This window comes from Ranitomeya variabilis, chromosome 1, assembly GCF_051348905.1.
Source record: "Ranitomeya variabilis isolate aRanVar5 chromosome 1, aRanVar5.hap1, whole genome shotgun sequence".
Taxonomy (NCBI): domain Eukaryota; kingdom Metazoa; phylum Chordata; class Amphibia; order Anura; family Dendrobatidae; genus Ranitomeya; species Ranitomeya variabilis.
The window spans coordinates 829,982,253-830,104,148 of NC_135232.1; the positions used below are offsets into that span (position 1 = coordinate 829,982,253).

General features: G+C 44.3%; 1 protein-coding gene across 2 annotated transcripts; it reads right to left on the reverse strand.

The window, feature by feature from the left end:
- Nucleotides 1-56,653: 56,653 nt before the first annotated feature.
- Nucleotides 56,654-120,044, reverse strand: MRPL1 (mitochondrial ribosomal protein L1). 2 transcript variants are annotated; one of them, XM_077275568.1, is made up of 9 exons: nucleotides 119,823-120,044; nucleotides 98,608-98,731; nucleotides 96,088-96,367; nucleotides 94,179-94,262; nucleotides 88,406-88,477; nucleotides 82,842-82,953; nucleotides 70,592-70,692; nucleotides 60,160-60,241; nucleotides 56,654-57,188 (listed from the first exon to the last, which is right to left on the reverse strand). In XM_077275568.1, the coding sequence occupies exons 1-9, from the start codon at nucleotides 119,851-119,853 to the stop codon at nucleotides 57,082-57,084; spliced, it is 993 nt and encodes a 330-aa protein (XP_077131683.1). In that variant the 5' UTR covers nucleotides 119,854-120,044; the 3' UTR covers nucleotides 56,654-57,081. The 2 variants fall into 2 exon arrangements, with proteins under 2 accessions (XP_077131683.1, XP_077131688.1); XM_077275573.1 differs by lacking the exons at nucleotides 56,654-57,188; nucleotides 60,160-60,241; nucleotides 70,592-70,692 and adding an exon at nucleotides 78,553-78,680 and having other exon boundaries at nucleotides 119,823-119,969.
- Between the last annotated feature and the right edge of the window lie 1,852 nt (nucleotides 120,045-121,896).

Sequence of the window (121,896 nt, forward strand, 5' to 3'; positions counted from 1 at the left end):
CACTCCTTTATTGAGTGTGTCTTGATAATTGCCAATAATTTCCATCTGTTGTCTATTCAATTTGCACAACAGCATGTGAAATTGATTGTCAAACAGTGGTGCTTCGTAAGTGGACAGTTTGATTTCACAGAAGTTTGATTTACTTGGAGTTATATTCTGTTGTTTATGTCTTCCGTTTATTTTTTTGAGCAGTATATATATATGTCAGTGAGACATATATATATGTATTTATATTTCATACAGAGCTAGATAGCAGAATAGCTGATTATTCAATTGTCGGCATCTGTAAAATCATTACAGAACCCGGCAGGATATGAGACATGGTTTTCATACAGTAAAAAAAACACCAGTACACAGGCAAAGATGCTTACCTGTCCAAGGCCTCCACACAATTGCACTATTCAAGGTGCAGCGGACCCAAGTTAAGATGGCAAATACACAGTTGCAATAATACCGATAAGGCAGCCAGCCTACAATCAGGGATTTGCCGCTTGGTACACCTGTGCAAAGAAATAATCTGTATGTGGCATGTTCACACAGAAATGCACAGCATCTGGCAAAGCCTATTATTGATGCCATATGGCGGGCCAACCAGTGCTGACTATAATGCATCCTGTGTGAACAGAGGCCACAGTTTACAGAGCCATCTGGGCCCAACTGCACCCTGAAAAATATATAAAGTGCACAAATGCAAAACAATGCATGCAAGGTATTGGTTGATATTATGGCCACAATACTTAAGCTGGCAACCCACGTCAAGGGTCCTTACATATTGCCAGTCCTAATCTAAAAGAAACACCATAAGAGGAAAAACCTCCACTGTTCTTGACAAAAAACACCAGTACACAGGCAAAGATGCTTACCTGTCCAAGGCCTCCAAACAATTGCACTAACCAAGGTGCAGCGGACCCAAGTTAAGATGGCAAATACACAGGTGCAATAATACCAATAAGGCAGCCAGCCTACAATCAGGGATTGGCCGCTTGGTCAGGGGTGAACCTAGCCTCTGTGCTGCCTGAGGCGAAGTGTAGAACGGCGCCCCCCACCATAGTAAATTTGTTTAAATCGGTAGGAATAAATCTGGTTCATACAGATTTATATCTATACTGTAAAAATGAGGACAATAGTGGACATTTTAATTTAGAAAAATAGAAAAAAGATGTCCAAACAGATCACGCCTCCTTCTCCCGAAACGCTTAGCCAATCACAAGTGCCGCACACGGGGCTGTCCGGAGCTAATAGCAGGGGCCTTCCTATTGGGTTGAGTAAGGGATGTGAGAGTGGGAAGGGTAGCGAGCACAACTGACGCTAAAGAAAAATATGGCTGAATGCCTGTATGTACCGAGGGGCAGCATTGGATATGGTGTGTAAGTTATGGGCAATCAGTCCTACAGCAGAGATATTTGTAAAAAGGACAATGCATCCTGCACCAGGGCATACAAAGAGATCATGGGGCCCCAAACCACAAGCTCTTATTGCTCCCCCATCCCCCCCCCCCAAAATAAAAAGAATTTGTCTGGATCACATAGGTACATATCTCACAGCTTTGCTGCCGTTACAAAGTAATTTTCCTCCTATTGAAGCCCCCAGATTCCTCTTTCATTGCCCCATAAAGTATGATGCCAACAAAGGTGCCCCGCAAACACTATGACCCCCCACAATGATTCCTCCACACGCACAGTATGATAATCTTACTGTACCCCCTCAACTATCCCGCCACAGTATGATCCCCAGCTGTGAGCCCCATACAGCCCTCCATAATGTATAAAGGAACTACATACAGTATGATGGCCCCCAAAACAGCCCTCCATAAAGTATAAAGGCTTTCTCATAGCCCTTCAAGTATTATCATGCCCCCCACAGAGCCCTCCAAATATAATTACTTCCATAAAGTATAATTGGCTTCATATAGTCCTCCATATATTATAATGCACCATCCATCGTCTTCCATATAGTATAATGCCCCCCCATAGTCTTCCATATAGTATAATGCACCCCCATAGCCCTCCATATAGTATAATGCACCCCCATATGCCTCCATATAGTATAATGCACCCCCATAGTCCTCCATATAGTATAATGCACCCCATAGTCATCAATATATTATAATGCACTCCCCATAGTCCTCCATATAGTATAATGCATCCCATAGTCCTCCATATAGTATAATTCACCCCCATAGTCCTCCATATATTATAATGCACCCCATAGTTATCAATATATTATAATGCATCTCCCATAGTCCTCCATATATTATATTGCCAGTGTGCGAGATTGTATCAAAGGCAAGGATACAACCTTTGACGTATATGAACATCAAAGGTGGTGAAGGGGTTAAATTACATTATATACAGCACACATGTACTGGACAACACATGCTCGTCATTACATACACATCATACAGTCACAGACACACACATCATACATGTCCTTAGTACACACATGCTATATAACAGATGCACAGCAGGTACACATCATATATACAGAACATGTATGCAGGACAAGTGTATATACATACACACCTCAGTATTCTCACAAGATATCTAAACACACAAACATACACAGCCCCTCCACACACACAGAGATACAACACACACACACACGCAGACACAACCCACAGTCAACACAGAGACACAACCCACACTGACACACAACAGACACACCACATAGACAGACACAACCCACACACCATAGAGAGACACAATCCACACACACAGGCAAACACACCACAGACACAACCCACAAACAAAAACAACCCACACACTACAGAGACACAAACTACATACACACAGACACACACAACCCACACACATGCAGACACACATAGACACACACAGACAAAGGCAGAAACACAACCCACACACAGACACGCAGCCCACACACAGACACGCAACCCACACACCACACAGAAAGACACAACCTACACACAAACAACGCACACAGACATGCAACCCACACAAGCAGACACACAACCCACACACAGAGACGCAACCCATAAACAGACAAGCAACTAACACAGATAAGCAACCCACACAGACCACACACACGCAGACACACACATAGACACAACCCACACACCACAGAGAAACTACCTACACAGACACGCAACCCGCACAGACACACGCAGACATGCAACCCACACACAGACACATACAAAGACGTACACAGACACACACAAGCAGACACACAGACACGCAACCCACACAGACACGCAAACCCGCAGACAGACCATACACAGACGCACACATAGACACGACCCACACAGAAAGACACAACCCACACACAGACACCCAACCCACACACAGACATGCACACAAGCAGACACACACACACAACCCACACAGACACACGCGGACAAGCACAGACACACACAAGCAGACACAGACACGCAACCCACAGACAGACTACAAACAGACACACACATAGACACAACCCACACAGAAAGACACAACCCACACACAGACACGCAACCCACACACAGACATACACGCAAGCAGACACACACACAACCCACACAGACACACACAAGCAGACACACAGACAGACACGCAACCCATACACAAGCAGACAGACACCCAACCCACACAGAAGCAGACACGCAACCCACACACAGACACGCAACCCACACACAGACACGCAACCCACACACAGAAACGCAACCCACACACAAACACGCAACCCGCAGACAGAGCAAACACAGACACACACATAGACACAACCCACACACCACACAGAAAGACACAACCCACACACAGACACTACTCACACACCACACAGAAAGACACAATGACAGAGAGACAACCCACACACGACACAACCCCCCAACACACACACACTCTTCTGTGCTAAGGGGTGGGGGCTGGTGTACATGTGCAGCTTCCCCTGCTCACAGCAGCTGAGCCCCACACCCACTCTCTCTGCCAGGATTGCCCAGCAGGGGATCTGTCACCTAATTGATTGCAGCTGCTTCTCCTGTATCTTCCAGCACGTGTGGCTCCTCTCTGATCTTATTTCCTAGTTCTCAGTTCTTCCCTTCAAAGACCTGCCATGCAGGACAGGAGCACTGGCCAATCAGCTCTTCTGTCAGTGATGTGAGAGCTTTCATTGGCCAGTGTTCTTCTCCTGTAGGACACCTCCCCTCTCTGAGTTGCTGACCCCGTAGCGTAAAAGCCACCGCACACCAGTAATCAAAGTGCATATTCTCCCAGTATGAAGCGGGCATCAGCACAGCAGGAGATAACAGGATGTCAGGGAGACAAGAGCGGCCCAATGCAGGCACAAGCCAGCATCTGAAAGAACGCTCCCCGCAGATGCCACCCCCCTTTTTATCAGCAGGTGGCGCTGCCTGAAGCAACAGACTCAAGTGGCCTCATGATAGCGACGCCCCTGCGCTTGGTACACCTGTGCAAACAAATAATCTGTATGTGGCATGTTCACACAGAAATGCAGAGCATCGGGCAAAGCCTATTATTGAGCCATATGGCAGGCCAACCAGTGCTGACTATAATGCATCCTGTGTGAACAGAGGCCACAGTTTACAGAGCCATCTGGGCCCAACTGCACCCTGAAAAATATATAAATGCACACATGCAAAACAATGTATGCAAGGTATTGGTTGATATTATGGCCACAATACTTAATACCTTGCATACATTAAGAATAAAGTCTATTAATGAAATAATTAAACACACAGGTTTAACATCTTTAGTGCACTCTCAATCCAAGTGAAGCCCTCATTCTTCTGTAAAAAAAATTGAAAATAAAAAAGCACCAATATCCCATACCTGTCCGCTGTACAGTCAAGTCCCACGCTGCAATCCATCTCAAGGGGTTAAATAATTTACAACCCGGAGCAGTGCTAATGCTACCGCCCCCACTGTAAACCACTGTGTAATGAATGAAAAGCTGCCTGCGCAGCCTCCCCACCTGACCGGACAAGAACTTACTAGCATGGGAAAGTTTCTGAACATTTTCCCACACTGTCAAGTTCACCTTAGGTCAGGCGGGGCCGACTACCGCTGACGTCACTGAGCATGCGCAGACTCACAGCCTGCCCTGAGGTGAACTTGACTTGAGATGGATTGCAGCGTGGGACTTGACTGTAGAGCGGACAGGTATGGGATATTGGTGCTTTTTTATTTTTAATTTTGTTTACCATATATACTCGAGTATAAGCCGACCCCCCTAATTTTGCCACAAAAAACTGGGAAAACTTATTGACTCGGGTATAAGCCTAGGGTGGAAAATGCAGAAACTACCGGTAAATGTCAAAAATAAAAATAGATCCCAATAAAAGTAAAATTAATTGAGACATCAGTAGGTTAAGTGTTTTTGAATATCCATATTGAATCAGGAGCCCCTATATAATGCTCCATACAGTTCATGATGGGCCCCATAAGATGCTCCATACAAAATACGCCCCATATAATGCTCCATATTAAAATATGCCCCATATAATGCTGTACAAAGGTTAATAATGGCCCCATAATATGCTCCATAGAAACATTTGCCCCATACAATGCTGCATAAAGGTTGATGGCCCCATAAGATGCTCCACACATTATGCCCCATGAGATACTCCACACATTATGCCCCATAAGATGCTCCATACATTATGGCCCCATGAGATGCTCCACACATTGTGGCCCCATGAGATGCTCCACACATTGTGGCCCCATATGATGCTCCATACATAGTGGCCCCATACGATGCTCCATACATTGTGGCCCCATGAGATGCTCCATACATTGTGGCCCCATACGATGCTCCATACATTGTGGCCCCATAAGATGCTCCACACATTATGCCCCATATGCTGTTGCTGTGATTAAAATAAAAAAATCACATACTCACCTCTCTTCGCTCAGGCCCCCGGCACTTGCTATAGTCACCTTCCACGATCCACCGCTGCGTGCTGCTCTGTCTTCCATCCTCTGCAGTGACTGTTCAGGCAGAGGGCGGTGCGCACACTAATCGCGTCATCGTGCCCTCTGACCTGAACAGCGGTGGAACGAGGAAGGTGACTATCGCGCACTGCTCACCTCCCCCGATATACTCACCTGCTCCCGGCACGGTCCCTGGCAGCGTCTCACTGTCAGATGGTCTCCGGGAGCCTGCGGCATCTTCCTGTGTTCAGCGGTCACGTACCGCTCATTACAGTAATGAATATGCGTCCATATTCATTACTTTAATGAGCGGTACCATGTGACTGCTGAACACAGGAAGAGCTGCCCGGAGACCATGGGACATGCAGGGACAGCACCAGGAGCAGGTGAGTATGTCACCGCGCCGCTCCCCCGCTGACAATGACCCGCTGACAATGACCCGCTGACAATGACTCGAGTATATGCCGAGAGGGTCACTTTCAGCCCAAAAAATGGGGCTGAAAATCTCGGCTTATACTCGAGTATATACGGTAATTATTTCATTAAAAGACTTTATTCTTAATGTGTGTGTATTTTTAACCTTTTCAAACTATTGGATTAATAATGGAGAGGTGTCTTATTGACACCTCTCCATTATTAACCAGGCTTAATGTCACCTAACAATAGCAAGGTGACATTAACCAAATATGCCACCGCTACAGGCCAATGGGAAGAGAGGTTAAGTGCCGTAATAGGCGCATCTTACAGATGCACAGCAATGGGAAGTAAAATGGCCCCACAGTATGCAAATCTTTTCATGGCCAAGCTTGAAAGTGACTTTTTGTCCTCATGTCCCATCAGGCCTCTGGCCTACTACCGCTACATTGATGACATTTTAATCATCTGGACGGAGTCTGAGCAACAGCTAAAGACGTTCCATGAACAGTTTAATCAATTTCATCCCACCATCAACGTGACACTCAACTACTCCTGTACTGAAATTAACTTTTTGGACACCATCATTAAGCTGCAGAACAATAAAATAGAGACATCTCTGTATCAAAAGCCAATCGACTGTCCATCATACCTTAAATGGGACAGTTTCCATCCAAAACACATAAAAAAACTCTATTGTCTACAGCCAAGCCATCAGATGCAATCGTATATGTTCCATCCCAATGGATATGGATGAACACCTTGGTCGCCTCAGAAAGACCTTTTTGAATCAGGGCTACCATCCAAGAACAATTGAAAACCAGATTACAAGAGCCACCAGAATATCAAGGAATCACCTGCTACATTACAAAGCTAAAGAAGAAAATAATCGGGTGCCTGTAGTAGTTACCTACAATCCAAATCTGGAAGTGCTAAGGGGAGCTGCACGGAAATTACAACCTTTACTACAAAAAGATGCCCGCTTACAATCCATTTTCCCAGACCCCCACTACTGTGTTTTAGACAGCCCCCAAATCTAAGAAGCATCATTGTTAAAAGCTCCCTGTCCTCTCCAACAGCTGCAGGAACCTTTCCTTGCAATCAGAAAAAAATGTAAAACCTGTCCATTTATAATGACCACGGACAAGATAAAGATCCCCAATTCACATCAGGACTACAAGATACCAGGTACTTTCAGCTGCATCACTTCTAATGTGGTGTACCTAATTATTTGTACTAAATGTCCAACTGGGGGTCTGTATGTGGGGGAGACAGGGCAAAAACTGATGACAAGGATGAATTCTCACCGCCATACAATAAGAGAAAAAAGAATGGATCTACCTGTGGCAATACATTTTTGTCTCCCCAATCATAACATTATGGACATGAAATTACTTGTTTTAAAAGGTAACTTCAAATCTCAAAGAGACAGAATAATATGGGAATATAAACTGATGATGACCTTTGACAGTCTTAGTGCAGGAATGAATGTGTCGCATGGATTTATGTCTTTTTACATCAACTAAGGAACTAAGGAATTTGCCCTTCAGACCATGTGGGGTCATCACAACAGAACCAACCCCAATCAGAGGACTATAAAACATTCCCTATCTAAGAACTAGTCCAATATTTATGGACATAACTGTTTATCACCCATGGTAATTCTGCTTCATGTCACCTGTCTTATCCATGTTTTTTTTTCTGTGATGTTTTGTGCATAAATTTGTGATTCTCCAGAATTTCTTTTAGTCTTTGCCTGATGAAGAAGCCTGAGAAGTCTCGAAAGCTTGCAATTTGTTACCATCTTTTCAGTTAGCCATTAAAAGGTATCAACCACTGAGGACTCTCAATTCTAAATATTTTTCTATACTATGTGTAGATATTTATTTTATCTATTCTATTTTAACCTGTCAGTGTGATTTTACTGTACACCGCACTGAATTTTATTTCTCGCAAGTCACACTGATGGTCCGTGTGGTGAGCGAGTTTTTCTCGCACCCATAGACTTTCATTGCGAGTCTCGGCCAATATACGGTGCAAATTGCAGCATGCTGTGATTTCTCACGCACGTATAATACGGCCACGAAAACAACGGATGATGGGAGCTGCCCCATAGATTAACATTGGTCCGAGTGCTATGCGATTTTTTTATCGCTTAGCACACGTCCGTATTGCGCTCTAGTATGACTCCGGCCTAATTCATGTTATTATTTTGCAAAATAATAAAAATATGTTTGTTTTTTTCTGGGGTCGTTTAGATACATTTAATTATTATATTTTAATAAATTACTACGCCCTTTAAATAGATGATCAATGACTTGAAATGGATTGTCTGTCTGTAGAATAGGCCATCAATATTAGTTCAAGGGGCATCTGACTCTGAATTCCTACTAGTGATGAGCGAGGGTGCTCTCCACTCAAGTAAGCATCAGGGTGCTCTTTACAAATCGAGTATCACGGGTGCACGAGCACCATGCTTGAGTCCCCAACCTGCTGTTAGACAGCCAAAAACATGCAGAGATTGCCAGGCAATCCCCTCATGTTTATTGGTTGTATAACAGCTGTGAAACATGCGAGGGAGGCACTCGAGCATAGCGCTCGCGCACCCACGATACTTGATGTCTACCCGAGGAAACCCCCCCGATGGTCACTTGAGTAGAGGAATACGATCATTGAACACTGATCCCTGCCCATCAGCTACAGTATATGAAGAGGCCGCAGCAATATGGACAGCACGGCATCCCTTTCATTATCTACGACACCCAGTTCTGTAAGTAAAATAGCAGCTTTACCGATCCTGCAACTAAGAGCAATAAATAAGACTGAGCTATAAAACTGGGCACAGCTGTGACTATATGTTATATAGTTGTGTTATACTCACCTCACTTCTTGTCATCTACAGGTGCACAAAGACATTACACATTTACCACGTGTAAAGTGGGCCTGTGTACCGTCACATGCCAGGGCTGAATTTTAGACCCAGTCTGGCTCTGCCTGAATCTTCAGATTTTTGAGTAAAATAAAAGTTGTTTAAACTGTCTTCCAATTACTAAAATCAGAATTACATCTGTTCATGTATGCTCAGTTTTAATTGAAATTCTAAGAAAAATAATTATTTATAATTGTACTAAAAATATGCCCTTCTGAAGTTTCCACACTACTGACTTTTATGTAGCTTTAAACCTTGAAGTTATTTCAGATGTCTTGAAATTCTGTTTCTAGATTATTAAACAAAACATTCAAAGTTTATGTTGGGGATTACTGAAAGAACCAGGTTTTCGGGCAGATTTCCAGGCCTAGATTACTTTTATTGCAAAGCTTTATAAAATCCTCACTATTACGAAGAGGGCAGACAGTTAAAGGTCCACCAACGTCATAACATTCCGTAAAGGTAAAATGTAATATTTCATGGGATTTTAATCTGAATTTGTGGTAATGATCCTCTATTCATGCATACAGCTGGTCATGCAAATAAACATTATCTTTAACAACCCAAATAGTTACAATTCATAACTAGTGACTAGTGAGCATGCTCGCCACTACTCGGTACTCGCCCGAGCATCTCACTGCTTGAGATGCTCAGAGCTAGCCGAGTATTTCCAGGGTCCCCTCCCTGCATGTTTGGTGCTCTTTAGAGAGCCAATGAACACGCAGGGATTGTCTGAAACACACTGTAATGCCGCAGCCATGTTGGTTGTGGCATTACATTGATTGGCTGGCCGCACAGCATCATCAGATCAATATCAGACCTGGCACCACCATGCTTGTCACAGTCTACTCCGGAATCAAGCAGGGTAAGGAGAGGTGCTGCTGAGCTAGAGAGAGATTTGCTTGTTTCTTAGTGTAGGTATACCACAATATATTATACAGATATCCATCTCAGCTAACAGTTCTTCTGAAGACTAATCCAGCTGTAGAGATATTAGTGCTAGGCAGGCAGGCAGTGTATATGTCAGACTGCAGTGCAGATAGCAAGAGGGTCCATTCCAGTTCTATCTGCTGCTGCTGCATTTACAGATATTTCTAGACATAGCCCTGGGTATCAGGAGACAGGTATAATTTTTTTTATCTTAATCCTGAATATTTGCAATCTAGAGAACACCATTTTTCTGCTCCATTTGCTTGTTGGCACTGCAGAATGCAGCCAGATCCTCTCCATATTACAGTGCTAGAAATCCGTTTATTTAAAACTGTGGTTTGTCCGTCACATGGATCACATATAATGTGCTCAAAATTCTGCCATTTCTGGCCTCCATTTAAATTTTGTTGCAGTGTGTTAGCGAAGTAATTGACACCAGTACCAGTACTCAATATCTACCTTTCAGGGTTGCCGCGTCCCGTAATTGCGCACCCCGATGCGCGTTTCGGAAGTTATCCTTCGTCAGGGGGTGATATTGTACTATATCTGGATCATGAGGCCCTCCTCTACATCTCTTCAAAGGGGCATTGGAGTGCCTCCAAATTTTTGGCAGCCCTTGCTTCACTGCCAAAAATTTGTTTTTGGTTATTTATTTTGCCTTATATACAAATCATTACCCTGGAAAGGATGTTCCTTAACATATTTCCCAGGAAAATTCATTTTTGTTTAGTTTTTGTGTGTTTTATTGTGAGTTTGTAAAAGTGGCGTAAAGCCCATGCTGTTCCCATCGATTTCTGCAATTTCTAGTCCCTCTGCAGACCGCCAGGGGGGGGGGGGGGGCTGCCGAAAAAATTCTCGAGTTTCCCATATACTTACATTGGACTTGTTGCTGGGGTCGAGCACCTGAGCATTCCGGTTTGCTCGACCCGAACAACGAGCACCCAAGCATTTTAGTGCTCGCCCATCACTATTCATAACTATTATTATTAGAGCTTTTGTATGAAAATTGAATTATAAGTCAGAACACTTAGGGCATGTATAAATGTTGCACTTTTGTTTCATTTTATTTCCATGCAGATTTGGCACAAAAACAGAAGAATGTCTTAGTCCCAGCAAATGAATGAGATTCCTGAATGCTCATGCACACATTGCTTATTTTTTCCTTGCAGATTACAGATTTAAGTCTGCAGCATGTCAATTATTGCTGCGCTTTAACAGCATATTTTACAGTGCATCAGTCATGTACGGGTTCCATCCATAAACATGCACATTATAGTCTTCAGTAGCGACCAAAAGTTTTGCATTTCTTTTAAAAGTGTCATTACTTCTGTCTGGGTTGTTGTGATGCCATTTTCCTGGTGATTCTAGTAAATCGGAAGCAAATGGTTGTCAATAGTGATGAGCGAATATACTCATTAGTCGAGATTTCTCGAGCACGCTCTCGTGTCCTCTGAGTATTTTTTAGTGCTCGGAGATTTAGTTTTCCTCACCGCAGCTGAATGATTTACATATCTTAGCCAGCTTGATTACATGTGGGGATTCCCTAGCAACCAGGCAACCCCCACATGTACTTATGCTGGCTAACAGATGTAAATCATTCAGCTGCGGTGAGGAAAACTAAATCTCCGAGCACTAAAAAATACTCGGAGGACACCCGAGCATGCTCAAGAAATCTCAAGTAACGAGTATATTCGCTCATCACTAGTTGTCAACTGTAAGGATGAAAATTGTCTTTGGCATTGTTTTATCACTTTATGTGTTAGATACCAACATTTGCTAGGCCAAATGTTTTGCATATTTTGTCATGGGCAGGCGAATTTTGCATCAATTTTTTTTGTTTGTTTGTGTGTTTTTCGGTTAAAACATGGCAAAGACAAAGCCAAATTTATTACCAGATGTCAGGAAGTTTATTATTCTGAGAGTAAATCAAGGAAAAGCCAAAAAGAATTCAACTGCTCTCAGAGTCAAGTGTCACGTATAATAAAGAAAAAGAAGGTTATGGAAAGCTGACCAACTTAGCAAGTGGACGACCACGAAAAACTTCCTCCAACGTACAACACATTATTAAGGAAAAAGTCAGTATCTGATGTCCATAAATGTGCTGTTCAGCTTTTGCACAAAATGAACAAGGAATATGGGGTCAAAGTGAGTCTCCAAACTGAGGGGCGACAGCTGAGACCAATAGGGTTGAATGCACGATATCCAGTCAAGAAGCTTTTCTTCTCTGCAAAGAACTGGAAGGTCCGACTTGAGTTTACCAAAGAACACCACCAATGGAAGGGAAGACAGATTGGTCTAAGGTGTTAGGCTAGGATGAATACAATGCTGACATAGGTTACCTAACAAGGTATGAAGTGACACGTAGGTAAATAAAGGTTAAATTATTTTTATTGACATATTATTTAAAATAACAAATCTTTAAAAAACAGGGTGATGGAAATAAATGGACCTCCAAACAAAAATAGGGGGTGACCCAAAGACCCAGATGGCAGTATGTTTTTTTATAGAAATTTTTATATATATAATGTTGCTATAATGAAAATAATATCCCTGTTAGAAAAAAAGGACTAACAATATGGATGGACGTGAAAAAAAGTCTCTTTAAAAACCATAAGGCAGTCTTATATCCAATTTAAGGGTATATATAGAACAAGCAACCAAATATATATATATCTATAAACCAATGCCCTCACATCATGAAATAAACATGGCTTTGTTAGCAGTGATAATAAGTTTCATAGTGACCCAATAGTGTGAATAGTACTATCCACTCCTAGGCAGAGTGAGAAAAAAGTACCATGTAATTCAAATGTAATTCAAAAGGGTGGTCACTAGATGGCAGTGCAGTACCACAGAGAGAATGGCTAATGCAAAGGAATGCAGAGAGAAAAAAATATATTCACAAAGCCGTGAAGTATTTACCTGACGATGAGTGGAACAAGTAGCAATGAAGGTGGGAAGGCGGGTCACCTCCTAAGCCCGACGAGCGCCATTTCGCCTTTCGGCTTCTTCAATCAAGAGGGGCGTGGAAGCTTTTCTTCTCTGCAAAGAACTGGAAGGTCCGACTTGAGTTTACCAAAGAACACCACCAATGGAAGGGAAGACAGATTGGTCTAAGGTGTTAGGCTAGGATGAATACAAGTTCAATCTGTTTGGTAGTCATGGCAAGAACTATATATACCGCCCATTTGGAAAGTGTTAAATGGTAAATTATTGGGCTGTCTAGCATGAACTGCGCGCTTGAGATCTCCTCAGAGTGGCTCAATGATATTGAGGTCAGGAGACTGAAATGGCCACTCCAAAACCTTCACTTTGTTCTGCTGTAGTCCATGACAGGTTGACTTGTCCTTGTGTTTTGGATAGTTGTCATGCTGGAACGTTCAAGTACGTCCCATGCGCAGCTGATGGGCTGATAAGTGCAAATTTGGCTCCAGTATTTGCTGATAACATTCTGCATTCATCTTTCCTTCAACTTTGACTAAGTTTCCTGTGCCTTTGTAGCTCACACATCCCCAAAACATCAGCAATCCATCTCCATACTTTACAGTAGGAATGGTGCTCCTTTCATCATAGGCCTTGTTGACCTCTCTCCAAATGTAACATTTATGGTTGTGGGCAAAAAGTTCAATTTTGGTCTCAACACTCCAAATTACCTTGTTCCAGAAGCTTTGAGGCTTGTCTCTGTGCTGTTTTGCGTATTGTAGGCAAGATACTTTGTGGCATTTGCTCAGTAATGGCTTTCTTCGGGCGACTCGACCACGCCTCTTTATTATGCATCTTGAAACAGCCACACCGCTAGTTTTCAGAGAGTCCTGTATTTCAGCTGATGTTATTTGTGGGTTTTTCTTTGCATCCTGAACTTCCCTGGCAGTTGTGGATTACATTTTTGTTGGTCTACCTGACCATGGTTTTGTTTTTACAGAGCCCCTGATTTTCAATTTTTTTTATCACAGTTTGAACGCTGCTGACTGGCATTATTAATTTCTTGGATATGTTTTTGTATCCCTTTCCTGTTTTATACAGTTCAACTACATTTTCCCATTGATCCGTTCACATTTCTTTTGCTTTCCCCATGACTCACAACCAGAAACGTCAGTGTCTGGATGAAAAATACAAGAGTCTGTTTGGATCCCAGAAACTCACTCAGCTCTTATGCACACACACTGATTACAAGCAAACAGGTCACAGGTGAGGATGTTACCTTTAGTAGCCATTCAAACCCATTTGTGTCAACTTATGTGCATGTTATCAGGCCAAAATCACCAGGGTATGTGAACTTTTGATCATGGTCATTTGGATGTTTTGGCTTGTCATTATGATTTAAAAAGAGAAAACACAGTAGTTTGACAATAAATGGTTTCACCCAACCACTAAACAAAGGGTTGAAAAAGCTTAATGAGCAAGTTAAAAAAAGGAGCTGGAAGAAAATGTATCTGGCTCCGCCATGTCCTATGTAAAGTGTTTATTAGTAATCATGATCTTCGGCGACTGATACATATCAACTGTACTATATATACAGTTGTGCTCAAAAGTTTACACACCCCAGCAGAATTTTTGTTTTTTGGCCTTTTTTCGGAGAATATGAATGATAGCACCAAAACTTTTCCTCCACAGTACACAGCAGTTTGACAGTAAATGGCTTCACCCAACTAGTAATCATGAGTGGAGAAAAAGTTCTCTGAAAAAAGATCAAGAAAGCAAAAATTCTGCCGGGGTATGTAAACTTTTGAGCAAAACTGTATACTCACCTAACGCCTCATTTCCACCGAAGCCCTCATCTTCTGTAATAAGGCAAAAATAAAAAACAACAATATCCCTCACCTCTCCGTCATTCTGTCCCACACCGTAATCCATGTCTGGGTGATTAACAGTTTTCAACCTGGACGGTGCCAAGATGTGACTGAGAGAAACATAGTGGGACACTATCCTCCCCAGGTCCGTGCCTAGCAACACATTGGTGGGAATAGCCTCTGATACTCCCACTTCTCTCAATCCTTTCCCTGCTCCCCAGTCCAGGTAAACAAGGGCCATGAGCATGGCAGGGCTGACTCCTCCAATCCCGGTTATAGACATAGTCTTTCCTGGTATGATATCGGCAGGGGTTATGGCTGGATGCACTGGGGTCACATCTGCCCCAGTGTCCCTGAGACCAATGGTGACTTTATTGCCAACAGTGACAGATTGACAGTTCTCATTAGCCCTCGCTTCAGAGCCGGCCACAAAGAGGACAGACGGTGGGGAGACAGACTGCTTTGTGGTTGTAGTTGGGCGTTTCTCCCTATCAGGGCAGACAGCGCTAACATGTCCCACTTTGTTGCAGGAGAAGCACCGGCGTGCATCACCTAAAGACTGTCTATTCCCCGGGATCCCATAGGAGGTGGGCTTGGACAGCACTGGTGATCAGCCAGCAGAGGGAGAAGGGACCTCGTTTGGCTTACCTCCCTTCCAGCTGAATACCGATGGCTTCCACACCTCAGGCATCCTGTTAGCCACATAGCAGTCCACAATCTTTGTAGCCTGATCCGCCATTTGTGGCTCCCGATCACACACAAATTGCCGTACATCCGTGGGGCACATGTGAAGAAATTGATCCTTGACCATAAGATCCGTTAAGTCCTCAAAACTGTTCACAGAAAGTCCCCTGATCCATTGGTAGAACGCGGTCCTCAAGGTGCTCACAACATCCGCATAGCTGTCAGTTGATCCACGTGGTAGGTTCCGGAACTTTCTCCGATACACTTCTGGTGTTAGGTTGTAATTCCTGATCAGGGCCTCTTTTATGGCCTCATAGTTCCCATCTAGCTCTGGTGGGAGGCCAGCAAAAACTTCCAGGGTTTTGCCTCTCAACCCTGGGGTTAGATACTGCGCCCACTGCAAATGGGGTAGATGGTATTGCCTGCAGGTTTTTTCAAACCCCCGAAGGAAAGTATCCAAGTCCATATCCTTCTCCATCACAGGGAAGTTTTCCAGACGTGGTCTCCTCGGATTTATGTCCTGGGAGGGGGTTATCTGAGGACTGATACCCTTCTCTATTTAAGCCATCTGAAGCTGGAAAGCTCTGTCCTCCCGGTGTTCTGCAGCCTCTCTCTCAGCCTGGCGATCTGCAGCCTGTCGGTACTGTAGAATAAGCTGCATGCGCAGATTGGGTTCACTTGTTCCCAGCTGTTGTAAGTCCATTTGTAAAGAACAGTCCATAGGCTCCTCAGCACTGGCATTGCTGACACTTCCATCAGGCATCTCCGGTGCAAGAGCTGGCATTGCTCGGTCTCTCTGAGATGAACTCTCTCCTTGGCCAGATGCTTCAGCACTAGGGTTGAGCGACTTTCATTTTTTTAAGATCGAGTAGGGTTTTGGGAAACCCGATTTTGTCCAGAGTCGAGTCGAGTGCAGTCGGCCGATTATCGCTAAAAGTCGGGGATCGACCGAAACACGAAACCCAATGCAAGTCAATGGGGAAGCATAGTCGGCAGTGAGTGGAGGCCAGGAAAACACCTACAGTGCCCATTTTAATGCCAAAAACATCCATTCTTGTTTCTGAAGCTTGCCAATCTTAATTAACTGTATAATAATAGTTGGGCATAAGGAATTGGGGGAAAGTTGTGGGGGGAGTAGGGCTGGCTCAAGTTTTTCGTGGGCCCAGGAAATGCGGACTACGTCACGGCGGTGTTGCAGGGAAAGGTAAGTATTTAAAAGTTGCAAGTGCTGTGATCCTGAGCAAGCAGGGGGGGCCCACTCGTTCGCATTGCCACTGGCACAGGGCCCCTCAAAGTACGGCGGTGTGTTTGCATGGCGGGGGCGCCTCCCACCAGCAGCGACACTTTTGCGTACTCTGAGGGGCCCTGTGCCAGTGACGTCGCCAACGAGTATGCCCCCCCACCTGATGAAGGAACCTGCACTTTCATCTGCACCTTCCTCTTTGTCCCTGTGTAAGGTGGTATAACATGCGGGAAGGGGAACCTTACTTTCAGCAGGGTCAGATTCTGGCTGTGTAGAGTACAAGGGGAATGTAGTGGTCTAGGTCAATGTACCAGCAGACTCATTTAGCAGTGGCTGGGCAATGGGCAGGATGAGGAGGAAACAGATATAGGGCCAAAGAATAAAGTAGGCTACATGCAGTTCAAAATTGGTAACAGGACTAAACAGGCGGCATTGCTTTGTTCAGTGGAGTAGCAAACCCAAGAGCAGCAGACACTGTTTCAAGGGCCTAACCACACTAGTAGGCCAAATGCAGTTTAATATCTGATAGTATAGGGCGAAAGCCAGAATGTGGAAGCTCAGCTTTGTTCAGTTGAGGACAACACCAGGGAGGGGCAGACACCTTTAGTAGGCCGGAAAAGCCTATTGCATTTTTTAAAATGGTAATTTGGAGCAGAAGGTTGAAGCTCAGCTTTATTTAGTTGAGGGCAACACCAGGGAGGGGCAGAAGCCGTTAGTAGGCCCTAACCACCATTTTTTTTTTTTTTAAAACCACTTAATGAGAGCCGGAAGGTTGAAGCTCAGCTTTATTTAGTTGAGGACAACACCAGGGAGGGGCAGAAGCCGTTAGTAGGCCCTAACCACCATTTTTTTTTAAAAACCACTTAATGAGAGCCGGAAGGTTGAAGCTCAGCTTTATTTAGTTGAGGACAACACCAGGGAGGGGCAGAAGCCGTTAGTAGGCCCTAACCACCATTTTTTTTTTTAAAACCACATAATGAGAGCCGGAAGGTTGAAGCTCAGCTTTATTTAGTTGAGGACAACACCAGGGAGGGGCAGAAGCCGTTAGTAGGCCCTAACCACCATTTTTTTTTTTTTTAAAACCACTTAATGAGAGCCGGAAGGTTGAAGCTCAGCTTTATTTAGTTGAGGACAACACCAGGGAGGGGCAGAAGCCGTTAGTAGGCCCTAACCACCATTTTTTTTTTTAAAACCACATAATGAGAGCCGGAAGGTTGAAGCTCAGCTTTATTTAGTTGAGGACAACACCAGGGAGGGGCAGAAGCCGTTAGTAGGCCCTAACCACCATTTTTTTTTTTTTTAAAACCACTTAATGAGAGCCGGAAGGTTGAAGCTCAGCTTTATTTAGTTGAGGACAACACCAGGGAGGGGCAGAAGCCGTTAGTAGGCCCTAACCACCATTTTTTTTTAAAAACCACTTAATGAGAGCCGGAAGGTTGAAGCTCAGCTTTATTTAGTTGAGGACAACACCAGGGAGGGGCAGAAGCCGTTAGTAGGCCCTAACCAAAGTTGAAGGCCAAATGCAGTTTAATTTCTGATACTATAGGCCGAAAGCCAGAAGGTGGAAGTTCCGATTTAGACAGTGGAGGACAATTTGAATTAGGGACTGCAGACAGACTTAGTAGGCTGTCCCCTGTGGACCATGCATCCACCACATTAACCCATTGCGCCGTAATGGACACGTAATCTTCCGTGGCCATGCCTACAGGTCCATGCGTCTGTTGTCAGGTGCACCTTTGTACTCACAGATTGCCAGAGTGCATGGACAATGCGGTCTTCTACATGCTGGTGGAGGGTTGGGATGGCTTTTCTCGCAAAAGAAGTGTCGACTGGTTAGCTTGTAGCGTGGTACAGCGTAGTCCATCATGGCCTTATTAATAGTAAATAAAATATATAACTAGGCTCTATGAACTTTTAAATAGGTTCCAGGGGTACACGGGCAGCATTGGTGTGGTCAGTGGAGGAGTATTGCAAGTAGGGGCTGCAGACAGGCTATCAAAGGCCTAAAATAACAAACAGTAGGCAGTCATGGCAGTTTTACATCGGTTACATGGATACACAGGCAGGCACTCCAGGCAGCATTGTGCTCAGTGGAGGAGTATTGCAAGTAGGGGCCGCAGACAGGCTATCAAAGGCCTAAAATAACAAACAGTAGGCAGTCATGGCAGTTTTACATCGGTTACATGGATACACAGGCAGGCACTCCAGGCAGCATTGTGGTCAGTGGAGGAGTATTGCAAGTAGGGGCCGCAGACAGGCTATCAAAGGCCTAAAATAACAAACAGTAGGCAGTCATGGCAGTTTTACATCGGTTACATGGATACACAGGCAGCTAGGTGGTGAGTGGAGGAGTATTTAAAGTAAGGACCGCAGACAGGCTATCAAAGGCCTAACATAACAAACAATAGGCTCATGGCAGTTTTACAGCGGTTACATGGATACACGGGCAGGCAGCTTGGTGGTGAGTGGAGGAGTATTTAAAGTATGGACCGCAGACAGGCTTCGAAGGCCTAACACAATAAAATGGGCTGGCTGTAGGCACTTTAAAATTGCTTCCAGGGGTACACGGGCAGCAGTGGTCTGGTCAGTGGAGGCCTAGTGGAAGGAGGGACCGCAGACAGGCTTCGAAGGCCTAACACAATAAAATGGGCTGGCTGTAGGCACTTTAAAATTGGTTCCAGGGGTACACGGGCAGCAGTGGTCTGGTCAGTGGAGGCCTAGTGGAAGGAGGGACCGCAGACAGGCTTCGAAGGCCTAACACAATAAAATGGGCTGGCTGTAGGCACTTTAAAATTGGTTCCAGGGGTACACGGGCAGCAGTGGTCTGGTCAGTGGAGGCCTAGTGGAAGTATGGACCGCAGACAGGCTTCGAAGGCCTAACACAATAAAATGGGCTGGCTGTAGGCACTTTAAAATTGGTTCCAGGGGTACACGGGCAGCAGTGGTCTGGTCAGTGGAGGACTAGTGGAAGTATGGACCGCAGACAGGCTTCGAAGGCCTAACACAATAAAATGGGCTGGCTGTAGGCACTTTAAAATTGGTTCCAGGGGTACACGGGCAGCAGTGGTCTGGTCAGTGGAGGCCTAGTGGAAGTATGGACCGCAGACAGGCTTCGAAGGCCTAACACAATAAAATGGGCTGGCTGTAGGCACTTTAAAATTGGTTCCAGGGGTACACGGGCAGCAGTGGTCTGGTCAGTGGAGGCCTAGTGGAAGGAGGGACCGCAGACAGGCTTCGAAGGCCTAACACAATAAAATGGGCTGGCTGTAGGCACTTTAAAATTGGTTCCAGGGGTACACGGGCAGCAGTGGTCTGGTCAGTGGAGGCCTAGTGGAAGTATGGACCGCAGACAGGCTTCGAAGGCCTAACACAATAAAATGGGCTGGCTGTAGGCACTTTAAAATTGGTTCCAGGGGTACACGGGCAGCAGTGGTCTGGTCAGTGGAGGACTAGTGGAAGTATGGACCGCAGACAGGCTTCGAAGGCCTAACACAATAAAATGGGCTGGCTGTAGGCACTTTAAAATTGGTTCCAGGGGTACACGGGCAGCAGTGGTCTGGTCAGTGGAGGCCTAGTGGAAGTATGGACCGCAGACAGGCTTCGAAGGCCTAACACAATAAAATGGGCTGGCTGTAGGCACTTTAAAATTGGTTCCAGGGGTACACGGGCAGCAGTGGTCTGGTCAGTGGAGGCCTAGTGGAAGGAGGGACCGCAGACAGGCTTCGAAGGCCTAACACAATAAAATGGGCTGGCTGTAGGCACTTTAAAATTGGTTCCAGGGGTACACGGGCAGCAGTGGTCTGGTCAGTGGAGGCCTAGTGGAAGTATGGACCGCAGACAGGCTTCGAAGGCCTAACACAATAAAATGGGCTGGCTGTAGGCACTTTAAAATTGGTTCCAGGGGTACACGGGCAGCAGTGGTCTGGTCAGTGGAGGACTAGTGGAAGTATGGACCGCAGACAGGCTTCGAAGGCCTAACACAATAAAATGGGCTGGCTGTAGGCACTTTAAAATTGGTTCCAGGGGTACACGGGCAGCAGTGGTCTGGTCAGTGGAGGACTAGTGGAAGGAGGGAGCGCAGAAAGGCTTCAAAGGCCTAAAATAACAAACAATAGGCTCATGGCAGTTTTACAGCGGTTACATGGATACACGGGCAGGCAGCTTGGTGGTCAGTGGAGGAGTAGGGACCGCAGACAGGCTATCAAAGGCCTAAAATAACAAACAATAGGCTCATGGCAGTTTTACAGCGGTTACATGGATACACGGGCAGGCAGCTTGGTGCTGAGTGGAGGAGTAGTGCAAGGAGTGTCTGTCCCAGTACTCCCAAAATATAAATAGATGTTAATGTCTCGCAAAACAACCAAAACAAAAAAAAAGATGGCATACTTAGGTACAGGGGTGGGCTCATCTGCTGTGTTTCTGACATAGTAATTTGGCAGTAACTATTTAATGGTGCCAATATAGGACACAGACACAGACTACTTTAAGTTGCATCATAGATGTCTACAAATTTGTATTGTCAGTGCCAGACATTGAATGATGTCAGCGAATAGACTAAAGATTGGTGGAGCTGTGCGACATAATTTTGCACGTAGTACAGCCCAGTTTGAGCTGGGGTAGGGGGGAACTCTCTTGAGGCCGGCGGGACCGCCCCAGGGCCACTCATGTTACAACGGTGTGTCTGACGTTGGGTGCGCACCACCACCGCCAGAGACACTACATTGTACTATGAGGGACCCAGTAGCAATGCCGTCAACCAAAAGCGAGCACACCCACCTCTTCAGACAAACAGCAGTCTCACGGGTGCTTGCGCCAAGTCGCGATACCACGGCCCCGTGTGGGGAGTTTGGCCATTTAGGGAGGTGTAAACATGTCGTATGCTGTACAATCTGCAGCAGCAAATTAGACATTAGAAAAGTAATTCACAGGCAAGAGCTTTTCATAGGAAAGCTAGGTGTCGGCCGGGCAAGGTGGGGCAAAAGATTTTGAAATCCAGTTGTGGTTCATTTTAATGAATGTTAGATCGTCAACATTTTGGGTAGCCAGACGAGTCCTTTTTTCGGTTAATATTGACCCTGCAGCACTGAATACTCTTTCTGATAGGACACTTGCTGCCGGGCAAGCAAGCTCCTGCAATGCATATTCTGCCAATTCTGGCCAGGTGTCTAATTTGGAGGCCCAGTAATCAAATGGGAATGACGGTTGAGGGAGAACATCGATAAGGGATGAAAAATAGTTAGTAACCATACTGGACAAATGTTGTCTCCTGTCACTTTCAATTGATGCAGCAGTACCTGTCCTGTCTGCGGTCATAGCAAAATCACTCCACAACCTGGTCAGAAAACCCCTCTGTCCAACGCCACTTCTGATGTGTGCACCCCTAACACTCCTAGTCTGCTGCCCCCTGGAGCTCGTGTGAGAACGATCACGTGCGCTGTGTGCTGGGAATGCCTGAAGCAAACGGTCAACAAGAGTTGATTGTTTGGTTGCTAATATTAGTTCCAAGTTCTCATGTGGCATAACATTTTGCAATTTGCCTTTATAGCGTGGATCAAGGAGGCAGGCCAACCAGTAATCGTCATCGTTCATCATTTTCGTAATGCGTGTGTCCCTTTGTAGGATACGTAAGGCATAATCCGCCATGTGGGCCAAAGTTCCACTTGTCAAATCTCCGGTTGTGATTGGTTGAGGGGCAGTTGCAGGCAAATCTACGTCACTTGTGTCCCTCAAAAAACCAGAACCCGGCCGTGACACGCAACCAATTTCCTGTGCCCCCGTGAAAGTTTCCGCATTAAAAATATACTCATCCCCATCATCCTCCTCGTCCTCCACCTCCTCTTCGCCCGCTACCTCGTCCTGTACACTGCCCTGACCAGACAATGGCTGACTGTCATCAAGGCTTCCCTCTTCCTCTGGTGCAGACGCCTGCTCCTTTATGTGCGTCAAACTTTGCATCAGCAGACGCATTAGGGGGATGCTCATGCTTATTACGGCGTTGTCTGCACTAACCAGCCGTGTGCATTCCTCAAAACACTGAAGGACTTGACACATGTCTTGTATCTTCGACCACTGCACACCTGACAACTCCATGTCTGCCATCCTACTGCCTGCCCGTGTATCCTCCCACAAATAAATAACAGCACGCCTCTGTTCGCACAGTCTCTGAAGCATGTGCAGTGTTGAGTTCCACCTTGTTGCAACGTCTATGATTAGGCGATGCTGGGGAAGGTTCAAAGACCGCTGATAGGTCTGCATACGGCTGGCGTGTACAGGCGAACGTCGGATATGTGAGCAAAGTGCACGCACTTTGAGGAGCAGGTCGGAGAACCCAGGATAAGTTTTCAATAAGCACTGCACCACCAGGTTTAAGGTGTGAGCCAGGCAAGGAATGTGTTTCAGTTGGGAAAGGGAGATGGCAGCCATGAAATTCCTTCCGTTATCACTCACTACCTTGCCTGCCTCAAGATCTACTGTGCCCAGCCACGACTGCGTTTCTTGTTGCAAGAACTCGGACAGAACTTCCGCGGTGTGTCTGTTGTCGCCCAAACACTTCATAGCCAATACAGCCTGCTGACGCTTGGCAGTAGCTGGCCCATAATGGGACAACTGGTGTGCAACAGTGTCATCTGCCGATGGAGTGGTTGGCCGACTGCGTTCTGTGGAAGAGCTGTAGCTTCTGCAGGAGGACGAGGAGGAGGAGGAGGGGGTGCGAACGCCTACAGCCAACTGTTTCCTAGACCGTGGGCTAGGCACAACTGTCCCTAAATTGATGTCGCCTGTGGACCCTGCATCCACCACATTCACCCAGTGTGCCGTGATGGACACATAACGTCCCTGGCCATGCCTACTGGTCCATGCATCTGTAGTCAGGTGCACCTTTGTACTCACAGATTGCCTGAGTGCATGGACGATGCGCTGTTTAACATGCTGGTGCAGGGCTGGGATGGCTTTTCTGGAAAAAAAGTGTCGACTGGGTAGCTCGTATCGTGGTTCAGCGTACTCCATCAGGGCTTTGAAAGCTTCGCTTTCAACTAACCGGTAGGGCATCATCTCTAACGAGATTAGTCTAGCTATGTGGGCGTTAAAACCCTGTGTACGCGGATGCGAGGATAAGTACTTCCTTTTTCTAACCAGAGTCTCATGTAGGGTGAGCTGGACTGGAGAGCTGTAGATCGTGGAACTTTCGGGTGTGCCGGTGGACATGGCAGACTGAGAGACGGTTGGAGACGGTATTGTTTCCGCCGGTGCCCTACATGCAATATTTCCTCCTACAAAACTGGTGATTCCCTGACCCTGACTGCTTTTGGCTGGCAAAGAAACCTGCACAGATACTGCCGGTGGTGCGGAAAATGGTGGCCTTACAGTGACGGAAGGGATGTTGCGTTGCTGACTAGCTTCATTGGCCGAGGGTGCTACAACCTTGAGGGACGTTTGGTAGTTAGTCCAGGCTTGAGAATGCATGGTGGTTAAGTGTCTATGCATGCAACTAGTATTTAGACTTTTCAGATTCTGACCTCTGCTTAAGCTAGTTGAACATTTTTGACAGATGACTTTGCGCTGATCAGTTGGATGTTGTTTAAAAAAATGCCAGACTGCACTCTTCCTAGACTCTGATCCCTTTTCAGGGATTGCAGACTGAGCTTTAACCGGATGGCAACGCTGTGCTCCAACAGGTTTTGGCTTTGACACGCGTTTTGGTCCAGATACGGGCCCGGCAGATGGAACCTGTTGCGATGTTGATGCCTGCTGCGGCCCCTCCTCCACCTCCGCTTCTGAACTACTGCCGCCTGCACCCTGTTCCCCCAATGGCTGCCAATCGGGGTCAATAACTGGGTCATCTATTACCTCCTCTTCGAGCTCGTGTGCAACTTCGTCTGTGTCACTGTGTCGGTCGGTGGTATAGCGTTCGTGGCGGGGCAACATAGTCTCATCAGGGTCTGATTGTGGATCTGTACCCTGAGAGGGCAATGTGGTGGTCTGAGTCAAAGGAGCAGCATAGTACTCTGGCTGTGGCTGTGCATCAGTGCACTCCATGTCAGAATATACTTGTAATGGGCATGGCCTGTTAAATGTTTCACTTTCTAAGCCAGGGACGGTATGTGTAAAGAGCTCCATGGAGTGACCCGTTGTGTCGCCTGCTGCATCCTTCTCTCTTGTTGTAGTTTTTGCTGAGGAGGACAAGGAAGCGACTTGTCCCTGACCGTGAACATCCACAAGCGACGCGCTGCTTTTACATTTACCAGTTTCGGAAGAGGAGGCAAAAGAGCTAGAGGCTGAGTCTGCAATGTAAGCCAAAACTTGCTGTTGCTGCTCCGCCTTTAAAAGCGGTTTTCCTACTCCCAGAAAAGAGAGCGTTCGAGGCCTTGTGTAGCCTGACGACGAAACTGGCTCCACAGCTCCAGACTTAGGTGGAATATTTTTATCCCCACGACCACCTGATGCTCCACTACCATCATTACCAGCTGACAATGAACGCCCACGACGACCTCTTGCACCAGACTTCCTCATTGTTTTAAAATCTTAACCAAAGTAACTTTATTTGTTGCTATCAAACAACTTACACGGTGAGCTATAACTTCAGTATGATTTCAATATCCCTTAACAGGTTGGTGAGACCACAAGGAAAATCAGGCACAATGTTACACACTCTGTTTTCTGTGGCACAAAATCACAGAGATGACACACACGCAGGACTGTCACTCAAGCACTAATGTCAATATTAATCTCCCACCTAATTTATTTATTTTTTTTTCTCAGGGAGACTTTAGAAACCAAATAATATTAAAAAAAAAAAAAAAAAGGCTTTCTATGGCCCACAATTAGAGAGAGAGAGGTGGCACAACCAGGAGTCAAGACTGGCGCACAAGCTGAAAGGGCAATATTACTCTCCCACTGTTTTTTATGTTTTTTTTGTTTTTTTCAGGGAGACTTTAGAAACCAAATAATATTAAAAAAACCAAAAAAAAAAAAGGCTTTCTATGGCCCACTGAATGAAAGGGAGAGAGGTGGCACACCCAGGAGTCAAGACTGGCACACAAGCTGAAAGGGCAATATTACTCTCCCACTGTTTTTTTATGTATTTTTTGTTTTTTCAGGGAGACTTTAGAAACCCAATAATATTTAAAAAAAAAAATAAATAGGCTTTCTATGGCCCACTGAATGAGAGGGAGAGAGGTGGCACACCCAGGAGTCAAGACTGGCACACAAGCTGAAAGGGCAATATTACTCTCCCACTGTTTTTTTAGGTTTTTTTTTTTTTTTCAGGGAGAATTAGAAACCAAATAATATTAAAAAAAAAAAAAATAGGCTTTCTATGGCCCACTGAATGAAAGGGAGAGAGGTGGCACACCCAGGAGTCAAGACTGGCACACAAGCTGAAAGGGCAATATTACTCTCCCACTGTTTTTTTATGTATTTTTTGTTTTTTCAGGGAGACTTTAGAAACCCAATAATATTTAAAAAAAAAAATAAATAGGCTTTCTATGGCCCACTGAATGAGAGGGAGAGAGGTGGCACACCCAGGAGTCAAGACTGGCACACAAGCTGAAAGGGCAATATTACTCTCCCACTGTTTTTTTAGGTTTTTTTTTTTTTTTCAGGGAGAATTAGAAACCAAATAATATTAAAAAAAAAAAAATAGGCTTTCTATGGCCCACTGAATGAAAGGGAGAGAGGTGGCACACCCAGGAGTCAAGACTGGCACACAAGCTGAAAGGGCAATATTACTCTCCCACTGTTTTTTTATGTATTTTTTGTTTTTTTCAGGGAGACTTTAGAAACCCAATAATATTTAAAAAAAAAAATAAATAGGCTTTCTATGGCCCACTGAATGAGAGGGAGAGAGGTGGCACACCCAGGAGTCAAGACTGGCACACAAGCTGAAAGGGCAATATTACTCTCCCACTGTTTTTTTATGTATTTTTTGTTTTTTTCAGGGAGACTTTAGAAACCCAATAATATTTAAAAAAAAAAATAAATAGGCTTTCTATGGCCCACTGAATGAGAGGGAGAGAGGTGGCACACCCAGGAGTCAAGACTGGCACACAAGCTGAAAGGGCAATATTACTCTCCCACTGTTTTTTTAGGTTTTTTTTTTTTTTCAGGGAGACTTTAGAAACCAAATAATATTAAAAAAAAAAAAAAAAAAAAAAAAATAGGCTTGCTATAGCCCACTGAATGAGAGATAGCACACACAGCAGTGGCACACAAGCCCTTACTGAGGCCAATATTTTTCTCCCACTGATTGATGTAGTGTTTTTGTGTTGAGGTAGAATTTAGAACACAAATCACGGAAAAAATAAATAGGCTTTCTATGGCCCACTGAATGAAAGGGAGAGAGGTGGCACACCCAGGAGTCAAGACTGGCACACAAGCTGAAAGGGCAATATTACTCTCCCACTGTTTTTTTATGTATTTTTTGTTTTTTCAGGGAGACTTTAGAAACCCAATAATATTTAAAAAAAAAAATAAATAGGCTTTCTATGGCCCACTGAATGAGAGGGAGAGAGGTGGCACACCCAGGAGTCAAGACTGGCACACAAGCTGAAAGGGCAATATTACTCTCCCACTGTTTTTTTAGGTTTTTTTTTTTTTTTCAGGGAGAATTAGAAACCAAATAATATTAAAAAAAAAAAAATAGGCTTTCTATGGCCCACTGAATGAAAGGGAGAGAGGTGGCACACCCAGGAGTCAAGACTGGCACACAAGCTGAAAGGGCAATATTACTCTCCCACTGTTTTTTTATGTATTTTTTGTTTTTTTCAGGGAGACTTTAGAAACCCAATAATATTTAAAAAAAAAAATAAATAGGCTTTCTATGGCCCACTGAATGAGAGGGAGAGAGGTGGCACACCCAGGAGTCAAGACTGGCACACAAGCTGAAAGGGCAATATTACTCTCCCACTGTTTTTTTAGGTTTTTTTTTTTTTTCAGGGAGACTTTTGAAACCAAATAATATTAAAAAAAAAAAAAAAAAAAAAATATAGGCTTGCTATAGCCCACTGAATGATAGCGCACACACAGCAGTGGCACACAAGCCCTGACTGAGGCCAATATTTTTCTCCCACTGATTGATGTAGTGTTTCTGTGTTGAGGTAGATTTTAGAACACAAATCACGGAAAAAATAAATAGGCTTTCTATGGCCCACTCAGTGAGAGATGGCACACACAGGGATGGCACTGTAGCAGAAATGCCAATCTTAATCTCCCACAAAAAAAAAACAAAAAAAAAAAAAAACTGTCCTACAATTACTATCTCCCTGCAGTAATGTAAGCCAGGTATGGCAGGCAGCAATAGGAGTGGACTGATGCACAAATTAAATAAAAAGTGTGGACAAACAAAAAAGATAGCTGTGCAGAAAGGAAGGAACAAGAGGATATGTGCTTTGAAAAAAGCAGTTGGTTTCCACAGTGGCGTACACACAGCAATACAGCTATCACGGAGCCTTCTAGGGCAGCCCAATGAGCTACAGCGCTGAGGGGAAAAAAAAAAAAAAATAGCTTCCACTGTTCCTGCACACCGAAGGTGGTGTTGGACAGTGGAAATCGCTGCAGCACAAGCGGTTTGGTGGTTAGTGGACCCTGCCTAACGCTCTCCCTGCTTCTGATGAAGCGGCAGCAACCTCTCCCTAAGCTCAGATCAGCAGCAGTAAGATGGCGGTCGGCGGGAACGCCCCTTTATAGCCCCTGTGACGCCGCAGACAGCAAGCCAATCACTGCAATGCCCTTCTCTAAGATGGTGGGGACCAGGATCTATGTCATCACGCTGCCCACACTCTGCGTTCACCTTCATTGGCTGAGAAATGGCGCTTTTCGCGTCATTGAAACGCGACTTTGGCGCGAAAGTCGCGTACCGCATGGCCGACAAGCACAGGGGTCGGATCGGGTTTCATGAGACGCCGACTTAGCCAAAAGTCGGCGACTTTTGAAAATGATCGACCCGTTTCGCTCAACCCTATTCAGCACTTTGCTCTATGTCCTGCTTGACCAAGGCTACTATCAGCAGCTCCCTGGATCTGTCGGCCGTCTCTATTTCTCTCTGCTCACAGAGGTCAGTCAAAGCTTCTTTGCTCTGCTTCTTGTACTGGGCTGCCATATCGATGAACAGCCTTTGCCAAATAAAAGATAGAAAAGAAAACGGGGAGGGGAAACTGTTTGTAAGTATGTCTAAGTAAGCACTGAGTTGAACCTTGTAGAACTGGTGCACTCCTCGCAAGGATACCAATTCTTTAGTACAGGGAATAACTGCTTAAACCATGCACTAATGCTCTAATAGAAATAATTCTATCCCACCACTCTGCCACCAATTGTCACGGATCCCTCTCCGTGCTGCAGCTAATTTGTCAAGTGCCCGCTCTAAGCACATGACTTGGGGTTGTGCCTGCAAGGGTAAATCTATCTCCCCTCTCTCAGTCCAGCATTCAACCTCTGTCCTATGCTGTAATAAGAGCGTAAATCACACACCGACCCAGGCCACTGTTGTGAACTCTATTTCTGGGCTCCCTCTAGTGGTCACAAGCGGTACTGTGTAGAGTTGTCTTTCTGCAGGTTGGCTTCATCAGCTGGTTCATTATCCTTGGTTGGTTTTCTATTTAGCTCACCTGGATACTCAGTTCCTTGCCTGCTATCAATGTATTAAGTGCTCTTCAGATTCCGTGTGTCTACCTTGCTCCCAGTCTCTCCAAGACAAGCTAAGTTTTTGTTTGATCATTTTTTGATTATCAGTGTTCATTATGTTTTTAGTCCAGCTCGCTAAAATGTGATTTCTTCGCTTGCTGGTTGCTCTAGGGGACTGAGTTTCTCCCCCCACACCGTTAGTTGGTGTGGGGTTCTTGAAATCTCAGAGTGGATATTTTGTAAGGGTTTTTTACTGACCGCATAGATTCCCTTTTCTATTTTCTGCTATCTAGTATTAGTGGGCCTCATTTGCTGAATCTGCTTTCACCCCTGTGTTTGTGCCTTCCTCTTACCTCACCGTTATTATTTGTTGGGGGCTTCTATATCTTTGGGGATTATTTCTCTGGAGGCAAGAGAGGTCTTTCTTTCTCTCTAGGGGTAGTTAGTTCCTTAGGCTGGCTCGAGACGTCTAGGAATTCAGGCACGTTCACCGGCTACTTCTAGTGTGTTTGGTTAGGTTCAGATTTGCGGTCAGTCCAGCTTGCCACCTCCCTAGAGCTTGTCCTATGTTTGTTACTTAGCTGGAGTTATTTGTGATCCTCAACCACTAAGGATCATAACAGGCCACACACCAACTCATACACGCTGCCACCACTCACCGAATACACGGGCGATGAGTCCCAGACTATTACTAATACTGTCTACCACTCATAAGGCTCACACAGTTTAAGACTATGGATTCTATTAGAACATTCAAGGTTCAACTTGTTAAAGTTTTATGCTTTAATACAAAAAAAGATTCAGTGTAAACACAGTACAGTAAAGAAAAAGCTATAAAAATATGATAATAAAAAGTCATGCAAAAACAGTTATAAAATAAAGGGAGAAAACGTACAGAAATCCTAACTTTGCAGTCTGCTTTCTGCTCCCTGAGGGTAGGATGAATATAGACTGGATCACATCAGCTTCCCAGGCTGCCCTCACATGTGAACACGATTCTATGTATACAGGCCTAATTTATAGCTTTACTCTGGAGGTCAGATTTCTAGACCAGCCCCTCCGGTTAATAACATAATTGCTTGTTTTTGATTGGACCGCGGCCACTCCCCCAATGAATATATTATTTGCTCTGAGATTCGCAGTGTAAACGTTCTCACAGATAGATGGTGTCAGGCTGTAATTGACATCTCTCTTCAAAGAGCTAGGAGGTGTCAAATGTTTCCCTTTTTCTTGGTTCCCAGCACGACCCACTGGCGAGAGTGGAGACAGTAGTCTGTCTTCTCAAGATACATGTATGTATGCTGTGACCTTTGTGAGGCCTGCAGATTCAGGACAGATATTCAACTACTGCTAGTTACACATATAACCCTAGACATATGTCACTACACACATATATGCAGCGCCCCAGAGTCCTGGTCATTGTAGTACTGTTGCTCCGCCGCTAAGGGGGGCTATGGTACGTCTGATGGCACTGAAGGAGTTCATCTGACCAGGTATCACAGACACCAATACATTTCACAGTCTGGCCTCCAGGGGGAGCTAAGGGTTCTATGTATTAGGCCACTCCTCACAATCTGGTAAAACTGGGGGTTAGGCAGGAAGTTAGGAGAGAAAGCTGACTGGGTTGGAACCAGGCAACACCTTGTGGCAGAGGGTGTTGTAGGGGAAGATTCGGAGGGGTCCCTGTCAGGGGTGGGATCCTGACAGAGGCCTAGCAATGAGAGAGAACGTTACGGGACCGCGCCTGCACGATATAGCGGCGGTACCCCAAGAAAGGACAAGAAGCGAGGTATATTGTGCTGAGTGAGAAACGAGATCAACGCAACAAGGAGAATACAAGTAGGAGTCGTGCTGTAAGACGAGGCAACATCCTATTGAGGCGCATAACCGGTGGCCGGAACGCCGAGGAAGTATAGAGCTCCAGGCCAAACTTCAAACCTACGGCAGGACAGTCAGTTATAGGCGGGCTGTCTCACCCAATTGACCTAGGAAGACACAGGGGGGTAACAACAGGAGTGGGGCGACGCTAGAGTCCCGGAAGAGCTCCGAGACTCCCCATCATACGGGTGCGTCCTAACCATAAGATCTGGGGGGGGACGTGGAAGAACATCAGAATCGAGTTGTGAGGGAACACGAGAAACAGACACAACAGTTGTGAGGACTATCCCGTGGTGCTTAGCAGGGAAGGACTACAACACACAAGCGCTAGAAGGTAGGCACAGATTTCCACCTGCAAAGGGAGCTCTGGATGTGCCATCGGACCGGCCAGGCTTGCGCAGCCCGGTTAACCGTATTCCGGATTGAGGACCCTGAAGCCTTCAGTAAAGAGGTAAAGAGACTGCAACCTGGTGTCCTCATTATTTACTGCACCGCACTACCACCACCATCCACACCCTATTATTTGGGCGTCCCTCAGCAGGGTCACGGACCGGGCCTAGCCACCGTGACAATCCCCGAGCAGAGACTCAGAGGCCCGGTACCGGGTACCCCTCGGCCCTGCGGCAGTGGGGGCGCTGCAAACTTGGCGTCACGAACAGGATCTACTTAAGCCTGAAGAATCAGGTCATGTGTGCCTTGGAACTGTGATTTATTATACTTGGACTGTGATTTATTGCAAAGACTGTGGATTGCCATTTGCCGCCAAAACCCGCCGCCATTGCAGCACTGAGGAGAGCGCAGGAGAAGAAGAGGGGCGTGGCGTGGGCGTAGACAAGCTGGAGAGCGCGAAAGACAATGGCCGCCCAGTCTAAATACTTCTGCACCGTGAGGACGTGTCCGTCAGCAGCCGAGATCCGCCTCCTGATTCTCAATGGTGGGCGGAGACAGAGAAAACGAAACCGCCCACGAAAGAGAGAGCGGGAAAGGATCAGGAAGCGACCCACGTGGAGGACGCCATGGCCAGCAGCTCGGAACCCGAATGTGGGGTTGAAACAGAAGTCTCCCCCAACTACCCGGACGAGCACCGCAGCCAATTCTCCACGGACAGCGCTGATCTCTTGCAGGCTGAGATGGGAGACTTGATCCACCAGCTCCTTCAGCTGAACGTGAAGGCCCAGGCTCCGCACCAGGTAGCGCCGGAAGGAAGTCCTCTGGCATCGGATCCTGTACCGCTACCGGAGTTGCTGCTGAGGCCCTCGCCGACACCGCCAGCGGAACCCGCCGTGGAGGAGGAGCCTGCATTGGCCGGTGAGTTCGCCGACCCCGTCCCGCTGGCAGAGGGTTTGCTAGTAGGCCGCGTTGCGGCACCCCCTCCCCCTGGGACCCATAGACTCCAGCGCCTGTTACCATGGGAGGAGACAACGGGTATCGAGCACCTCCTGAAAGCCCCGATTCTGCCAACTACCCTGCTGTGTGAAGCCCATGCAGAGCACACGGTATGCCGCTGGGTGAACCCAGGATCCAACCTCATGGGGTTCCCCGGGGTGAAGACACGGGAAGGGGAGATGGTGCAGGCTCTGAGCTGGGAGGAATACCAGACCCAGCTGGAACAGCAGTGGGAGGAAAAGGAAAAGGAGTACCAGGCCGGGCTGGAGACCCACCGTCAAAAAGACCTGGCGGTCAAGGACCGGGCCCGCAAGGACCCCGCCGCTCACCAGGCCCGCGCAGGCAGGGCACCATCACCACCTTCAAGCTCCGCGGAGGCTGGGGCTTTATTAAAGAGCCGGGTCTGTATGCGGAGGTGTTTGTCAACCGAAGGGATGTGGAGTCTCATCTCAGAGAGGGCCACTCAGACCGGGATCTCTACCCGGGGGACGAAGTTAGTTACACCAGGCATTTTGGGGAAAAGGGGTGGTTTGCCCTGAATGTCCACAAGAGGCAGAACCCTGTGACTCCCCCGATTAAGGTGCCAGTGAAGCTGACCCCTGTAGCAAAGGTGCCCCCTTGTGGTCAGCCCATGATCATCACCAGGACCACTGAGGTCACCCCAACGTGCACTATGGTCAAGACCACGACATGCAGCATCGTCACCTCGACCACCCTCGTGGCCAAGGAGGCACCTCTTCAGGTGGGTGGTGCTCTTGCTGCTCCAGAACTGAAGACAGTGGGTACGCAGACCCCCAGATGGGACAACACTTCCCCTTACGCAGTACCAGGCGGTGCGCAATACCCTAGGGGGTTGCCTCCGCTGGTGCTGCCTCCTGAGTGGTTCAAGTAACTATCCTAACACATTGCAAGAAAACTGAGTAAGCAAGAATGCTTTATTGATTATAAATAGTTCATTGTTTTTCTGCTGCTTTGCTAAAAACCCGTCCAGGGTTAACTCTTAAAGGGATCCCTTAGTTGACCCAGGATCCCTATTGCCTTTTGTTTGTTTTCTACTTGTTGCCTCAGTTATCAAGAGACTGCCGAATCATGGACGGTGAATGATTCAAAAACTGATGTTGTAAATAGTTTGCACCTTCTTAAAGGTGCTCTCTACTGGTTTTACACAAGGAAAGGACTCTTTGCGAAGACACTGGTCTAGGAACCAGCATCGGAGTCCTTACTGCAAACAGACTTGCAGCTTGAGAAGTTGCACTACCTCATAGAGACTTGGCTCCCTCTTAAAGGGAATGTTCACATATTGCACTTATGAACAGTGTTGCCTTAAGATGGTTAAATGGCAATAATGTCTTGAAAGAAGAAGTTAAATGTAACTAACTAGTTGATTGTAAGAAATGTTGGTAATGTGCTCTGAAATAAAGTCCTGTAAAGGTGAAAGATGGAAGAAAGATGCAGCAGACCCGTAGGGGTAGACATAGCGTCCTGCATACATGTCAGTAAGAAAGTAATGAAGGAAGTTTAATGTTTTATTTAATAGAAAATGTTTAATAATGTGCTAGAAAATGAGGACAGGAAGTGAACCCGTAGGGGTTAGTGGTGAGTCCTCTTAGGAGCCATACAGAGATGGCTCAGTAATCCGAACTGAAAGATGGATGATATGTTCTATACTGTGTATAGTAGTAGAAAGACAGTAGGCCCGGGCAGAAAGGGGCGGTCCTGTAACAGAAAGGAGAGGCAGTAGGTCTGGAGCAGTTAGGACAGGCGGTCCTGCAGATGTAAAGAAGGAGAATGCATAAAAGTTGATTAGCCTTATAATGTTTTATAAGAAGGTCTTTAGTGGATTCAGCGAGTACGTCCTTAAAGGCAAAGTTAAATTATTGTTCAAAGATTTTGCACTTAGTACAATACCCGGTTGGGTAAGAAAAGTATTTATAGTATGTTATTTAAAGTATTTAACCATGTTTGTAACGTTCAAGTGTCCTCACCTCCCATAAAGGGAAGCTCTGTTAAAAAAAAAAAGAAAAAAAAAAGGGTTTACTTGTACTTGCATTTTCAAAATTGTATGTCTTTTTGCTGACATGTATTGTTGTTTTCTTCCCAGTCCAGGAGTACTGGATTTAACCGGGGGGAGTGCAGCGCCCCAGAGTCCTGGTCGTTGCAGTACTGTTGCTCCGCCGCTAAGGGGGGCTATGGTACATCTGATGGCACTGAAGGAGTTCATCTGACCAGGTATCACAGACACCAATACATTTCACAGTCTGGCCTCCAGGGGGAGCTAAGGGTTCTATGTATTAGGCCACTCCTCACAATCTGGTAAAACTGGGGGTTAGGCAGGAAGTTAGGAGAGAAAGCTGACTGGGTTGGAACCAGGCAACACCTTGTGGCAGAGGGTGTTGTAGGGGAAGATTCGGAGGGGTCCCTGTCAGGGGTGGGATCCTGACAGAGGCCTAGCAACGAGAGAGAACGTTACGGGACCGCGCCTGCACGATATAGCGGCGGTACCCCAAGAAAGGACAAGAAGCGAGGTATATTGTGCTGAGTGAGAAACGAGATCAACGCAACAGGAGAATACCAGTAGGAGTCGTGCTGTAAGACGAGGCAACATCCTATTGAGGCGCATAACCGGTGGCCGGAACGCCGAGGAAGTATAGAGCTCCAGGCCAAACTTCAAACCTACGGCAGGACAGTCAGTTATAGGCGGGCTGTCTCACCCAATTGACCTAGGAAGACACAGGGGGGTAACAACAGGAGTGGGGCGACGCTAGAGTCCCGGAAGAGCTCCGAGCCTCCCCGTCATACGGGTGCGTCCTAACCATAAGATCTGGGGGGGACGTGGAAGAACATCAGAATCGAGTTGTGAGGGAACACGAGAAACAGACACAACAGTTGTGAGGACTATCCCGTGGTGCTTAGCAGGGAAGGACTACAACACACAAGCGCTAGAAGGTAGGCACAGATTTCCACCTGCAAAGGGAGCTCTGGATGTGCCATCCGACCGGCCAGGCTTGCGCAGCCCGGTTAACCGTATTCCGGATTGAGGACCCTGAAGCCTTCAGTAAAGAGGTAAAGAGACTGCAACCTGGTGTCCTCGTTATTTACTGCACCGCACTACCACCACCATCCACACCCTATTATTTGGGTGCCCCTCAGCAGGGTCACGGACCGGGCCTAGCCACCGTGACAATCCCCGAGCAGAGACTCAGAGGCCCGGTACCGGGTACCCCTCGGCCCTGCGGCAGTGGGGCGCTGCATATAGATATATACATATTTCACCACAATATCCATGGCCCTTTCCTAGGCAATTAATATCAGCCTGCAGCAGTCTGCCTAGCCTTTGCTGGTTAGATTTTATAGAGGGACCCTTTTTTTCTGTGGTCCCCCTGTAAACTAGCCAGTAGAGGCTAAGCAAACAGCTGTGAGCTGATATTAATAGCCTAGGAACCTTTATGGAAATTGGCTCCTTCCCAGAATGTTAATTTCAGCCCTCAGTCATTGGTTTCCCTCTGCTGATTATTCAAATTACGTGGGAGCCCAGGCAATTTTTTTTTATTTTTTGTCTTTAAAATTAACAGTTCAGCAGCAGCACTGTGAAGAGCCGGCCTGTGAATATACCTGGCCTCAACTCTGCAGCCAGGATGCGATTCGTGCTTCCTACGGTTTGTTCAGCATGAATCACTCGATAGGTTTCCTTTGGGGCTGAAGCTATGCAGTGACTTTCACCGTTAGATATCGGTGAGCCAGATATCTTAGTATAGCAATGTTACATAATTTTTCACTTTGTGAAAAACAGAACTGAGAGCGGAGACCTGGACCTTTAGGGTGCTAGGACTAAGATTTTCTACAAAAGGGCTTAGAGATTGGTCTAAGATTTTTGACATTTGGGCTAAGGGGATCCAGTAGATTAGGGAGGCAGAAGGAGGAGAACTTCTTCCAGACTTTATTGCAGATAGCGTTGGTTACTGGCTTTCTGGACCTCTGTAGAGTAGTAATTACTGGGTCTGATAACCCCTTGGACCTCAGCATCTGGGTCTCAGTAACCATGCTGTTAGGTTCCACTTCTGAGGATCCAAGTGATGAATGGGCTCTTGTAAAAGGAGGTAATTTTCTACTGGAAACTGGACTGGGCCATCTACTTGCAGATCGATAATCAGGTTGAACTAACTTCTTTTTAGCCATAACGGGGCTACCAGGATAGTTGGGGTTCGTTCTTCTCGGATCTTCTGTAAAACCTTCGCCAAAATCCGAATTGGTGGGAACACATAGGCCAGGTGAAAATCCCACTTCTGGACTAGAGCATCTACTCCCCTGGGGTTTAGGGAGAAGGCTTCGACCTGTGTGTTTTGGCGAGATGCAAAAAGATCGATTTCTGGTAGACCCCACCTGTCTACCAGTATTTTGAAGCTCCGACAGTTCAAGCTCTATTCCCCCAGCTGTATGTCTTGGCGACTCAGGTAGTCTGCCTGGGTGTTTGGAGAACCTTTCAAATGGACTGCTGTCAGTGACAGTAGGTGTTTCTCTGCGCAGAAGAATATTCAAGCGGAGATGTTTTTTAGGTTGTTGAACCTTGTACTGCCTTGATGTCTGATATAAGCAACTGCAGTCATCTTGTCCGAATATATTCGGATGTGTTGTCCAGTGATCTGGTGACTTGCTCCCAGAAGGGCTTCCTCTACAGCTTTTAACTCTCTGAAATTGGATGACCTTCCGCTTGTTGTCTGGTCCCAGAGTCCTTGGAGCGGGATATTGTTTATCATGGCTCCCCAGCCCCTCTTGCTGGCATCTGATGTGATCGTAGTTAGCGGGACCTGAGTCTAGCTCACACTGTTGTGATTTTTTTAATTTATCCACCATGTCAGGTAGGCTCTTTCTCAACCCGGTGTGTGTAGCCTTCTGTTTAGAGCACTGGGAGGCCGTTCCAGTTCCCTAAAATATGAGCTTGGAGGACTCTGGAGTGGGCCTGAGCCCAGGGTACTGATTGGATGCACGCTGTCATGAAACCCAAGACTGACATGCCTTCTCGGGGCGTAGGGGACCTCATGTCTCTGAACCTCTTCACCTTTGTTATTAGGGTTAGATGGTGGTCTTCTGGAAGGAAATACATTTGTTTCGCAGAGTTCAGGAGAACCCCCAGGTATTTCCTGGTTTTGGAGGGCAGTAACTGGGACTTTTTCAGGTTCGGGATCCACCCCAGAGATGTTAAAATATCGAGAGTCTTTGATACATGAGATTGTAGTGCCGTCTTGGTGGAGGCTACTATCAGCAAGTCATCCAGGTAAGGCACTATATAGATGCCCTGACTCTGGATAAAGGACACTACTTCTTATCTTGGAGAAGACTCTTTGCACTGAGGAGATGGCAAATGGAAGGACATTGAACTGATAGAGTCCCACCTGTCGACCTCCCTGTACCAAAAACCTGAGATATTTTCTGTCTCGGGTGAATTGGAATATGGAAGTAGGCGTCCATTAAGTCGATGGTCGACATGAAGAAGTGAGGGCCGATCAAAGGAATGGCTGATCTTACGGATTCCATCTTGAATCTGCGGTATCTTACATGTTGGTTTAGTCCATTCAGATTTATAATGATACGGGCTTCGCCTGAAGGTTTGGCTACCAAAAACAGTCGAGAGTAATGGCCCAGACCCCATTCCGACTCTGGAACTTGAGAGATCACATTTGATCTTGCCAGGTCTCTGAGACCTACTAGTAGCGGTTTGATCTCTTGGGGATGGAAGGGAGGTGACTTTCAGACCCCATGGAGGGGAGGAAATGAACTCTATTAATAGGTCCTCCTTGATGACATTGAGGACCCAGTGACAATTGGTGATATTCTGCCACTGAAGTACATATTTTGAGAGTCTCCCCCCACCGGGTCAAATTCACCGTTTCTCTTGTTGGGACTGCTGTTGTTGGGGGATAAGAATATTCCTTCCTCCACCTTTTGCATAGCTCCACCTCCTGGTCTTGCCCTCCCCCCTCTGGGAGGTTTGAGGCTGTGAGGGACGAAAAAACCTTTTCTGAGGGGGTTCTTGTTCCTGGGGGCTTTTTTCTTACCTGTGGCCTTTTCTAGGATCTCGTCTAGGGAAGGCCCAAAGGCATAATCTCCTTTAAAGGGTATGGCGCACAACTTGGCTTTGGAGGTGATATCACCAGACCACATCTTAAGCCAGAGGGCTCTCCTAGCTGAGTTAGACTGTACAAGTGACCTGGTGGCAACTTTGATGGATTCCATGGAAGCGTCTGCTAAAAACCCAGCAGCCCTGAGAAGGTTAAGTAATGAGTTCAGCAGTTCACCCCTGGAGGTACCCTAGGATACAGTACAGAGCAAAAGTTTGGACACACCTTCTCATTTAAAGATTTTTCTGTATTTTCATAACTATGAAAATTGTAAATTCACACTGAAGGCATCAAAACTATGAATTAACACATGTGGAATGATATACTTAACAAAAAAGTATGAAACAACTGAAAATATATCTTATATTCTAGGTTCTTCAAAGTAGCCACCTTTTGCTGTTATGACTGCTTTTCACACTCTTGGCATTCTCTTGATGAGCTTCAAGAGGTAGTCACCGGAAATGGTTTTCACTTCACAGGTGTGCCCTGTCAGGTTTATTAAGTGGAATTTCTTGCCTTATAAATGGGGTTGGGACCATCAGTTGTGTTGTGCAGAAGTCTGGTGGATACATAGCTGATAGTCCTACTGAATAGACTGTTAGAATTTGTATTACGGCAAGAAAAAAGCAGCTAAGTAAAGAAGAAGAAATGAAGGTCAATCAGTCCGAAAAATTGGGAAAACTTTGAAAGTGTCCCTAAGTGCAGTTGCAAAAACCATCAAGCGCTACAAAGAAACTGGCTCACATGAGGACCGACCCAGGAAAGGAAGACCAAGAGTCACCTCTGCTTCAGAGGATAAGTTTATCCGAGTCACCAGCCTCAGAAATCGCAGGTTAACAGCAGCTCAGATTAGAGACCAGGTCAATGCCACACAGAGTTCTACAGCAGACACATCTCTACAACAACTGTTAAGAGGAGACTTTGTGCAGCAGGCCTTCATGGTAAAACAGCTGCTAAGAAACCACTGCTAAGGACAGGCAACAAGCAAAAGAGACTTGTTTGGGCTAAAGAACACAAGGAATGGACATTAGACCAGTTGAAATCTGTGTTTTGGTCTGATGAGTCCAAATTTGAGATCTTTGGTTCCAACCACCGTGTCTTTGTACGACGCAGAAAAGATGAACGGATGGACTCTACATGCCTGGTTCCCACCGTGAAGCATGGAGGAGGTGTGATGGTGTGGGGGTGCTTTGCTGGTGACACTGTTGGGGATTTATTCAAAATTGAAGGCATACTGAACCAGCATGGCTACCACAGCATCTTGCAGCGGCATGCTATTCCATACGGTTTGCGTTTAGTTGGACCATAATTTATTTTCCAACAGGACAATGACCCCAAACACATTTCCAGGTTGTGTAAGGGCTATTTGGCCAAGAAGGAGAGTGATGGGGTGCTACACCAGATGGCCTGGCCTCCACAGTCACCAGACCTGAACCCAATCGAGATGGTTTGGGGTGAGCTGGACCGCAGAGTGAAGGCAAAAGGGCCAACAAGTGCTAAGCATCTCTGGGAACTCCTTCAAGATTGTTGGAAGACCATTTAAGGTGACTACCTCTTGAAGCTCATCAAGAGAATGCCAACAGTGTGCAAAGCAGTCATGAATGCAAAAGGTGGTTACTTTGAAGAACCTAGAATATAAGACATATTTTCAGTTGTTTCACACTTTTTTGTTAAGTATATAATTCCACGTGTTAATTCATAGTTTTGATGCCTTCAGTGTGAATTTACAATTTGCATAGTCATGAAAACACAGAAAAATCTTTAAATGAGGTGTGTCCAAACTTTTGCTCTGTACTGTATATGGGTTTCTAGTTCCTCCAACCAGCGGGAGAGGGCTCTAGCTACACAGGTGGAAGCAATATTAGCCTTTAAGGCCACCAAGGATGTCTCCCAAGATTTCTTCAAGAGACTTTCTATTTTTCTGTCCATTGGATCCTTCAGTTGCGAAGAATCTTCAAATGGGAGTGCGGTTCTTTTCACAACCCTTGCCACCTGTACGTCGACTTTGGGAATGTCCCATTTGACAGAATCACCTTCTATGGGGAATCTGTGTTTCATCTCTGAGGGGGTGCTGAGGCGTTTCTCTGGCAGTTCCCATTCTTGAGAAATCATGTTAAGTAAAGTATATTAGCATGCACTGGGAATCCTACACGTTTTCCCATTTTTAGCCCACCAAACATCTGGTCCTGAATGGACTGGGGTTCTGATTCCTCTTCCAGCCCCATAGTGCTGCGTACTGCAGATACCAGCTCCTCAATCCACTCCAAGAAAAAGAGATATTTTCTGGTTTCAGGGGCCTTGGGTGATACGGGCTTTTCCAGTCTACCAGAGGACGATGCATAGGAGAGGTCTGATTCGGACTCAGAGTCCTCAACCTGTATTTTCCTTTTCTTCTCTGGAGAAGGTGGTGGTGGGGGTGGAGGGGTAAAAGCCGCCAGGGAAGACTGCACCTCCTGCTTGACTAGAGAGCGGATCTCTTCAAAAAGGGAGGGTTGGTCTGCTCTATTTTGTCGATACATGACTGGCAGAGCTTTTTATCCCATAGTGAGGGTAGTTTTATATTACAGATGGTGCACTTTTTTCTAATAGGTTTTGGGTGTAAACTTGTCTCCCTGGAATGAGAGGGAGAGAAGTGTCAGACAAGAGGAACCCCTACATTTTCTGAGGACCCCATCCCTGCATACACTTACTGTGGCACCGCTAGGCTCTGCAGATGCAGGGCATGGATTGCCTTCCATATTAAAGGATAGTCTTACCTCTGTAGCGACTTCAGGCAGGTTTTATGGCGGTCGGTAGCCAGCCCGTCCCCCAGTGTAGAAAGTTTTCCCCCTTCCTGGGTCCATGTGCAGGAGCGGCATCCACGAGCAGCAGGCGCCGCCGGCGGAAGTCCAGATGCGCACCACTGGAACCCAGAGTCATGGAAGTGACGCACGCTGAAACACTTTTGGGACGCCAGGCTGCGCTCATGGAGGGGAAGACCGGAGAGCTCCGGGAGGCCTCCGGTCGGGATCACTGGCCTGCTGTGCCCGCTAGGGAGTGTGGGAAGGCCAGGAAGGGGTCCCGAGGTCACCACAACGGGGATGACAGGAACAGCCAGGAGGAGGCGAGACGCGACCACATGCTGCCTGGCAATACAGGCACAGCCTGTCATAATGTAACTGTAGCCCACGGCCACCACAGCACACGGAAACTCTCTCTGCCCCATGGGGAACAGGAAAGACACTGGCAAGTGGGAGGTGGGATAGCGTTTTAACCTGTGTTTCCTGTTCCCCATCAGGGCAGCGGCAACCTCTGTATGCCGTCATGGAAGGTGACTAGAGAAAAAGGAGCTTGAAGAACACGTGTCTGGCTCCGACATGTCTTATGCAAAGTGTTTATTAGTAATCATGATCTTTGGCGACTGACACATATCAAGTGTACTATATATACAGTTGTGCTCACAAGTTTACACAACCCCAGAAGAATTTTTGCTTTTTTTGGCCTTTTTTCTGAGAATATGAATAATAGCACCAAAACTTTTTCTCTGTAGTAGTTTGACAACAAATGGCTTCACCCAACCACTAATCATGAGTAGAGAAAAAGTTTTGGTGCAATCTTTCATATTCTCTGAAAAAATGCCAAGAAAGCGAAAATTCTGCTGGGTATGTAAACTTTTGAGCACAACTGTACATGTGTATGTGTGTGTATATATATATATTTAAAACACACACACACACACACACACACACACACACACACACACACACACACACACCACACACACACACACACACACACACACACACACACACACACACACGCTTCTCACAAAATTAGAATATCATCAAAAAGTTAATTTATTTCAGTTCTTCAATACAAAAAATGAAATTCATATATAGAGTCATTACAAACAGAATGATCTATTTCAAGTGTTTATTTCTGTTAATGTTGATGATTATGGCTTGCAGCCAATGAAAACCCAAACGTTCTCAGTAAATTAGAATAATTAACAAAATACACCTGGAAAGGCTTCCTAAGTGTTTTAAAAGGTCCCTCAGTCTGTTTCTGTAGGCTCCACAATCATGTGGAAGAGTGCCGATTTGACAGATGTCCAAAGTCATTGCTAAAGAAGCTGGCTGTTCACAGAGTGCTGTATCTAAGCATATTAATGGAAAGCTGAGTGGAAGGAAAAAGTGTGTTAGAAAAAAGTGCACTAGCAACCGGGATAACCACAGCCTTGAAAGGATTGTTAAGAAAAGACCATTCAAAAAATTGGGGGAGATTCACAATGAGTGGACTGCTGCTGGAGTTATTGCTTCAAGAGCCATCACACACAGAGGTATCCAGGACATGGGCTACAAGTGTCTCATTCCATGTGTCAAGCCACCCATGACCAACAGACACCAGAAGTGTCTTACCTGGGCCAAGGAGAAAAAGAAGTGGACTGTTGCTCAGTGGTCCAAGGTGTTTTCATATGAAAGTAAATTTTGCATTTCATTTGGAAATCAAGGTCCCAGAGTCTGGAGGAAGAGTGGAGAGGCACACAATCCAAACTGCTTGAGGTCTAGTGTGAAGTAACCACAATCAGTGATGGTTTGTGGAGCCATGTCATCTTCTGGTGTAGGTCCACTATGCTTTTATCAACACCAAAGTCAGCGCAACCATCTACCAGGAAATTTTTAGAGCACTTCATGCTTCCATCTGCAGATAAGCTTTTTGGAGATGAAGATTTCATTCTCCAGCAGAACTTGGCACCTGTCCACACTGCCAAAAGTACTAACACCTGGTTTAAAAACAACAGTATCACTGTGTTTGATTGGCAAGCAAACTCACCTGACCTTAACCCCATAGAGTATCTATGGGGTATTGTCAAGAGGAAGATGAGAGACACCTGACCCAACAATGCAGACAAGCTGAAGGCTGCTATCAAAGCAACCTGGGCTTCCATAACACCTCAGCAGTGCCACAGGCTGATCACCTCCATGCCACATTGCTTTGATGCAGTAATTGATGCGAAAGGAGCCTCGACCAAGGATTGAGTGCATTTACTGAACATACGTACATTTCAGTAGGCCAACATTTCAAATGTTAAAATCATTTTTCAAGCTGGTGTTATAAAGTATTCTAATTTACTGAGATAAGGACTTGTGGGTTTTCATTGGCTGTGAGCCATAATCATCAACATTAACAGAAATACACAATTGAAATAGATCACTCGGTTTGTAATGGCTATATATGAGTTTCACTTTTTGTATTAAAGAACTGAAATAAACTTTTTGACGATATTCTAATTTTGTGAGAAGCATTATATATATATATTGCAATGTTTAATAATATTATATAGTATTAGATAGATTTTTATGGTTTCATTTTGATTTCATAATATGATTTTGACATAGCACTGCAGATGGGTCAATATATTGTTCTTATTTATAGTTGTTGATCTTGCACTTATGAGGCTAAAAATCTATAGATAAAGCCACTGAGCAATTAGTAAAGCAAAGAACTAATAATAAGGATAGTCTAAAACTCTATATGAAAACAAGCTGAAAGGTTTTCTGTAAAGCCTGCTGTAAACACTTGAGCTTACACTTCAAATGAAAAGGTGCATGCATATATTGTGCATATTTTTGGTAGCAATTTGTTTAGGAAATGAATGAAAGTTATTGACAATAACAAGTAGAATAAGACGACTCTTGAGAACACAGGCAGATGGAAATTTTTAATAGTGAAAATGCAAATCGGCATACAGAGTAGAATGATCTTCCTGCAATGAAAAATAACATAGAATTACCAACCACGCCATAAGCTATATATAACTTTATGCCCTATTATTACAAATGTTTCTATAGCTGACTATTAAAAGGGATGCTCCTAAAGTTCACTGTTTATGAAAAATGTTGAATTATTGCACCCTATTATTAAGGGATGACTAGTGTTTTTTTTCACATATTTGCCTATTAGAAATCAATGTGGGTGACCTAAAAATATTTTCTCAGGTCAACATAACTGTGACACAGTGGACCAGCACAGGACTACGTCGGCTCAAAACACACCATGGTTAGTGTTTGCACTTGAAGAGGTTGTCCACTTGTAGGACAACCACCTGCTCATGATATTCCTCTATGTAAAAAAAAAAAAAAAAAAAGCCAATACTCAACCACCGCTGTCAGGTCTTTCAGGGCTTGCATGACGTTATGTCACATTAGCCCTGCAGTCAATTAGCAGCCGCTAATAGGCTGCTTTAATCTCACATTCTTTGGACAAAGCTGGTATCTGGAGGAAGTCAGAAAGCAGTTCTCATTTCCTGGGATGTCCGTTTTGTCCCGAGGAAGTGAGAACGAAGTGTCCCATTTGTGTCTGCTGATTAGCTAGAGGGCTCAAGTGGCATAGTAGGAGACCCAGCCCCAATGTTGCTGGAACGACGCTGGCACTGGAGGGGAGTACAGACTGTTATTTTACATGGGGGGATATGGTGATGGAAAAGTGGTTGTCCGAGTAGTGGACAACTCCTTTAAAGGTTTCCATACAAATCCCCATCATGATAAATTTAAATAACCAACATTGGAATGAGCGCAGGTATGGGCATTAATGTCTGAAGGACGAATCCAATTTTCATTTTTTTTTCACTGTTACAGTTAGGTCCATATATATTTGGACAGAGACAACATTTTTCTAATTTTGGTTATAGACATTACCACAATGAATTTTAAACAAAACAATTCAGATGCAGTTGAAGTTCTGACTTTCAGCTTTCATTTGAGGGTATCCACATTAAAATTGGATGAAGGGTTTAGGAGTTTCAACTCCTTAACAGGTGCCACCCTGTTTTTAAAGGGACCAAAAGTAAATTGGACAAGATTCAATAATTTTTAATGAAATGTTCATTTTTAGTACTTGGTTGAAAACCCTTTGTTTGCAATGGCTGCCTGAAGTCTTGAACTCATGGACATCACCAGACGCTGTGTTTCCTCCTTTTTGATGCTCTGCAAGGCCTTCACTGCGGTGGTTTTCAGTTGCTGTTTGTTTGTGGGCCTTTCTGTCTGAAGTTTAGTCTTTAACAAGTGAAATGCATGCTCAATTGGGTTGAGATCAAGTGACTGACTTGGCCATTCAAGAATATTCCACTTCTTTGCTTTAATAAACTCCTGGGTTGCTTTAGCTTTATGTTTTGGGTCAGTGTCAATCTGTAGTATGAAACGACGACCAATCAGTTTGGCTGCATTTGGCTGGATCTGAGCACACAGTATGTCTCTGAAGACCTCAGAATTCATTCGGCTGCTTCTGTCCTGTGTCACATCATCAATAAACACTAGTGACCCAGTGCCACTGGCAGCCATGCATGCCCAAGCCATCACACTGCCTCCGCCGTGTTTTACAGATAATGTGGTATGCTTTGGACCGTGAGCTGTACCACGCCTTCACCATACTTTTCTCTTTCCATCATTATGGTAGAGGTTGATCTTGGTTTTATCTGTCCAAAAAATGTTCTTCCAGAACTGTGCTGGCTTTTTTAGATGTTTTTTAGCAAAGTCCAGTCTAGCCTTTTTATTCTTGATGCTTATGAGTGGCTTGCACCGTGCAGTGAACCCTCTGTATTTACTTTCATGCAGTCTTCTCTTTATGGTAGATTTGGATATTGATACACCGACCTCCTGGAGAGTGTTGGTCACTTGGTTGGCTGTTGTGAAGGGGTTTCTCTTCACCATGGAGATTATTCTGCGATCATCCACCACTGTTGTCTTCTGTGGGTGCCCAGGTATTTTTGCATTGATGAGTTCACCAGTGCTTTCTTTCTTTCTCAGGATGTACCAAACTGTAGATTTTGCCACTCCTAATAATGTAGGAATTTCTCGGATGGGTTTTTTCTGTTTTCGCAGCTTAAGGATGGCTTGTTTCACCTGCATGGAGAGCTCCTTTGACCGCATGTTTACTTAACAGCAAAACCTTTCAAATGCAAGCACCACACCTCAAATCAACTCCAGGCCTTTTATCTGCTTAATTGAGAATTACATATTGAAGGGATTGCCCACACCTCTCCATGAAATAGCCTTGGAGTCAATTGTCCAATTAATTTTGGTCCCTTTAAAAACAGGGTGGCACAGGTTAAGGAGCTGAAACTCCTAAACCCTTCATCCAATTTTAATGTGGATACCCTCAAATGAAAGCTGAAAGTCTGAACTTCAACTGCATCTGAATTGTTTTGTTTAAAATTCATTGTGGTAATGTCTATAACAAAAATTAGAAAAATGTTGTCTTTGTCCAAATATATATGGACCTAACTGTATATACCACTAGGCGTCTTTATAGTTGTAGATTATATTTTTAATTCAGTACTTTATATCTTTCTTCCAAGTTTTGACATTTCTTAAGTTAAAAAAATGAAACCTATTATATTCACCTTGAACAGGCATTTGTAACTTAGTCTTTCAAGCAGATTCTCCATTATGTAGCAGTGCTCTGTGAGTACTGTGAGGGTCTCAATATTTATTGTAAATTAGAAAAAGAAGAGAAGTGCTCCTAGTGGACCATGGATTGCGTTGGTGATTTGTGAGTCGTTACCCTCACCTGTTGCAAGCCAGGCACAATGCTTCCCGCACTGACTGTCAGTGCCGGCCGTAAAGAAGACGTCACCGCTGTGCTCTGCTTTATGGCCGGCGCTGACACAGTCAGTGCGGGAAGCTGACGGCGGGGGACGTGACAGACATCGGAATGTGAGTATGTACTGTTTTTTTTTTTTTTTGCTTTTACAATGGTAACCAGGCTAAATATCGGGTTACTAAGCGCGGCCCTGCACTTAGTAACCCGATGTTTACCCTGGTTACCCAGGTGCTGCAGGGGGACTTCGGCATCGTTGAAGACAGTTTCAACGATGACGAAGTCGTTCCCCTGATCGTTGGTCGCTGGAGAGAGCTGTCTGTGTGACAGCTCCCCAGCGACCACACAACGACTTACCAACGATCACGGCCAGGTCGTGATCATTGGTAAGTCGTTTAGTGTAACGGTACCTTTAGGTTGGCGTTGGGAATGAGGTTGTGAATCAAAAATACCGCGGCCTTTGAGCACTGCCAGGGAGACGAGGATCCAAGGGTTGAGTTTAATGGTTTATTTAACACACTATGCATTTCAGAGCCGATCAAGCTAATTCATCAGATGTATGGCATCAAGGGACCTGAAACACGTAGTGCATTAAATAAACCATTAAACTCATCCCTTGGATCCTCATGTCCCTGGCAGCGCTCACTAGCCCGCGGTATTTTTGATTCACATCGTCAATATTTATTGGACTTTCATTTTTTTTTCTTCTAGTATGTGTGCTTTACCTCGTTTTTATGTATAGTTGTACTTAAGGAGTCAGTGTGACCCTGAAATTTCACTTTTATTATTGGATTGTCATGACTCCAGAAAGCACAGAATTATTTCCATTTTCCAGACATTTAATTTAATTTTTTTCTTAGTTTTTTTTTCAAAGGCTCGCAACTTTTCACCAATCTAGCCATTTTAGAGCTTGTTTTTTAACTGAAAAACACTATTCATTTTACCATATATTGCACTGGAAAATGAGGAAAAAAATACCAAGTGCCAAAACAAAGCAATTCCTCCATTGTTTTTAGGGGGGTTTAAGTTCTACAGCTTTAATTTTAAAGTAAAAACGACTCGGCAAAATCATTTTTCAGGTATTACCAAACATACATACTTTTTTTTTTAAATATTTCAATTGCATAAAAAATTTCTGAACTTACAAACCAAATTTATTTATAGCAATATTCTCAGATCTATAACTTCTTTTTTATTTTTCCATCAATGGGCTTGTTTTCTTGCATGGTGAGCTGACATTTTTATTGGTATCATCATGGAGTTCTTACTATGACTTTATTGCTTTGTTTGTAGAAGATGTAAGTGATAAAAAAAGTGAATTTTAGCTTCTTTTTTTTTTATAACATTTACCATACAGGTTAAACAATTTTATACTTTGATAGAGCGAACCTTTATAGACACGATATATCTATGGTATATACACTGCTAAAAAAAATAAAGGAAACACTTAAACAACGCAATGTAACTCCAAGTCGATCATACTTATGAAATCAACCTGTCCAGTTATGAAGCAACACTGATTGTGAATCGATTTATCCTTTTGTTGTGCAAATGGAGCAGACAACAGGTAGAACTGATATGCAATTAGCAAGGCAACCCCTATAAAGAAGCAGTTCAGCAGGTGGTGACCACAGACCATTTCTCTGTTCTAATCCTTTTTGGCTGCTGTTTTGGTCACTTTTGTCATTGCTCTCACCCCTAGAGGAACAGCAGTAGCATGAGGCAGTGTCTACAATACAACACACACAATACAACACACAGAAGTTGCTCAGGGAGTGCAAATCATCTAGGATGGCACATCAATGCGAGCTGTGGCAAGAAGGGTAGCTGTGTCTGTCAGCACAGTGTCCAGAGAATGGAGCAGATACCAGGAGGCAGTCCAGTTCACCAGGAAACATGGGGGGAACCATAGGAGGGCAACAACCAAGCAGCAGGACCGCTACTTCCTCCTTTGTGCAAGAAGTAGTGCTAGAGCTCTGGAAAATGACCTCCAGCAGGTCACTAACCTCCATGTGTCTGCTCAAAGTCAGAAACAGATTCCATGAATGGTGGCATGATAGCCCAAAGTCCACAAATGGGTGTTGTGCTTACAGCCCAACATCACGCAGGGCGATTGACATTTGCCAGAGAACACCAAGACTGGCACATTTGATATTGGCTCCCTGTGCTCGCCATAGATGAGAGCAGGTTCACACTGAGCACATGTAAGAGACGTGACAGAGTCTGGAGATGCTGCAGAGAATGTTCTGCTGGAACATCCTTCAGCATGGCCAGTTTCGCAGTGGGTCAGTAATGGTGTGGAGAGGCATTTCTTTGGAGGGCCACACAGTCCTCCATGTGCAAGCCAGAGAGGTACCTTGACAGTCATTAAATATCAGGAGATGCTCAGACACTGTGAAACCATATGCAGTTGCAATGGGCCCTGGGTTCCTTCTGATGCAAGACAATGCCCTATAGGCCTCATGTAGCTGAAGTGTCAGCAGTTTCTGCATGAAGGCATTGATGCTATCAACTGGTCTGCCCGTTCCCAAGACCTGAATCCAATCAAGCACATCATGTCTCGTTCCATCCACCAATGCCACGTTGTGCCACAGACTGTCGAGGAGTTGACTGATACTTTAATCCAGGTCTGGGAGGAGATCCCTAAGAATATCAATCACCTCATCAGGACCATGCCCAGGCATTGTAGGGAGGTCATACAGGAACGTAGAGGCCACACACACACTACTGTGAAGATAAATAACGTATGCACTACCGAAAGAGGTGCCAAGGTAGGTTCCGTGTTACAGACTGCAGCCTGCACACCGGACAAAAATATAGCCGGCTCCACAGGAGCCTATTCCTATACAAACCTGATCATAGGCGTACCACAGCTCCACAGCACGGTTCATAAGAATTTCTGCTTCTTCTTGACAAATAAGTTACTGAGGAAGGCCACATAGGCCGAAACGTTTAAATCTCTCCTTTGCCACACACACACACACACACACACTACTGATCATCATTTCCTTGTCTTGAGGCATTTCCACTGAATTTGGATCAGCCTCTAATTTGATTCTGAGCATCATTCCAAATCCAGACCTCCATGGGATATTAATATTATTCTTATGTTTTATTGTTCTCAACACATTCTATGTAATGAATACATTTTTGCAATTGGAATATTTCATTCAGTGACATATAGGATGAGGTAGTTTAGTCTTCCCTTAATTTTTTTGAGTAGTATATTTTTAGCTGTGGAAAAGGAGGGTGAATCAAATTTCTTTTTTCGTTTTTTTTAAATATCATAGAACTTCTTCTTTCTTCTGTCCCCATATGTGACTTTATCTTGCAATAGTTTTTATTACATACTGCAGTATATAGTACAAATCAGCATTTGAACCCAATGGGGACTGCCTGTCTGACTATTCTACAGCACGGTTTCTGTCCCTGGCAGCTATTAAATTGTTTTTCTCTGACACTTTGCAAAGTTTCAGTATCAAACATGCATGGCTAACATAAAGCCATTGTCTGATACATGCTGCCCACAAATTGGACAGCATGTATCAGCTGACAGTTTCACTTTAGCTAACCTCTGGTCAGACCACAGCCCCAATACAGTCTCATGTTCTTCCGAAATCACAGATCCTTCATCTTTCTCGTGGCATCTGGGCAGCACGGTAGTTAGCACTATTGAACTGTAGTGTTAGTATCATTGGTCCAAATCCCACCAAGGACAACATCTGCAAGGAGTTTGTTTTCCTTGTGTATTTGTAGGGTACTCTGGTTTCCTTCAACACTCCAAAGACATATAGATTGGCACCTCAGATTGTTAGCCACAATGGGGATAGTGATGATTAGGTCTGTGAAACACTGAAGAATTAATGGCGCTATATGAGTAAAATAAAAATGTCAATGACTTCCTCACAATAAAAGATGTTATCTCAGAAACAGAGAGCACTATAGAAACATACTTACAAATTAACAGATTCTGTCTCTTCTAATGTATTTGCCTATGAGGGGAAAAGTCACATGGCTGTATAACTCAGACGAGGATTACAACACCACATTGTTCATAGGGGACTAAGCATGTACATACTCAGGGTATGCAGGGAAAATAGGCTGTAGAAAAGGAGGAAAGCACATGAAGGGGAGGAAAAAAATGCATGATAGGAGTTGCGCTGCTACATAAGATAATGAAGATGGTTACAATCTGGGCATTGCCAAATCTCACATACAGTCTATATTACTGAGATAAACTATTTCACAAGTTACAAATATGAAGCCTGGATCATGTGATCTGAAAAAAGTAGGAATGAAAATTAATGCAATTCTGTTAACCAAAAGTACCCATTAACTTGTGTAAAAATAATTTTTGCCCATGTCAAAGATGTTCACAATCTTTAAGGATGTGGTGATTTTTTTTTCCCATAATCTCAATTCGAAAGCAAAGTCAATATGCAGAGGTTGCCATTTTTCCTTAAGTGTAAAGGTACCTTCACACGAAACGACTTTGTAACGATATCGCTAGCGATCCGTGACGTTGCAGCGTCCTGGCTAGCGATATCGTTTCGTTTGACACGCAGCAGCGATCAGGATCCTGCTGTGATGTCGCTGGTCGCTGAATAAAGTCCAGAACTTTATTTGGTCGTCCGATCGCCGTGTATCGTTGTGTTTGACAGCAAAAGCAACGATACCAGCGATATTTTACACTGGTAACCAGGGTAAACATCGGGTTGCTAAGCGCAGGGCCGCGCTTAGTAACCCGATGTTTACCCTGGTTACCAGCGTAAAATGTAAAAAAAACAAACAGTACATACTTACATGCGTCCCCCGGCGTCCGCTTCCCACACTGACTGAGCACCGCAAAGTGAAAGTGAAAGCACAGCGGTGACGTCACCGCTGTGCCCTGCTACTGCCGGCGCTCACACAGTGCAGGAAGCGGACGCCGGGGGACGCATGTAAGTATGTACTGTTTGTTTTTTTTACATTTTACGCTGGTAACCAGGGTAAACATCGGGTTACTTAGCGCGGCCCTGCGCTTAGCAACCCGATGTTTACCCTGGTTACCCGGGAACCTCGGCATCGTTGGTCGCTGGAGAGCAAATTATAACATTCACCGCACTCTCTCTGGATAGGTGTCAAAATTGTATCAGTTTATTAGCCTGAATCGAATTGGGAGCGTCACAGAATATTACAGCATATGCGATTAACAACGTTTCGGCTCAACCTGAGCCTTTATCACGTTTTCGCTTATTCCAGTAAAGGAAAGTGTGTGAGGAGGGATAAGTCCCAGTGGTGCAGCACAAATTCTTTAAATAATGTACTGGTGTGTAGGTAGATACGCTAACAGAGGCTCCCTTACAGAGGGTATGGACCTTGAGAATCTAGATGTAGAGCGGCGCTCCCGCGCTGTGCTCAATGGCAGCGTATGTCAGGTATATGACATATGACAGTGAGAGCAGAGCGCAGCGGTGAAGTCACTGCTGTGCTGTGCTCTCACTGTACGGCGGCACTCAGTCAGAGCAGGAAGCAGACGGCAAGGGACCTGACGGACATCAGATGGTGAGTATGTACTGTTTGTTTTTTTTGGTAACCAGGGTAAACATCGGGTTACTAAGCGCGGCCCTGCACTTAGTAACCCGATGTTTACCCTGGTTACCCGGGTGCTGCAGGGGGACTTCGGCATCGTTGAAGACAGTTTCAACGATGCCGAAGTTGTTCCCCTGATCGTTGGTCGCTGGAGAGAGCTGTCTGTGTGACAGCTCCCCAGCGACCACACAGCGACTTACCAACGATCACGGCCAGGTCGTATCGCTGGTCGTGATCGTTGGTAAATCGCTATGTGAGACGGGGCCTTAAGGTAGAGCCCACTACAAAAGATTGCATGCGATCTTTGGACCTGGTTCACACCAAACGCACTTTGATACATTTTAAGCCTCACATTACTTTTTTATTATTTTGCTTTTGACAGACATAGGTTGAATAGGTATATATATATATATATATATATATATATATATAAGTCCCATCACCTTTTGTTGGTGGACTGGACTACTAGAAGGTGGGCCAAGTGCAGTCAATGGCTGTAGTGGGTAACCGCTGTGACTAGTAGCAGTCACATTTCCATGTCATCACTAGAGCAGGAGGCATCCGCACTGAGGAACTGGGAAGAGTCAGGAGTCACCAAGGATTGGTAACTTGATTTTGGCTTCTTTTCTTTTTTTATGCTTTTCTAAGCAGTTTTCTAAATCATTTTACCTGGCAGAGCTGGACAACCCCTTTATAAGAAAAAACTGCTCATTTGCAAAGGTTGATTGACAGCAAGGCAAGGCTATGTATTTTTGTCCTTACAATTTCAGATGCTCTTGAAAGAATGACAAAGTCACTTGGGACATAAAAGAAGCTGATGAACAGTATTCTACTTCCATGGTAAGAAGAGCACTCAAGTCAGAATAGAGGAACGTCCCTGAAGACTTTACTGGCAGTCACACTGCTCAACAATGGTTCTACTGTACAGACCCAAAGTAACATTTATTAGGTCAAACTTTAATGGGCTAAAACCTTTTTCATCAGGTAATTTAACATAATGGGAACCAAATCACGAAGGCAATGACCTTACCCAACTCTTTCAGTGTCTGACTTTCTACTCTTTATCTGTTATGTTATGTTCCAGGGATTGAGAAGTGTGAAGGAAGTAGAGATGAAGACAGATGTATATTGTGCCTAGATTTGTTTCCTTCCATCAGTCCAAACATAACCGCTCTAATTGGCTTTTCATAAACCTGTTTTGTATGTAGGGAAACATTATAAAGTTATAATTAGATGGCGCAGTAAAGGGGATGACATGAGAAGGGAAACTATCATCAGAAAATGGTCCATTGTTTAAGTCAGGTTTTTGAGCTACATGCATTTTTTTTAAAATTTTTGACAATGTTTTTCATATCATGATCTTTATCATAAGATAAAATTATTACACTGGCCACATGGGCTTTTTTTAGACTCATACTTCCAGTTTGAGAAAATGCACACATACATTAGCAGCAAAGAACAGACGCTGAACCTACCTTTTATATTGAAGCATCTAATGAGTGTGCAAAAGTCACTGTAGTATCACCTATTGTGAACAGTGAATTCTGTGTTATCAGCTGTGTATAGAGGTGATATCTCTTATTGTAATCCTGTTGTCACTGACAGAGAGAATGCCCAGCGTGTGGCGCAACCCTAGGGGAACACCAGGGAAGATGTACTAGGAAGGCCCCGGCAATAGGGAGAGGGAAGAAGGGTCACCATCTAACGTACACAAGAGTTAGATCCCTGCACACCCTATCATCCCTAGACGGGCTCTTCCCCTCCGTGTTAGATTACATGCCCTGACTAATGAATAGGCCACCGAGACACTAGTCCCACTACTACAATACGACAACATGAGGCAGGTAAGACAAACAGGTGGGAAAAGACAACAAATAACACTCCTGAGCGTCTCTAATGGGAAACTGCTGATGCAACAGAAACAAGTACCTCCTCTTATCAAGAGACTGGTTCCTTCAAAGTGGTCAGTATAGAAGATCTATAACCGGCAAGGGATTGAGCAAGGAGTGGGTTTACATAGTAGAAGTGGTCACAAGGTGCGGCAGCTGAGCTCTAAAGCTACATGTTCACAGCCAGAATAGCCCCTTCAGCACAGAGTGGCAGTAAATCTACTCCAATTCAAGGTAATTGTCAAAGTGGCTTCAAGGAGGACCTGCAATCAAAGCATTGTGATCTTCTGAACCCAGATCCCCCAGTGGTCACATCAGGATGAGATACTCTCGGGCACCTGCCTCTGCTGATGAGCAAACTGCTGAAAAGTCTACCAGAGAAAAACAGGAAGTATAAAGCCCAAGTGGCCAGTGTGAAAATTGCAGATTTCCTACATAGCTAGTGCATGATATGAAAAATAAAAAATAAAATATTGCCCATTTCTTTTACTTCAATAAAAGAAAGATAAAAAACTAATTCCAATAGGTATTTTTTTGATGATAGCATCCCTTTAACAAGTTATGATGGAGTCACACAAAGTGGAAAAGATCTGTGTAATGGCTTGTTGACCTGCATGTAAGTTTGGCCTTGTGTATAACCTTTTGCATTGTAAAAGGTAAAATGTGACCCAATTATGTGAAAAATAGGGTAAGCCATGGATTTGAAAATGCACATGTCGCGTACAGCTTTTGTACGCAGTATGTGAATGGTGTTTTCGATAACTCCATGTGCTTAGTATTGTTTCTTGAATATGTGAATCCACCTTTTCTGTCTGACAAGTTTCTAATAGATAATATTTTACTAATGCGTGGCTCAAAACGCATTACAAACCACAGCAGTCTTTCAGTTGTTAATATATGTGCCAGCGTCAAGAACTAACATCGAAAGCAAGGTGATGTCACATATTCCATCAATTCATTTTGTACAACCTATCTAGCACAGTATTGTGGATACCTTTAAAAACACAAGTCACAATGCATTTTTTTTTTTTTTAGAAAATGTAAATCAAGAAAAAAGAAACAAAACAATACTTATTATTGTGATGTAGATATAGGAGGAGACTTTTCCGAAAATCTGTATGAACTCCAGCTGTCAAGTGATGTATCTGTACAGCAAGTAGTAGGGAAAGTTGTTAAAGATTTTATACAATAAGAAAGAATATAAGTAGGAGTGGGCTTCCTGAAAATTTTCACTTTTTTCATAATGTCATTTTTAGAGCTAGAGGTCTTTGCAGAATTATTTCTTAACACTTTCTAAAAAAAAAAAAGTTCTGACCAGTGTAAAGCTGAAAATAACTCACAAAAGCAGAAATTTAAGATCGAACATGCACACTACCTGCAGCCTCCACTAGAGGGAGAATGGGAGCTAATGTAATCAATTGCAGACAGCACATTGTGCAGAATGGTTCCCTGCTCCCTCTAGTGGTAACTGAAGGCAAACCGCTGAGGGACTCGCTATAAAAATAACAAAAATGTTCTGTGGCCATTCAGACTACACCCGAATCATCGTCATACCCAATTGCGGTGGAAACTGCCATTGCAACTACTCAAATATGGCTCAAAGCATTTATCATATGTATGTTGGAAGGGCTCCAAAAGTGACAAAGTGTGAGCCATCTCATTGATTATGCAGTGTAAATATGTGTGGGTGAACGCATACCTTTATTCTAGGCAACTTGGGTTGGCATGTAGAAAATACAGTTACAATTATTTATACCTATGAATCATTTAGTGTAGTGTGAAAATTTAGGTCAGCCAAACAGGTTTGGCTAATGGATTAAATGACAGTCTATAATTAGGTTGTTTTGTATGATGCTCATTAGCATCATTACAATTAGGAGAGGCGTCATATGTTGTTTTTTTACAGCAAGAATCTTAGCACACAAAAAAAAAAAAAAAAAAAGGTAATTAGGAAATAGGTTTATTTAATTTAAAAAAAAAAAAAAAGCTCCTCTCCCATCTCCAGACAGACGTTTTCCTTGTATTTGCCTCCTCTTGTTGTGAGAGTTCATCTAGGTCCAGGTGTTGTCATTGCATACAACAGGTGGCACAGAAACGCCGCTGGCATCTACACGCACCACGTGAGCCCACCGTCTGGGTCAGTGCCGCACAAGTCATCCCATTAACTTTTGTCTTTAGTCCTCATCCAGGTTTTCAATCTCTTTTGGGAAGAATTTGTGGCAATCGATAAAAAGGGCTTCACTTGTAGCACTGGTGAGAATGGACCTTTCCACAAAGGGACCTAAGAAAACAACATTTTAGTGATGAGAACTTGTACGTCCATCATTGGAGACATCTATACTAAAGACCATTATATCTGGTACTTGGAGAATATGAAACATCCTAGTTTTAATTAGTTTTTAAGTTTTACAAATAAATTAGTGAAAACTAGCATACTGTAAGAGCAATGTACTGTACAGAAAAAATTCACCACTGTGCCACAATCTGGTGGGATTGATACCATGCAGGTAGGTGCCACGTGTCCTAGCAGGGCCACTGTGTGAGTGTAGTGTGCTGTGTGGACAGAATATCTGGATTATCTGCTCGCTGATACACACAAAGAAGATCACACAGACTTGTACATAGCATAGTAAGGTCACCCGTACACATTAGACTTAAGTCCGCTCGACCCACTGATATCCAAAGGTTTGTAGGACAGTCTACTGTTATGGGGGTGACGGCTGCCTGATCGTCGGTCACCGGTCGGAATGATGTCAGTCGAACATGACCAATTTCTGACTGTCAGTCGGTAGCCTTCTCATAGAGAACACGAGTGCTTGCTCGAATCAGAACTCCTGTATTTGCGAGTGGCAACTGAGATTGCTGTCAACCATGTGATCGGTCAATGGCCACCTAGGGTGCATGGCCAGCTTAAATCTATACTGGTACTGTTCTTCAAGGACCCGTGCCTGGCAACGTTTTTGGGAACTATAAACTGTATATTCACATGAATATTACCCATAGGATATGTACAGTAACTTGCTTTTTCAGATTTTGACTCTTATCATGGGTGTATCTTATGATCCAGGGGGAAAAGTCACTAGTTCAGAAATGATGGCAAATTGATGGTGAAACTGTTCTAGTTTGTCTAACATGAGGGCAATATAAAGAAAAAGCCAAATGGCTCGGTCAGGGGCTCATCTAAATTATACCCTAATTGAGTGCAAGAAAAGGTAGAGGATGAGATGCCTGGTTGAGGAATATACTTTTGATAATTTTATTCAGGGTTCCCATCCAAATACACTGCGTAGGTGCTGCCACGACTGGCAGTGTAAGCCTGTGAGTCCATACAGTTAGAGCGGTCACTATCTCTGTATGGGAGGAGGATGCAGGACTCACTAGCTTCCTCTATGGTCCTGTCAGTCCATTTATAAAGCTTTTTGCATAAATAAAAAGGCAAATGGAATTACTATATAATCTTGCTAGGCTCAATAGCTCTTCTGTTCTATGTTGCCCTAAAGGCAGTGAGGCATAGGCACTAAAAGGTTACAGACTCCTTTGACATGCAAAAAAATTATTTTTACATTTTAGTTATTACCATTCATTAAAAAGGTTACAATAACATTGTCTGCAATTTTCATTCCTTTTCAGACCCCCTAAGTCCTGCATCCTGCTCCTATAGTTGTAGGCGGTAAGGGTATGTGCAGATGTTCAGTATATGCACCAGATTTTTCTGCTTCAAAAACTGATGTGTTGATAGGAAAAATGCCGTGTAACATACACGTGTTTTTGCGTAATTTTTATGTTTTTTTAAACTTCTGTTTTTTTCCCCATGCATTGGAAAAAATGAAAAATGCAACAAAAACGGTAAAAAATGTTTTTGACATGCTGCAGATTTGAAACGGCTTCAAATCAGCAAGGAAAAAATAAGCAACATGTGCATGAGACTTCAAGAATCCCATATACGTTGCTGGAATCAGGAAGTGCATCAGTTTTGTGACAACTGCATGGAGAGAACATGACAAAAATGCAGCAAATACTTAACAAGTGCACACACCCTAAGGCTATGTGCACACGTTCAGGAATTCTTGCAGAAAATTCCTGAGGAAAACCTGAAATTTTCTGCAAGAAATCTGCTAGAAAACCGCATGCGTTTTTTGCGCGTTTTTACCGCGTTTTTGATGCGTTTTTTTCCGGACATTTCCCAATGCATTTTAAGTGGGAAATCCGCAAAAAAACCGCAAAATTAATGAACATGCTGCGTTTTTTACCGCGATGCATTTTTACCGCGGAAAAAAACGCATCATGTGTACAAAAAGTGCAGAATTCATTAAAAATGATAGGATGCATAATATAAGCAGATTATTTGCGGTTTTATAGCGTTTTTATAGGGAAAAAACGCGAAAAAACCGCGAATAATCTGCAACGTGTGAACACAGCCTAATACTTGCTGGATGTGAGGTCTGCGCTGTTTATCTTTGTTCCTCAATGGCTTTCCCAGTATAGAAGGATGATGGTTGTAATACCTAAAAACGTTAACGCTTTCCCCCACCCTACTTGTATTTCTAATACTGAAAGAATGGTGGAAGATGGCAGAAAAAGTTGTCAGTGAAACTATCAATGTTTTCAAGGGTTTATTGTTGAAAAACTTCTCACCAGTAAATTCTCATTTTACAATTTAATAACACTGACAACAACAATACTACCTCACCCGCGGAGTCGGACATGTGGCACATCTCTCCAGACCGCAGTATGTCTATTGCTCTTGCAAAGATGCGAGTCTCCACAAGATAAATCTCACACATAGAATGTATTGATTGCGGTAAATCTGCATGGTTCAGTGAACACATGCGGATTTACCTGCGTTCAATAGAAGGCAGCGCTATGGTCACAGCGTACATGTGCTGCATCCAAAGCGCTGCCAACTCCTGATCGTGTGCACATTCCCTAACTTGTTCCATACAGTTTGTTGCCCATCTCAGGCAGCACCTACTAATAGACAAGGAGAGACAAGTAGCCCTTTCTACTTTGATTGTCTTCCTCTGTTTGTTGGGATGACTCTTGAGAATGCTTGTTGCTGACAGGCTAAAGAAGGCGCCACCTACAAGTCGTAGAAGGCTTTGTCATTACGATTTTGGACACAACCTGTTTTACACTTAGGCTTCTAATTTCAATTCAGAGAATTTTGAAGTATTTTGCATGGATACCTACATTTTGGGTAATAAAGTATTTTTCACGTATCAAGTAAAATATAAGGTAACACAAATACTCACCAAAGCTTAATGGTTTGTGTTTGCAAACATCCTTTACAAGGGCATCGAGATTGGCAGCTATGTGCTCAACGGGCATGTCCAGCTGGAAAGAAAGATGATATCAATATGCTTATGGCAAGACTAAGCAAGAACACAAGCATGCTTTTCAACTGTACAGACCAAAGGTAAACTGCAATGTACTCAAAACACTCATTTTACTAGGAGGTACAGAGCTCTCATTTTTGCTGCATTTCTCTTTGAAATTATCAAACTACATTAAACCTGAGATACCTGGCTGAAACTCATTTGTAGGTTTTCCGCTGCCAAGCCTTATTAGGGAGAAGTCTGAAAGAAGCCTAGTATAATCAGCCTGTCCACTGCCAGCTGGCATCTGGGTCATGATGGTGGAAAGAAAGCTAAGTAGGTCAGTTTCTTAGAAACCGGAAGAAGTACATGGATACAACTTTTTTGGCAGGAGCACATGAAGTTTGGCAAATCATTAAAGAATGCAGTAGGTAGGGGCTCTGTACACAACCTGAGGCTCACCAGCTGCTACTCCTCCCTGTCTGTGTACCTATCCCTGGCCACATTTCTTGTGAAGTCGCAGCTTTAACACCATGTTGTAACTTATATATCGATATAATCCACATAGGGATCATACTTAGTTATGTGAGTGAACAACAGGATATCAAACCATTGTGTCTCACTGATAAACAAGCAAAAGAACAATAAATAAAGGTGTCAACCTCAAAAAATAACTAAACAGCAACAAAAGTATATATATTGTGTGAGATGACCAGTGTCTGTCAAAATCGTGAAACACTTTTACTTTTGCTTGTTTATCAGTGAGACACAATGGTTTGATATCCAGTTGTTCACTCACATAACTAAGTATGATCCCTTAAATAGTTTTCACATTTTTGTGGTTTATGTAACTTTATGTACAATACTTGCCTCCTGGATATACGTCCCTGTTTGTTTCTTATGTATATAATATAATATTTTTATACCATGAAGATTAAGGCACTGTGACCTATAAGCGATATCTGCACTGGTTCTTTTCCCCCCAAATACTGTTGTTTTTACTAGATATTTTACATAAATAAAAATGTTATACTGGACGTATGGTCGGTTCTGTGGTTCTCTTTCGGTTTTTAATATTGTATTCTCCGACTGTCCACTTCCTTCACGTTGGTCTGGCTCACTAGTAACCTATATTACGCGGAAAATTATTTTATTTTATATTTTTGTATCACCTTCCCATCACATCTACTGTGAGCTCTCCTTTGGTTCATTTATTGATCTTATATTGTTTTCAGTTAAATATTAATCTACTTTGTCTTAAGGCCCATTTACACTGGCCGATAATCTGTTATATTCCAATATTAAGTGTGTAGATATGACCCTTAAAATTCTAATTTATTATTGCATAATTAAACAACTAAAAGGAAAAACCCTTAGTGCACAACAGTATTTGATAAATACAAACAAGGTCTAAAATAAAGACCAATAGATCATGAATAATTCACATTTATGCAGTCAGAAAATCCAAGAGAACGCCACTTCCTGTGTCTCCTCCTTGAAATGATCTATGATATATATAATTATATCCATTAAGTCACAATATCAGGAAGCACAAGTGGACTAGATTAGTTCTCTAGACTAGGTCCCAGGTACTACCACACATGGCCTAGGAAGCCCTAAGTTGTCTGCTAAATCATCCTTGTCTACCAGCAGAAATTGGCACCCTAGATACAATGTTTGGCACCCCTGCTCCACGGTGGCTCCCCCTCACTTGCCCTATATGCCCCACAATAGCAGATAATATATAGGGAACCTAGACTAGACAGTCATCAACTACACTAAAGGAGGGGTAAGAATAGCAGGACACAACTTGATATATAAAAGGGTGAAGATTACTTATTATGATGTATGTCAATAGACACTGCTTCTATGCCTCTGCCATGATGCATTTCTTCTTAGATGGTTCCTCTCTCCCTGGCTCTGGGTATTCACTTGATTACGGGAGGGAGCAAGAGGGGCCCACTGCTGTATGACACTGGGCCCCTCTCACTCCCACCAGTAATCTTAATTGAGTGGCCCTATAGTGGCTGCATGGTCTGCCGCTATGGGCAGTATGCCCCTGACTGTAAGAGCCCCCTGCGCCTCCAGGCCCCGATGCAGATGCACCAGTGGTATGTCCGCCCCTGATCTGGATATTATACAAAAGTCCTTATCAGACTATCGTTATCAGATACCTTTTATTATGCTGTACCTAGGCATAGCATCAAATTTATAGAGTCTTTGTGGACTCATGTATTTTTACTGTCTGCAGGCAATCAACCCCTTTATCTGCTCTATACAGTCTTTTGTGCAGTTTTTTCATCACTCACCCTGTGTATTTTCACAAGGTTAATGTGTTTTGGTCATAATGGGGCAATTCTTTCCCTGGTTTTTAATTGTTTTTATTATGTGTTTTTGGTATCAATAAAAAGATTTTATTTGACTGATTATACATTCTTGTATTCATTATATTATAAGGGATATTTTAGTGCCTTTATGCACCACCTCCCTTTTTTCTCACCGATACCTTTTATTCACACTTGTTTAAATGCGGACGTGTGAATGATGCCTATCTGTGTAATGTTAATGGCTTGAGCGCCTGAACGATGTGCCCAATAATGCTTGTTCATTGTGCATGAAATGGTTTTCACTCGCGTAAACTTTCAAAAATTGTATAATGTAAATGGGAGATTATTCCATTAGATCAGAATATAGGATGAGCAGAAATTCAAGTGCAAAATATGGTTCTGTCTGCGTGAGCTTAATACCCAATGTTACAATCGTTATTCGACCATTTAATTCACAATTCTCAGCCTATACACACACTTGTCTAACATTGTTTGCTTGCCGTGAGTTACGATCACGTTGTTCATGGTATTATCAATCATCTGCTTGTGTAAACGAACCCGTATGGTCAAGGATGAAATACAAAAGCATGCATTCAGATTTACAGCTCCATTGCTTTTTCCATCTTGACAACCAAAATAAAATTGATTGCAGAGTTCTTGCGAACATATCTAATTCATAATGTGACCAGATGTCGAGCACATGCTAATCAATAGTCCCGATTAACAGCAGCTATAAATACGACAGTTAAAGAACAAAGGGCTATTATAGCTGTCCGAGTAGAAATAAATCACCAATGTAAGACATGTTGGCACCCAGTGTATAAGAACCATTAATAATCATTTTTTTTTTAAATGAAGACCTCAATATAGCAGTGCCCTTTCTTATTTGTTCAATCATGGAGGTTTAATCAGAGTATAAAGGATGCATGTAACACATTAACAAGTCAGCAAAAGTGCACCAGATTTATCAAAATGGCACGTCATGATAAAAAGGCACAAAATAATCAGAATTACAGCTAACACTAAGGCACAGTTGAGATTTGAAGAGAGGAATTTCCTGGGGTAGGAGACAATATAATGCATACTATAGTGCCCCCTACCCCAGGAAATTCCTTTCGTCAAATCCCAACTGTGCCGTAAAGGGTTAATTCACCTCTGGATCCCACGTATTATTCATGTGAGGAACTGATCTCACAACCACATGTATCTGGTTTTACAGAACGGACTCTTCCAATATTCAGAGCTGACTAAATGCTTGCAGTGCTCTTGCTCTGGGGATTAACCAGTCTGCAGTGGCAGGTGTAAAGATGTCACTTCCCAGTCACAGCTGTAGGGAAAATCCAACAGGACCACCGCTTTTTAGCAGAAAGTCTGGTGTTATTGCAATCTAGCAGGCACAGGACTAGATGCAGTTTGTAACCACTTTTGTGGTCTCTTCTACAGCCAGTAGCTCGTGGAGGACTATGCAGCCAATAAAATGAGCGGAAATGCCACTGCCCCATTAGACATGACAATCACAATATTGCCGGATGCCCCTCAGGCATGGCTGATGGTTCTAGGCAGTTCCAGATTAACTCTGCTAGTAAGTAATGTCATGATAGGGGGTTGTAGTGTCCTATAAATGGGGCATCTAATTACAATGAAAAACAGCAAAATTAAAAGAGCCACTAGAGGTCTTATGACTTTAGTGTGTAATAATACCATAAAAAAGGTATAATGACTAGCACAAAAAAATCCAAAGATAAAGTATACAAAAAACAAAAACAAACAGTCATCATAGTCGCCCTGTTCCGACTATGCATATTGCATGACTAGAAAAGAAGCGACATATTTGCTCTTCCGCTTCAGGCATTCTAGTCATTTTTAATATTGGATTATTTCTGGTTCACATATATAAATATATACTAAGTGTCAATTACAGTAATATGCAAGTAACACACATTATGTGGCGTTATCACTCCTCTCTTGAACTAAAGAATCTTACAAAACTGCAGTTTGCACTTTAAAAGCATACATATACGACGGATATAAAAACACACATTAATATGGATAGTGTAACACTGACCAAAAGCTTCTCACTCATGTCTCCTACAGCCCGTGCCTCATCAATGGCTACGATCATTACAATGCGTATCCTGCATATTTGCAGCTTCTCTTCATTTAGGCTTTCCTACATATGAATTCTCTGAAGCCAAAGTCCACATATGAATTCTGCTATATAAAGCTTTCAGAAAATAGGGATGCAACAAAACTATCATCCAAAAGTGGAAAATGCTCATTTTCTATTTTGAAATGATAAAAAATGTAATGCAGTGAGAAAAGTATTAGACTGCACCTTCATTGGACACAAGTACTTACTCAGGTCCCTAATCAGTTATAGCAGTCCAGCTGGAGATGGCCGATCAGTCCAGTTCTGTGTCAATGACCATACTATCCGAGAGCTGGGAGGAGTGCACAGCCTCGCTTTCAGAACTTCTCGCTTTACAGCAAAGAGAGTAGAGAAGAGCCAGGCAAGTAAGGAAGTACAGCCCGACAATAAACCACACTAAAGCTCCTAAAACAGCGATGCAGATCGATCCCCCTTCCATGCTGTCAGAAGCAGGTTCATCTCATCTTCCTGGCTCCGCAGGGAAGACAAAGTAATGGAAACAGAACAGCAGGAGGGAAAGGAGACGACGTAAGATGTGAGGTAGCCAAAACAAACAAACTGTGTTCGCAAACATATATCATAATTTGAAGTAGAATTAAATACTTCCGAAGTGATTGAAAATAAAGGGAGAAAGAAAAAACATGTAGACATTGCAACAAAACGAGCAGAACGAAAAAAAGAAAAAATTAATGGCATTGGACAACATGGCTCAACCTTGGGATACACATTCTACAGCCCTTCAGCCACGCAAGGCCCTCAATGGCATTCTGTACGGCCAACATTTATGTGGAAACAGAAATGCTTGTGTCCGTCTAGCTGTTGACATGTTGATTACTTTACCATGTCAATTACAGATAGATAACATATCGTTTTCCCGAAAAAAAGACCTACCCCGAAATTAAGCCCTAACATGATTTTTTTACAGGATTTTTGGCGCATGCTTGAAATTTAAGCCCTACTCCAAAAATAAGCCATAGTCACAGTCAGGGCTGGCACTAGGGGGAGTCAGAATGGGCAATCACCCAGGGCCCACACTCTCTCGGAGGCCCCCAGCATTTCCATTACAAGGTTAAGATGAACACCTAGCCTGTTTATATGCCGAGCTAGCCAGGTACACTAATCAAAGCCTGCAGATCTAGGATTTAACCCTAGCCTTCCTAGCATTGCTACAATATATACACATGTCTATGAATGTTCAATGTGTGTGCATATACATGTTGTAGCGTGGCTAAGGGTCGTATAGTCGACTGGAAGTATGCGTCACAGAGATGGCTTGTCTCTGTGATGTAACCCGGCGTGTGTCGTCTTTAATGCACACAAGCACTAAGGGATCATTTAGTGCACTTGGGTCCGGGTTACGGGTAGCTGTGAGAGATGGGAGGGTCTGGCTACCCATATACCTCACCCCTGGGTAGGGGCATCACCGTACCTCTATATGTGTTTGAGGACCTGCAGTGATGTCACGACCACATGACTAATCATGTGATGGGTTCCTGGGTGTGGTTGTAGCTATATAATGTAGGCTACTGCTTAACACAGGACCTGTATGTTTTTTCATCAGCATGTGTAAACAGTAGATTATTGTGCATTCAAAAAGGATCTCAAGAAATTCATGATGAAATTCATGGTTTGAATGTTGATGTTCCAAATGTGATGACATGATTATATTTGAATATATGTTTTTTTGTTCAAAAATAAATTTGGATGGTTATTCATGGAAAAAGAAAATAAGACATCCCCTCAAAATTAACACATCTTTCGGAGGCCAAAATAATATAAGACCATCATATTTTCGGAAAAACATGGTAGTAACTGAACCTCTTAAATGATTCAGCAATGTCTGACTCCAACATGCCCCCTCAACACCTGACTGTCTATATGAATAAGGGGTTTAACCCCTTAGTGAACAAGCCAATTTTGACCTTAATGAACAGGCCATTTTTTAATTTTTTTGAATCTGACCAGTGTCACTTTATGGCTGGGATCACACACAGCGAGATACGGCCGTGTCTCGCAGGTTAAAACCAAGCTCTGGCACCGGATCTCCAGAGCGGAGCGTGCGGCCGCATAGCAATACATGGAGCTGCACGCTCCGCTCCGGAGTGTCGGTGCCAGAGCTTGGTTTTAACCTGCGAGACTCGGCCGTATCTCGCTGTAGTGTGACTCCGGCCTATGTGGAACTATTCAATGGATCCCAATGATTCTGCGATTGTTTTTTTGTGACATTATATTTCATGATAGTGGTAAAATTTATTTAATATGGACTTGCGTTTGTGAAAATTTTGTAAGTTTCAAACTTTTAAATTCTTATGCCCTTAAACCAGAAAGTTATATCGCACAAAATAGTTCATAAACAACATTTACCACTTGTCTACTTTACATCTGCATCATTTTTAAACAATCTTTTTTTGTTAGGAAGTTAGAAGGGTTAAGGCCATGTTCACACATAGCGGGTTTTACCGCAGACCCGCAGCGTTCCTGCAGCTGCGGGTCCGCTGCAGTTTCCATTGCGTTTACAGTTACATGTAAATCCTATGGAAACCGCAAACCGCTGTGCACATGCTGCGTGAAAAAACACGCAGAAACGCAGCGGTTTACAACCCGCAGCATGTCACTTCTTTGTGCAGAATCGCTGCGATTCTGCACACATCGGAATGCATTGATCCGCTAACTTCCCGCATGGGGCTGTGCCCACGATGCGGGAAGTAAGCGGATAATGTGCGGTTGCTACCCAGGGTGGAGGAGAGGAGACTCTCCTCCAGGCCCTGGGAACCATATTTGTGGTAAAAAAAAAAAGAATTAAAATAAAAAATAATGCTATACTCACCTCTCAGCGCTGCACGCGGCCGTCCGGTCTCAGTTGCTGTGCGAGCAGGACCTGCGGTGACGTCGCGGTCACATGACCGTGACGTCGCGGTCACATGACCGTGACGTCACGAAGGTCCTTCTCGCACAGCATCTTTGGAACCAGACAGCCGCGTGCAGCGCCGAGGAGATCGGGACGTCAAAGGGTGAGTATATAGCCATGTTTTATTATTTTTAACATTACTATTGATGCTGCATATTGCTGCATATGCAGCATCAATAGTATAGGAGTAATCCCGCAGCGGAAACCGCAAGACTAAACGTGATAAATCTGCAGGGATAACCGCAGCGGTTTTGCCCTGCAGATTTATCAAATCCGCTGCGGGAGAACCCGCAGGGACCCGAACCTACGTGTGCACATGGCCTTAAAGTGTTTTTCTCTCTCATTTTTCCAACAAAATTTACACAACTTTTTTATTTTTTGTTAGGGACCACATCACATTTGAAGTGACTTTAGGGGGCCTATGTGACGACACAGCATTTTATCTTAATTAACCAGACGTCTATTTTCAGTAAGCCAGGAGGAACAGACTTCTCAATATGTTAACTTTTTAATTTGTTTTCTTGACCAACCAGAAAGAAAACACAGACTTATAACATGCTTTGAACAAAAAGAAAACAAACAAAAAAAAAAAAAAACAGCATGAACCGCACCTCCAAAAATCATACTTTGATCTAAAGCCGCTAGGCAAAAATTTATATAACTGAACATGAGGCTTTCAGTTTAACATTCTGATCAGACTGTATGAAGCCCACTGCCACGTCACGGCAAACCTCATAGTGGGTCCTACTACCCTAACGAAGCGGAGCCGTGCGGCGACCACCGCCCCAGCGGCAATGCACCAGCAGGACTTCTCGCGAGATTTCGCAATGTATTACTAGGAACGCTAGCTGCCGGGAGCATCGCTGGGCGTGAACGCCAGCAGGTGAGATTACTGCGATTTTTTATTTTTTTTTAACCTGGTTTGTGTTGTGTATGCGTTTTCGCAGAGGAAAACCGCTGCGAAGACGCATACACAACAGGTGCACATAGCCTCGACGGGTCCGTCAGAAAGACGGGCCCAGTGCACACGTTTTCCACAATCTGCACAGGATCCGTCATTTCAACGTCTTGATGGATCTTGTGCAGATTTGGAATACGAAAGTGTGAAAGAGGCCTAAGAGAGCTGGATCACAGTAAATTGACACTCAGATCAAACTCGGATTTGGAGTATCATTACCATAATCGAGCCGATTCTCTTGCAAGTAACCTTGGCCTGACATGCACAATCTTCTCTTTTACAAAGAAGATATTATATCTATTTTTTGTTAGTGCTTGATAGAACAAGCAATTTTTTCTTTTTTTTATTTAAATGTGACCCTTTCCCTGGATAATCATATTTTTGTTTCATTTTTCTACAGCTCATTGCCAAGGGGACCAGCCACTGCTGCCACCTACCAGTGATGGCCGAATATGCACAGTGCTTAAAAGCTCTTACATACTGAGCTGGTAAGCACTGCTTTGAGTCTGACTGGGATCTTTGGGAAGTGTTGATCTCTAATTCCAACCACATCTCTCCTGCCCTACAGTGGCTGCAGAAGGCAGGCAGCATGGTATCGCAGCATAAAAGCGCAGACAATTAAGGCCAGCAATGCAATAATACTGGCCTGAATTGTCAATCAAGCAGGAGTGCCCACCACCTCCCAGTAATCAGGAAGTCTGGAGGGAGGGGAGTTGTAGAAGAATGAAGACTAGAACCACCCTTTAATTTAAAAAAGTAGCAAACACTATAATTACTCGTATTACGAAGGCACAACACAATGACAAAGCCTCAGGTTCCCATATAAAAGTGTTTGCATCATGCTTACTTTTAATTACCGTATATTGTTTTCCCAAAATACAGCTGTATTATTTACTGTAGCTTTCAGGCCGCATAGAAGTCAAAGTTATTCTTAAGACTATTAACTACTACAACATAAAAGGAATTCTCTCTCGTGACAGTATAGAATTGGTTGGGGTCTCAGGGCAGCCTATTACATGAAGCATCATTCAAGTGTGTTCCACGAAATGTCAGCCAACGACAATGTAACCAACTTCCGCACATGTGGATGCCATTTCACCACAGCGGGCTACTTTGCCATACAGTGATCAAACCCTTCAAAAATAAAAAGGTGAACATCGTAAAATCTTACGGATTTGTTGAGATGCTGCTTTTTTGAGTATTGGTTTGTACTGTACAGTTGCTGCTGCCAAAGCTGAGGAATAATGTAAAATGCTTTCAAGCCACACCACCTCTATTGGCCAAAACCCTGATCATGGACACAGTCAAAGGAAGACCTTCTTATGTTGGCTAAGAGCATACCTTTCACATGGGAAATTATCTTCCGCCAGTTTTTAAATAGAGTACGGGAATTTAAACAGCAGTCTCAGTTGTGTGTGTGTGTCACCCTAAACATGTCATTCATTCAGATTAATGATTAATCATGTAATTAAAGGGATGAGTACACTAGACTGGGAGTCGCATTTACAAAGAAGTTTTTAGTTCTGCCTTCTAAAAGAGGTAGGAGGCTGTGATATCAATTTACACAAATAGGGCTCATAGACAGAGGATGCTATTGTAAGCCAGCTCCCTTTGAATACATTACAAACAGGGGATTTTAATGTCCTCTCTACATGCAGGTCTGCAGCAAAATGCACCCAAGTAATGTATGATGTCCCACAGATTGGATCCCTCATCACTGAAATAAGTGAGATCAATGATGACAATTTGCAACACAAATAAGGGTGCAGACTTTGAAAATCCACACTGTGGAATTGATGTGTGCAAATGTCGCACAGAAAAATCTGTAGCATGTATCTATTACGAAACAAAATTTTCATGAGTGTGGTCAGTCTAATCCTGCACATATCAGATCACCACAAGTTTTTGGCAAGGCAGTTGGGATCATAAAAGTTTGTGCAGGAAACAGCTGCCGTTATCCCATGTGGAGATCTTTTCTTTCAGGAAATGGGTTTATGACGGGAGAAGCGGAGCCCCATTGTACTTACCGTAGCTATTTTAGTCTCTACTAAGCATTCATTTTCTACAATGTACTCGTAGCTGGTTTCAAAAAGCTTCATCATGTTGGCAACATCATTTCCGACAGAACCTAGAACAAAAGAATACCTATGAGAGGTGAGAAGATTTTAGATTTGAACATCTGCATTTTATTAAACAAAATTTGGGTTTTCAGCAATAATGATCACAAATCTACGCTCAAGTGATGATTTAGTGAAAAAAATAAGAAGCATGGGCTTGGTGTAGTTTATTAGCTACAGCAATTTCCCTAATATGGCACCTACAACATTGTATACAGAACTTTGTAACACTGTTTACCAGTATCTGTGGATATTCCCATTTGTGACTGTTCCTTATTCATATGAATACAAGTAATATACCAAAATGAGCTCCAATGCGGATAATGGTTAAGTCTGGCATTTACAGTTCAGTATGATCCGGCAGATTTAGGAAACAAAGTAATAATAGGGTCCCGTTCATTTCTGCTGGTGGCGATTCTCAGTCAGGTGGGTCTTTATGGATCTATACTGTTTGCAATATGGGCGAAATAAAATATGGAAAAATATCACTGAATTTAATGTCCACTTCGAGGCTTTGTGGATGCAAAGTGTAGCTACAAGATGGCGTCTAAAGCACTGTCCATACACTTTAGATGGCTGTCAGTTGAATAGTCGTCATTTGGCTGATGGTTCGGCTGGCACCTATTTCGCTGTATCATGCACTTTTGTGTGTCACGCAGTGCCTTGGTACTGTGGGCGCTAACCAGGTCCCTAAAACTAAGGGTGCCCTAGTCTATCCATGTCTCCCGGATTACTACTGAAGGTGGAGATGCCTGGTCCACGTGCCTTGCTATACTCCTATATTAACCGTTATCTGTCTCCTCCTACAACCAGGGAGGTGGAATGCCGAAGTTTATAGAAGAACAATAACCAGACAAGCAATGGAAGACGGACAGTGATTAATGAAAATAGCAATTATACAAACTACACTCACCAAACAACACAGAGTGGAACACAGGGGAGTAAGGGTACTGTCACACATTGAAATTTCCATCGCTACGACGTTACGATTCGTGACGTTCTAGCGATATCGTTACGATATCGCTGTGTCTGACACGCTACTGCGATCAGACACCCTGCTGAGAATCGTACGTCGTAGCAGATCGTTTGGAACTTTCTTTCGTCGCTTGATCACCCGCTGACATCGCTGGATCGTTGTGTGTGACAGCGATCCAGCGATGTCTTCGCTTGTAACCAGGGTAAACATCGGGTAACTAAGCGCAGGGCCACGCTTAGTAACCCGATGTTTACCCTGGTTACAAGCGTAAACGTAAAAAAACAAACCGTACATGCTCACCCGTCGGTGTCCTTCAGGTCCCTTGCCGTCTGCTTCCTGCTCTGAGTGCCGGCCGGAAAGTGAGAGCAGATCACAGCGGTGCTGCGATCTGCTCTCACTGTACGGCTGCACTCAGAGCAGGAAGCAGACGGCAAGGGACCTGAAGGACACCGACGGGTGAGTATGTACTGTTTGTTTTTTTACATTTACGCTGGTAACCAGGGTAAACATCGGGTTACTAAGCGCGGCCCTGCGCTTAGTTACCCGATGTTTACCCTGGTTACCCGGGGACTTCGGCATCGCTCCAGCGCCGTGATTGCAACGTGTGACCGCAGTCTACGACGCTGGAGCGATGATTATACGACGCTGCGATGTCACGAATCGTGCCGTCGCAGCGATGAAAGTTTCAATGTGTGACGGTACCCTAAAAGGAAGGAGAAACCAAATAGGAGAGGATGAGGATCTACAATCTCTGAACAAATCTCAAAACACCATCTCCAACCACGAACTATCCCTCCAACTTCAAATCAGGCATTTCTGTAATACAGGAACCGGTTCACAATTATCTCCACCACCAGGAAAATAACGAGATAAGGCATCCGCCTTAATGTTCTTATACTCCGGCCTACAAATCACAAAAAAACAAAATCTGGTGAAGAACAATGGCTATCTTGCCTGTCTAGGTGTCAGACGCTTTTCAAACTCCAAATATAAAAGATTCTTATGATCAGTGACTACCATGACCGGATGTACTGCCCCCTTCAAAAAATTATGCCACTATTCAAAAGCCCACTTTTTACCACAAAGTTCCCCATTACAATGTCAGTTTTTCTCAGCGGACGATAGCTTCTTTGAAAATTATGCACACGACCACCATTTATTTGGAGATGCACCCTGCGACAATACAGCTCCAACTCCCACTTCAGTGCCTCACTGACCGGATTGGACCATTGTGACTTGAGGTCAGGCAAATATATCAATATGTCATCAATATGTAATTTACAAAGTGCTGAAAGACAGCGAGAACATTAGCCAACCCAAATGGCATCACAAGGTTCTCAGTGTCCCTCAGGCGTATTAAAGGCAGTCTTTCACTCATCTTCCTCGTTCATGAGATTAAATGCCCCCATGAAATCCAGTTTAGAAAACCATTTTGCCCTGATAACCTGGTTTAAGAGGTCCAGAATGAGAAGGAGAGGCTATGAATCCTGAACCATGATCCGATTGTGGAAATCTCGGCAGGGGCGTAACCCCCCCTTTTTTTTCTTAAGGAGAAAATAAGCTGCAATGGGAGATAAGGAAGGTACAATATGACCCTTTGCCAGACTTTTTGCAATATTGTCCTTCATTGTCCTTATATAAAATGCTCTCAGGCAGCTTGGCTCTAGCAATAAGATTAACGGTGCAATCATAAGGATGATGAAGAGGGAGTTATTGACACCCCTGTTCCGAAAACACAGTCCTGAAGTCAGACAGGTATTCTGACAGTAACAGGGGATCCACCCTTGCTAACCGGGTGCCCAAGCAGTGTCTTTGACGGTACTTGCTCCACACTACCACCACGAGAAAAAACCCACTTCCTTTTACGCCAAACTGCTGGGTGACTAATAAAACAAGTCTTCCCCTCCAATTACATGGGTACCTTGGGTGACTCAGCCCTAGGTTCCCTTGACTCCAGACACCCTAATAATTGGGGTGCCTTTATGTCTCTGGAGAAGACATAGGGGATTCACACGCATAGCCAGAGTCATGGCTGCCTCCAGAGAAATCGGGGTCTCATAACAGAGCAAAGATATCCTTTACCCTCACAAAATGCCACTGACAGAACTGACTACAGAGCGCAAGGTCATTCTACTTAGTATCCGTGGACCACCTACGGAACTAGGAACAATACTAAATCAGCAGGCCGGATGTGACAGTTTGGATTCGGCCAGAGAGAAACAGTTGTCGTGTATATGACCCAGAGCCTGAAAAAGATTTCTCAAACATCCAAAGTGACTGACAGACACTTGTGAGAGAAAATGCCCAGGCTTTGGGGACACACTGGAGTAGAGAAATTACAATCCCAACCCGTTACTCCTCGGTACCTGAGAACGTAATTTAAAACAAAAATTATAGGCCTTCCTGAAAACAAACAAACTTATCTCAACCCCCAGAGAACTTATCCGATAGAGCGATCTTGGGAGCCACCCGGGGTTGCCCATGAGTCACAGGTCCTAAGCCTCAAGTGTCTGGGTGCTGCAAAACAACGGTGCGCAAGTTTGCCACCTCCAGGCTGAGTTGCTGCAGTTGTCCTGACAGAGCAACCACTGGATCCATGATGAATCAAAAAAGGTATTTGCCAGTGTTAATGTCACACTGCTCATACACTTTAGATGGCTGTCAGCTGAATGGTGGTCATTTGGCTGATCGTTCGGTTGACAGGTATTTTACTCTGCCAAGCACTCCTGAGTGTCGTGCAGTGCCTTGGTACTATGGGCACTAACCAGATCCCTGTAACTAGGGGTGCCCTAGCCTAACCTTGTCCACCAGATTACTCCTGAAGGTGGAGAAGCCAGGTCCATATGCCTTGCTGTGCTTCTATATCAACCTTCATTTGTCCCCTGCGCCATCCAGGGAAGTGGGAAGCTGAAGTGTAAAGGATAATACTAACCAGACAAACAAGGGAAGACAGACAGGGATAAACAAAAATAGCAATCATACAAAATACACTCACCAAACAACAGAGTTGAACACATGGGAGTAAAAGGAAGGAGAAACCAAATGGAAGATGAGGATCTGCCCACAAACAAAACTCCAAGCAGCAATCTCCTGAACATATCTCCAAATGCCAACTCCAACCACAAACCACACCTCAAACTTCAAACCAGGCTGTTAGAACTAACACTGGCAATTCCTAAGTGCGAGAGAGGAGCATACATAGCAGAGAAGAGTTGTAAACAAACAGCTGAGACAGTCCAGGTAGGAAAACTCCAGGAGCTTCAACTGAACAGATACACCATTGCACTGCCAGCAAGGGAAAAACCTGCTCTGTTTAATAAGATGGTGAAGTACTTCTAACCAGTGCAGGAGTTCGTGAAACCTGAGGCTGCAATCTTCTGGCCCCTCTCTCTCACGGTTTTACTGTGAAACTGTTTTCTATTAGAAAGATCAGACATGCCAGATCCTTAACTCCCTCAACAATCAATTTCCCGGGCCTCCCATACACAGACTCTCAGCTGAACCCATTGTTATCAGCGGGTTCGGATGATATTAGCATATAGGGGGCTTTAGAGGCCAGACATTCTTTGCCTACATACTCCAGACATGTAAATCTCATTTCACTAGGGGCGATTATGCCGTAATCAGAAATGTACATTACACAGTTGACAGAGCTGTGCGTTTTCAGCTCAAAAACTGGTAAAATCCAGCCTCTGGCAGAACTGAACAGCTGATCAATGAGGGTGCTGGGTTTTGGACCCCCCCCACTGATCTGATATTATACATATCATATTTTTAGCATAGGTCATCAATATGAAAGTAGTGGAATGGCCCTTTAAACATCAGTCTCTGCAGAGCAGAGGCAGCGATTAGAACACTAATGGTTTTGGGCTATATCCCCTATAAAAATTTGTACTTAGTTTACATTGACTATCTGGGCTGACATACTACATTTAATCACTTCAAGTGACCTGTCACCAGGTTTGGCAGATCACATCGAGTTATGGCCATCACCTTTCAGGGCGTATCTACAGCATTCTATAATGCTGTAGCTAAGCCCCCGATCCGACCTGTAAGAGAAGAAAAATAACTTATTATACTCACCTGGTGGCAGGTCCTGTTCCGGCACCTCCCATCTTCTTGCGATGCTGCCCTCCTGCTTGCTCCACGGCATCGCGCTCCTGAGCAGGCATACTTATCTGCCATGTTGAGGGCAGAGCAAATTCCTGTAGTGCGCAGGCGCTGGGCCTCTCTGACCTTTCCCGGCGCCTGTGTACTTCAGTACTTTGCTCTGCCATCAACAGGGCAGAAAAGTATGCCTGTGCAGGAGCGTGTAGCCGGGGAGCCCATGTGGATGATGTACAGACGTCATCCACATGAAGCAAGCAGGAGGACAGCATTGCAAGAAGATGGGAGGCGCCGAACCAGAACCGGCGACACCCACCTGACTGCCCCCAGGTGAGTATAATAAAAGATATTCTTCTTCTCTTGCAGGTCGGATCGAGGCTTATCTACAGCATTATAAGCATGCTGTGTATAAGCCCTGAAAGGCAGTGGTTGTAACTCGTATCGGCCAAACCTGGTGACAGGTTCCCTTTAATGCCCCATGATTGCTAATTCAGTCATAGAGCAGATCGTCATGCTGCATGCATCCGAAACACAACCCTTCGGCTACACGATTTTGAAACCAAATCATGCGGCCATTGAGCATCACAACGAGTGGTGTTTCAGATGCAGCAAGACTCATTGTTTGCAATCAAACTTACAATGAATTTCCTTTAACAAGCAATAAAAGGAGTTGTCCAGGACTTTTATATTGGTGGCCTAGCCTGATAGATTGCAAATAGGTGATGGGTGGGATTGCAATGCTCAGCACACGTGGCAGTTGCCGGCTAAATTAAGGAGCCAGAATCTGAGTCTGACAGCCGAAGATGTGTTAACCATTGAAATGCCCGGCCAATCTCTGATAGCAGCATGTGAACGGAACACGCATTAAGGACGAGATCAAGGAACTGATGGCTTACCATGGCAGCCAGGGACCTTGAAGGCCCCCTTTCACCTGCCTGTCACTGCCATCTTGCTCAACAACAAATCTATTGAAGTTTGCTATTGCCGAAATCATACAGACCTGGAGAATCACATTTCATAGTGATTTTTATTGAACAATGAAGGCCACTTAAAATTTTTTACCCATTCTTCAGTACATTGTATAATAAAATTAATGTCATTCGAAACTACTACTCGACCCACTAAAAACAAGCCCTCATATGACTATGCTTACAAAAAAAAAAGTTATGTCTCTTGTAACAAGAGTAGGAAAAAAAGTGTGCAAACATTTAACATTCTTTTTTCTACAGAATTATACCTGTGTTACGAAACAGACCACCACCTTGTTCTTTAACAGATTCACTGTACAAATCCAGGAATTTTTTACAGCCCACATGTTATGTAAGCCATCAATCCAGCTAGAAACCTGTTTAGTTCAGTCCTGTTGCCATTGTTACCATTATTTGCAATTTAAACCTTGAATAAATAATAGGATGGGATTAATCAGAGCAGGAAACCTTGCATTATTCGGGCTCTCCTGATATTACTAAGATTGCCTTTATTTTATTTATTAGAGTTTATTTCTTTAGAATATGATGGCACAAACCAAGTCTTGCTGCATGAGTCAGAAACACAGCCCTCTGGCTACACAATCTTGAAGCCAAATCATGCGGCCATTGAGCATCACAGCAAGTGGTGTTTCAGATGCAGCAAGACTCATTGTGTGCCACCAACCTTACAATGGATTTCCTTTAACAAGCAATTAAAGGAGTTGTCCAGGACTTTTATATCGATGGCCTAGCCTTAGGGTACCGTCACACAGTGCCATTTTCATCGCTACGACGGCACGATTCGTGACGTTGCAGCGTCGTATAAGTATCGCTCCAGCGTCGTATACTGCGGTCACACGTTGCAATACACGGCGCTGGAGCGATAATTTCATGACGTATTTGCGATGTAGAAGCCGTTGGTTACTGTGCGCACATCGTATACAACCTGTGTCACACAATGCAATCATGCCACCACAGCGGGACACTAGACGACGAAAGAAAGTTTCAAACGATCTGCTACGACGTACGATTCTCAGCGGGGATCCGGATCGCAGCAGCGTGTCAGACACAGCGATATCGTAAATGCATCGCTGGAACGTCACGAATCATGCCATTGTAGCGATCAAAATTGCACTGTGTGACGGTACCCTTAGGGTAGGTTGTAAATATGTGATGGGTGGGATTGCTACACTCAGCACCATTACTGATCAGCTGTTTCTGCGGCACACGGCAACCAGACATGCTCCGTTACAGAATGGAACTACAGAGCTCTGCCACCTGCACAGTAGCCGCAACCTATTGATTCAAATAAAGGGCAGATATGCAGTAAGTTGCTGTGGTCACTGTACAGTTGACAGTGCAATTTAGTTTGGCTCTGCAACTGAGCCGCTAGCACCACTAGGGATAGCTGATCGAACCTACGGATAGGCCATCAGTATAAAAGCCCTGGTCAATCCCTCTACTATTCTTCCATTTGCATGTGTAGCCACAGTGAGTTTTTGGAGAAAAAGTGAAACACTACCAGAGGAACACTTTCAATGTAAGTAGCTACTCTTGGTGTAATGAGGTATATTATGCAGTAGGAATACCAGGACAAGGTGTAGTGCTTGTCACTTAGCTACTCTTGGACTAATGGCAATTTTATCAGCAGGTTCAAGCAATAACTAAGTGACAAGCAATATATGGCCAATATGAATAGAGATGCCCATAAAAGTTTTTTTTTTTCCAAAATTCAAGATCCTATCCCAATATGTAGTAAATGTAATAATAATATTATTATTCCCAAATATCTCCAGATAGGAATGTAGACTAGTTCTTCTGATTCGCTATAACGCTTACCCCATGTGCAGGGCACTGCAGTAGCTTAGATATCCATGGTTACGACTGAGGAGAACTAAGTGCTGCTGGTAATCAGTTTCATTTAAAGGGAATTCCCATCTCCAAGATCCTATTCAAATATGTAGTAATATAATTATTAATATTAGCAAATAGCTACAACTAAGAAATGTAGTATACGTCTTCTGATAAGATATGTCGCTTACCCCACGTGCAGGACATTGCAGTAGCTTTGCTATCCATGGTTAATACCACCCATATATTGACAGTTAGTGGTCGTAACAATGGATACCTAAGGCTTCTTTCATACTTCCATCTTTCAGCTCCCGCCACAATCTGTCGTTTTTTGGGAATGCAGGATCCTGCAAAAAACTTTGCAGGATCCTGCATTTTCCCATAGACTTGTATTAGCAACGGATTGTGATGGATGGCCATCCGTTTCATCCGTCTTTCACTGGATCCTGCATAAAAAAAAACGGTCCGTCGGGCAAAGAAAACGTTCAGAGGAATGTTTTTTCTGCACGTCGGAAAATCGGTCAGCGACGCATCCTGCGCTGCCCGTCACTGGCTATGCGAAAACGCATACACAACAGATGCACATAGGCTCGACGGGTCCGTCAGAAAGAATGGCCCAGTGCACACGTTTTCCACAATCTGCACAGGATCCATCATTTCAACGTCTTGACGGATCCTGTGCAGATTTGGAAGACGGAAGTGTGAAAGTAGCCTAATCTACTGCAATGCTTCCTCCCCGTGGTTGTAATTATTTGAAAAAAAATGTTTTTTGATAAACAGAATAGGATTTAAAAAAAAAAGAAGCTACTGCAATGCCTGCACATGGGGTAAGCGACATAACTTATCAGAAGAACTATACTTACATTTCTAATTTGAGGTATTTGCTATTATTACTACATATTGGGCTAGGATCTTGGCAACTGGAATACCCATTTAACAGTTTTGCACTCCTCCACAATGGTAGTGAGGAGTTGTTGCCTGCTGCAGAATTCAGTGATGCTAATCTGGAAATGTTACTCTGCTGAGGAATATGGCAAAAAATAACCCTCTGCCATATACATTAACAGAGAGGCATTTGCAGTTTCACATAATTAAACTCAGCAGCAAGGAACCAACACTGCTCAACTCCTCTCAGCTTTTGTAGCCAATGCCCCATTCTGTAATATATCTCTTTGCACCCCTATATACAGCCGATCCCGCAGTATATCTCTCCTTTCAGCCCCTGTATATTGCCCCATTCTGCAGTATATCACTCCTCTCAGCCCCCATCCTGCAGTACATCACTCCTCTGCTTCCTTTCAATGGCTAAATCCTTCACAGTACCGTAGAAGCTCTGTTCTAGACACAGCACATTTATGCTGGCAGGATGATATCTGAGAGACTGCATTATGTGGGATCGACCTCTGCTAATAAAGGGGAAAGCACCAGCTGTGTGACAGGAGCCTGTGCTAAAGGGAACCTGACAGCTGATCATGGATTGGGCAGCATGGATTGGACTGAGGCTGCACAATTTCAGCTAATATTTGTTTTATTCTGAAATGCTGCAGCATTTTGAGAGGAAAGAAAAAAAAAACGAACAACAGTTTAATAGCCAGTTTTCCTTGACCACAGCCAGGTCTTTCCCTGCATGCATGTATTAGAAGAGACCAGTCACTCCAGGGCAGCTGGCGGTGAGAAGCCGCCAAAGACCAGCTTGTTCGACTAGTTTCCCGTGCGGCTCGGTCCTGGTGGTTATTAAACTGTGTTGCTCTCTGGAAAGTCTCAGCATTTCAGAGTGAGATATACATTGCGGGAATCACGCAGTGTCCGATACAGGACCGTGGAATGGCAGCACGTATCTGCTGTCAGGTTCTCTTTAACCTGTAATATGGAAATAGATTATTGGTTACTGAACATCAGGGCTGATATTAGCTCGGTAAAAGCCCTCTACAAGACCAGGTAGCTGATTAATTTTACTCTTCCAGTCTTTTCTAAGGCAGTCTATAATGTCTCTTCTCTCTGGTAAGGTGGTCAGTGTGATCAAGGCACTACCAATTGCTTTCTGTACAGCAGCAGCTTCAGTTGCAGAATTTCATTTTTAATTCTTTGCTCTGCCTCCTTGTTAACCCCACACATCCACTGCACCCAGAGAACCTGCCATCTACTTTCCTCACCAGAGAGCCTGTTGCAGGTTGTGCCTACCTTCCTCATACCTTCAGTTAGCATGTGTCTACCTCTCCTCTCTAAAGACTCTTGCCCCATGGGAAGCCCCTGATAGTCTCTAAGGCCTCTTTCACACTTCCGTTGTCTGGCGGCTGTCATAATCCGTCGGCACGAAGTATCGACAGATGCGTCAAAAATAGTGTAAAACGGATGCAACGGATCCAGTTTTTCGACGGATCCGCTAGACGGTCCCGTCGAAAAAATGGATCCGTTACATCCGTCTTAACCTTTTTTTTCATCCGTTCTTTCGATGGATCAGTTTTCCATACCTCCAAATGGGAGGCTACTGGAAAATAATGGAAACCTATATATTGAGTGTTTTAACACCCCATCTTTGAGAGGGTTTAGAGCAAATGGAGAAATGGAAGGAGTTGTAGCAAATATTGTGACCATCTATGCATCTATCCATCAGGCAGGCTGCTGGCAGGCTTCTTGCTGGCACATTGAGGAATGAAGCCACATGGCAGGTTTATATAGATTTGGGGCTGTCTGACCAATTGGCTACTAAATACTGATTTGGAGCATGCTTAGTGTAAAAAAAAAAAAAAGGAATCCAGAGCTGGATTCCGTCATGTGACGTACCACGACGGATCCTGCCTCCATAGGCTTCCATTCTAACCAACGACGTATGCCGCAGGATCCGTCGTGGCACGTTTTCCGACGCAGACAAAAAACGTTTCATTGTATGTTTTTTTCCAGACAACGTGTCGACAAATTCCGACGGATCCAGTGCACGACGGACGTAACGTGGAGCCATGCGTCGCGATCCGTCGCTAATAAAAGTTCATGAGAAAAAAACGCATCCTGCAGGCAAATTCGCAGGATGCGTTTTGGTTCACAAAACGACGCATTATGATGGAAAATGAAAGACGGAAGTGTGAAAGAGGCCTTAAAGGGAACCTGTCAGCAGGATTCTGTACAGTAACATACAGACTGTGTCAGGTCGGCGCCATTATACTGATTACAATGATACCTTGGGTGATGAAATCAGTCTTGTAGTTGTGGTTTAATCTTTGTTTTCAGTTTTGAGTTAATGATATGCCCCTTCTCCGAGGCGGCCTGGGGGGGGGGGGGGAGGTGTCTTCATGTGGTGCTCTGATTAGGTATTTATCAGTATGGCTTCTGACAGGTCACTGATCTCCTTACGGACCTGCCCCTAGTTTACATAATGAATATATGCAAATACTGAAAAAAAAAAACCCTTCTGCAAGTGCCAGCTGTAGCACCTGCCCTGCAGCATAATCACAGGTTTACTGTGTCAATACATATGGTTGAGGTTATCCTAATAGTAAAAAAAAAAATCTATTTGAAAATGGCGCCTGCATAGTAGCAGCTGTCGGTGTATATAGAGGTGATCTGATAGCTGCTACTGCGCAGGCGGCACCATCTTGGAGATTTTTTTTCTCTAGCAAGATGGCGCCACCTGTGCAATAGCAGCTATCGGACCACCTCTATATACACCGATAGCTGCTACTGTGCAGGCAGGTAAGGCGACAATTTTTTTACGATCAGGATAACCTCAAACACATTTATTATTAACAAATTAAACATGTGATTATGCTGCAGCACAGGTGCCACGAGCTGTATGTACATATATTCATTATGTAAACTAGGGGGCAGGTCAGTGAGGGATCAGTGACCTTTCAGCAGTCTGCATTATGAATACCTAATCAGAGCACCACATGAAGACCCCCTACAGGCCGCCCCAGAGCACGGGCATATCACTAACTCAAAATTGAAAGTAAAGATTAACCAACAACCACAAGACGGATTCCATCACTCAAGTATCATTGTGATCAGTATAACGGCGCTGACCTGACACTGTCTGTAGGTTACTGTGTACAATCCTGCTGACAGGTTCCCTTTCACCTATACAGAAACCTGTAGGAGCATGAACATTTTTCTTAACATTCAGTTCCACACCTATTTTGCGAATTCTCCATACTATAACTGTCAAGACAAGTGGCAAATGACTGCCAAGTAGACATGTTTCAACCACTAGGATGGCAAAGTAAAAGTGCAGAAATCATTAGGGAAACAATGAAATGTATATTACCTCTTTTCGTTTTGGGGAATTTTTTCCTTAGCTTATTTTTGAGAATATTTAATTTGGCAATAATATCAGGTGTTGCGATGTAGAAATCTGCTTGTACTTCATCGTTTAGAATCTGGAATGGCAAAATTTTTTTTACATTAGTTAAGATGGGTCTACAACTTAAAAATTAAGGCTAATCACTGTGATAAAGAATCAGGATTCAATTCCAACTGTAAACTTATAATGGTATACTCACAATGAGGTTTTTGCTGAGGATTTTGGAATGGATACTGCTTTAAATCCTTTCCTATAGAATTTGGGAAATGCACACACAAATGCATAAAAAACCCAATCATGTATACTTTAGAAACAACTTTATTAAAATGAACACAAAGTTTCTTCAAAAAAGTATTTGAAGCAAGTCTGTGTGGGTTTTCGAGCAGAAACGGCTTCAAAATCCTTATAAATAGTCTGTGAGAATATACCCCAAGAGCAAATACATACAGTGGCTTGCAAAAGTATTCAGCCCCTTGGCTTTTTAGCTATTTTGTTACACTACAACCAGTTTTTAAATATTTTTGTAATCCTATTTGGGTGTGATGCATCAGCACTAAATAGCTGAAGTTCGTGAAGTGAGAAAAATATAGGCAAAAATAAATTTATGGGGTCAAATAACTAAACACTGGCATGTGCACATGTATTCACCCCTTTTGCTGTGAAACCCCTAAAAATTTCTGGTGCAAGCAATTACCTTCATAAGTCACATGCTTAGAGAATGGAAGCCCACATGTGTGCAATCTAAGTGTCATATGGTCTGTCAGTATACACACACACCTTTTCTGAAAGGTCACAGAGGCTACAACACCATTAAGGAAGAGGCACCACTAACCAAACACCATGAAGACCATAGAGATCTCCAAACAAGTCAGGGGCAAAATTGTTGAGAAATACAAGACAGGGTTGGGTTATATAAAAAAAAGATCTCCCAATCTCTGAAAATCCCCTGGAGCACCATCAAATCTATTATCATTAAATCTAAAGAAAATGGTACCACAACAAACCTGTCAAGAGAGGTCCAGCCACCAAAAAACTCAGACCGGGTAAGAAGGCCATTAAAGGGAACCTGTCACCCTCAAAATCGAAGGTGAGCTAAGCTCACCGGCATCAGGGGCGTATCTAAAGCATTCTGTAATGCTGTATATAAACCCCCGATGTATCCTGAAAGATGAGAAAAAGAGGTTAGATTATATTTACCCAGGGACGGTCCCGTCACGATAGGCGTAGTGGTTCGGGGCATCCCATCTTCTTACGAGGACGTCCTCCTCTTGTCTTCACGCTGCGGCTCCGGCGCAGGCGTATTTTGTCTGCCCTGTTGAGGGCAAAGCAAAGTACTGCAGTGTGCAGGCGCTGGGCCTCTCTGATCTTTCCCGGCACCTGCGCACTGCAGTACTTTGCTCTGCCCTCAACAGGGCAGACAAAGTACGCCTGCGCCAGAGCCGCAGCGTGAAGACAAGAAGGGGACGTCCTCGTAAGAAGATGGGAGGCCCCGGACCGCGACGCCTATCGGACCGGACCACAGCAGGATCGCCCCTGGGTGAGTATAATCAAACCTCTTTTTCTCATCTTTCAGGATACATCAGGCTCTTATCTACAGCATTACAGAATGCTATAGATAAGCCCCTGATGCTGGTGGGCTTAGCTCATCTTCGATTTTGGGGGTGACAGGTTCCCTTTAATCAGAGACCAAAGTTAACCCTGAAGTAGCTGCAGAGTTCCCAAACAGAGACGGGAGTACCTGTTTCAACAACCACAATAGCCTTACACTATAGGTTGCCTTTATGGAAGAGTGGGCAGATAAAAAGCCTTCACTTACAAAAATTGTAAGACTTGTTGTGAGTTTGCCAAAAGACATATGGGCGACTCCCCTAATATATGGAGGAAATTACCGTGGTCAGATGAGAACAAAACCTTTTGGCCATTAAGGTAAACACTATGTTGGGCACCAAACCAACACAGCTCATCACCCCAAGAATACCATCCCCACAGTGAAACATGGTGGTGGCAGCTTCATGCTATGGGGATGTTTTTAGGCAGCAGGTACTGGGAAAATGGTCTGAGTTGAGGTAAAGATGGATGATGTGAAATACAAGAATATCATTAAGTTAAACTGTTTTCATTCTGTCAGTGACTTGAGACTGGTACAGAGATTCACCTTCCAACAAGAAAATGAGCCAAAGTATACTGCTAAAGCAAAAGGAGGCGCTACAAAGTACTGACTTTAGGGGAGTGAAAAGTTATGCACCCTGAAGTTTTCTGAAATTTTGTCCAATTTGTTGTTTGCTTCACACAATAAAAAGAAAACCAAAATTTTCACAGTTATAGGCATGTTCTTTACATGAGCTGATGCAAACCCTCAAAATAAACAGTGAAATTCCAGGTTGTGAGGTAGCAAAAATGGAAAATGTCAAGGGGTGAATACTTTCGCAAGCCACTGTAATCATAAAGATTAATAAATAATTGAAAAACTAGAAATCAATATTGAAATCAATCACAGCATTTGTTTAATGCACATTCAGACTTCAGGCAGCACACATTCCATTTCTTAAATGGGTTTTCCCATGAACAAAGCTAATTATAATCAATACATCTTGGAATAGTAATTTCTACAATTGGATGTGTTTTAAATAAAATGCTCCAGTTCCACGATTATCTTTATAAATATGCTCCTAATGTGTACTGTGTAATGGCAATGTCTGACCATACAGGGACATGGTCTGATCATACCACATCTCCTGGGCAGGGGGGTGAAGCAAAAGAGGATACAGGCAGGACAGCATGGGATCACAGCTGATTCTGTGAGATAAAGCTTTTTCCCTGTTTTTAAAAATGTTTTACCACAAAAGAAAGAATTATTATTAAGCTGTTCCGTCTCTATACTTTTTTGCATCCTCCCCTGCCCAGGAGCTGTGGTATGCTCAGACCATATCCCTGTACGGTCAGACACAACCATTACACAGTACACAGCAGGGGCACATTTATAAAGATTATCTCAGCACAGGGACATTTCATTTAAACACATTCAAATGTGGAAATTATTATTATTCCAAGATCTATTGATTAAAATGAACTTTGTTCATGAGACAACCCTTTCAAGACGCACCCCTTTTTTGTTTTTGCATTTTCGTTTTTCGCTCCTCTCCTTCCCAGAGCCATAACTTTTTTATTTTTCCATCAATATGGCCATGTGAGGGCTTATTTTTTGTGGGACGAGTTGTATTTTTGAACGACATCATTGGTTTTACCATGTCGTGTACTAGAAAATGGGAAAATTGCACGTGCAGTGAAAATTGCAAAAAAAAGTACAATCCCATGCGTGTTTTTTGTTTGGCTTTTTTGCTAGGTTCAATAAATGCTAAAACTGACCTGCCATTATGATTCTCCAGGTCAGTACGAGTTCATAGACACCAAACATGTCTAGGTTATTGTTTATCTAAGTGGTGAAAAAAAATTCCAAACTTTGCTAAAAAAAAATTGCGCCATTTTCCAATACCCGTACCGTCTCCATTTTTGGGGATCTCGGGTCGGGTGAGGGCTTATTTTTTGCGTGCCGAGCTGACGTTTTTAATGATACCACATTTGTGCATGTGTGTTCTTTTGATCGCCCGTTATTGCATTTTAATGCAATGTCGCGGCAACCAAAAAAACCTAATTCTGGCGGTTTGAATTTTTTTCTCGCTACGCCGTTTAGCGATCAGGTTGAACCTTTTTTTTTTTATAGCTTGGGCGATTCTGAACGCAGCGATACCAAATATGTGTATGTTTGATTTTTTTTATTGTTTTATTTTGAAATGGGTGAAAGGGGGGTGATTTAAACTTTTATTTTTTTCATATTTTTTTTTACAACTTTTTTTTTTTTTTTACCTTTTGCGATGCTTCAATAGCCTCCATGGGAGGCTAGTAGCTGGCACAACTGGATCAGCTCTGCTACATAGGAGCGATCATCAGATCGCTCCTATGCAGCTGAATTACAGACTTGCTATGAGCGCCGACCACAGGGTGGCGCTCACAGCAAGCCGGCATCAACAACCATAGAGGTCTCAAGGAAACCTCAGGTTTTCATGCCGACGCATCGCTGACCCCCGATCACATGACGGGGGTCGGCGATGCGCGCATTTCCGGCCCGATGGCCGGAAGTGGTAGTTAAATGCCGCTGTCAGCGTTTGACAGCGGCATTTAACTAGTAAATAGCGGCGGGTGGATCGCGATTCCACCTGCCGCTATTGCGCGCACATGTACAAAACAGCTGACATGTCGCGACTTTGATGTGGGCTCAGCGTCGGAGCCCACATCAAAGGGGGAGACACGGCATGTGCTGTACTAGTACGGCGCATGTCGTGAAGGGGTTAAGTCACTGAATATGGGTACACATTCAGGTGGAAACACCCACAGCCTCCAAAAATGTTAGTTTGTGAAGGCCAAATTCAAATATATGTGCATCATGGTATGATAAGAACCACAAAGCATGGACTGGCCATGGGTCTCCTGACTCGAACTTTGCACCCTCATATAAGCCTATGAGGCTGTGAGGATCAGAAGGCCAGTTGTTGGACCATGATACACTGATGTCAGAATTTGGCCAAACAGTTAAGTAGAACAGCACTCCATAAGCAGGTATGCCTTCAGAAAGTTTAATTTTTCTTTTACTGATCCAAGCAACAGAGAGCATGTGAAACTAAATATTACATATGCATTGTTTTGGGTCAAATACCCTTCTTCAGGTTCGGGAACATAAGTCAGCACACTGCAGTTGCTGTCACATGTTTATCATCTAGGTCCATGACACAGGAAAAACTACCCTGTACTTGCGGACCAGTGAATACCCTTGAAACGTCTAATATGTTTACCATACTCGAAATGTCTTTGACCCGAACCGTTGCGTACAAGATTAGTCTCACAAGCAGTATTTTGCTTGAATCTGGCTAATAAAAAAGTAACTTTCTGAAGCCATTCCTACGTATAGAGTGCAGATCTAACTACTGTTATACATACTATTAATAGAATCATTGACTCTTCATTCCAATGCCATCAGAATTTCTATTACTTCTATTTCTGCATGTTGTTCCTGGGTAGTGAGATTTGATCATCTGTTAAGATGTGGAAAATAATTAGAAAGCAACAGTGTCTACAATGAGACAAACACTTTCTTTGTATGCACTAGAAAAAAAATAATCTTCCCAACCAGTGATTCCACAACCTAACAAGAATTCTCAAAGCTTTGGACAAATGCTCACTGAGAGAACGCTTGAAACATAATGAGCCAAGTACCAAGTTGTACATCAGTCCTCCTCTGTTTTTGACACAAGACAAGCTTTTTAGATCAGAAGCCTAAAGTGGAATGTGGGATAGTGGCTGTCCATTCCTCAGATGACAAAGCAGCAGATCTGGTCTGACCTAAAAGTAACAGCTAGCAATCTGACATTATATGGTTCCGTCATTTATTGTTTGTTCAGTGTACATAGCATGAAAGCCATGGTTCAGAATGTTATACATGGCAGCAATGAATTTACAGGCATGAAATATGATACCTGCGGGATGAGCTCAAGCCCTCCAACAAATGCAGCTCCATTCTTTCTTGCAATCTCAGCTTCTTCTGCCTTCTGCAGAGGGAAGGAAAAAAAAAAATCAGGTCAGTGTGAAATAAAGGGACTGAAGATGGTAAAACTGTCCTATATGCAATTCATTAATTGTATACATTCCTTGCTGAATCCGTTGGAATAGAGAGAGGTTTACTAATAAAAATGTACTAAAGTTAAGGTGTAATTTGGGGCAAATTTCTTGTCAAACTCTTTTTACACCTTGCTCCACAAAGTGCAAGGTATTGCATAATGCAAAAAGGCATACAGTGTATTTAAAAAGTATTTATACCCATGAACTTTCCCACTATTTTTTCACTAACACCAACAAGGTTAAATGTATTTTCTGTGAGATGCCAACACAAAGTAGCAAAGACTTTTTAACTATAAAAGTACACGATACACTGATTTCTAATCATTTTAAAAATATCAATCTGAAAATTGTGAAGTGCATTTGTAAATCAGCCCCCTGTAGTCTGATCCCTCTAAACACAATCCTGAGTGACCAGTTGCTTCCATAAGTAACATAATTAGCAAATTGAGTCCACCTGTGTATAATTTATTTTCAGTGTAACTACAACTGTTCTGTGTAGGAATCAGACGTTTGTTTCAGAACAAACAACATCATGAAAACCAAGGAACACACCAGACATGTTAAAGATAAAGTTGTGGAGAAGAGTAAAGCAGGGTTGGGGTATAAAAAAAACAAACAAAAAAAACAAGCTCTGAACATCTCACGGAGCATTGTTCAATCCATAATCCAAAAATAGAATTTAACTTACCGGTAATTTGGTTTCTAAGACCCCCCACGAAAGCACCATAGGCGAAAGCACCATAGGGGTAATACCAAAGAATAATGCTAAGGAGGGACAATTGCTTGAAGGACTTTTGATCGCCCATTATTGAATATTAATGCAATGTCGTGGCAACAAAAAAAAAAACAACGTAATTTTGACTTTTTTTTTTCCTCGCTACGCCGTTTAGCGATCAGGTTAATCTTTTTTTTTTTCCAGATCGGGGGATTCTGAACACGGCGATACCAAACGTGTATGTTTAATTTTTTTATTTTTTTTTTATTTTGAATGGGGCGAAAGATGGGGTATACATATGTGATTATCTGGATTTTATTTTTGATATTCTATCTCTCAATGTTACAATTAACCTACCCTTAAAATTATAGACTGTTCATTGTCTTTGTCAGTGGGCAAACTCACAAAATCAGCAAGGTGTCAAATACTTATTTCCCCCACTGTATGTATCAAGTGGGAAGGAAAGCATGGTTCGATTAGATCCTTAAAGTACAATATTAAAATCCTACGATGGGATTCTATTGGATCTTCTTCGACGCATTCATGATGCAGCTGTCAAATTTTTTATCAATTAGTGTTCAGCCAGATTTCTAACAAAAGAGGAACTTGAGGCCAGCACCAGGACCTTTAGGGTCCTAGGTTTAAACCTTCTGTACAAGTCCTCCTGCAAAAAACCCAATATTTTGGCAATGTCCAGTTGGAAAGGATCTAGAGGTAAGGACTAATGATGGGCGAACTGCTTTTGATAACTCCTTATCCGAATAGCTATAGCACTTACCGAATAGCTGCATAGGGAACCCGGATACCTGGAGCGTTCCCGATAATCAGCAGTACGGCGCAGCAGCTTCATTTGTGGAGGCTGTGTGACAGTCACAACACATGAATAAAGAGCCCAACAAACAGGCTCTCCATGCATGTGTTGTGACTGTCACACAGCCATGACACATGCAGCTGCAGTACCGAGCAGCTGATTATTGGGAACACTCCAGGTATCCGGGTTCCATATGCAGCTATTCGGTAAGCGCTATAGCTATTTGGATAAGGATTTATCTGAAGCTATTCGCTCATCACTAGTAAGGACCCATTCTATAACCTGAAGGTCTCCCAAATCTTAGCATACATGGAATTTGTAACCATATTCTTGCTCTTCTGGAGGGTATGAATCACTCCCTCTGAGAGGCCTCTAGCTCTTAGAATTGAGGCTTCAGAAGCCAGACAGCTTCTGGTCTATCTATGCAATCTAGAACATTGGTTCTAGATTGCATAGATTGCACCCTGATGCAGCAGGTCGTGGACCGTAGGAAGGACAAGAAGACCCTCTATCTTCATGCTGTTTAGCAACCCAAACCATCCTCTTTTTGACCATATCAGTGCAATGTGGATAGCCTTGACATCTTCTGCTCTGATTTTCTGCAGTGTTCATGGCAGCAATAGGATTGGAGGAAATGCATTAAGTGAGCCTGACCTAAGGTTGGGCGAATGCACCTGCCCCCGCTTTAGTGTCCTTGAGTCCCAGGGGAAAAAATGGTTTTACTTTTGCATTTTGATGACTTGCAAACAGATCCACCTCTGGATAACACCATCTTCTCATAATCATGTGTTCAATATCTGTATTTAGACTCCATTCTCCCTGATGTAAATCCCTTCTGCTTATAAAATCTGCCTGAATGTTGTCGGAGGCTTTTAAGTGGAGAGCTGACAAAGACAGGAGGTGATAGTCTGCCCAGGAGAAGATTCTCGCTAAAAGTAGGCCACTGTAGTCATGTTTTCCGAATAAACTTTGACATGTGTCCCATGAAGCAGAGATGTTGCTGCCATGATGGTCTCTTCCAGTGCCTTTAACTCCATGAAGTTAGAGGACTGTCTGGCAATCTCTTGTGGCCAGTTTCCTTGGAAGGCCACTTGTGAGATTACAGCTCCCCAACAGCTCTTTCTAGTGTCCATCCTCACAGGTGTTAGAGGATATTGAATCCATGAAGTTCCTTTTGCCAAATTTTTTTGATAGAGCCACCAATTCAGGGATGCTTTTACATGGTACGGATTCTGTTGAGAGAACTTGGAAATAGGTCCCAGCGTAAAATAATATAATTCTGCAGGACTATTGTATGGTCCTGAGAGCAAGGAACTGCTTGAACACAGGATGTAATGTACCCCAGGACAGACATCGCAAACTTTATATAGAGACTATCTTTTGGTTCGTCAGGGTATAGACCCTTGATCTTAACTGTATTTGTTTTTCTTTTGGTAAAAACTAGGTCTGCTTTTGGGAGTAAACGAATTCTCAGGAAAGTCTTCCTGGTGGAAGGATTCAGGTTTGATTTTCCTCAATTCACTAGCCATCCTAGAGAATCCAGAATCTGAAGGGTTGACTGCAGATGTTCCTTGAGCTGTGGAACCGAGGGAACCATTATTAAGAAATTGTCTAAGTAGGGGAAGATACAGATCTTTTGCTTTCTTATGAATTTTACCACTTCTGCCATGAGCTTTGTAAAAAGTCGAGGACCTGAAGAAATCCCAACAGGAAGGAAGTTGAATGGGTAATGACAAATCTTCCGTCATTGTTTGACCACTAATCTCAGAAATTTCCAGTAAAAAGGATGTATGGGCAAGTATTAGTAAGCTTCTTGAAGATCAATGGTTGGCATGACGAAATCCTTGCCTATCAGTGGAATCGTGGATTTTATAGATTCCATTTTAAATCTTCTGTACAAGTCATGGTGGTTCAGACGTTTCAGATTTAGTATTATTCTGTAAGCCCCTGTTGATTTTTTTCTTAAACATAAATGAGAATAACGGCCTCTGCCCGGTTCCATCATTGAAACTGGCAATATCATTATGGATTCCTGCAGGTCTTGAAGCCCCGATATCAGGATGTCTTGTAGTTTTGGGGATGACAGGGATGTTATTTGTAGTCTCGGGGGCGGATAAGATGACAAATGAATTTTTGCCCCTACTCCAACCAATTCTAGAATCTTTCGGTCCGATTACATTTCTTACCACCGTGAGAGAAATGTCACGATTATACTTCCTACATGCTTGGTGTCACTGCCTCTCTTGTCGCTGGTTCAGGAAGCAAAATTTCTCTCTTCCACCTTTAGGATAACTCCAGTGACTCAGTTTAGCCGTCCCTCTGTTCTGTAGGGTTTGCGGCTGTGATGGGCGAAAGGAACTTTGATTTTTGGCTCAGGTAGCTACTTGTTCTTATCTGATGCTTTTTTCTAAAAAGGTCATCCAGAGCAAATCCAAATACATTCTCCTCTAAAAAGGGATGGAGCAAAGGTTGGACTTGGACAACATCTATTCTCCACATCTTCAACCACAAAGCTCTTCCGGAGTTGGAGAAGACCGAAAGTCTTGATGCTATCCTGATTGACTGCACTGGAGCAGCCGCTAGAAATCCCACAGCTTTTTGTAGCAACAGCAAGGAGGCAAGTAGATCTTGCCTAGGAGTATCCCTGCAGAGATGTTCTTCCAGCTGATGAAAGCAACGGAACACGGACCTTGCTACATAAGTTGAAACATTTGTCTTCAGTGAAGCCGCACATGTTTCCCAAGTGTTCCTTAATGAGCCGTCCATTTTCCAGTCCATCGAATCTTTGAGCTGAGAAGAATCCTCAAATGGTAGAGTCATCTTTGCCACCCCCGCAACCTACATGTCCACTTTTGAAATCTCTGACCAACATTTGGCTATGTATTCTCCAAAGGGAAATGTATCCTTAATTTCTCCAGGAATAGTCAGCCTTTTCCCTGGAAACTCCCATTCATCCAGTATTTACCCCTTTCCGACATCAAGAGTAATAATACGCCGATGTTGGACATGCTCTTTTCCGGCACGTCAGCTGTTTTGAACAGCTGACATGTGCCCCTAACAGCCACAGGAGGAATCGCGATCCTCCCGCAACTGAAAACCTGTTAAATGTCGCTGTCAAGCTGACTAGCATTTAACACACGCTTCTGGCAAGCGCGCCTGAAATCTGTTGGGTTGGCATGACAACCAGAGGTCTCTATGGTTGTCACTGTCGGATTGCTCATAGCAAGTGAGTAATTCTGATACATACAGGCGATCTGATCATCACCTGCATGTAGCAGAGCCAATCGAGTTATGGCAGCTTCTAGTCTCCCATGAAGACTATGGAACCAGGCTAAAAGTAAAAAAATATATATGTTTAAAAAAAAATATATAAAAATTCAAATCTCCCCCTTTCGCTCCATTCAAAATAAAATAAAATAAAAAAATATCAAACAGACATATTTGGTATCGTCGCGTTCAGAATCGCCCGATCTATCAATAAAAAAAGGATTACCCTGATCGTTCGAGAGAAAAAAGTCAAAACGTCAGAATTTTTTGGGTCGCCACGACATTGCATTAAAATGCAATAATGGGAGATCAAAAGCTTGTATCTGCACCAAAATGGTATCATTAAAAAAAGAATTAAGTCGCCATGGGTATCAGAACACGGCGCAATTTTATTTTATTTTTTTCTAACAAAGTTCGGAATTTTTTTCACCACTTAGATAAAAAAAAAAAGAATCAGACATATTTGGTGTCTATGAACTCGTAATGACCTGGAGAATCATAATGGCAAGTCAGTTTTAGCATTTAGTGAACATGGTAAAAAAAAAAGTAAAAAAAAAAGTAAAAAAAAAAAACAACTGTGGGATTGCACTTTTTTTGCAATTTCACACTTGGAATTTTATTTCCGGTTTTGTTAAAACCAATCAAAAGTACAACTTGCCCCGCAAAAAAACAAGCCCTCACATGGCCATATTGACCAAAAAATAAAAAAGGTATGGCTCTGGGAAGAAGGGGAGCAAAAAACAAAAATGTTAAATCAAAAATACCTTCGGTCATGAAGGGGTTAAACTCTGTATGTTATCATAAATTCAAATTAACTTATATAATTATTTGAACTTACCTCTGTAAATACTAAGATCTTATTAGGCTCCATGACAAAAGGAAATGGCAAATGAAGATAGCCAACAAATGGATCCACTTTTTTCTGAAATGTATTAGAAAAGCAACAATAAATATTCTTGCTAATGTTTTAATGAAAGGGAACCGGTCTTGTCCAATAACGCTATTAACATGCAAATGTATGATTAATCTGTAGGTTAATAGAGATATGAAGATGCTTAGTCGCAGAACTGGAAGTGCTGCACCTAGGACAAAATTAACTATGTCTCCCAGGAGCCAACGGCTTTCAGTCACATAGGCATGCTTGGATCACTTATTGTCACTGCTCACAACACTGAAGCGGGGGCTACGAGCATGTCCTGGAACCTTTACTGAAAGCCGGTTCTGTAGTGCATGCAAAGCTGTCAGTCAACGTGCAAAACTCGCTTACAGCCGCTGCTCAGAGTGCTATGAGAGGTGTCAGTAGCCATGCTGGCACGTATGCATAACTGAAATCCAGCAGACCCTGGGAAAAAAAAGTTAATGTTCTGGTGAGTGCCAGACTTTCAGTACAGTGGCCGGGTACCTCCAAAATGCTATATATGTAGATTAATAGCATTATTGAACATAACAGGTTCCCTTGGAGAATTAAATGGAAAGCATTAGGCTCACCAAGCCTCCCGAACTCTCACTATTATGCTCCAGAGCCCTTTTTCTGTTTATTAATATTGTTCTCGATGTCCCAAAACAATCTTAATATAGGAGACTAGATAACTTTTTGCACTTTCTGTCAAATGCTAATTAGCGAGGACTAGTTTTTGGGGTTGTGGGAATTGGCATCACTTCCAGACTAATCCGGCCTCTGAAAATCTCATCTCTCCTTCTTCAGCGTGCACAGTTACACTAGTTGTACACTCTGGCTTCATCGGTGCATAGCACGTGCACAAGAAGTGAACAGAAATAAACAGGAGAGCGCCACTGTGCTGCTGAATGAGCTGCATTTCCTGGGCACTATACATGCCTAGGAAGGTATAGTGATGCCAAGTTCTGCACACCCATTCTGGGAATGTTGTGAACACAGAAGAACTGTGCTGCCAGCTCTACTGGACGGGGCATGTGCAATGGACCAGTAAAGCAGTGCCTACAAAGTCTTAGTCATGTTGAGTCCAGCTCAGCATGTAAAGGGTAGATATACAATGGACACTAGGGAGGGCATTGATCATGTGACTACAATATCTGACTATGGGTGTGACTATAGCACCTGAGGATGGACTAGTCTAGAAAAATTGACGTCCCTGGATTAGTCCTATCTTATTAACATATGACGAGAGGGAAAGAAAAGTTAGTTTACTACTCATATAAAGATTGTTTTGGGACATCAGGGACATTTTTGGAATACAGAAATAAGTCTCTGGAATATAACTGCCAAATTAGAAGGCTTAGGGGAACTTTATTGATATAATAGTATATGAAAGAGGTTCTGCACTAGGTAATAAATTACATAACTAAGGCTCAGTACAAATCTGAGCATTAATATTTCCACCCATCACATGAAGAGTGGGGACGCCACACAAGAATGGGCACACTTTCAGGCTCTACTAAAAAACAGCCCCTTCTGTGTGCTGTGTCCAGTATTGTAGCTCAGATGCTTTATGGTTGTGAATCTTTGCACTGCTTACTTATAACAATCTGTCGCTTTTCAAAGATATGGCCAAGAGGTTGTGAAATTTAGAAAAGAAAACCACAAAGATGTTATCTCGTGTATATGTATACTGTAGATATTTACACAATCACTTATGCAGAAACAAGCTGCCACAATGACAAAGTTACTATTATAACATTAAATATCTATGTCGCTTCTAAGGGTAGAAATGCTTTGAAACCCAAAAGTAAAGAGTACAAGTACATCTATATAATCACACGCTACTTACCTTTTTCTCCAGCTTCATATCCAGTTTGAGCTGCACAAACACCCACTGCTGTGGGTTGGTAAAATCCAACTTCTGGAAATGTTTAAGCATCTGTATTGCAGTTTCTGGTTCCAGTGTTGGTTTGGGGTAGTAGCGTGCCACATACACATCATCACTGGGCTTCCAGGCTGTTAAGCCAAAGGGTTTAGGGCGATCTGTCTCCTTTCTTTTTTCTAGTAGTTGCTCCTTGGTTAATCTTCTAGAAACTGGCTCTTTACTGGCTTTCTTTTCTTTGATAAATCTGAAAACAGTGGGAAGAGGCGATGCTCTTTATAATCCTAACGGACTGACAAATGGCTATCATCAAACTCAGAAATTCCAACTAATAATAGATTGGTACAGTATTCAGAGAAAAGCAAGAAAATGGATGTAGCACAGATATTTAAAAAGCGCAGTCCTTCAAATCTAATTTTTGGACGATACTCTCAAGGGAAGTGGTCTGCATCTTCCATGTGCCTAACCAGTATGGGATGATGTACTGGCGTAAGAAGCTTTGCTGGGTAGACATCAATCAAAGCTAGCAGCAAGGAGATAGTGGCATGGAGATACTCTACTGCATTGTGCCATCACTCAAGTGACATTACCTGTACTGGAAATGTCACAGAGACATATCTGCACAATAGTCAATGAACAAAGGTGTTTTTTTTTGTTTGTTTTTTCTTGAATGATCATACATGGTTATAAATAAATAGTAATAATAATGGTTACATTTGCAAAGTGCTTGCAAATAAAGAAGCAACTTTGTAATTTACCAGTTCTGAAAAATGAAGAACAGAAGGATTTTAAATTCTATAATTTACTGCTCACTGCCTCCATTACTGACCACCTCTGCATGCTTATCAGTTGTGGCTGGACTTCTAGGCTGCTCTGAAACTGACCAGATCACTGGATCCGGCCAGCTTAAGTTCAGTGTCCCACTCCTCCCATGCTGCAGAATAGTTTCCTCTGCTTCTAGCACCAGAAAGAACCTAGTTCAGGCCAGCGGCTCAGCCATGCAGCTAGACCCAAGTGCCAACCAGCAGGAGCACATCGCTATCCATAAACAAGGAAGCCAGGAGGCAGGGGAGCAGTATGATCCCAAAAATCCTTTTTTGTTTACCTGTGGAATGTTTGAGTACTTAGTTTTATTATACTGTATAGATATTTCATCACATTGTAACTACTTACAGCTGACAAGTGCAATATAACAAAGAAACCAAAAAGCCATCTACTACGTAAAGACCCACACACTCCTCAGACGCTTCAGCTAGCAGCCATCTCGGACATATCTCCCATTCACAGCAGTGCTTGCTCAGCTGAGCACCCGTGTGTTCTCTATGAGAGAGCCGCTGACAGACATCTCTGATGGCGGCTTAGTACGGAGAGAGCCAAATGAGTGGCGGTCCGAAATCAGACATGCAGGATTCTTAACTCCCCTGAAATAAATTTGCCCAGGGTCCTCATACACATTAGGACTGCCTGCAAAATCTACTGATATCAATGGGGTTTGGGCGACGTTAGTTTATTGTGTATGGGGGCAACAGAGGGTAGATGTTTCATGGTAACTTTCACTTTCTTCTTTGCCCACTACATATTTCACCCTTATATTTCATCACTATAAGTCCATGTAGGCTATATATCAAGTTTATAGTAAACATTCAGTGTAAAGGCCCCGTCTCACTTAGCGATTTACCAACGATCACGACCAGCGATATGACCTGGCCGTGATCGTTGGTAAGTCGCTGTGTGGTCGCTGGGGAGCTGTCACACAGACCGCTCTCCCCAGCGACCAACGATCAGGGGAACGAGTTCGGCATCGTTGAAACTGTCTTCAACGATGCCGAAGTCCCCCTGCAGCACCCGGGTAACCAGGGTAAACATCGGGTTACTAAGCGCAGGGCCGCGCTTAGTAACCCGATGTTTACCCTGGTTACCAAAAAAAACAAACACTACATACTCGCCTTTCGGTGTCCAGGTCCCTTGCCGTCTGCTTCCTGCTCTGACTGAGCCGCCGTACAGTGAGAGCAGAGCGCAGCGGTGACGTCACTGCTGTGCTCTCACTTCTCGCTGTACGGCCGGCAGTCAGTGAGAGCAGGAAGCAGACGGCAAGGGACCTGACGGACATCAGAAGGCGAGTATGTATTGTTTGTTTTTTTTTACATTTACGCTGGTAACCAGGGTAAACATCGGGTTACTAAGCGCGGCCCTGCGCTTAGTAACCCGATGTTTACCCTGGTTACCAGTGAAGACATCGCTGGATCGGTGTCACACACACCGATTCAGCAATGTCAGCGGGGCCTCAACGACCAAAAAAAGGTCCAGGCCATTCCGACACGACCAGCGATCTCGCAGCAGGGGCCTGATCGCTGGTACGTGTCACACATAGCGAGATCGCTATGGAGGTCGCTGTTGCGTCACAAAACTTGTGACTCAGCAGCGATCTCGCTAGCGATCTCGCTATGTGAGACGGGGCCTCTTTCAGAATCTTTCAGAGATACCTACTTTTGAACGACAGAGGATTCAGCAGCGTAGAATCTTACAGCAATCCAGCTACTGTTTGCGATGATGGAAGAAGGACAAATAAAGCCCACCTGCTGGAGCACATGCCTATGACAGCCATGGATAGCTGAAAAACAACATTGGGATAGTAAATACTCACTAAAGCAAATTCTTATTAGAGCTTCTTGCACATTTTAGTCTATGTATTATTCAGGTCCAAATATAATACTAGATCTCTAAAAAAAAAACAGTTTTCCTACAAACTCACCACAGAGGTAGTGAGAAATCTGTGTGTTAGAAGAACATTGTATGTATAGCATTAAAGGGAATCCGTCAGTAGGATCAACCCTCCTAAGCCGTCTATATGGGCACATAGGTCAGAGGAAGCGGAATAAAAGGATACCTGGATATCTGCGATCCGGTGTCTATGGCTGTGTGCCCACGATCAGGAATACTAGCATTCTGGAAGTAGTGTATTTTCACTGTATTGTACAGTACAAGCACAGTGGATTAATAAAAATCCCATGCCTGCTGTGCCTTTTACGCTGCATAAGCTCACCTGCGGTGTAGGTTTCCAAATCGCAGCAGGTAATTTTCTCTTGTGGGTACGCTCAGACTTCTGTGCGGAATTTCCCCATAGAGTTTCAGTTAAACAAAAAAACATGGTTTGCAATGTGCGTTTACGCGGTGCACACTCACCCAAAAAACACATCTAAAAAACCATAATTAATTTAAAAAAAATGAAGTGGGGTCCCCCTATTTTTGATAACCAGCTCAGGTAAAGCAGCCAGCTGCAAATTTATATTATCAGGCTTGGAAATCCATGTACAAAAAAAATACAAGCCCACATTAGATGCTCCAATTCTGGCACTTTCTCCAGGCTCTTCCCGAATGCCCTGGAGCGGTGGCAATCGGGGTAATGGTTTATGGGGTTGATGTCAGCATCGTAATGTCACCTGGCATCAAGCCTTGGTGATAGTAATAGAGAGGCATCTATCAGACACTCCCATTACTAACCCAGTAAGTTAAAGGGAAAAAAACAAACAAAACAAATATTTTTTTTACAAAACACCCAACTCTAGCCCCGTTTCACCAATTTATGAAAAAAAGCCATCCAGTCCAGGCACAATGCACTGATGATGGATTTAAATTTGTTTTGCGGCCCGATAATATCAACTCACACCTGTCTGCTTTACCTTGGATGGTTATTAAGAAATAGGTGGGATCCCACGTCGCTTTTTTAAAATTATATAGTTATTAGGTTAAATACAAGTGAAGTAAACTACACATGCAAGACATGAATTAATCTCGCAGATATCCATCTATACTTTACAAAAACACATGCGTTTTGGCCACATACAAAAACGCAAGTGAGCTGAGGTGTGGAAATCATGTGGAAATTCAGCTGCATGAAAACCTAAACAAAACACTGATCGTGGGAACGTACCCTTATTACAGAGAAATTCACATTTTTCTTAAATGTAAATGAGCTGTTCCAGAACACTGATCTGCATGAGAACCTGCCTCCAGATTACTTTAACCCCTTAGTGACAGAGCCAATTTGGTACTTACTGACCAAGCCAATTTTTTTCAATTCTGACGACTGTCACTTTATGAGGTAATAACTCCGGAACGCTTTAACAGATACTGCTGATTCTGAGACTGTTTTTTGTGACATATTGTACTTCATGATAGTGGCAAAATGTCTTCGATATTACATGCGTTTATTTATGAAAAAAATGGAAATATGGCAAAAAAAAATAAAAATTTAGCAATTTTCAAACTTTGAATTTTTATGCCCTTAACCCCTTAGTGACAGAGCCAATTTGGTACTTAATGACCAGGCCAATTTTTACAATTCTGACCACTGTCACTTTATGAGGTTATAACTCTGGAACGCTTCAATGGATCCCGCTGATTCTGAGATTGTTTTTTCGTGACATATTGTACTTCATGTTAGTGGTAACATTTCTTCGATATTACTTGCGATTATTTATGAAAAAAATGGAAATATGGCAAAAAAAATTTAAAATTTTGCAATTTTCAAACTTTGTATTTTTATGCCCTTAAATCAGAGAGATATGTCACAAAAAATAGTTAATAAATAACATTTCCCACATGTCTACTTTACATCAGCACAATTTTGGAAACAAATTTTTTTTTTTGTTAGGGAGTTATAAGGGTTAAAAGTTGACCAACAATTTCTCATTTTTACACCACCATTTTTTTTTTAGGGACCGCATCACATTTGAAGTCATTTTGAGGGGTCTATATGATAGAAAATACCCAAGTGTGACATCATTCTAATAACTGCACCCCTCAAGGTGCTCAAAATCACATTCAAGAAATTTATTAACCCTTTACGTGCTTCACAGGAACTGAAACAATGTGGAAGGCAAAAATGAACATTTAACTTTTTTTTGCAAACATTTTACTTCAGAACCATTTTTTATTATTTTCACAAGTGTAAAAACAGAAATTTAACCATAAACGTTGTTGTGCAATTTCTCCTGAATAAACCGATACCCCATATGTGGGGGTAAACCACTGTTTGGGCGCACCGCAGAGCTTGGACGAGAAGGAGCGCCGTTTGACTTTTTCAATGCAGAATTGGCTGGAATTGAGATCGGATGCCATGTTAGGTTTAGAGAGCCCCTGATGTGCCTAAACAGTGGAAACCCCCCCACACAAATGACCCCATTTTGGAAACTAGACCCCCCAAGGAACTTATCTAGATGTGTGGTGAGCACTTTGAGCCCCCAAGTGCTTCACAGAAGTTTATAAAGTAGAGCCGTGAAAATAAAAAATCGCATTTGTTTACACAAAAATGATCTTTTCGCCCACAAATTCTTATTTTCACAAGGGTAACAGGAGAAATTAGACCACAAAAGTTGTTGTCCAATTTCTCCTGAGTATGTTGATACCCCATATGTGGGGGTAAACCACTGTTTGGGCGCAAAGCTTGGAAGAGAAGGAGTGCCGTTTTACTTTTTCAATGTAGAATTGGCTGGAATTGAGATTGGACGTCATGTCGCGTTTGGAGAGCCACTGATGTGCCTGAACAGTGAAAACCCCCCACAAGTGACCACATTTTAGAAACTAGACCCCTTAAGAAACTTAACTAGATGTGTGGTGAGCACTTTAAACCCCCAGGTGCTTCTCAGAAGTTTATAGCGTAGAGTCGTGAAAATAAAAAGTCGCATTTTTTCTACAGAAATGATCTTTTTGCCCCCAAAATTTTTATTTTGACAAGGGTAACAGGAGAAATTAGACCACAAAAGTTGTTGAGCAATTTCTCCTGAGTACGTCGATACCCCATATGTGGGAGTAAACCATTGTTTGGGCGCACCGCAGAGCTTGGAAGAGAAGGAGTGCCGTTTTACTTTTTCAATGTAGAATTGGCTGGAATTGAGATCGGACACCATGTCGCGTTTGGAGAGCCCCTGATGTGCCTAAACAGTAGAAACCCCCCACAAGTGACCCCATTTTGGAAACTAGACCACTTAAGGAACTTATCTAGATGTGTAGTGAGCACTTTAAACCCCCAAGTTCTTCACAGAAATTTATAAAGTAGAGCCGTGAAAATAAAAAATCCTTTTTTTTTCCTCAAAAATGATTTTTTAGCCTGCAATTTTTTATTTTCTCAAGGGTAACAGGAGAAATTGGACCACAAAATTTATTGTGCAATTTATGCTGAGTAGGCTGATACCCCATATGTGGGGGTAAACCACTGTTTGGGCGCATGGCAGAGCTCGGAAGGGAAGGAGAGCCGTTTTGAAATGCAGACTTTGATGGAATGGTCTGCGGGCGTTATGTTGCGTTTGCAGAGCCCCTGATGTACCTAAACAGTAGAAACCCCCCACAAGTGACCCCATTTTGGAAACTAGACCCCCCAAGGAACTTATCTAGATGTGTGGTGAGAACTTTGAATGCCCAACTGCTTCACAGAAGTTTATAATGCAGAGTCGTGAAAATAAAAAAATATTTTTTTTTCCCACAAAAAAGATTTTTTAGCCCCCAAGTTTTTATTTTCACAAGGGTACAAGAGAAATTGGACCCCAATAGTTGTTGTCCAATTTGTCCTGAGTACACTGATACCCCATGTGTGGGGGGGGACCACTGTTTGAGCGCATGGCAGAGCTCGGAAGGGAAGTAACGCCATTTTGGAAAGCAGACTTTGATAGAATGGTCTGCGGGCATTATGTTGCGTTTGCAGAGACCCTGATGTACCTAAACAGTAGAAACCCCCCACAAGTGACCCCATTTTGGAAACTAGAGCCCCCAAGGAACTTATATAGATGTGTGGTGAGAACTTTGAATGCCCAAGTGATTCACAGACGTTTATAATGCAGAGTCGTGAAAATAAAAAAAATTTTTTTCCACAAAAAAGATTTTTTAGCCCCCAAGTTTTTATTTTCACAAGGGTAACAGGAGAAATTGGACCCCAAAAGTTGTTGTCCAATTTATCCGCAGTACGCTGATGCCCCATATGTGGGGGTAAACCACTGTTTGGGTGCACGGCAGAGCTCGGAAGGGAGGGAGCACCATTTGACTTTTTGAGCGCAAAATTGGCTGTGGCGTTTAGAGACCCCCTGATGTACCTAAACAGTGGAAACCCCCCAAATCTAACTCCAACACACACCTAAGGCTTCTTTCACACTTCAGCTGTTTGGCGTCAGTCAGCTCCGACATAGTGACGGATCGACGGATCCGTAACAATTGTTGAGAAAACGGTTCTAACGGATCCGTTTTTTTGACGGATCCGTTACTTGGGGGTTGTCTGGGAAAAGTATCTACTTTTTGGAGCATGCGCAAAAAGCGGATTGGGGCGACGGATCCGCCGAAATGACGGTAACGACGGATCCGTCGCCCATAGGCGGCCATTCTATGGAATGCCGAACGCTACGGATCCGTCGCGAACCGCCATTTCGGCGCAGACAAAAAACGTTACAATGGCCGTCAATGTCTAGATGACGTCCGCCAAATCTCGACGGATCCGTCGCATGGCGGATGGAACGGACGACCATCCGCCACAATCCATCGCTAATGCATGTCTATGGGAAAATAGTGGATCCGCCCCCAAAAAATGTCGGATCTGCTATTTGACGAAAATGGCGGTTTCAGACAGACGCCAAAAGACTGAAGTGTGAAAGAGGCCTAACCCTAATGCCAACCCGATCCGTAATCCTAATCACAACCCTAAGGATAATCGCAACCCTAACCCCAAAACAACATAACCCTAATCAGAACCCTAAATCCAACACACCCCTAATCCTAATCTCAACCCTAACCTCAAACCTAACCCTAATCCCAATACACCCCTAATCCCAACCCTAACCTTAACCCTAATCCCAAACCTAACCCTAATGCCAACCCTAATCCAAACCCTAATCCCAACTCTAACCCTAACTTTAGCCGCAACCCTAGTCCTAACTTTAGCCCCAACACTAACCCTAACTTTAGCCCCAACCCTAACCCTAAATTTAGCCCCAGCCCTAACCCTAAATTTGAAAAAACTGACCGTCACATCCAAACATAGATCAAGTGTGAACAGGTGCTGAATAGGAGTCACCAACTCCTATACAGTCAAGCAAAAAAGGCAGCACACTGCAGCGCTAATACATGCAAACATGAAACACAGAAATTTAACTGCATTACTGCACTAAAAATATGAAAAATTAGAGCGTTTAGCGCATAAAAAAGGCCAATTTTATGTGTACCTGATAGCCACTTTACGGCATCTCTCTTATATCAGGTCCTACGCTTTCCTTCCTAGGAAGAAGCCGGCCGGTAGGAGAGGACGCAGGAGGACCCAGGGACACCGGTAAGTATGATAGGGTCCCCGAATCCCCCTATTTCTCTGTCCTCAGATGTGCGATCACATCAGAGGACAGAGAATTACACATGGCTTTTTTTTTTTTGCGGTCGCCGGTAAACAGTTAATTACCGGCGATCGCAAAACAGGGGTCGGTAAAAACCGACCCCGATCATGTTCTTTGGGGTCTCTGCTACCCCCAGCAGCCGAGACCCCAGAGATCTCCCGGGTGCCAGCCGGCGGGCGCACTGCGCCCGCCATTTTTTTGCCGGAAGAAGATGGCGGCACCCATCGGGAGCCACGAGGAGCACCGGGGGAGACAGGTGAGTATCGGGGGGCCATCGGGGGCGATCGGGGACCCCATTTCTCTGTCCTCTGATGTGCGATCACATCGGAGGACAGAGAAATTAAATGGAAAATCGCGTTTTTTGGGGGGTTTTTTGCGACCGCCGATAAACGGTTAATTACCGGCGATCGCAACTCGGGGGTCGGTAAAAAACCCCCGAATCATGTTCTCTGGGGTCTCGGCTACCCCCGGTAACCGAGACCCCGGAGAAAATCCGACTCTGGGGGGCGCTATTCACTGGTTTAAGTACCCTTAGCGGCCGCCGTTAAAAGGCGTATCAGCGGTCGTTAAGGGGTTAAATCAGAAAGATATGTCACAAAATGGTTAATAAATAACATTTCCCACGTCTACTTTACATCATAACAATTTTGGAAACAATTTTTTTTTTGTTAGGAAGTTATAAGGGTTAAAAGTTGACCAGAGATTTCTCATTTTTACAACAAAATTTACAAAACCATTTTTTTTTTAGGGACCATCTCACAATAACAGTCACTTTGAGGGGTGTTCATGACAGAAAATACCCAAAAGCGACACCATTCTGAAAACTACACCCCTCAAGGTGCTCAAAACCACATTCAAGAATTTTATTAACACTTTACGTGTTTCACAGGAAGTGAAGCAATGTGGAAGGAAAAAAAATTATTTTTTTTTTTTTTTTTTTTTTTTTACAAACATTTTAATTCAGAACCATTTTTTTACTTTCACAAGTGTAAAAAGAGAAAATGAACCACAAAATTTGTTGTGCTATTTCTCCTGAATACACAGATACCCCATATGTGGGAGTAAACCACTGTTTGGGCGCACGGCAGAGGTTGGAAGAGAAGGAGTGTCGTTTGACGTCTTCAATGCAGAATTGGCTGGAATTGAGATCGGACGCCATGTTGCGTTTGGAGAGCCCCTGATGTGCCTAAACAGTGGAAACCCCACACAAGTGACACCATTTTGGAAACTAGACCCTGTAAGGAAATTATCTAGATGTGTGGTGTGCACTTTGAACCCCCAAGTGCTTCACAAAAGTTTACAACGCAGAGCCGTGAAAATAAAAAAAATATAGTTCTTACCGATAACGGTATTTCTCTGAGCCCATGACGGCACCACGGAGAGAGGGGATCCGCCCACCAAGGACAGGAAACCTACGGATAAAAAAGGCGGTACCACCCTCCTGCATCAGTTTGTTTACATAGAGAATGATGGGAGACTACTTAAGGCATTTGTAATTTTCAACTGTTTAGCCTAATAAGATACCGCGTGACTTTAACTAAAAGTAGACTATAAATATACTAAGGCACTCTAAAAATGTGCACACCCATAAGTGAAGGGAGGGAATGTACGGGTGCCGTCATGGGCTCAGAGAAATACCGTTATCGGTAAGAACTATATTTTTCTCTGATCGCCCATGACGGCACCACGGAGAGAATTGCATAGATAGTACATTCAGGGAGGGACCACTGCTTCCAGAACCCTTTTACCGAAGGTAAGATCTGAGGAAGAGATTAGGTCCAATCTATAGTGCCTATAGAATGTAGATGGTGAGGACCAGGTAGCAGCTCTACATATCTGGTCTATAGAAGCGCCGGCCTTCTCCGCCCAGGAAGTCGCCACTGCCCTTGTCGAGTGAGCCTTAACCTCCCCGGGAACGGACATCCCACTTGCCGAGTATGAAAGACTGATGGCGTCCGTGATCCATCTTGCTATGGTGGCCTTAGAAGCTTTTTTCCCCTTCCGGGGACCCTGGAAACACACAAACAGAGAGGAATCCTCCCTACTCTCTCTAGTGGCTTCTAGGTATTGTAAGAGACACCTTCTTACATCCAGAGTATGTAATGTTTGTTCCTCCTTATTTGTAGGGTTGGGACAGAAGGAGGGGAGAGATATCTCTTGAGACCTGTGAAATTTTGAAGCCACTTTCGGGAGATATGCTGGGTCTGTTTTTAAAATGACCCTATCCTCTAATATTTGTGTGTAAGGGGCATTAACCGATAGGGCCTGTAAGTCGCTGACCCTACGTGCAGAAGTGAGGGCGACTAACAGAGCGGTTTTGAGAGACAAGTTTTTTATTGAAGTTTTGTGTAATGGTTCAAATGGTGGACTAGTGAGGGCTTTAAGGACCAAGTTTAAGTCCCATTGTGGAACCACTTTCACTGGCAGAGGCCTCGATCTTCCGGCTGCTCTGATGAATCTAGAGACCCACCTATTTGAAGCTAAGTCAAAATTGAATAATGCACCTAATGCTGCCACGTGAACTTTCAGGGTACTGGTGGCTAACCCCATCTCCAAACCTTTTTGTAGGAACTCTAATATGGAATTGAGGGGAATCTCTTTCCCTATCTTTGCCCCTGAAGAAGATAAAAACTTTTTCCATATTTTGCCGTACTGTCTTGTTGTAACCGGCTTCCTACTTTTTAACAGAGTTGAGATTACGCCTGAAGAGAACCCTCTGTTTTCTAATATCTTCCTCTCAAGAGCCAAGCTGTCAAGTGCAAGTTCTTGACTTGCGGATGACAAACTGGGCCCTGCGACAACAGATTCTGGAGGTCTGGTAATACCCACGGGTCGGATATTGACATTTTCCTCATCCATGAGAACCAAGGCCTCTTCGGCCAGAACGGGGCAATCAGGATGACTAGTGCCCCGTCCTCCCGAATCTTCCTCAGCACTGCTGGAATCAGGATGAGAGGAGGAAAGGCATAGACCAGGTGGTGACCCCAAGAAATCAGGAAAGCGTCCACAGCTACTGGGTTCCCCAAGGGAGATAGGGAGCAGAAGGAGGCTACTTTTTTGTTTAAATGGCTCGCAAAGAGATCTATTTTGGGAACCCCCCATTTTTTTGTGATCTGAGTAAATATCCCTGGGTTTAGTTCCCATTCCCCCTGTTTCAGGCTGGAACGACTTAGAAAGTCTGCCTTGTAATTGTCTACCCCCTTTATGTGTAGGCTTGTCAGGGATAGAAGGCTGTTCTCGGCTATCTGAAGGATTGAGCTGGTCACTTCCATTAGGCTTTTGGAACGGGTACCCCCCTGATGATTTAGGTAGGATACTACTACTTGGTTGTCCGACATCACTCTTACATGGTGAGATTGAAGGACTCCCAGAAATTCCTGAAGGGCAAATTTCACTGCCAGGAGTTCCTTCATATTGGAGGAATTGTTTGCAAGGGACGGAGACCAGATACCCTGGGCTACTAGGTCGCCCAGATGAGCCCCCCACCCTGAGGGGCTTGCGTCTGTAGTTAGGACCTTCGAGATCGGGATTACCCATGGGACTCCCTGGGAAAGATTTTCCTGCAATGTCCACCAAGTCAGGGAGTGATTGGTGCGAGGAGACAATGTTAACCGCCCGTCTAAATGTTCTCCTAGGCGGTTTTGTTCTGACAGTATTTGCCATTGGAGGTCTCTTGAATGTAGTTGGGCCCACTGGACCGCCGGGATGCAAGAGGTCATAGAGCCTAATAGAGACATGCCCTGACGAAGTGTTATGGAGGGAAGAGATTGTACTCTTAGCGCTAAATTTTTTATTTTTTGTATTTTGCTCTCTGGGAGCCGGCATTCCATTTGTTTGGAGTCTAGAGTGAGACCTAGGTACTCCTGAACCTGAGAAGGCACCAGTCTGGATTTTTCTAGGTTTATTAGCCAACCTAGATTTTTTAGAGAATGAATCACTAGGTCTAGTTGGCTCTTGCAATGCTGCGGGGAAGAGCCTATCACCAGGAAGTCGTCCAGATATGGTACGATTAGGGTATTTTCTTCCCTGAGGTGCGCCATTACCTCCGCCACCAACTTTGTGAAAACTCTCGGGGCGATCGCTAAGCCAAATGGTAGGGCTGAGAACTGGAAGTGACTTAGGACTCCCTGGATATGGACTGCCAGTCTGAGGAATCTTTGGTGGTCCTTGTATATTGGGACGTGATAATACGCGTCCTTTAGGTCCAGGACCACCATGAAGCATTGAGGAAATAGCATCTTGATGGATGATTTTACTGTTTCCATCTTGAATGCTTGAACCTCTAGGTAGTTGTTTAGTTTTTTTAAATTGATGATGGTCCTGAAGGAACCATCTGGCTTCTTTCTCAGGAAAAGAGGGGAATAGTAGCCTTGCCCTCTTTCCTGAGGGGGAACTTTCTGGAGTACCCCTTTTTTTACTAACCCGACAACCTCGTTTTCTAGCGTCAACTGCTCTTCTGCCGAGGATCTTGTGGGTGTTATCTTGAACGAGGGACGGGGGTACCTTTTGAATGTTAACCTCAGTCCCGACTCTATGATGTTTAGTATCCATCGACTTGAGGTAATCTTTTCCCAGGCTGGGAGAAAGAGAGATAACCTCCCCCCCACCTGGGGCGAACCTTCATTGTGAAGGCTTTTTGTTGTCATTGAGGTTTTTATTAAAGATAAAGCCCTTGTTTTTGCTCTTTTTATCTTCCCATTTCCCCTGGTTTCTCCCCGTGTTCCTACGGAAAAACCTCTTGTTCCGAAAGGGCTTCCTATAAGAGGGGAGACCCAGAGGGGGGAAGGATTTTTTCTTGTCCCCCGCCTTTTCCAAGATGTCATCTAGGGTGGAACCAAACAAAAATTCTCCTTCACAGGGGATAGTACACAGTTTTGTTTTCGTCTGCAGGTCGCCTGGCCAATTTTTAAGCCAGAGGGCGCGCCTGGCCGCATTAGCAAACCCTGCTGCTCTGGCGGATAGCCTGATAGAGTCGGCCGAGGCATCAGCTAGGAAAGCCGCAGCCCCTCTCATTACGGGTAGTGTGTCCAGTATTGAGTCCCGAGAAGTTTTCCCCTTTAATTGGCCCTCTAGTTGGTTCAGCCAAATCATCAGGGAGCGTGAAGTACATGCTGCCGCTACCGCCGGCTTCAGGCCTCCTCCCGCTGCCTCCCAGGTACCTTTAAGAAAGGCATCTGCCTTTTTGTCCATCGGGTCTTTTAGGACTCCCATGTCCTCGAACGGGAGGGAAAATTTTTTAGAGGCCTTAGCGATCGCTACGTCTAGTTTGGGGGCCTTCTCCCAAAAGGAGCAGGATTCTTCCTCGAAGGGGTATTTTCTTTTAGGTGTTAAAAGAGCCTTTTTCATAGGCTTCTTCCATTCTTTTTTAATTAAGGCTGCTATTGTTTCGTTAAGAGGGAAAGCTCTTCTCTTTTTTTGTTCCAGGCCTCCAAACATTATGTCTTGTACCGTTTTTTTGGGGTGGGAGTCTACCAGACCCATGGTACTTCTCACGGCTTTTATGAGGCCATCCGTATCCTCTAGAGGGAAACAGTTATGTCCCCCTGAGGAAGAAGTAGATGATGAAGATGAGGTGGAGGAGTTAACGGACACCGAACTCTCACTATCACTTCCTGATTCTGAGACGGGAGATGGGGACCTGAGTCTGGCTTTCTTCCTTCTTTTCCCACTTTTTAGTGATCTGAAGGTGTCCTCTACTTGATCTTTAATCAGGCTCTTAAGGTCTGTTGCAAACCCAGGAAGGTTTTCGGATAAGGTTTGCTGAATGCAAGTATTGCATAGTCTCTTATCCCATGTAGGTGGAAGATCCTCTCTACAGATGGCGCAACTTTTGTGCTTAGTTTTACATACGCTTTTCCTCCCCTATAAGAGACAAATAATAATCTTACTGTCTCTGACATTCACGAAGATCCACTTACCACCTCCAGGACCCATAAATACCAGTTGGGGATTGTCTGCCTCTGGCTTCTTCCCCGACGCCGTACTGGACTCCTTACTGTGTAGGGACCTTTGGCGTTCTTTGCTGGTGTCCTGGTGCCCTTTCTGCTGTCGCCTTTTTTGCTGCTGCTGCTGCTGCTGCGGCGATGCTACCGGTGGAGGTGACTCGGGCTGAGGTGATGTCGGGTCGCTCATACTGCTGCTGGTCTGCGGATGCTGAGCTGACGCTGCGGCACTACTGCTCATGAGGCTCTTTTGCTTATTACAGCAGAGCCACTGGGAGGATGTGCACCGTATTTAAATTCTCCCGCCGCTTCACGCAGCCCGCGGGGAGGAGCGCCGAACTCCCAAGCAATTAGCTCGGCGCTCACCGCCGGCGCCTGCGCAGATCGCTCCTCCAAGCAGCGCCCCGTCGGCGCCTGCGCTGACCGTGCTCAGCGCTCGAGCGGCGCTTTCCGGCGCCTGCGCAGATCGCTCTAGTGAGCGGCGCCCCGCCGGCGCCTGCGCAGGCCGTGCTTGAGCGTCATCCGCAGTCCGCGTTCTCGCGGGACCAGCCTGGATCCCGGGCATGCGCCGATTTCCAAGATGGCGCCCAGGAAGCAGTTATGGCGCTGCTGACCGGCGCCCCCGGTCCTATGCAGCCCTTGTAGCGCGTCCTCTGCACGCCCGATGGCGGTGCAGCGTGCAGTCTCATGCTTACTCAGGGAGGGTCGCGCTGCACCTCCCACAACCACAGAGGGACCCCCCTGGATGTTGTTGCTGCTGCATCTTACCTAGGGGAGGTGACCGCGATTCCTTATCACCTCCCCCGCACACCCTGTTGCCCCTGGCTCCCAGCGGTGGCGCTTCGGGTCACCACCCTAGCCGAGGCAGAGGGACCCCAGCTGCCTTGAATCGGACTGGTTGGCCCCGGAATTCCAACGTCGACTGGTAAGTCCGTAGGTCTCCCATCAAGGACAGGAAACCAACTGATGCAGGAGGGTGGTACCGCCTTTTTTATCCGTAGGTTTCCTGTCCTTGGTGGGCGGATCCCCTCTCTCCGTGGTGCCGTCATGGGCGATCAGAGAAAATCTTTTTTCCCTCATAAATGATTTTTTTAGCCCGCAATTTTTTACTTTCACAAGGGTAACAGGAAAAATTGGACCCCAAAAGTTGTCTAGTTTGTCCTGAGTACGCCGATACCCGTTATGTGGGGGGGGACCAATGTTTAGGCACACAGCGAGGCTCGGAAGGATTTTCAAGTGCGTTTTCTGCCAAGAGAGGAAGAATCTGCGCAGAAAATTCCATAGGCAAATCCGCAAAGTGTGCACATAGCCTAACTTTCAGTGCTGCACTGACATAAGACCCTGAGGCCATGTTCTGCGCATGGCCTGAGGGGCTTTGCTGTAGCCTGGTGACCCGGATATCATCATGATGACGATCAGGCCCCCAACTATGACGTTGCGGCGGCGGCGCCGATTGGAGGGCAGAAAGAGCTTCTTCCTCTGCACACCTGCTAAATGCTGCCATAGCAGTATTTAGGGGGTTAAAGTGCTGGAAGCGGTGCAAGCATCGCTACTGCATCTAGTGCCAGAATCAGCTGACACACGGTGGCAATCGCAAGCGCAAAATTGCCTGAATGTACTTAGTACCTATAAGGTCATTAAATATCCACTGACCATGATGTACTGAGTACGTCCAAGGTCGGAAAGGGGTTAATTTTTCACACGTTTTTACAGTGTTAATTGAGAGGTAAAAATTAACTGGTAAAATGATTCTCGAGGTTTTTTCATTACAGCGATATCAAACAAGATGGCTCATACTGTGCGCTCTCCGATGCTGCAAACAGAGACTGCAGTAGCGCAGTTACCAGGTGGGCAAAGGGTCTGGTCACCTCAGACGTATTACTCGGAGGGACCCACCCGGAGAAACCTCCATGCGGATATAGTTCATCAATTTAATACATATAGCTCATCAATTTAATACATCAATATTGCCGAATAAGGGCTTATTTTTTGGCAGCACAAGTTGTACTTTTGACTGACAACATTCATTCCACCATATAGTGTACTGGAGACAGGGAATAAAACTCCAAGTACATTGAAATTGCAAATTAAAGTGGAATTCTACAAAGGTTTTGAGTTTTTTTCTTTACCATGTTCATTACATGGTACAACAGACCTGGCAACATGATTCTCCAGGTCAGAACGAGTAAGCAGATACCAAACATGTATAGTTTGTTTTTTTCTTATTTAAGTGGTAAAAAAAAAAAAAAACTTTACAATTTTTTAAAATATTTCAAATAAAATTTAGTTTATATTTTGATAGATCGGACATTTTTGAATGCAGCGATACAAAATGTGTGTTTTTTTTATTGCTTTATTTTTAATGAGGCAAAAGGAGGGCAATTTGAACTTTTGTATTTTTTTTTAAATTTTTCAGATCTTTACAAACTTTTGATTTTTTATTGTATTTGTTAGTCTCCAGCTAAATGCTGGCTTTCACAGGAGAATCGTCATGACAATTACAGAGTTCTTCAGCAGACCCTTGGCTGTTATGGCATCCATTGGCGCCTGACGATCACATCATGGGTGTGTGGTAGGACGCACCACCTGCCAGCGCATGTTCAGAGATTGCTAGGGACATTTTACATGTTAACAGCCGCAGACAGTGCTCCGCTCTAACCGTGGCTGTTAGAGGCACATCGTCTGCCAGGAAAGATGCAAGCTGTAGGGCGTATGTCGTGAAGGGGAGACATTATTTCTCTGTATTCCTGTGCTCCATTGTGCAAGCTGCATTTGTCGCTTCAGATAGGTGGGATACAGAATAGCAGAGTGACGCACTGGACGAGTACTGCGAAGAGATGTCATCACGCCGGTACTCTGATGTCATGTGTGCGCACCAGCGCAATTGTGAGAGTCTACCCAAAGCAAGTTGCTGTCTGCTGGTGGACTAGCCAGGATCTGGGGTTGGGTGAGTACATGTTTTTTTTGTTTGTTTTTAATAGCTCTTATACAGCGACTGTGGGGGCACCATACATTAAATTGTGCAGAGGCAGGCTTTGGGGGCATTATACTGTGTGAGGACTACTGCTTGAGATAGCATAAAGTCCTCCAAACTGTATGACGAGTATAGGGGGATCAGTGGGAGCCACCATACTGTGTATAGGGGAATAGCTGAGGAGCAAAAGAGGAATTTTACTTTGTACGGGGCACAGTGGTGGGCATCTTGATGTGTGGCACTAACAGGAGTATTGTTTTTGTGCCTAACAGCCAATCCAGTAATAGGATAAGTAAGACAGCAGAAGCTCAACATTGGGGTATCAGTAGGAGGAGAAGTTTGTGCAGGATGGAAATATGGAAGTGTACTGTGCTGAAAATGTGAGAAGTCAATGGTCTCTAAATTCTACACACGAGTCGTGGCTGGAAGAAGTTGTCAGAGTGGACAGGGCCAGATAGAAAAGATGGGAAAAGAGAACGATTCCATCAGCTGGAGGTCACAATCTGTAACTGTAGTGTAATCTCTCTCTAGAGTGTAATCTCTTACATGTTCGGCAGCACTGGTGCCTACCACTATATGGTCACTGGATGGGATAGCATCTGTGATGGTCTTTGGATAGAGATTTATTTTCAGTAACAACATTGTTATCTGCCGAGGTTCCCCCTCAGCCATGATTAGTGTGCGCCACAGTAGCTGTAATCGTGGTTACCTCGTTGGAGGCCCATTCAGATGTGCTTCTCCCCTCCCTGAGATGAACCCCCAGCTAAGCCTCTGCAGCATGGAAGGAGTGAAAATTGGGAGATATACAGTGGCATGTAAAAGTTTGGGCATCCCTGGTCAAAATTACTGTCTCTAAAAAAAACTACAGCTAAAGATAACACATTTCCTTTGTATTTTAGTATGTGTGTTATTTTTTTCCATAGTTTTCATTTTAAAAATTACAAAAAGGTTAAATGCAAAATTTGGGGCACCCTTGGTGATTTGCTCTCTCAGATAACTTTGACCAAGGTTTCAGACCTTAATTAGCCTGTGAGGGTATGTGTCCACGTTCAGGATTACATCCGGATTAGCTGCGGATTGAACACTGCGTACAGCCGCAGCGTTCAGATGTTACAGCATAGTGGAGGGGATTTTATGAAATCCCGTCTCCACTATGCGTGCAAACACGCATCCGGCGGCCCTGCGTTTACAGACATGCGGCGCATCTTTTTAGATTGCAGCATGTCTGTTTACCTTGTGGCGATGCTCCGTCGCCGCAAGGTAAATCACAGGGCCCTATGTATGGGGTGCGGTGATTCCGGATGTGTACAATGAACACATCCAGAATCACCGTGTGTACAGAAGGGGGCGGCGCCATGATTACGGACCTTGGACACGCACCCTTAGGGTTATGGCTTGTTCACCATCATCGTTAGGAAAGGACAGGTGATGCAAATTTCCCAGCTTTATAAAAACCCTGCCTAATCTAACCTTGTTCCAAAAAAAAAAAAAAAAAAAAAAAAACAGCAGCCATGGGTAGGCAGAAGCCTAGCACTTTGAAAATGATGGAGGCCTACAAAGCAAGAGAAGGCTATAAGAAGATAGCAAAGCGTTTTCAAGTTGCCCTTTCCTCAGTTCGGAATGCAATTAAGAAACTGCAGTTAACAGGCACAGTGGAGGTCAGGTCAAGATAAAATCTGGAAGACCAAGCAAAATTTCAGTGAGAGTTGCTCGTAGAGAGGCAAATCAGAACCCCTGCTTGACTGCAGAAACATTTAGCAGACTCTGAAGTTGTGGTACATCTGCACAAATATGGCCTTCATGGGAGAGTCATCACAAGAAAACCTCTGCTGCGTCCTCACCATAAAATTCAGAATTAGAAGTATGAAAAACGAACATCTAAACAAGCCTGATGCATTTTGGAAACAAGTCCTGTGGACCAATGAGGTGAGGAGGACCAATGATATGTGTGGAGAAAAAAAGGCACAGAATTTCCGAAAAAGAACATCTTGCCAACCATTAAGTATGGCGGTAGATCATGTTTTGAGGTTGTGTTGCAGCCAATGGCATGGGGAACATTTCACGGCAGAGGCAAGAATGGAGTCAATGAAATTTCAACAAATTCTTGATGCAAACATAACACTATCTGCAAAAAAGCTGAAGTTGAAAAGAGGATGGCTTCTACAAATGGATAATGATCTTAAACTCAAGTCAAAATCCACAATAGAATACCTCAAAAGGTGCACGTTCAAGGTTCTACAATGACCCTCAAAATCCTCCGATCTGAACATCATTGAAAATCTGTGGCTAGACCTCAAAATAGCAGAGTGTGCAAGACAACCCAGGAATCTCACAGAACTAGAAGAAGTTTCCAAGGAAAAATGGATGAAAATCACTCAAACAAGAATGGAAAGACTCTTGGTTGGCTACAAAAAGCGTTTATAAGCTGTGATTCTTTCAAAAGGAGGTGATACTAGGTACTAACCATGCAGGGTGCCCAAACTTTTGCATCGACCCATTTTCCTTTTTGTAATTTTTAAAGTGAAAAAAATATCCTTTTTTTTTGCCTAAAATACAAAGGAAATGTGTCATCTTTAACTTTAGCACTTTTATAGATCATTTCATCTTCAACTTGCTTAACTGTTTACAACAGTAGTTTTGACCAGGGATGCCCAAACTTTTACATGCCACTGTTAACAGTGCATTCCGGCCATCCCCAGTACAGCTCCTACAAGTTCTACTGGATACAGTCTGTCAGCACTGTGCCATTCCAGTGAACAGGAGTTATACAGAGCAGTGTATTGCAAAGCTGCTTGTCTTTACTCTGCAATTTCATACATGGAAGAACTTGGGAATAAACCTTTAGGCCTCTTTGACATCAGTGTGTCCGTTACATGTGGCGACAGTTTTCACACGTACCGGAAACACACACGTAGACACATTCAAAGGAATGTCTGTGCACATCAGTGTGTTTCCATGGACAAAATACGCTGTCATGTCTGTTTTTTTACGAGCAGCAGGGGCTGAAAAAAGTCCCACACACGTGCACACTGATGACGAAGCCTGGAAAGCAGAGTTAGCGCTGTTCCCCGGCGCCGGGTGCTGAAAACCACTCATCATTCTCCCCTTCTATGCTGGCGATCAGCGTGAGCAGGGGAGAATGATGAGAGTTACATTAATATGATAACAGCGAGAACAGACTGTGGAACTACTACTCATCAGCCTACACCTGCCGCTACTAATAATAGCAAGAGCAGGTGGCGGCTCATGGGAGTATTCATGGGCTGCTGCCCGCGCTATAAATAAGTTAAAAAAAAATGGTGTGAGAAATTCTCATGGTAAACTCAGTGACCTTCTCACGGTGCTGAGGTCACCGCAATTCAGCCTGGCTGGAAACTCATCCTCAGTGACAGGAGGTAACCTTGATGGCGTCACAGCTAGTCACTGATGCTGCGCTCTTAGCAGCTCATTCACCAGTGGTTCTCAGCCTGGACGGTCACATCTTGGCACCATCCAGGCTGAAAATTATTAATCCTCAGACATAGATTACAGTATAGAACAGAATGTCAGACAGGTGAGGGATTTTGTTGTTTTTTTTTATTTATGTTTTATTACAGGAGACAAGGGCTTCAATGGAATGGGCGTTATGTGAGTGAGTATATGTTTTTGTTTTTTAAATAAAAATGGAAAAGTGTGTTTTGTTTTATTTCAATTAAAAGACTTTATATTGCTGTGTCTTTATTTACTATAAAACTATAGGATTAGTAATTGATAGGCGGTTTATAGTCGTCTCTCCCTATTACTAACCCGTGGGTTTGATGTCACCTGACAATACAAGGGTGACATCAACCCACAAATATGAACCCTACTTGCCACCGCTACAAGGCAAGTGGGAAGAGCAGGGCAAAGTGCTGTCAGAACTGGGGCATCTAATAGATGTGCCTTTTCTGGGAGGCTGCGGGCTGCTAATTTTAGGCTGGGGGAGGGGTCAATATCCATGGCCCCTTACCATCCTGAGAGTACCAGCTGCCCGCTTTAGCATGGCTGGTTATCAAAAATGGGGGGGGACCCCACACCGCTTTTAAAAAAAAGTGTGGGGACCCCTCCATTCTTGATAGCCAGCCGTTTATTTATAGCGCAGATGGCGGCTGATGAAAACTCACATCAACCACAGCCTGCTCTCACTGTTATTAGAAGCGGCAGATGTAGGAAGATGGGAGTAATAGTCCCATCAGCCGCTACCGGCTCTCCCTGTTCTCAGTTCAATATAACTCACTAGATGGTGGCCCGATTCTAACGCATCGGGTATTCTAGAATATGCATGTCCACGTAGTATATTGCCCAGAGCCACGTAGTATATTGCCCAGAGCCACGTAGTATATTGCCCAGAGCCACGTAGTATATTGCACAGCGACGTAGTATATTGCACAGCGACGTAGTATATTGCACAGCTATGTATGTCACAGGTTAAAAAATAAACATATACTCACCTACCGAGGGCCCCTTGTAGTCCTTCCGGTCCCAGGGTTGGTATGAGCGCAGGACCTGTGATGACGTTGCGGTCACATGACTGTGACGTCATGGCAGGTCCTTCGCGCATACCATCCTTGCCACCGGAACCTGCCGCTTGCATGGAGCGGTCACCGGAGCGGGAAAGGCGACGGAAGGTGAGTATATAATGATTTTTTATTTTTTAATTATTTTTAACATTAGATTTTTTTTACTATTGACGCTGCATAGGCAGCATCAATAGTAAAAACTTGGTCACACAGGGTTAATAGCGGCAGTAACGGAGTGAGTTACCCACGGCATAACGCGGTCCGTTACCGCTGGCATTAACCCTGTGTGAGCGGTGACTGCGGGGAGTATGGAGCGGGCGCCGGGCACTGACTGCAGGGGAGTAGGAAGGGACTAATTGGACTGTGGCCATTGCTGATTGGTGGCGGCAGCCATGACAGGCAGCTGGCGAGACCAATCAGCGACTTGGATTCCATGACAGACAGAAGCCGCGACCAATGAATATCTGTTACAGAAGGGCTGACGATATTTACCGGTATAGCTGGGAAACAGTGTGGGCGTCCTCCCCGACGCGCGTTTCAGCGATTGTGGCCTTTCTCAAGGGAAAATATCGTCAGCCCTTGTTGCTGTTCTGTGTTACATTTTTTATAAAACTTTTTGGGATGTGCATGCATTGATTTATATGGGCAAGTATGCAATAGACTTTTGCTATATATTTTGTACATACTTATACATTTGCTGCTATTGTTGTGGGCTTCCAGTTCTGGACATGTGTGAGCGGGCGTGTTCTCTCTCCCCCTCCTCCTGTTGTCATTTGTATTTAGTTTAATAAAAATTTATATTATACATCTTTACTATGGGAATTTTTTGTCGTGGTTTTTTCTTCGTTTGAGATGTTTTTTTGCGACAGTTTCCAGTAATGTCCATATATATCGCAGTATTTTGATACTCTATCCAATGTTAGTGTTACTGTGATGTTTCTTCTCATGAGGTGTTCTAAATAATGAAATACAATGCAGCGAGGTACCCTGATGTGAATGCACCTAAAAACAACTAAAAAACTGGCACAAAAATGGACAAAGGGGGCACTGACAGGCGATATTGAAAGGGTTAAATAACTTTGGGCCACTGATCTCACACGGCAGACACAGAGTTTGTGATACCCCACATCTAATTGTGGTCACTCTAGCCTGGCCCAAATGTGTTGTGGGCATGAGAACTGGCATCAAAGTGGGCAAATATTCAAATATCTGAAGATTGGCTATTTGCCCACTTTGATGCCCAAACCACATTTGGGCCAGGCTGGAGTGACCTGAATTTGATGTGTGCCGTCACTATCTGTGTATTGCTGGTTTGCGCTCAGCGGCCTAAAGTCAGTTAACCCTTTCAATAACGCCCTTCAGTGCCAACTTAGATGCCCATTTTTGTTTCAGTTCCATCATTTTTGTAGGTGTTTTTAAGCATAGTCACAACAGGGCACCTCTCTGCATTGCATTTTGTTATAGTGATTTTTTTTATATAGTTAAACCTGTAAAGAAACAGAAAAAAAATTTCTGAATAAGAAACCAACTTCAGCATCGTCACTAAATTAGGAGTCCATGTGCAATTTGTAAAACAGACGAGAAACGCCGAGGTGTGAACAGTCCCATAGCTGGGTAATCTGCTCCCACACACGGGACAGTAGGCGGCGGCGCGGACAGCTGCCACCACAGGGCGCCCCAGAGGGCACAGCACGTCACTCCAGCGTCTGCTCTCTCCATGCACAGGCACCGCAGGCATACAGCGCTAGTTTCAAGAAACTTTATGTGAAAGAAAACATAGACAACACCTCTAACAATGCCACAGCTCTGACGGGAAGACCACTATGTGCACAGCGGCCATGAAACCATATAACGCCGCGCACCTGAGAAACCAGCCACTGACCTGTACGCAGGCGGCACAAGGGGGCAGCCATGACCTACAGCAGGCGTGTGTACGGGAGGAAGGGGAGGAGAGGGGGCGCTGAGGCGGAAGAGGCGTGGCTGGAGCCAGGAAGACAAGGCTGTCGGGGGGAGGGCTCAGACGTGTAACTCCGCCCCTCTGTCAGCAGCAGAGGAGGGGCGCGCAGCAGAGCACACACTTACGACGAGCAGGTTACACAGCGGTGCGCACCGGCTGTACGGCCAGGTTATAGGGCGGTAGGCACCAGCTGTACGGGCAGGTTATAGGGCGGTAGGCACCAGCTGTACGGGCAGGTTATAGGGCGGTAGGCACCAGCTGTACGGGCAGGTTATAGGGCGGTAGGCACCAGCTGTACGGGCAGGTTATAGGGCGGTAGGCACCGGCTGTACGGGCAGGTTATAGGGCGGTAGGCACCGGCTGTACGGGCAGGTTATAGGGCGGTAGGCACCAGCTGTACGGGCAGGTTATAGGGCTGTAGGCACCAGCTGTACGGGCAGGTTATAGGGCGGTAGGCACCAGCTGTACGGGCAGGTTATAGGGCTGTAGGCACCAGCTGTACGGGCAGGTTATAGGGCGGTAGGCACCAGCTGTACGGGCAGGTTATAGGGCTGTAGGCACCAGCTGTACGGGCAGGTTATAGGGCTGTAGGCACCAGCTGTACGGGCAGGTTATAGGGCTGTAGGCACCAGCTGTACGGGCAGGTTATAGGGCGGTAGGCACCAGCTGTACGGGCAGGTTATAGGGCGGTAGGCACCAGCTGTACGGGCAGGTTATAGGGCGGTAGGCACCAGCTGTACGGGCAGGTTATAGGGCGGTGCGCACCGGCTGTACGGGCAGGTTATAGGGCGGTAGGCACCAGCTGTACGGGCAGGTTATAGGGCGGTAGGCACCAGCTGTACGGGCAGGTTATAGGGCGGTAGGCACCAGCTGTACGGGCAGGTTATAGGGCGGTAGGCACCAGCTGTACGGGCAGGTTATAGGGCGGTAGGCACCAGCTGTACGGGCAGGTTATAGGGCGGTAGGCACCAGCTGTACGGGCAGGTTATAGGGCGGTAGGCACCAGCTGTACGGGCAGGTTATAGGGCGGTAGGCACCGGCTGTACGGGCAGGTTATAGGGCGGTAGGCACCAGCTGTACGGGCAGGTTATAGGGCTGTAGGCACCAGCTGTACGGGCAGGTTATAGGGCGGTAGGCACCAGCTGTACGGGCAGGTTATAGGGCTGTAGGCACCAGCTGTACGGGCAGGTTATAGGGCGGTAGGCACCAGCTGTACGGGCAGGTTATAGGGCTGTAGGCACCAGCTGTACGGGCAGGTTATAGGGCTGTAGGCACCAGCTGTACGGGCAGGTTATAGGGCTGTAGGCACCAGCTGTACGGGCAGGTTATAGGGCGGTAGGCACCAGCTGTACGGGCAGGTTATAGGGCGGTAGGCACCAGCTGTACGGGCAGGTTATAGGGCGGTAGGCACCAGCTGTACGGGCAGGTTATAGGGCGGTGCGCACCCGCTGTACGGGCAGGTTATAGGGCGGTGCGCACCGGCTGTACGGGCAGGTTATAGGGCGGTGCGCACCCGCTGCACGGGCAGGTTATAGGGCGGTGCGCACCGGCTGTACGGGCAGGTTATAGGGAGGTGCGCACCCGCTGTACGGGCAGGTTATAGGGAGGTGCGCACCCGCTGCACGGGCAGGTTATAGGGCGGTGCGCACCCGCTGCACGGGCAGGTTATAGGGCGGTGCGCACCGGCTGCACGGGCAGGTTATAGGGCGGTGCGCACCGGCTGCACGGGCAGGTTATAGGGAGGTGCGCACCCGCTGCACGGGCAGGTTATAGGACGGTGCGCACCCGCTGCACGGGCAGGTTATAGGGCGGTGCGCACCGGCTGCACGGGCAGGTTATAGGGCGGTGCGCACCGGCTGCACGGGCAGGTTATAGGGCGGTGCGCACCGGCTGCACGGGCAGGTTATAGGGCGGTGCGCACCGGCTGTACGGGCAGGTTATAGGGAGGTGCGCACCCGCTGTACGGGCAGGTTATAGGGAGGTGCGCACCCGCTGCACG

What these genes read in the sequence shown, in the direction of transcription:
- MRPL1 (XM_077275568.1), bottom strand. Translation starts at nt 119,853, where the DNA reads ATGGCTGCCCCCTTGTGCCGCCTGCGTACAG. An exon ending in GAATCCTCTGTCGTTCAAAA is followed by an intron (nt 96,368 to 98,607) that starts GTAGGTATCTCT and finishes CACTGTTTTCAG; the next exon opens with ATTTATCAAAGAAAAGAAAG. An exon ending in ACACAAACCATTAAGCTTTG is followed by an intron (nt 57,189 to 60,159) that starts GTGAGTATTTGT and finishes TTGTTTTCTTAG; the next exon opens with GTCCCTTTGTGGAAAGGTCC.